The following is a 121,896-nucleotide window of genomic DNA, read 5'->3' as shown; positions in this document are numbered from 1 at the left end:
GTGAAACTGTCTCAAAAAAGAAAAAAAGAAAGAAGAATGAACTCTCAAATTGGAAATGAAGGACCTACTCAGAATAATGGACTTGTTGACAAAACTGAGCTTAGAATTCACGGGCTACTTGGTTACATGGTTACTTGGTTACATGAAGGAAGAAAAATCCCAAACATGGATTGAGTCAAGGGACAGATTTTCAGACCCAAGTGATAACTTCTGCTCAGAATGGGTATTCACTCCAGGCAGGCAAGATAGCTCAGGACTGTAAACTACAATTTGGGAGGCCTAGGCGGGAGGATCCCTTGAGCCCAGGAATTCCAGAACAGCCTGGGCAACATAGGGAGACCCTGTCTTAAAAAAAAAAAAAAAAAAAAATAGGCCTGGCATGGAGGCTCATACCTGTAATCCCAGCACTTTGGGGGAGGCTGAGGCGGGCGGCCATTCTTTCTTTTTTTGAGATGGAGTTTCGCTCTTGTTGCCCAGGCTGGAGTGCAATGGCGTGATCTTGGCTCACTGCAATGTCTGCCTCCCTGACCCATGTCGGTCAGGCTGGTCTCGAACTCCCGACCTCAGGTGATCTGCCTGCCTCGGCCTCCCAAAGTGCTAGGATTACAGGTGTGAGCCACCGTGCCTGGCCCGATTTCTTAATGTGTGTGTATGTGGGGAAAGATTTAATGTTTATTATGTGAAACATTTACCACAGCGGGTAATAATGAGGTGTAAAAAAAGAAAAATTCCCTCTTCTTTCACTTGGGTTTCACCTCTAATAATTATTCTTGGCCAGGCGCGGTGGCTCACGCCTGTAATCCCTGCACTTTGGGAGGCCTAGGTGTGTGGATCAGGAGGTCAAGAGATCAAGACCATCTGGCCAACATGGTGAAACCCTGTCTGTACTAAAAATACAAAAACTAGCTGGGCGTGGTGGTGGGCGCTGGTAGTCCAGGCTACTCCGGAGGCTGAGGCAGGAGAATTGCTTGAACCCGGGAGGCAGAGGTTGCAGTGAGCCGAGATCGCGCCGCTGTACTCCAGCCTGGCGACAAAGGGAGATTCCGTCTCCAAAAAAAAATTATTCTTTTTGGTATTTACATTTTTAAACTACCAACGGGATCAACACCTTAGCAGTGTTTCTTATTCTGGCAAAACGAGTTGCTCCTTGTGAATATGGCCTTGGGCAATACAGGCTAACCTCGGGGCATCTGCTTTGGTCACAGTAACCAGGTAACATTCCAAATCTGGCTAAATCATCTGAATGTGCAATTGTATAAGAAGTTGTTAATCAAGTCTCGATGGACCAAGTCCAATGTCTCTGTTTTAATCATAGTAATTTTATGTTTTATCTTGTAAAGTACCTCAATTTATCACCTCTGGGAAGCCCTCCAATGGACTACGATATTGCAGAAATAATAAAACAACAACAGCAACAACAACAGTAAGCTACCATTTATTTAGCCAGGCACTACGCTAAAAACTTAACAGCTTAGGAATCTGAGGCTCAGAGAAGTATTTCTTTTTTTTTTTTTTGAGACGGAGTCTTGCTCTGTCGCCCAGGCTGGAGTGCAGTGGCACGATCTCAGCTCACTGCAAGCTCCGCCTCCCGGGTTAAAGCAATTCTCCTGCCTCAGCCTCCCGAGTAGCTGGGATTACAGGCGCCCGCCACCACGCCCAGCTAATTTTTGTATTTTTAGTAAAGACGGGGTTTCACCATGTTGGTCAGGCTGGTCTCGAACTCCTGACCTCGTGATCCACCCGCCTCGGCCTCCCAAAGTGCTGGGAATACAGGCGAGAGCCACCACGCCCGGCCGCTCAGAGAAGTATTTCTAAGATTAACACCATCTCCTAACTATTAAATATCTTCATCGGAATGATCATAACCCTTGAAATAGCTGGCTAGCTGATGGAGCATTCGGCGCCTGTCAAATATCTTACTAGTATCTACAAGAGTTCGTTTTCTAATTTGAATTTTAAATTTTGTGTCACTCCCCTTTAACTTCTTCGAAGCTACCAAACAGGTTACTGAATCACCTGCGTTTTGTACTTACCTTTTCCCCCCACTTTCGAATGGTTATTAAAAATGTTCCCGTCAGACCGCCTTTTGGTCACCGCATAGGGGCAGTCCCCTCCATGTCCGGCCAGCCTACCACACGTACAGCTGTCGGATACTCTGCGGTCCAGCGTTTACACACTGCCCATCCCAGTTAAACACCACTAAACAAGTACCAGTCGATGCCAGTACCAAACACCGCGTCTCCGCCTCGCCCTGCGGGCCGGAGGATATTCAGGAGAGTGGGAAAACGGCCGGTCCCAAGATTAAGCTTAGGCGGCAACAGAAAGCGAACTGAACGCACACCTCTTTAGAACACTGACAACGCTGGCCCGGTGTTTTTAATGCACGAACCCGGCCACCTCGAGTGAATCCCGCAGATGCCTAGAGAAGAGCCGGATCCAGTCCCGGCCCCGCGGGCCCGGAGCAGGGAGCCGCACGAAGCCCGCAGCCGCGAAAACAACTTCGCTGAGCCCGGCCTGGAGCGGGGGCCCCGGCGGCGACTCCGCCCTCAGCGGGGAGCGGGGAGCGATGCCCGGGGCGGCCGCGACGTCAGCGTCCCCGCCCCTGCCGCCCCTACTCCCGGCCAGGCCTCGGGGACCCCCGCCCCACAAAGGGGCGCGAACCCCAAGCAGGAGACGAAGAAGGGTAGGTGCCAGCCGCCGCCGCCCTTCGCAACCCGGGCCGTCAGCCCCGCCCCCACCGCCGCAGCGACCCCCGCCCCCGCGCCCGCCGAGACCGAGGCGCTACCGCTCACACTGCCCCTCCCCCCGCGGCCGAGCCGGCGCGGGCCCCCGCACCTCCCCCGCTCGCGCGGACTCGAGTCCAGAAGACCCGCCTCCACACAACGAGCCGCCGCCGCGGAGCCTCATGGGGGTTGGAGTCCCCAAGGCTTTCTTTGTGCGCAGTATTGGCGGGGCCTCGGACTACCACTCCCACAAGGCACCGCGCCCGCCCCCCCCGCGCCACGCCCCCCTCGCCGCTGGCTTCCAGTCGTCACCCAGACTACATTTCCCGACAGGCCTCACGGCTCTCTCTCCCGCCCTCCCTCCCGAGACACGAGCCGAGCTGGGCGTCAGGTCGGGGAGCCGGTCGGGTTCCCGCTCGCCGCCGCCGCCGCCGCCCCCCGCAGCCACTCTCCCGCCTCTACCACCGCGGGAGCTGCATCGTCTACTCCGCTCGGCGGTGGAACCGCCAGTCCGGGGTCACAGAGCTTGAGAAGCGACGCGCTGAGCCCCCCATCACCTCCAGCCCGGGCGACCCCTCCCGGGTCCGCCCTCGCCCTGCGCAGCCGCCCGAGCCCCCAGCCCCGGGCGGCCCCGCTCCCGCATCCCAGCTCCTGCACTCTCGCAGCCGCCGCCCCCCGCACGGAACATGGACTCTGACTCTTGCGCCGCCGCCTTCCACCCGGAGGTGAGTGAAGCTGTGCGTCCGAATCGCCCCCGACCACCCCCTCCGCGATCCTGCCCTCCTCAGGCAGCCGGACCCCCGGTCGCCCGGAGCGCCGCCCTCCCTTCCCCCGCTTTCCCCTCGTCGGCCCCCCCGGGAGCCCAACCCCCGCCCCCTGCTCGGGCCCGCGCTCGGTCCTCCCCGCCGGGCCTCGCCTCCGCGTCCTCCCCGCGCCCTTTCCCCAGGGCCGTTGCGCCTATTTCTCTCCCCCGGGCCGCCCCTCTCCGGCCTCGCGTCGCCCTGGGACCTGTCGGCGCCCCCAGCCCCTCCCCGCCGGCCTGCTTACTCTTTCCCCGCCCCCGGGGACGCGGTCCGAGCCGCCGCCCGCCCCTGGCTCCGGTTGCTCTCGAGGAGTTTTAGGCCCCCCTCGGACCGGGGTCGGCTCCCGAGGCCCCCGGCCCCCCGGGCCCGGTGGCCCGCGCCCCGCCCCCTGACTCCGCGCGCGGCCCAGTCGCCCCCGCTCCCTACGGCTCTCGGGGGCCGCGTCCTCCGGGGGCCCCACCCGCTCTGGGGACCCGAGTCCTGCCCCCACCCACCGCCCCCCGGCGCGCTGGCCTCCCTCTTCGGGCCCCCGCCCCCCGCCCGCGGGGCTTTGCTGGCTCCGCCCTGGCTCACTCCCTCTCCTTCCGGGGATCGGCCCTCGGGGCTCCCGGCCTTCCCCCGGCGCGGTCCCCTCCCCCCAGCCGAGGCTCGTTGGGGTCGGGTGTGCGGGTCCGGCGACCGCGGGCGGGTGGGGGAGGGGAGGCGGCGCCGGAGCCCGCCGGTCTCGCTGCCGCCCCCGGGGGTTCGCAGGGCCTCCCCAGGCCTGGCACCCCGGAATCCTGCCTGGCGCCCCCCCGCCACACATACCCGCGGGATGGGCCCCGCACCTTCCGGGGCCGAGTGTCGCGCGGGGCGGCTGCCGCGGGAAGGCGGGTGGGGGCCGCTCCGCCATCTGCTTTCCGAGGAGGCGGCCGGGGGGGGCGGGCGGCGTGGGCCGTGTGGGGGCGGCGTGGAGCTCCCCCAGTCCCCGCGCCGTTGCCTCCCGCGCGCCCCCGGCCCGAGGCTGTCGCTGCCCTCCACTTGGCATTCGGGTTTTTGACCCACTTCTGCTGGTTCCCCGCCGAAAGAAAAGTTCTTCGCGGGAGTTGGAGGCCCAGGTGGCGGCCCGCGGTTCCCGTGGCTGGGCAGGCTCGCCAGTGCGGGGAACGCGGTCAACGCGGGCCTTCGCCTCCGCTCCGTGGGCGGCCCTGGGGTCCAAGGAGGGGGAGAGGAGGAGGTTTGCTTGAACCAGGTTGAGAAAATAATTTTCTAAGGGGACTGACTTTCTGAAAGAAAACCCGCGGGCCGCACGCCTGCTCCTCGCGGCGGGAGGGGCGGCCCGAGACCCCTGCCTCCCATTTCCCCACCGGCTTTCCCCCAGCAGAGCGGCGGCCGGGTAACAGCACCTCGGGAAGGATGGGGGTGGGTCGGACTAGGCACTGGAAGGAACCTCAGGGAACGTGCCGAGCGAATAAACAGCTATACGGCACATTTGTTTTGCTTAGGAGCAAATAAGAGCTCCATTTCTCCGTGCTCCTCTCTCAGGAGAAAATCTCTTCTTGTGATGGGTGTTTGTAGATTGAATGGGGCTGGGACCCGCGAGCAAAAACCTCCACTGTTCCGTTTAAATGTAGGACTAAGCTTCGCAGTAAGGTTCCTGGTTTATTGTGAGTTGAGACAGTTGGGTGCCTGGCATCCCGAGTGCTGGGAGAGTGGAGGGGACCCTTTGAGCACGAGAGAAGGGTCCTCAGGTAGCGCTAGCTTGGCAGGGTCAGCCAGGAATGAGCTCCAGGGTCCAGGTCTCCGAGAGCTCTGGAGAATGAGTGGTTGATTTTTTTTTTTTTTTTTGGAGACGGAATCTTGCTCTGTCTCCCGGGCTGGAGTGCAGTGGCGCGATCTTGGCTCACTACAACCTCCGCCTCCGGGTTCACGCGATTCTCCTGCCTCAGCCTCCTGAGTTGTTGAGACTACAGGTGCACGCCACCACGCCCGGCTAATTTTTGTATTTTTAGCAGAGACGGGGTTTCACCATGTTGGTCAGGCTGGTTTCGAACTCCTGACCTCGTGATCCGCCCGCCTCGGCCTCCCAAAGTGCTGGGATTACAGACGTGAGCCACCGCGTCCGGCGAGTGGTTGATTTTTGAAATCACTTAACATACGTCAGTTACAGCTGCTGCAGCAGTTCATACTCAGAATGGAAAATCTGTAGCAAAAAAGTAGTTATTAGAGCTTTTCCTGATAGGCCTGTGGAGACTAATAGATAAAGTCAGAAAATGCCACATGAGCACTAAGAAATAGACTTTTGTACAAGTTTTTATCTCCCAGCTGATTTCCCAGCATTCTTTGCATAAAGTCTTAATACTCCTCTTTCTGCTTTCTGAAAATGGTGTTATTTCTTGACCTGAACTTACCTTAATCTTGTTTGTGGACCGTGTAAATCTAACGGTATTTTTTGAGTGGTTGACTACAAAAGTTCCAGCTTGCTTCCTTTTGTTTCTGTGATTCCGCCTAGAAGCCTCTCCTTCAAACACATTCCCTCTTCTCTCCCCTTAATAGGAATACTCCCCCAGTTGCAAGAGGCGCAGGACCGTGGAAGACTTCAACAAATTCTGCACCTTTGTCTTGGCCTATGCTGGCTACATCCCTTATCCGAAGGAGGTAATCATTTGAGTTTCTGAGACCTTTCTTGATGAGTAGTCAAACCCAGTGCCTCCACCGCAAGTTTGTGGGCTTCTGACTGGTCACAGGGTCAGTAGATTTGGAAGGGGCTGCTTGTGGTGACCCCAGTCACTAGTCTGGCAGAAATCTGTTTCTTGAGAGTTTGAATTAGCTGGGGAAATGGTTCTAAAACTCTGGTAAAAACTCTGGTAGAATATGCAGGCTTGTCTAGAAAATGGTTTAGTAAACTTTCTTTTTTGTTTTTGGAATGGAAACTTGCTCTGTCGCCCAGGCTGGAGTGCAGTGGCGTAAAACTCCACCCCCCGGGTTCAAGGGATTCTCCTGCCTCAGCCTCCTCAGTATCTGGGATGACAGGTGTGCGCCACCACGCCCAGCTAATTGTTTTTTGTGTCTTTAGTAGAGACAGGGTTTCACCTTGTTGGCCAGACTGGTCTCGAACTCCTGACCTCAGGTGATTCACCTGCCTCGGCCTCCCAGAGTGCTGGGATTACAGGCGTGAGCTACCGCCCAGCCGGTTTAGTAAACTTTCAGTTTATTTACAAATGAAATATGTGATATTTGCTTGCTTTTTTTGTTTGTTTGTTTGAAATGGAGTCTGGCTCTGTCACCCAGGCTGGAGTGCCATGATGCAATTGTGGCTCACTGCAACCTCCGCCCCCTGGGTTCAAGCGATTCTCCTGTCTCAGCCTCACGAGTAGCTGGGAGCGCCACCACGCCCAGCTAGTTTTTTGTATTTTTACTAGAGACGGGGTTTCACTGTGTTGTCAAGGCTGGTCTCGAACTCCTGACCTCATGATCCGCCTGCCTCGGCCTCCCAAAAGTGCTGGGATTACAAGCGTTGAGCCACTGCACCTGGCTGTCTGCTTGCTCTTAATAAGGGTCTGTAGTTATTGATTGTTGACCATGGCTGGACACTATTCTTGGCCTATGTAATGCTATGAGGTAGGTGCTATTTTTTATTTCTAGTTTATAAGCTGAGGAAACTAAGGCATAGAGAGGGAAAACTTTGTCTTAGGTCACCCACTAATTAGTGGTGGAGCTTGGGGTTCAACCAGATGGCTGGACTCAGTGCACACGCTGCCTCTCTCTCAGCTCCCTGGCTGCCTGAAATGCGTATTGTCTTCAGGGACTCGTGGCTACAACTTGATGTAGATGAAGGAGGTTTTGTTTTTTACTTGCTGAGAAAAGGCCAGGACTGGAGGAGAGCTGCTGTGGTGCTCAAACTTCAGGCCTCTTTCGTATTCTATTAAGTTCAAAATTGAACAATCCAGCCTTTTTTTTTTTTTTTTGAGACAGGTCTTGCTCTGTTGCCCAGGCTGGAGTGCAGTGGCACGATCTTGGTTCACTGCAGCCTCTTTCTCCTGTGCTGAAGTGATCCTCCCACCTCAGCCTTCCAAGTAGCTGGGACTACAGGCCCACCACCACGCCCACCTAATTTTTGTATTTTTAGTAGATACAGGGTTTCGCTATGTTGCCCAGGTTGGTGTCAAACTCCTGGCCTCAAGTGACCCACCTGCCTTGGCTTCCTAAAGTGCTAGGATTACAGGCGTGAGCCACTGCGTTTGGCCGTAATTTTATTTTTTGTAGAGACAAGGTCTCGCTGTGTTGCCGAGGCTGGTCTTGAGGTAGTGATCCTCCTGCCTTGGTCTCCCAGAGTGCTGGGTTTACAGGCACGAACCACTGTGCCCAGCTGCATTCAGTATATTTCTAGCAGGCAAACTGCCAGCATTGGTTTATTTCCATCTGCTACATAGGTGGCTAATGCCTGCTTTGTTTTCTTCCTTTTTTTCTTTTTTTGAGACGGAGTCTTGCTCTGTGGCTCAGGCTGGAGTGCGGTGGTGCGATCTCAGCTCACTGCAACTTCTGCCTCCTGGGTTCAGGCAATTCTGCCTGCTTCAGCCTCTCAAGTAGCTGGGATTACAGGCGTCAGCCATCATGCCCAGCTAATTTTTTTGTATTTTTGGTAGAGAGGGGGTTTCACCATGTTGGCCAGGCTGGTGTCGAACTCCTGACCTCAGGTGATCCACCCACCTCAGCCTCCCAAAGTGCTGGGATTACAGGTGTGAGCCACCACACCCAGCCTAATGCCTGTTTTCTAACAAGACAAGGAGAACATTGCCACTGTTTGCAAATGATATGCTTGTGATCTGAAGGAACCATAGAGTTTACTTCACTGCTTTGGGGCAGTAATTACCTACTTGGATTCTGCAATATTTTGGAATGTCTCGTTTTTTAAGAGTGTCAGGAAATTCTCAAAACTAATTTAAATTCACTTAAAACAGTATATCTCTTGGGAGGGCAAATGGAAGGAGAGGTTTTACAATCAGGGAATGATGAGCAGATAGGAGTGGGTGTCCACAGCACTCTTCCCACAGACACCTGTTGCACACTGAATAATTTTCTGTCTCTAAGATGGGGCTGAGGGTTCAGCAGGGAGTTTCTCTCCTTATGGCATCACATTAAAGTCATGGCACTCATGGCACTGGGTTTTTTTTGTTTTTTTTTTTTTGACACAGAATCTCACTCCTGTTACCCAGGCTGGAGTGCAGTGCCTCACTGCAACATTCGCCTCCCGGGTTCAAGCGATTCTCCTGCCTCAGCCTCCCAAGTAGCTGGGACTACAGGCGCCACCACCGCGCCCAGCTAATTTTTGTATTTTTAGTAGAGACGGGGTTTCACCATGTTGGCCAGGTTGGTCTTGAACTCCTGGTCTCAGGTGATCCGCCTGCCTCGGCCTCCCAGAGTGCTGGGATTACAGGCGTGAGCCACCGCGCCCGGCCAGAACTCGTGCTACTGTTGCTTCAAGTGTGATGCTGATGGGCAGAGAAGCTCGAAGTTGTGCAGGTGTCTCTGGAGGTCTGACATGGTTGGGTGGCTGGGGATGCTCTGCTCTGGGCTGGATCTTGTCACCAGTAACTGGAATCCACCACCTTTGTCTTTTTAGGAACTCCCTTTAAGGAGCAGCCCCAGCCCTGCCAACAGCACTGCTGGTACCATTGATAGTGACGGTTGGGACGCGGGTTTCTCAGACATCGCGTCCTCAGTGCCCTTGCCAGTCTCTGACCGCTGCTTTAGCCACCTGCAGCCCGCTCTCTTGCAGCGAGCCAAGCCCAGTAACTTCCTGCTGGACAGAAAGAAAACGGACAAGCTGAAGAAGAAGAAGAAGAGGAAGCGCAGGGACAGCGATGCGCCTGGGAAGGAGGAGTACAGGGGGGGCTTGCTGAAGCTGGAAGCCGCTGACCCCTATGTGGAGACCCCCACGAGTCCCACCTTGCAGGATATCCCCCAGGCTCCCAGCGACCCCTGCTCGGGCTGGGACTCCGATACTCCCTCGAGTGGATCTTGTGCCACTGTGTCACCTGATCAGGTCAAAGAAATAAAAACTGAAGGCAAACGGACTATCGTCCGGCAGGGAAAGCAGGTGGTGTTCCGAGACGAGGACAGCACTGGCAATGATGAGGACATCATGGTGGACTCAGGTGAGTGGTCCCTGAAGGATGATGACCCTTGTTGGCTTGTGGTTAGAAGAGAGGTTATTTTATTAAGTGGTCATCTCTCTGGGGCAGAGGGTCTGGTTCCTTCCGTAGAGTGTGACAGCCCCACTGTCCAAGGAGAAGAGCTGCAGGAATGTGGATATCGAGATGTTTAGGAAGGGGTTGATTGCTGCTAGAGACAGCTGAGATTCTAAGACCTCAGAACATAAAAAGGGTATAGTTCTAAGTAAGCATCCAGGTAAGCATCCAGGCCGGGCACGGTGGCTCTACCAGTAATCCCAGCACTTTGGAAGGCCAAGGCGGGTGGATTGCTTGAGCTCAGGAGTTGGAGACCAGCCTGGGCAGCATGGCAAAGCCCTGTCACTGCAAAAATACAAAAAAAGGCTGGGCACGGTGGCTCATGCCTGTAATCCCAGCACTTTGGGAGGCCAAGGTGGGCAGATCACGAGGTCAGGAGTTTGAGACCAGCCTGACCAACATGGTGAAACCCCGACTCTACTAAAAATACAAAAAAAAAGAAAAAATTAGCTGGGCGTGGTGGTGCGCGCCTGCAATCCCAGCTGCTCAGGAGGCTGAGGTAGGAGAATTACTTGAACCCAGGAGGTGGAGGTTGCAGTGAGCCAAGATCGCGCCATTGCACTGCAGCCTGGGCGACAACAAAACTCTGTCTCAAGAAAAAAAAAACAAAAACAAAAACAATAGCCGAGTGTGGTGGTGTGTGCCTGTAGTCCCAGCTGCGTGGGAGGCTGAGGTGGGAGGATGGCTTGACTGCAGGAGTTTGAGGCTGCAATGAGGTATGATTGCATCACTGCACTCCAGCCGGGGTGACAGAGTGAGACCCTGTCTTAGGAAAAAAAAAAAAAAGTAAGCATCTCCTGGGTAATACCTGGTTCCTACACATTTTGGAGCCCCTTGTGCCTTTTCAGAGAGAAGTGTCAGCTTAGAGTGGCAGTTGCAAGTGTTCTCGTCAGTAGAGTTAATGGGTTTCATGGAAGCCCAGCTGATGGCGGGAACGAGAGGAATTTCTCTTCCCTCCTTAAGAGTATCTTTCCTTCCAGATGACGATTCCTGGGACCTCGTGACCTGCTTCTGCATGAAGCCATTTGCCGGCCGCCCCATGATCGAGTGTAATGAGTGCCACACCTGGATTCACCTGTCCTGTGCGAAAATCCGGAAATCCAATGTTCCAGAAGTGTTTGTCTGCCAAAAGTGCCGGGACTCCAAGTTTGACATCCGCCGTTCCAACCGCTCGCGGACGGGCTCCCGGAAGCTGTTCCTGGACTGACTGCTGGCTGGCAAGGAGGCTGTGAGCGTGGAATCGGAAGCGACGGTGGGCTTTTTTGCCCTTCTCTTAGTTGAGCACAGAACCCTCAGCTCTGGTGCGGGCAGATCCCTGCCATTTAGGTGCCTAAGCAAAAGGATAGGCTGTCCAAGGTAGAAACTATACATAGCTGGTGACCGAATGCGACCTTTGCCGGCCAGCGCTGCTGCCAGAGCTGCGTTCCCTGCAGTGGAGGTGGACTGGACACCCACGTGCAGCGGGTTTGGCTCATTTGAAAATGAGGGTCCATGGTAGCTGTGCGTTTTGCTATCATTGCTAAGAGATTCCCGCTGATTGAGCTCAGTGCCAGCTGTTACTCTGCTTCCACTGTGTTGGGGAGAGGTGTTCAGTTTCCCCGGCCTGTTAATGAACAGCCATACGTGTAAGCTTTTTCTTGAGTGTTAAGTCTTTTACCAAAAGTGTCTGTACAGCAGCCATCCAAGTTGCCCCTACTTAGTGGCTTGCCCTCTGCCTGCCTCAGCTGCTGCCTAGCCAGCTTGGGGAGACACTGGCGGGAGGCCTCGGGCTCCCCTGGAAGGGCACTGGGGTGGTGGGTCAGCTGGTGGTTCTTAGGTTTCCTTCTGTTTGTTAAAAGGGACAATGTGGCCACTTCTCTGTGGAAAGGGGGTTGGTTGGGGGGTTGAGGTGGCCCGTGTTCATAACTCAGTTTCCTGTTTTGCACGATGTAAAAACCCTGTCTTTTTGCACGATACAGCCAAAAGTATTGGCTGATTTCTTGCTGAGCGCCCTCTTAGTTGGTGTGTGAGGTCTTGGTGGGGCCCAGGCCAGCTGTTTGCGAGTGTGGGAACTCGTAGGTTCTGTCCTTGTCTCTTCCTTTCACCTCATTCTGGTAGCAGCATAAAGGTTAGGCAATCACTGGGACCCGCATGGTGTTCCTCTAAAGAATAGGGTAAAGGAGAGCTGGGAGGGAGCCCTCTCCGTTGGGTGACTCTTGTGTGCCCTTTAGACAGGCTGGCCTGCCAGTTCCACAGGGCAAGGTTAGGACTTGAGTCCTTCTTTTTCTGTTTTGAGTTGGTGAGTGAGTGATAGGGTAACATGGGCCTTCAGGATGACCCCTTGGAACTCTGCCGAGTTCCTTAAATCTCAGCTGGGATCCTGGACCTGGGAGGCCCCTGTGAGGGCCAGCTCTGGAGAAACCTGGGAGTTGATGCCGGAGGCTGTGGAAGAACTCTGCTCGAGGGCAGGGTTCCCCGGAACACTGGTAGTTCTGGGGCTGGGAGGGAGAGGGGCTCCGGCTTTCTCTGAAATGAACACTGCTCTTCGGCAATTCAAGTACTTGTTCTCAAAACGTTTTCTAATTGACTGGTAGGTTTTCATAAGCATAATTTCTTTAAGGCATGGAAAGGGAAAAATGCTCAAGTGAGTCATGTTTGTTTTCAGCGGGATGGGCCCGCGTTCTCCCTGCTGGGGGCTTCCCCTTCATGTGGCACCTTTGTGCCAGGCCACCAGGCAGACTCTTCCCACCTTCTCCCACTGAAGCACCAAGGGGCTTGAACCGTAATTTGGCTAATCAGAGGCTTTTTTTGTCCTAGTATCTTTCACACTTGTCCAACCGTCTTATTTTTTAAAAGTTCTGTTGCTTGTATTAACACGAAACTAGAGAGAAATAGTTTCTGAAGCCAGTTTATTGTGAAGATCCCCAAGGGGGAGGTTCGGTAGAGAAAAATAGTAAGCTGGTTTAGAAACTGACGAGGGCAAACAGCCAGGATGCATTGGAGAGGAATTTGCCAAAGATCTGCCCTGAGATAATGCCTGTCCAGTGTCTTCACCATATGAATAACCAAAGCTCCAAGGTGTTTTTCTTTTTAAAAAAAAATTCCACAAGCTTTTAAAGGTGCATTTAAGAATCCATGTGACTTTAGAGTGGAACTGCCAGCCCTGGCAACTGTCATGTGTGCTAGAAGGTTCGATGCCTCTGGAATGCATGTGATACTCATCTCCATTTTGTTTCCTTGATTGCATTTTTGTTCTTTTAGCAGATCTGTCCCTGTGGGTGGTGTCTAAGAAGTCGGACACCTTGGTTTTTGTGTTAGATTGAGCTGGGCAGCTGCAATCAGCTTCTTTATATGCAAATTAGGCACGACCCATCTGGGGTTCCTGGTTGGTGGCTAATGAAGTGAGGGGAGGGAGGGATGTCACCCCAAAAGTAGGCCCTCCCATCGGCTTTGGCCAGGCCAGACACTTCACATCGTTTACATGGTTCTGTGTAATTTTAAAGTTTATGTGTATAAAGCGAAGCTGTTTCTGTGAAACTGTATATTTTGTAAATAAATATATTGCTACTTTGAGGTTCATGATTCAAGGTTCAGGTGATTGCATTCTGTGCTGAAGGACAATTGTGTTTCTTTTCTCCTTGCTACCTCCCCAAAGCATGATTACATCAAGTCTCTGGGAAGGCAGCGTCTCAGTGTGCACTTAGCAGGATGGAAAATGCCCACGGTGTTAAGGTACCTTGCTGGTGAATTCCTCAGAAACAAACCACAGGACGAGTAGATGTGAATGGTTTTCACAGTTTCTTCATCAGATTGTGGATTAGCTCAAGCTCCAGTGAGTGGTTAGCCTACTTTTGATTTTTTTTTTTTTTTTTTTTTTTTTTGAGACTTGAGTTTTGTTCTTGTCACCTAGGCTGTGAAGTGCAGTGATGAGATTTTGGCTCATTGCAACTTCTGCCTCCCGGGTTCAAGCGATTCTTCTGCCTCAGCCTCCTGAGTAGCTGGAATTACAGGTGCCCGCCACCATGCCCGGTTAATTTTTGTATTTTTAGTAGAGATGGGGTTTCACCATGTCGGTCAGGCTGGCCTTGAACTCCTGATCTCAGGTGATCCGCCTGCCTCGGCCTCCCAAAGTGCTGGGATTACAGGTGTGAGCCACTGCGCCTGGCCGATTTTTTTTTTCTTCTCACAAGATCACAAGATGACGCCTTCCCTGTAGCCTGCTTTGAGAAAGCTGCAGCCTCCTCGGAGTTTCTGCAAGGCCTGAACAGGAATCTCCCTCCCCTTGAGTTGCCCTTTTTGCCTCTTCACGTTTGGGGGTTCCCTGTGACCAAACTTAAGGCAGTGAGCTGTCTGGCCTCTGAACTGACACCACCAGTGGCCAACTAGTACCACCTCCAGTGACGTCAGAGGAGTCCAGGCCTATTCACAATTCAAAGCCCTAAAACACTGAGGGGTTAGCCGTTGGTTTCCAGTTGTCCAAGCCTGTGAGTGGCTATGTGTCCTGGTTGGGTGCTTAAAGCAAGGAGGTGAAAGGCGATCGGCATTGGCGAATGGGGTAAGACTTGCACAGGCCCAAGGCTAGGAGTTGGGGTTTCGGGCCTGAATTGGGGCCTGGAGCACCCCTTGACGTGGCGCCCCGGGTCCCGTCCGACCCTGGGGAGACGCGGGTGGCTGGGATGGCAGGATGAGCGCGCCCTGGAGCCGCGCCAGGCCCGTCACCACCTCTCGGCGGCCCCGCCCCTCCCCGCAGGTCCCTCCCCTTTCCGCAGGCCCCGCCGCCGCCATCTTTGTTGGGGGCAGCCGGGCCTGGCTCGAGATGCCGAAGTCGTGCGCGGCCCGACAGTGCTGCAACCGCTACAGCAGCCGCAGGAAGCAGCTCACTTTCCACCGGTAAGAGGCGGGGACCCGGGGGCGCGGGAGGCCCAGACCTGGGGTCCGCGGACCGACTCTGAGGCCTTGGCGCGCCGGGCGGGAGCGCCTGGGAGGCCCGAAGGCGTGCGGCCGCTGGGCCCGGGGACAGGCCAAGGTCCTGGGCCCAGAGGGGCTGGCGCCGCTGCGCACGCCGCGGGGATGCGGGGAGGGGCGGACGGAGGGGCAGCGGCGCACCTGGCGGGGCCGGGGCCGGGGCCGGGACGCGCAGGGAGCGGAACAGGTGTCTGCTGAACAGACTAGCGGGCAGCGGCCGGGGTTTGCTGTGTCCCTGGCCCCTGCAGCTCCCGCCGCGCGCGGTCCTGAAGGGAGCCCGGCACCTGGGCGGTGCAGTGGAGGAGTGGAACCCCCGGGGCGTCCCGGCAGTGGGAAGGGACTTTGCAGGGTCGAGGGAGGATGCTGGAGACTTTGGAGTCTGCTCCTGCACTCGCCCGGCCCGGCCTGGCCCGGCCCAGGAGCAATCGTCCTTGGTTAAAGTTGCGCTTTCTCCAAGGTCCAGTCACGGCACCATTTCTCTACCTACTTTTGGGCACATCTTCGAAGGGCGGCTTGTGCTCATCGTTCCCATTCGCTCTGCTCCCATTGCTCTGTTTTGTGATAAATGCTTTGCTTGAAGTATACGTAATGTACATGCAGAAAAATACACGAATCATAAGTATACAGCCCGGCGAGTTTTCCCCAAGTGAACGCCACTGAACTGAAACGTTACCAGCTGGGCGCGGTGGCTCAAGCCTGTCATCCCAGCACTTTGGGAGGCCGAGGCGGGAGGATCGCTTGATCCTGGGAGTTCGAGACCTGCCTGGGCAACAGAATGAGACCCTATCTCTACAAATAATTTAAAAAAATTAGCCAGGCAAGGTGGTGTGCCCCTGTAGTTCCAGCTGCTCGGGAGACTGAAGTAGGAGGATCGCTTTAACCCAGGTTCGAGGCTGCAATGAGCTATAATCTTGCCACTGCACTCCAGCCTGGGTGACAGAGCGATACCTTATCTTGAAATAAGAAATAAAACATCACTACCCCCGAGAAGACCCCCCACCTGGACCCCCTCCCAGGTCCTCCTCCTCTCTCCTGCCCAAAGGGAACCCTATCCTACCCGCTATCAGAGTGGATTGCAGTTCATTCGCTTTCGTTGCCACATAATATTCCATTGAATGCAAGTGCCAGAATTTACTGATTTGTTCTACAATTGAAGGGCATTTGGGTGGCCCCATTTTTTGGATGACAAATACATTGTTCTGGAGGCTGGGCGTGGTGGCTCACGCCTGTAATCCCAGCACTTTGGGAGGCCGAGATGGGTGGATCACCTGAGGTCAGGAGTTCGAGACCAGCCTGACCAACATGGTGAAACCCCGTCTCTACTAAAAATACAAAAATTACCCGGGCGTGGTAGCGCGCACCTGAAATCCCAGCTACTCTGGAGGCTAAGGCAGGAGAATCACTTGACCCTGGGAGGCAGAGGTTGCAGTGAACCGAGATCGCACCACTACACTCCATCTTGGGCAACAGAGCGAGACTCCGTCTCAAAAAACAAAACAAAACAAAAAAACATTGTTTTGGCCAGTTTTGGTGGGACTTGTGTTGCGGTGCATCTATCTGTTTTGCCTCCGTCAGGTATGTACCTGGGGATGGAATTGCCGCGCCTTCTCTCTTGAAGTCGTTCCCTCCACTCCCACGAGAGCTCTGTCACATCACTAGTGAGCCTTGTGATGCTAATTGATTGCATAGCATTTCACACAACTAACCCCTGAGCCTGGGTCACTTTTCCTGCATGACGTCTGGTACACTTCGTGGCCACAGGTGTCTCTTCTCAGTCTCCTTTGCTGGATCCTCCTTATTTCCAGCACTAAGTGTTGGAGCCCTGGGGTGTGGGCCACGGCCCAGGGTTGGCTTCTAGCCACACTTGCTCTCCAGGGGCCCATCTCACCCAGGCTTATCGGTTCCACAGGGTTAGCCTCCACACTGACATCTCCAGATGCGTGTGGCTGCCTGTCACCCCAGCACATGGAGAGCCTAAAAAGCACCTCGAATTTAACTCCTGACATAAAAAACAAACTTCTTTTTTTGGAGACAGACTCTCAATTTGTTGCCCAGGTGGAGTGCAGTGGCACAGTCTCGGCTCACTGCAACCTCTGCCTCCGTGGTTCAGGTGATTCTTGTGCCTCAGCCTCCCAAGTAGCTGGGATAACAGGAGTGCGCCACCATGCCAGGCTAATTTTTGCATCTTTAGTAGAGATGGGGTTTCACCATGTTGGCCAGGCTGGTCTTGAACTCCTGAGTTGAGGCAGTCTGCCTGCCTTGGCCTCCCAAAGTGCTGGGATTACAGGCGTGAGCCACCATGCTCAGCCGCTACAAAACAAACTTCTGATCCCCTTAACCTGCCGTCCTGTAACTTAATTTTATCTCAAACATGAAACTCCTTCCTTCTCAATTTTACCATCTACAGGCAAACCTTACTGCATGGCTTTCAAAATACATCCAAATCTGCCCTCTCATTACCACTTCTGCCAACGCCTGGTCCCACAGCAGCCAGGGTGGACTCAGGTTCCATCTCACCTCTGTCTAGAGCCTCCAGGGACTCCCCCAGCTGCTCAGGGCCCTGCGTCATGCAGTCCCCACTCCCTCTTGCTGTCTCAGCTGGACCTGCGTGAGTGGCCGTTCCTGCTGTCCCTTCTGAAGCCTGCATCGCTTGTGCTGCCACTTCCTGCGGTCTGTGCTCAAACATCACCCCTTCAGCTGACTCTCCTCACCACCCCAGGGCTTCCCTCTGTCTGTTCTCTGGAGCAGCTGTCATCCCCAGAAGACACCGTCCACATCTGTGTGGCTCATCGCTGTGCCCCCGCTCCAGAATATCATTACCCCCCATCCCTAGCACGAAGAAGAGGGCCCGGCTCCTGGTAGGCTCCTGGCAAATGTAGCATCAGAAACAGCTCACTTGGGCTCTCTGGCCATGCTCGTGGTCTCGGGTTTCCTATTAAGAGTGCTTCAACAGCTGTGACAGAAGCTTCCAGAAATTAGATGTGATTTAACAAACTGAGAGGACTAAACGTCCACAGCTGTCCAGGGAAGTACTCTGCAGTGATGTGAAAATTCCGAATGACTCTGAGGCGCTGGGTCCAGCTTTGCTGGGCCTCATACCCCCTGCCTCTGCCCTTAGGTTTCCGTTCAGCCGCCCGGAGCTGCTGAAGGAATGGGTGCTGAACATCGGCCGGGGCAACTTCAAGCCCAAGCAGCACACGGTCATCTGCTCCGAGCACTTCCGGCCAGAGTGCTTCAGCGCCTTTGGAAACCGCAAGAACCTGAAGCACAATGCTGTGCCCACGGTGTTCGCCTTTCAGGACCCCACACAGGTAGGAGGGCACTGCGCCTTCTGTCTGGTCACATCCAGCCTGCATTGTTTACCAGCAGTTGGGAGCAGTGTGGGTGGCGGCATGTGTGGGAAAAGCCAAGGCCAAGAACTACAGTGACAACAGCGCTATCACGCTTCTGGGATCCACAGCCCTGTGGCCCTGCTGGCCATGACCTCGGCTTTAAGAGAAGTCATAAATTAAAGGCACTTTAAAAATGAATTATTTTATGGCTGGGTGCGGTGGCTCATGTCTGTAATCCCAGCACTTTGGGAGGCAGAGCTGGGCGGATCACCTGAGGGCAGGAATTCGATACCAGCCCGGCCAACATGTTGAAACCCCATTTCTTCTAAAAATACAAAAATTAGCTGGGTGTGTTGGTGGGCACCTGTAATCCCAGCTACTTAGGAGGCTGAAGCAGGAGAATCGCTTGAACTGGGAGGCAGAGGTTGCAGTGAGCCAAGCTTGCCTTGGTGGCGGCGGGATGTGTGGGCCTGGCTCAGGAGGGGGCTCACGAAGAGTTGGATGCTGAAGCCTTGAGCTCGGATGAGAGGCCACGGGGCACCCACGTGGAGTGGGCAGGCAGAGCAGTGGCGGGACAAGCCACAGGCCAGCAACTCCCTGCATTGGTGGATTTATGGGGAGAGGAAAGGGATCCATGAGTGGAGAGTGGAGCCGATGGGAAGAACAAGGCGGCCACGTAGCAAACACACCCAGAGCGGCCGCCTGGGAGCTCCTGCCCCATCTGTCCTCCCCAGCACCCTTCCCAGATAGCCTCATGCAGTCTGCCTCAACCTCTTCAGGTTGGCAGTCCCTTCCTTCAGGAAGCCCTTCTGGACCCTCAAACACCCGCTTGCCTCCGACCCCTTCCTGCCCCTCGGTCTTCCTGGCCCCTCTGGCCCCTGCTGTCCTTCCTATTTCCCTCATTGGTTTTGTCTTCTCCCCTGGAACAGAATCTCCATGAGGGCAGGGGCTGCCTTCCCTGCCTCAGGCCCCACACCCAGGATGCTGCCTGGCACAGCCCAGGTGCTTGGGGTATGTGTCCATAGATGAGCACTTTAATCAGCTTCATGTATTTGTGATAACGTTTGTCCTGGAAAGATGACACCTGAGCCACTGGGAGTGGGGACGTTTGTCACTGTAGCCCTCAGTGCTTCCAGTGCCGGGTTGGTGGGGACAAGCTGGGTACGGCCTCTGCCAACTCTGCTTTGTGGGCCCCACCCCAGTGTGGCCCAGGGGCTGCAGGTTCTGCGTCAGTGGCACCTCGAGTGGTGAGCTGGGCTTCTGCCGCTTGCTGGCGGTCATGGGGCCAGGTGCCAGGCCCTGGGGTGACACATAGGAAGTAGATGGGTCCCTAGCTGTACAGGGACCTATTCAGGGCACTCTGACCGTGATTTCAGGGCATCTTTGGAGAAAGAGAAGCACACCAAGTGGGCAGTGTGAGTTGGGTTGAGCTTCAGGTCAGTTTCATTTAGTAACTTCGTTGACTGTGGCACGCAGTGGGCCGAGCAGTGGGACAAGCATGATGCCCGAGGCCTGCCCCGAGCTCTGAGGGTTCTTGGGGTCTGCATCCACTCTGTGTGTGTCTCTTGCAGCAGGTGAGGGAGAACACAGACCCGGCCAGTGAGAGAGGAAATGCCAGCTCTTCTCAGAAAGAAAAGGTGAGTGCACCGGGCCAGGTACTTGAACGTTTAAATTATGCTGTGGGTTGAGACAGGGAGGCGGGATCCTCCCAGCAAAGCCGGCCTGCAGGGCTGTCGCCTTTCCTCATATGCCAATTTGGATTCCCTGTTTTTCTGGAGGGAAGGCCCAAACCTCTCAGCTTCCTTCTTTTCAATATCAAAGAATCTCAGTTGCTAGTAGGGATGGTGCCTGATTCCCTTTTTCTTTTCTTTTTTTTTTTTTATTTTTTGAGATGGAGTCTCGCTCTGTCACCCAGTCTGGAGTGCAGTGGTGTGATCTCGGTGCACTGCAACCTCTTCCTTCCAGGTTCAAGTGATTCTCCTGCCTCAGCCTCCCAAGTAGCTGGGGTTACAGATGCCCGCTACCACGCCCGGCTAATTTTTGTATTTTTAAATAGAGACGGGGTTTTACCACGTTGGCCAGACTGGTCTTGAACTCCTGACCTCAGGTGATCCACCCACCTCAGCCTCACAAAGTGCTGGGATTATAGGTGTGAGCCACCGCGCCTGGCCCCCACTTTTTTTTTTGTAGAGATAGCGTCTTGCTATTTTACTCAGGCTGGTCTCAAAACTACCGGGCTCAAGCCATCCTCCCACCTCAGCCTACCAAAGTGCTGGGAGTATAGATGTGAGTCACTGCGCCCAACCTTTTTCTTTGTTTTTGAGACAGGGTCTCACTCTTGCTCAGGCTCTGTACAGTGGTGCAATCATGGCTCACAGCAGCCTCAACCTCCCAGGATCAAGCCATCCTCCCACTTGAGCCTCCCAAGTGGCTGGGACCACAATCATGTGCTACCATGCCCAGCTAATTAAAATTTTTTTTTTTTTTTAGAGATGGGGTCTTGCTGTCTTGCCCAGTCTTGGATTCAAGGGATTCTCCTATCTTGGCCCCGACAAAGTGCTGGAATTATAGGCGGGAGCCACTGCACCTGGCCGTGCCTGATTGCTTAAAGTTCAGTTCCAGGGCCGGGCGAGGTGGCTCACGCTTATAATCCCAGCAGTTCGGGAGGCTGAGGCGGGTGGATCTCTTGAGGCTAGGAGTTTGAGACAAGCCTGGCCAACATGGTAAAAACCCCATCTCTACTAAAAATATAAAAATTAGCCGGGCTGGGCGCAGTGGCTCACGTCTGTATTCCCAGCACTTTGGGAGGCCGAGGCAGGCGGATCACCTGAGGTTAGGAGTTCGAAACCAGCCTGGCCAACATGGTGAAACTCCATCTCTACTAAATATACAAAAATTAGGCTGGGCGTGGTGGCTCACACCTGTAATCCTAGCACTTTGGGAGGCTGCGGCGGGTGGATTGCCTGAGGTCAGGAGTTCGAGACCAGCCTGGCGAAACCCCGTCTCTACTAAAAATACAAAAATATAGCTGGGGCATGGTGGTGGGTGCCTATAATCCCAGCTACTCTGGAGGAGAATCACTTGAACCCAGGGGGCGGAGGTTGCAGTGAGCTGATCGCACCACTTCACTCCACTCTGGGCGAAAGAGCGAAACTCCATCTCAAGAAAAAAAAAAGTTAGCCAGGTGTGGTGGCAGGTGCCTGTAGTCCCAGCTACTCAGGAGGCTGAGGCAGCATTGGTTGAACCCGGGAGGCGGAGGTTGCAGTGAGCCGAGATCATGCCACTGCACTCCAGCCTGGGTGACAGAGTTAGATTCCGTCTCAAAAAAAAAAAAAAGTTCAGTTCCAGGGTGTGTGCTAGGGAGATGCTGGTTGTGGAGGGGCACAGACCCTGGAGCTGGTCCCTGGCTGTTGCCACTCCCCTAGAGGGACAAGTAGCAGCTGCAGGAGGGCCCTGCATCTGCAGGGCTGTAGTGCCTGACTCCACCCTGCCGTTCCCAGGTCCTCCCTGAGGGGGGGGCCGGAGAGGACAGTCCTGGGAGAAACATGGACACTGCACTTGAAGAGCTTCAGTTGCCCCCAAATGCCGAAGACCCCGTAAAACAGGTAAGACTGAGTGCAAAGGTGGTCTGTGGTTGGACACAAGATGACTTGCTCCAAACAAAATGGAAACCAGTGAGCACCCACCATGAGACCTGTGTGGCCGAGGCAGGGTGTGCAGCCTGGGTTTCAGAGCTCCCCAGTCAAATTCTCCACCATGGTGTGGGCACATCTGGATTTTGGGGGAGCAGCCAGGAGCGTCCGGCTGCCCTGGGGTTGTGCTGGGTGCGTGTCTGGTGGCCTGCTCACCATGGCCCGCCTTCCTGCTGGTGATGCAGCTCTCGGCTCTCACTCCCCTGTCCTCAGGTCTCACCACGGAGGCCGCAAGCAACAGAGGCTGTTGGCCAGCCGACTGGCCCTGCAGGCCTGAGAAGGCCCCCCAACAAGCAGCCATCTGATCACAGCTATGCCCTTTTGGACTTAGATTCCCTGAAGAAAAAACTCTTCCTCACTCTGAAGGAAAATGAAAAGCTCCGTAAGCGCTTGCAGGCCCAGAGGCTGGTGATGCGAAGGATGTCCAGTCGCCTCCGTGCCTGCAAAGGGCACCGGGGACTCCAGGCCAGACTTGGGCCAGAGCAGCAGAGCTGAGCCCCACAGGCTCCGGACGCAGAGGTGGCAGTGGCACCAGGGCCGGCAGGGCTTTGGAGCTCTGGTTGTGGACATTTTTGTCTGCTGTGGACACTGAGAAAGTTGGCCATGAGGCCTGCTTGGCCGGGGATCCAGACAGTAGCCAAGCTCCCCGGCGAGAGCCCCGACGCCGTCTGGGGGACGTTTAGAGGCGTGGCACTAGGAGTGCACATCTGTGAGCATGACAAGCTTATCCTCCCATGGTAACAGAAGTCCAGGCTGAGGCTGATTCTGGACGCTGTCCTTTCAGCACACGCAGAGCGAAGATCGTTGGAAGCCCCAGTGTGGGAGATGCTCCTCAGGGAGGCCCCTCTTCCATCAGCCTGGACAGCCGCTCGGGGTTCTAAGGAGTGACTGACTCCTATTCCGGCCTGGTGTGAGTGGGCAGTGTAATAAAGTATCTTTCTATACGGTGTCGCTCCCATCATTTTCTCTAGTACCGTGATTCCTTCTGCTAAGAAGACTGACTTCCATGGCCGGGCGCGGTGGCTCATGCCTGTAATCCCAGCACTTTGAGAGGCCGAGGTGGGGAGATCACTTGAGGTCAGGAGTTCAAGACCAGCCTGGTCAACATGGTAAAATCCCATGTCTACTAAAAAGACAAAAATTAATTAGCCAGGTGTGGTGGCACACACCTGTAGTCCCAGCTACTTGGGAGGCTGAGACAGGAGGATCAGCTGAACCCGGGAGGCGGAGGTTGCAGTGAGCCGAGATCGCACCACTGCCAGTATTGTCACTGGGTGACAGAGTGAGACTCCATCTGAAAAAAAAAAAAAACTGACTTCCTATTTTGTCTAATTTATAGCTTTAGTGAATTAAAGAAAAGTTCTAGCCTGATTTCCTAACTTGGGGTCTATTTCTCAGGCAATGTTTAATGTAGAAAATGGAACCCCAGCTTCACGTGAGGCCCTGTGGTTGAGTGAGGAGTGAAGGATGGGGAGGCCGCCTCTGGGGAAGGGGTTCCCTCCCTCCTGAAGATGAACACACAATACACGGAAGAGCGCCAGCCTCTGCTTTCAGGAAAGGTTTATTGTGGTGAGTGCCTTCTGTACAGTCGACTGCAAATGAAACGCAGAGGATGGGTGCCCAGAAGCACCTGTGGCAGAGGCGCACGGGAAGCCCGGGGCCCAGGCTCATGCAACACGACGCTCACCGCGGCTCGGGCCGTGGGGCCGTCAGAGAAACGTTTTTTAAAAATGGAGATGAATGTTACAGAATTGGACAACCTGAACTGCCTTTCAAAACCAGAGGAAGGAGGTTCTTAGCCGTTACTCAGATACCAGTGCTGGGAGGGAGGCGTGACTTTAGCAACAGCTGTGGGTGGGCTGGAGGCCGGCGCAGCTTGGGGCCCCCCGCGCCAGCTGTCTCAGCCACCACCTGTGCAGTGCTTGCTGGGAGGGGTCAACAAGAGCAACTGATGGCTGCCACTTCCAGGACCCGTTAGACAGGCCTCACGTAACTTTACTGCAGCCGAAGCCCAGGCCGTGGAGGGGATCCTGGCTCCGCCGCATTCTGCATCCCAAGTGGGCACGTGGAGGAAGGGTCTGAAGGAAGGCTCCGGAGCACAGGCCCTGGTGTTCCTGTGAGGACGCTGGACCTGCAGGAGCGGGGAGCTGCAGTGCCACCCACCGCGTGCCACGGGCCAGGCCTGGGGTCCACGCCTCCGGGTTGGGTGTGTCTGATGTCTTGCCAAGCGCCTGGTCCTGTCCTCTTGAGCTGCCCCCTTGCCCAGCACTGCACTCCGGAGGTGGGTGGTGCAGGCGGTGGAGGGACACAGGCCAGCTCAAGCCCACTGGTGGCAGGGCGTTTTCCCACAGGGATACGGGAAGCCACCTGTGTCAGGGCTAGGCCCTGGGATCGGGAGTTACACTACCCTGTCCCAAGCCGAGGGGGCCGGTGGAATGATTTGAGCAGCTCTGGGAGTGGGGAAAAAAGACTAATTTCCAAACCCGTTTGTTCTCAGATAAAAAGCAGTTTTATAAACCCGCAATCTGCTCCAGATTCAAGCAGTAATATTTCAGCAGGAGGAGGTGGTCGTGGGAAGTCAACGCAGCAGAGGCTCCCTGACCTGGAGGCCTGCCTGCTTTTCAGGTTGTTTCGCATGTTCAGCGTGGACTTCAGAAGTGGCTCACGCTCCTGTGGTGAGGGCAGGGTGTTCCACAAACACCTCCAGACCTAACCAAGAACTACAGGGCGGCAGGCTGCGGTCAGCACGTGTGCTCAGGGGACCCAGCAGAGTCAGGGCCAGGGCCCTTCCCTCCAGGAACTGGTCCTTGGGAAAACAGCCATGGGCCAGGCTGCAGTCTGGTTTCCAGTGGGGCTGCCTCAGTCCTACCCCCAGCACCCTCAAAAGCTGGGGTGTCCGCATGCCCCTTCACATAATTGATAATGGTGCCACCTCCTATAATAATAATATAAAATAAAAACATCTGATGTCGGGGTTTTTTCCATTTCCAAATTTGTAGACTCCCAGGAAAAGATTTTTTGCAGCCTTTTAAAAATCTGGTTCTTGGCAGTTTATCCATCTGTATCGATCCTGTGGGCTGTAAAGGAAAAGACAGACACAGGTGATCAGAAGGTGGCCGTTCCCATGCACCTTTCTACTGATGGGGCTCAGCAGTCACCTGGACCAGCAGCTGGCTGGGCCCAGGCGAGGCAGAGCACCCGCTGCTGAAAATCAACTGCTTCTGGAACATGGAGGTCTGCTTTCATCCCCCGCCACTCAAGCCGCAGTTTCCAACGCGCTCACTCTAATTCTACCTGTGAAAGGGCCCCAGCCCCCTTTTTAGGGCACAAATCATGGGCTCTGAGTGAATCACGGGTCAAGGGCTAGTTGGCGTCTCTGCTCCCAGGCGGGCAGCTGAGGAAGGTGGCTGGCAGCCCACACACTGAGCAGCTGCTTCGAGGTCCCCGCCCCCGTTAGCTGGTGACTGCGAAGGGACGGCTACTCACACTGCTTTGGTATCCGGAGGGCCTCACTGTCCAGCACCATCACCTGATGCAGGACGCCCCGGAACTGATAGAGCACTTTCAGGTTCTTCTCTTCCCCCACACACGGGTCATAAAAGCCAGGCAGTCCAGCCTGTAACAAACAAATTGCTACTCTCAATACTCCAGATGGTCTAAGACCAGCACTCCTCCTTACTACCACCAGAGGGGCAGTGTGCACAGGCTCTGACATTCCCTGGGGAGATGCAAACTTTGGGGCTTGAAGAAAAAGAAACAAGAATTTGAAAAAGTTGCCAAAACTCGCTTCTTAATAAAGGCCCTATCCTCACACTAAGACAGGGCCACTAGATGACTTCTAGGGTGCCAGGAGCTCTCTGGCCTGAGCTAACCTGCATTTTCATCCTTCTGGATGGTCCATGCCCCAGGCCCCAGAGGCAAGACTCACACATGTTACAAGTGAACTCATGCTTTCTGGAATGAGGCAAAAATAAACAGAATCAAATGTCATGAAGGCAGGCGTGTGTTCTGTTTGCTGGTGTGGCTGGCACATACAGGGGCTCAGTAAATCCTTACTGAGTGAGTGGTGAAAGAAATGACTGAATGAAGCGAATAGCTCCAACGTGGGTACTACTCAGGAGCTGGGCAGCATCCCATGCAGTAGATGCTGATGACGGCAAAGATCCCACTTTAAGGGGCCAGGCTGTCCTTGTCAGACTGAACCTATTCTTCAAACCACTGTTTGTTTGTTTTTTTTTGAGACAGGGTCTTGCTCTGTCACCCAGGCTGGAGTGCAGTGGCACAATCACAGCTCACTGTAGCCTCAACCTCCTGGGCTCAACCAATCCTTCCGCTTCAGCCTCCCAAACAGTTGGGACAACAGGCGCATGTCACCATGCCCAGCTAATTTTTTCTCTTTTTTTGTAGAGATAGGGTTTTGCTATGTTGCCTAGGCTGATTAACTCCTGGGCTCAAGCAGTCCGCCCACCTTGGCCTCCCAAAGTGCTAAGGTTATAGGCCTCAGTCACTGCACCCAGCCTGTTCAAATCTGTGAGCACATGGCAGGTGGTGGCTGGTGCTGCTGTACCTTGGAGGCCTCCGTGAGGATGAGCTTCGAGTCCTTCACCAGGCACTGCAGGGGCACAGTCACGTCAATCACCTTCACCTTCTCACTCTTCCTGCTCTTGTCATTGACAAACTTCCCGTACCAGGCATTGACAATGATGAGGCCTAAGGACAGACTCCGAGTAGAGGAAGGCCTCCTCCAGGCACCTCCTTGTGTGGCTTAGAGACCCCCAGTGCCCACCCTGGACCAAGAGAGGACACATGTTCTCACCCATTCTGGACTCTTCTGCCTCAATTATCCTTCGGACAGATTCCTGCATCAGCCGGACCTGCCAGAGAACAAGGATGACACAGTCAGGGCCCCACCAGGCCTGCTCCACCTCTGGTCAGAGGGCCACAGGCAGGCAGTCTTGTCCACATCAACATACCTGCTCAGGGCCTGGAAAGGAAGGGAGTGGGCGCCCTGACAGCTCTGCTACCCAAGTGGCTCACTCTGAAACTCCTAGACCTAGGGCAGGCAGCTCTGGGTCAGAAGGTGAGAAGCACCTGAAACGGCATGACCCTCCCGTGGCCACCGGTGGGAGCTCCCTTTCTAGGGATCATTAATGTGTGGGTGGGATTTGTTGACCCAATAAAAAAACACTGAATGCGTTGTCAGCTTTAAAAATAAAGAGATTTCACAGGAGAAGCTGGAATCCCAGCTCCTCTTGAGAAAGGACCTGTGTTCTCCTGTGGTGCCATTCTGCTGGGTATAGCTGTGCCGCCCCCTCAGACAGGCATGTGCTCACCAGGCCACACACACGGCCCATGGCCACCTGGCAGTATGCTCGCCACTTACCCAGGAAGCCTGCTCCCTCCTGCTCAGTAAAAGGCAGAACACTCAGAGGGAAGAAAAAGAGGCCAATACTCACCACTTTAAAAAAAGCCCTTGTTATGCCTTTGGAGGGTAATTATCTTCAGGGCAGGGACTGCAGAGCCCAGCACCGCATCCCACAATAGAGACTAAATAGAGAGCCAAGTTGCTGGAGAAGAGAAGTCTGCCATCTAAGGCCCTGAGACCAACATGTGGGGTGTGGAGTGTGTCCCCTACAGCCCTCGCTTAAGAACGGCGGGGCAACACTCACAGCGGACTCCGCCTCTTGCTTCTTCTGCAGCACATCTGTGGCGGCGCTTTCCCTCTGCTTCTCCAATTCCCTTACGCGAGAGGAACACAAGCCCCACGTTAGCGTGGCGCTGCCCAGCTTCCAGCCAACACAGCCCCTCCCGTGCTGGACCCAAGCCCAGCAAACAGTCTGTGATCTTACTGGAGTTCAGTTCTAGAACTTTAAAAAATATTCCCACGACAGTCTCAGGCAAGTCTGTTAGTCACAGGCTGGCAGCTTTCATTTTACCCTTAGATGTCTCTGCCCCACCTCCTCACCGAGCTGACGGAACACCGACTGTCAGTCTCTTTGGAAAGAAGACCCCGCCACATGAGAATTTCAGGAGATCCCACCAACCTTGTGGGATTATTATTTTTTGAATTTTAATTTTAAAATAGAGATGGGGGCCTCACTATATTGCCCAGGCTAGTCTCGAACTCCTGGGCTCAAGTGATCCTACTGTCTCAGCCTTTCAAAGTGCTAGGATTACAGGCATGAGTTGTTAAATAACACTTTTGGTAGGAACAACTAATACCACTTTAGACACATAGATCTGCTTTCCTGTAACAAAGTATGGGCCCTGGGGTCAGCATATGCCTGTCCTCCCTTCTGAGAGAAGGCTGGGCCAGCACATGTCTTGTTCTAAGCCTCAAGCCTCCTAGGGAATTAGGATTTTGAATCCAAAGGCCAGACGGGCCCAGAAGAGGAGATTCATTCCTTTATCTGAGATTCTCTAAGTGCAATGCTTTACTAAATGAGATATTATAAAGTAACAAATCTATACCAGCTCCCAGTTTTCTGTAGAGATGCTTGCACTAATAATTTAGGTTTCATGGCATGCCCCAATGGATCATCTAAGAAACTGCAAAAAAACTGCGTTTCTATGACTTTCAAGACTATAGTTAATGCAGGCCCCTCATATAAGAATCCAGAACGCATTCCTCTTAAACTCAGTGCCGGGAAAGGAAAAAGGAAAACTTTTTATTTCTTGAGGCCATGGTTTAGAGGTTCAACACTTTTTTTTTTTTTTTTTTTTGAGACTGAGTCTTGCTCTGTCACCCAGGCTGGAGTGCAATGGTGCGATCTCGGCTCACTGCAACATCTGCCTCCCAGGTTCAAGCAATTCTCCTGTCTCAGCCTCCTGGGTAGCTGGGATTACAGGCACGTGCCACCACGCCCGGCTATTTTTCTATTTTTTAGTAGAGACAGGGTTTCGCCAAGTTGGCCAGACTGGTCCTGAATGCCTCACCTCGGGTAATCCACCTGCCTCAGCCTTCCAAAGTGCTGGGAATACAGGCGTGAGCCACCACGCCCAGCCGAGGCCCAACACTTCTATAAACTCCAGTCCTTTCTAAGAGTAAGAATTACAAATGAAGGGATAATAGCAGTCCAACTACTGACAATGATGAGAAATAGTTAACATTTACCAATCGTGGCCCAGACATCAGCCTAAGCGCTTTACATGCATTAATTAATTCAGGTTTCCTCATCACCCGACGCAGGATGCTCTGTTATCCTCTCCATTTTAAGGGTGAGGAAACTGAGGCACAGGGCTGGCTAGTGACATGCCCATGACGTGTCAACTCACTTCTCTTTCTGAGCCCTGAGGTATGGTTTGATGATCAGACGGTGCATGGCAAAGTAGACCACTAGAGGCCCCATGGTGGCATAGAACACGGCGCTGGGCAGAAGCTGGTCCGTCAAGTGAATAGGGAAGAAGTATGTCTGACTGGCCCTGTTGAGCCTGGGGAAAAATACAAAAAAAAAAACAAACAGCCAAGATGAATCAGGTTTTCCAGGGAAGGGCAATGGGGTGTCAGCCACAGGAAGAGAACTTGTGCTGCGTGCAGCCGTGAGTTAAAGGAGCCTGCAGTCTGCTCCTTTCACAGTCCACCGCCTTCTGCTGGCCTCCCGTTCCAAAGTCTGGCTGATGGATCTGACACTGTGACAGAAGAAAGATCCCAGGGTCTGCTGACCTCAAGCCAAAGCAACAAGAGGAACACTTCACAGGGTCAACATCCCCTACAGGTGCATTTAGTCATAGGCTGGAGAGGACAGGAATGGGCTCCTCCAGATGTCACTGGAGAGTCACATCTCAGTCCTTAACTGAGGTTTCCAAAGAAGTTGGTGAAGACTTCAAAAGTTAGTCAGTTAAGGAGGTTCTGCTTCCAGTGGTGGCTGAGTAGCTCCTATTGGACCAACGTGTAAACTCTGGACCACATATAAAAAATTTGGCCAGGCGTGGTGGCTCACGCCTGTAATCCCAGTACTTTGGGAGGCTGAGGTGGGCGAATCACCTGAGGTCAGGAATTTGAGACCAGCCTGGCCAACATGGTGAAACTTCATCTCTATCAAAAATACAAAAATTAGCCAGGCATGGTAGTACCTGTCTGTAGTCCCAGCTACTCGGGAGGCTGAGTGAGGCGGGAGAATCGCTTCAACGCAGGAGGCAGATTGTACCACAGCACTCCAGCTTGGTCAACAAGAGGAAAAGGACTGGGGACGCATGGACAGAATCTCAGAAACCCGTGGAAGAGTGTTAAGTTTAATATATTGGTAATTAGAGCCCCAGTGAGGAAAAGGAAATTTACAGATGCAAGAAGTTTAGGAAACCCCAAGCATGATAAATACAACAAAATCCTTATCTATGTACATCACAAACTACTGAAAAGCCAGAAAAAGAAAACATGTTGAGTAGCCACTGACAATACCTGACCATACTTTTCCAGAATAAAAGCAATTCCAGAATTGATAAAGAACACTCAAAACTTGGCCGGGCGCGGTGGCTCACGCCTGTAATCCTAGCATTTTGGGAGGCCGAGGCAGGCAGATCGCTTGAGGTCAGGAGTTTCAGACCAGCCTGGCCAACATGGTGAAACCGTCTCTACTTAAAATACAAAAATTAGCTGGGTGTGGTGGTGGGCGCCTATAATCCCAGCTACTCAGGAGGCTGAGGCAGGAGAATTGCTTGAACCTGGGAGGTGGAGGTTGCAGTGAGCTGAGATTGTGCCAAATGCACTCCAGTCTGGGGAACAAGAGCGAAACTCCGTCTCCAAAAAAAAAAAATATACACACACACACACACACACACATAAACAGAGATAGGTTAAATGTGAATGGGCCAAAAAAAAATAGTAAGCATAAGAAGGTTAAAAAAGCTATATAATAACAGATAAGGTAGACTTCAAGACAAAAAGTTTTTTTTTTTTTTTTTTGAAGTGACAGGGTCTCACTCTGTCATCTAGGCTGAGGGGCACAATCACAGCTCACTACCACCTTGAGCTCCTGGGCTCAAGTGATCTTCCTGTCTTGGCCTCCCAAAGTGTGTGCGCCACCGTACTGAGCCTTCAAGTATTATCTGAGGAGAGACGGCTGACACCAACTCTAATCAAGGTAAGTGATTTGGCTTTTGTTTCCAAAACTGAGCTGTGATCCACTTTTATTCACTCACTGAGTTCCTCTCAAGTACTACGATGGGTTTTAGGTTCTAGAAGTGCAGGTGAGAATAAAATGGACCAAGTCCAAGAGCTTGTCTGATGAGGAGTGGAGAAGATGGCCCTTCAGATGGAGACTGGTTCGCTGGAGACTGAACATGGTAAACATGGTGGGGATCACCTGGGGCAAGGGGAAGGGCTACTATGTTATACAAGGTGAATTAGGGGACATTTGAGCAGAAAGCAGATACTTACAGGGAGTGAAGGAAATGGCCACATATTTATCTGCAGACTGAGAAATAGCAAAGCCACCTCATAAGCAGGAGGGGGCCTGGTGTGTGCCAGGAATAGCTCCAGGGGGTCAGGATGGCTGGAGGGGTAGACAGGAATACTACATCACAGAGGGCGTTGTAGGCTCCAAAGTCTCTGAAGGGCTTTGGCCTCCGCCTGGAATTGAGGGAACCTCTGAAGTTTTAGGCAGAAGACAGACGTGAACTGCCTTCAATTTTAAAAAGGACGCTCCCTATGGAGAGCAGACACACAAGGAGGGAGACGGGTTCAGTGGGGAGGGTGCTGTGGAACTAAGACAAAGATGTTGGCCGCGGTGAGGCTGAGAAATGGCCAGATTGGGGATACGCTTTTGGAATACATGTTCAGGAGATGATTTTGAGATATGTCTGATTTGGAGTGTGGGAGAGAGAGAGATCGAGGCTGACTCCAAGGTTTTTGGACAGATCAAGTAGAAGGCCGGAGCTCTCATTTACTGAGATAGGAAAGGAGGCTGGGCGCTATGGCTCACACCTGTAATCCTAACACTTTAGGAGGCCGAGGCAGGAGAACTGCTTGAAGCCAGGAGTTCCAAGCCAACCTGGGCAACCAAGTGAGACCTTGTCTCTATAGAAATAAAAAGAGAGAGATGGGAACGACTTCGGGCAGAGCAGGTTCTGAAGGTTCTGCGTTTCTGGGGGCACAGGGAGGGATCGAGTTCTGTTTGGATACGTGACATTTGAGATGCTGTTAGGTATCCAAGTAGAGATTAGGAAGAGAAAGCTGGACGAATATATGAGCTGGAGATTGAGGGGGTGGTCCAAGCTGGCGCTTGCAACGTGAGAGTGCTCAGGGCATGAGAGCCATGAGGCTGGACATGACTGCTTGGGAGTGAGTCTGGAGAGAGAAGGGCTGTGCCCTGCAGTGGTGCTTCCATTTAGGAGTTTGGGAGACAGCAGCCATCTGGTACAGAAAGCCAGAGCAGGGCGTGGTATCCTGGAAACTCAGGGCAGAGAGGCCGTAAGGGCAGGAGGGAACGGCCACCGAGACAGCAGGTGCAGAGACCAAATGAGATGAAGAAGAATCACCCTCTGATCTGCCACAGGAGGGAGGGTGCCCCACTGATGAGGTGAGAAAGGCTGATTCTGGAAAGGGCTGGTTTTTCTGGAGAGGCCTGACTGGAGCAGGTTTAGAAAGAAATAAGACGGATGTAAGCGAAAACAGACAACCTTTTTTTTTTTTTGAGATGGAGCCTCGCTCTGATGCCCAGGCTGGAGTGCAGTGGCGCCATCTCGGCTCACTGCAAGCTCTGCCTCCCGGGTTCACACTATTCTCCCGCCTCAGCCTCCCGAGTAGCAGGGACTACAGGCGCCCGCCACCACGCCCCGTTAATTTTTTGTATTTTTAGTAGAGACAGGGTTTCACCATGTTAGCCAGGATGGTCTCGATCTCCTGATCTCGTGATCCGCCTGCCTTGGCCTCCCAAGTGGCTCCAGTGAGCCAAAAACAGACAACTCTTTTGAGGAACTAAGGAGAGGACAGTGACTAGACTCAGGTGGAGCAAGGGTGTGTGTGCCAATGGAAACCCCTGGTGAGAGGGATGAACCGACATGGCAGCTGCTACTGGAGATGCTGTGCCCAGGTGATACCTGCCAGGCCAGTGACTCCAGGAGGCCTGGGCTGCTAGGATGCATCCTGTGACATCAGGCGAGGCTGCTGGAGCTCAGACATACACCTCACTCACTCGGTGTTGGAACTATCCACTCCTTGAAATTCGCTTACTCAGCAAAGACACAAGCAACTGTACTTTTTTTTTTTTTTTTTTTTTTGAGACGGAGTCTCACTCTGTCGCCCAGGCTGGAGTGCAATGGAGCGATCCTGGCTCACTGCAAGCTCCGCCTCCTGGGTTCAAGCGATTCTCCTGCCTCAGCCTCCCGAGTACCTGGGACTACAGGCACCCGCCACCACCCCTGGCTAATTTTTTGTATTTTTAGTAGAGACGGGGTTTCACTGTGTTAGCCAGGATGGTCTCGATCTCCTGACCTCCTGATCCACTGCACCCGGCCGAATTTTTTTTTTTTTATATTTTCTGAGACAGAGTCTCGCTGTCCCCCAGGCTGGAGTGCAGCGGCACAATCTTGATCTCAGCTCACTGCAACCTCCGCCTTCAGGTTCAAGCAATTCTCCTGCCTCAGCTTCCCAAATAGCTGGGATTATAGGCGCGTGCCACCACGTCTGGCTAATTTTTGTATTTTCAGTAGAGATGGGGTTTCGCCACGTTGGCCAGGCTGGTCTCGAACTCCTGACCTCAGGCGATCTGCCCGCCTTGGCCTCCTAAAGTGCTGGGATTACACGCATAAGCCACTGCACCTAGCCAAGCAACTGTGTCTTTAAGAACAAAATTACAATGCAAAGGCTATTTCAGCCTTAAACTTGGGTAAAGCCTGGCTGAGTGAAGGTGACAGGCATTCCTTGACCAGAAAGGCCTAAGTTCAACTTACTTGACTTTCAGAGAAACGCCCTGTGGAACTCCAATGCTGACAGCTGCACCCAAAACGCTATGCCTGGAGATCTTCCTCTCAGCTCCATACTCCACCACCGTCCCAAAGAAGCCTGCTCTGCAGGGAGAGAATGCGGTCTGTGCCTGTGCCCCCTCATTCATCACTTCAGGGGCAGCTGTCATTTGAGAAGAGGCCAGGTACCTTCCCTTTCCTCCCTCCAGCCTCCTCGACCCCCAGCGAGCAGATTCGTGACAGAAGAAAGTCGGGACACCCATGGTCTAGTTCTTCCACAACACTCTCTAAGCTCCTCAAGGGCTGGGACTGTAGTGTTAAATCCCCCACAGCCTCAAAATAGGAAGCTCTCCAAAAGTGTCACACACACGTAGATATTCACATGAGCAACGTATCTTACACCAACTGGTTCCACTGTGAAGACCCGCATGCAGAACCAGTGTGCTTCCATTTTAGCCAGGCCAGGACTTACTTGAGGGATCCTTTCACACGAGTCTGATCGTCATCTTGGAATTTGTGCTGATAGCTGATCAGTGCAAAGGAGTGAGGGATTCCCAGCTGGGGAGACAGAGGGTGCAAGGATGCGTGGCTAGGGCGTGAGACTCCATGGGGAGGTGGGTATCTGCCCTCCCACTAGCTCTGGGCATCTGCTGCACACAGGCCTTTAAGGCAGGGGTCACGGTCTGGCAGCCGCACCGAGTGCACCATGATTTATTAGCAGCCAGTAGTTAAAAACTGGGAGACTTCACAGAAAACCCAGTTTTCTAGCTTCTCACAAGAAATAAAAAGCTCTGGCGACACTGAGCCTACGCTCCTAGGTGGCAGCGGCTGGTGAGAGCCAAGGAGCAGTGGCCCGTGTGGGGCTTCTCATGTACTAGCCCTGGTGTGGCCACAGGGGCGTCCGAGGGCAAGATTCTGCTATGGGGCTTCATCTGCCCGCCCCTGATTCCATGGGCGGCTCCCACCAGACATTAAGATGTTGTTCTGCTTTAGGATGATCCGACAAAGCTGCCCCAGGCGCCTGAAGGCAACTGCATTTCATACTCCAAGGTTCCACCAGGTCACTCGAGTGTGAGCACCGAGAGCCTGCCCCTCAGGGCCCTGTGTGGGCTTGGACTTAGTGGTGATCAGGACACAGGATTTAAGGGGCGCACTGAGTGCTTGGGAGGAGGGGTCCTCCCAGAGCTCTGTCTGCAGGAGATGATGGCTGCTGGGCTCACCTGCAGGGCCACAGTGAAGTGGCTGGTTTTAGTGTCCCGGACGATGCTAGTGTTCATGGCTGACTGGATACCCCATCGCCACTGCAGGTAGCCCACGGTGTTCTTGTCTAGGTTCCGCGCTAGGACAGTGGTCAGGCCGGGTCGGATTCCACGGGATGAAAACTGCAGAGCACAGTTTGTTGTCACAAAGCTGGAGAGACACAGAGACAGAAAAGGTCCTGGATGGCACCTGCTTTCAGCTGCTCTCTGTCACTTCCTCTCTGCCTGGCTAAGACCTCACTTACTGTCACGTCTATGCATCCCTGGGCCAGCTCCCAGTAAAAAAAAAAAAAGCAGGAGGTCAGGCCTCTATCCACACAGAGAGGGGGAGGGTCCTAGCCAGAATCTTCCCAGTAACCTCCCGACTCCCCTCAGCCGCCCTAACTTTAGCTACAACCAAATAGGCACCTGACTGTCTGCATCCCTAAGCCAGCAGGGGCAAGCCCACTCAAGTTAGAATGCATGGCGGCCGAGGAGCGCAAGTCAGAATCACCTACGGAGGGTCTCAAATTAAGCAGTCCAAGACAGTGGTGCTCAAACTACTGCACGCTGGAATCACCCGGCTCATCCACAAATCACGGCTGGCTGGCTTCTCCGCCGGCATGCTGATTCCTTCAGTGTGGGCTTGGAGTGCGAAGTGTGCCAATGATTCCAATGTGCAGTAGAGAGTTTGAGAATCACTTACCTAGAGGACACCCCAGACCTATGAAACCAGAATTTCTGGGTGGAGGCATCAGTATATTTTTGAAGCTGCTGTGTGATTTCTGATGTACTAGTGACCACAGCTGGGTACTAGTGACAGAAACTACAGGCAAAGCGAGCACACGAAACCAGTTCCTGAAAAGAGCCTCTGCAGTTTCTTTCCAAGGGAGTCCAGCCCCATCTTCTGGTTGAAAAGGGGTATTTCATTTTACTAACAGAAATTCACTTCATTCAAGGTGCTGAAGGGTAAACTAACAGCTGGTTTCTTTAATAAAGAGCTCAACATCAATGCCTAAGTTTCTTTCTCTCCTTTCTAAGCTCTAGAGGTGATGTTTATGCCATTAAAATAACAGTAGGCAGGCTCACTGGCTCACACCTGTAACCCCAGCACTTTGGGAGGCTGAGGAGGCAAATCGCTTCACCCCAGGAGTTCAAGAACAGCCTGGACAACATGGCAAAACCCCCATCTCTACAAAAAATACACAAAATTAGCTGGGTGTAGTGGCACGCCCTGTAGTCCCAGCGACTCTGGAGGCTGAGAAGGAAGGCTCACTTAAGCCTGGACAGGTCGTGTTTTTGTTTTTGACGGAGTTTCGCTCGTTGTCCAGGCTGGAGTGCAATGGCGTGATCTTCTCAGCTCACTGCAACCTCTGCCTCCTGGATTCAAGTGATTCTCCTGCCTCAGCTTCCTGAGTAGCTGGGACTACAGGCGCCTGCCACCATGTCCCGTTAATATTTTATATTTTTAGTAGAGACGGGGTTTCACCATGTTAGCCAGACTGGTCTCAAATTCCTGCCCTCAGGTGATCCACCTGCCTCAGCCTCCCAAAGTGCTGGGATTACAGGCGTGAGCCACTGTGCCCAGCCAACAGGTCGATATTTTTGATTTAAGATGGCTTATTAGGCCGTAACTCCATCGTAAATCAAGGAACATCTGCAACTTGATCCGAGGATTAGAGAACCCTGGTTAGCAGACATCCGTAACTAATCTGGTCACTATATATTAAGAAACTGGGCTAGTAGGCTGGGCGTGGTGGCTCACGCCTGTAATCCCAGCACCTTGGGAGGCCGAGGTGGGTGGACCACAAGGTCAAGTGATTGAGACCATCCTGGCCAACACGGTGAAACCCCGTCTCTACTAAAAATACAAAAATTAGCTAGGCGTGGTGGCGCGTGCCTGTAGTTCCACCTACTTAGGAAGCTGAGGCAGGAGAATAGCTTGAACCTGGGAGGTGGAGGTTGCAGTGAGCCAAGACTGTGCCACTGCACTCCAGCCTGGTGACAGAGCAAGACTCCATCTCAAAAACAAAACAAAACAAAACAAAAAAAAAAAAAAGAAGCTGGCATCCTTGGTCACACATCATCCCCCGTGATCCCCCTTGTTTATAAATCAGTCGTCCTTCCATTTAAATCTGCTCAAGTCTAATAAGCTCTGAGTAGCAGAACTAAATTCAATTTCCAAACCTGTAAATGCTGATGATCAGTCCACCCCAAACTCTTGGTGACCACTCAATGAACAGACACTGAGGCTCAACCAGAACAAAACGGCCGAAAGATTTTCCTTGATGAAGTGTCTCCCAAGCTGTGTGACCTTAAGAATCACCTGGGGCGCTTGAAACACCTAGATTCCCAGTCCCCTCCCTCATAAGACCCAAAGCAGCATTTTTTTTTTTTTTTTTTTTAAGACAGAGTCTCGGCTCTGTCACCCAGGCTGGAGTGCACTGGCACGATCTTGGCTCACTGCAACCTCCGCCTCCCGGGTTCAAGCAATTCTCCTGCCTCAGCCTCCCAAGCAGCTGGAATTACAGGTGCCCACCACCACGCCTGGCTAATTTTTGTATTTTTAGTAGAGACAGGGTTTCACCATGTTGGCCAAGCTTGTCTTGAACTCCTGACCTCAGGCGACCTGCCTGCCTTGGCCTCCCAAAGTGTTGGGATTACAGGCGTGAGCCACTGCACCTGACCAGCATTTCTTTTTTCTTTTTTTGAGAGAGGGTCTTGCTCTGTCACCCGGGCTGAAGTGCAGTGGTGTCATCATGGCTCACTGCAGCCTCGACCTCCTGGCCTCAAGCGATCTTCCCACCTCAGCATCCCAAGTAGCTGGGACTACAGGTGTGTGCTACCACACCTGGTTAATTTTTATATTTTTTGTAGAGTCAAGGTTTCGCCATGTTGCCTAGGCTGGTATCAAACTCCTGAGCTCAAGTGATCATCCCACGGGGCCTCCTAAAGTGCTGGGATTACAAGCATGAGCCACCACACCCTGCCCCTGAGGCAGCTTTTAACCAGCATCTGGTTAAAATCTAAGTAGACAGGGTCAGGACAACACTGATGTGTATACAGATGCTGTTTCCCTGCTGTTCTCTTCTAAGTATGACTCCCAGTCCCCTTCTCAGACCCAGTAGGTGAATCCAATTATGTAGAGCAGGGGCCTGTGGAGCTGTGTTGTGAGCAGCACCCAGGTGGTGCCCCATGGCAGCATGTCCCGCATTCCTTCCATCTTCAAAAAAAATTTTTTTTCGGGGGCAGTCTTGCTCTGTTGCCTAGGCTGGGGTGCAGTAGTGCAATCTCAGCTCATTGCAGCCTCAACCTCCCGGGTTCAAGCCATCCTCCCACGTTGGCCTTCCAAAGCCCTGGGATTGCAGGTGGGATCACACCAGCTCCTTTCCTCTTTGTGTGTCTGGAAGCACTGCTTTTTTTTCTTTTTTTCTTTGTGAGACGGAGTCGCCCAGGCTGGAGTCGCTGCCCAGGCTGGAGTGCACTGGCACAACCTCGGCTCACTGCAAGCTCCGCCTCCCGGGTTCATGCCATTCTCCTGCCTCAGCCTCTCGAGTAGCTGGGACTACAGGCGCCCACCACCACTCCCGGCTAATTCTTCGTATTTTTAGTAGAGACGGGGTTTCACCGTGTTAGCCAGGATGGTCTCGATCTCCTGATCTCATGATCCACCCGCCTTGGCCTCCCAAAGTGCTGGGATTACAGGCGTGAGCCACTGCGCCCAGCCAGGAAGCACTGCTTTGGTGCCTAAGTGGCCTCCGCCTGCCCCACGGGCCACATCCTCCTGTTTTGCAGGCTCTCTCCCAACTTCTCCTGCTCTCCCTACAACAGGCTGACCTGCAAGCCTGCCTGGGTTCTCTGCCCCATGCCCCACAGACAAACGACCAGACTAGTGGGCAGGGATTAGGTCAACCCCTGCAGAGCCTGGCAGGCACACAGATACATGTCTCATTGGAAGTGTAATAACTTTTTTTTTTTTTTTGAGACAGTCTTGCTCTGCTGCTTAGGCTGGAGTACAGTGGTGTGATCTTGGATTATTGCAACCTCCGCCTCCCGGGTTCAAGAGATCCTCCCACCTCAGCCTCCCAAGTAGCTGGGACTACAGGCAAGCGCCACCATGCCTGGTTAATTTTTATATTTTTAGTAGATGGGGTTTCGCCATGTTGGCCAGGCTGGTCTCGTACTCCTGTACTTGTTTGTACATGTTTGTACAGCCTACGGTACATGTTTGATAGGAAAGTTATTCATGCCACTGTACCTGCGCATGGTGGCTTACGCCTGTAATGCCAGCACTTTGGGAGGCCAAGGTGGGAGGATCACCTGAGGTCAGGAGTTAAGAGACCAGCCTGGCCAACAAGGAGAAACCCCAACTCTACAAAAATTCGTCAGGCATGGTGGTGCACACCTGTAGTCCCAGCTACTCAGGAGGGTCACCTGAGCCTGGGAGGTTGAGGGTGCAGTGAGCCAAGACTGCACCACTATTCTCCAGCTGGGGTGACAAAGTGAGACCTGTCTCACAACAAAAAACAAAACAAAAAACATGTACTCCAGGCTTGGTGAAGTGGCTCATGCTTCTAATCTCAGTGCGCTTTGGGAGGCTGAGGTCGGAGGACTGCTTGAATCTAGGAGCTTGAGACCAGCCTAGGCAACATAGAGAGAACTTATCTCTAAAAAAAAAACTAAACAATGAGCCAGGCATGTTGGCACATGCCTGTAGTCCTAGTTTTTCGGGAGGTTGAGGGAGGAGGACTGCTTGAGCCCAGGAGTTCAAGGCTGCAGTGAACTATGATTGGCCACATGGTGAAACCTCGTCTCTATTAAAAATACAAAAATAGCTGTAGTCCCAGCTACTCGGAAAGTTGAGGCAGGAGAATAGCTTGGACCCAGGAGGCAGAGGCTGCAGTGAGCCGAGATCACACCACCGCACTCCAGCCTGGGCAAGACAGAGCAAGACCCTGTCTCAAAAATAAATAAATAAATAAAATAAACTCTGTGTGCTCCATTCTAGGACTCCTTCAGCTATATCTTCCTCTGGAAGAAAGAGGTATTATTTACCCTCCACCAATTCTTTTATCTGAGCTCACACAGACATCACTGCCCCCGCCATATAGGAAATGAAGACACTGCTGTCGTTCTAGAAGGGACAGGGATATATAGTTCTAGGAGTGTGACATGGCAGCAGCAGAGACAACAGGAAGCAGAGGCTGGCTGGGGACTACATCTCTGGCATATGTCAATCAACCCGATGACGAGGCAGTCTGTCATTCTCTGGGACAATGGAACGATCCATAAGTCTGTAAGTGTTTCGGTCCACTGACCAACTCTCCCTGAAGGCACTCTTTCTATGTGGCCTCGTGGCATAGGTAAGGGAGGTGCGAGTCCTGGATGGTGCAGCCTGGCTGGGGCTGGGACAAGGGTCCGGCCCCCGCAATCCCGCCTCTTCCCACCTGCACACTGCCTGGGCTTCATGCCAGTGCTATAGCTGCCCTTGATGTATGCAGTGACCTTGTAGGACAGACAAGATAGTGCCAACCACTGTGATAAAAAGAACACACAGTTCTAGTCTCCTAAGCCAACAAAGACCACCAAAGAGGAGCTGCTATCTCTCATATTTACCATCTTGGTGTGAGATTACGGAACAGCTTGAGACCGAACAAAGGCCCCTGTAGGTCTCCGGCTCCAAATTCCAACTGTTTGAAAAGGAAAAAGAGAAGGCATTAATGGTGTTTTATCTCCTAGCAGCAACCAAGGCTCAGGTATGTACCTCTGGGTATAATTCCTTCATTCAATTCACTGGTCTTGCCAGGGCTCTAAAAGAAGGGGGTGGAAGCTTGTTAATGTCTCATCTTAACCTTTGCCAAATGGAGCCGTCTGCTGCCACAGATCCAAAGGAGACCCAGGCTTCAAAGGCACATGTTTCATTGGTGTCCCTCCAAAGAAAAAACTGCTCACCTCTGATCCTTGCCTCCCAGGCTGAGGTCAGGAGACCAGCTGGCTCCCCCTACCCCTCCCGGCGCAGCCCCCGACACCTGCACAGCACCGACTGCGGTCAGGTGTGCCCCCCCACCCCCGCATGCATTGCTGACTCCTTTTCATTTTCATCCTGCACCAAATGTCTCCCAGGTCACTGAGGTGGTCCTCAGGGGCCTGACGTTAAAGCCCAGCAGCGGTTCCACACTCGCACAGCCTTGGAAGTCACAGCTGAGCCTGGCTGCCGTGTTTACTAGTCTGGGTGACTTTCAAGCAACTCTTCAATGTTAATTTGATGCAGCTCAATTTGCTTGGCAGAATTGGCTGTTAAATGGCCACCAATCAGTGAACTATCACGCTGAAGAGAGCACTTGCCTTCTGAATTGTGCAGGAAAAAGAGCCCACAGGCTTTTTGCTCAAAGGGAACAAACACACTGAGTTTCAGAGGGTGGATTTCTAGAAGTTGGCATCTCATAGGAAACCTTGTTTTTCTATCCTAATTTTAAACTGTGAGGAAGACTGACAGGACTTCTCAGCTATGAGACCTATTTATCTTTTTTTTTTTTGAGACAGAATTTTGCTCTTGTCCCCCAGACTGGAGTGCAACGGCGCGATCTTGACTCACTGCAACCTCTGCCTCCCGGGTTCATGTGATTCTCGTGATTCTCCTGCCTCAGCCTCCCAAGTAGCTGGGATTACAGGCAGGTGACACCACGCCCTGCTAATTTTTGTATTTTTAGTAGAACGGGGTTTCACCATGTTGGCCAGGCTTATGAGACCTATTTTTCTTTTAGGACAGTCAACGTATGGAACCTTGACACTTGGTACCGTTGTTACACAACAACAGGGCCCCCGGGGTGAGTTTGAGGGTGAGCTTTGAGAGTGTAAATGTTCAGAAATGAGGCTTTGCACAGACAACACAACTCAGCCAATGACATTCTTACCTCTCCCCATCCCTTTGCCGAAGTTACTCGTCTGAGCGCAAAGTTAATGGAACCTCCTCCATTTCCATTCTGGGTTGAGAGGCTTCCAGAGAGGATGGCTGTGTCTGTCGCTGTCAAGGGTGCCTAAAAATGGTATTTGCTGGTAATGAATGAATCAAAACAACAGGAAGTGCCAATGGCAGCAGCCTAAAGAACGCACTGTGAGCCCAAGGCCAAAGGTGCAGACTCCTCTGTTCAGAAGCACACATGGATGCAGAACTGCCGCATCAGCTTCACTTTTCTTCCGCTTTGTTATTTGGTCTGCATGTGACCATGAGGGTAATATGCTTTGCAAAAGCTTTAATGGGCACATTTCACAACACCAGGGGAAACATGGGGCTGCATGTCCCACTGGTATCAGATAGCACAGTGACTTCACTGTGTGCCTTCCCTCTGTGGTTTGCCATCAGGGTTCCGAGGGGACTGAAGACCTTCCCATGGCTGTATTCTGTATCAACTGACTCAGGGAGCTCCAAGAGGGGGCAAATTTCCCCAAGTTAGGACTCCACGCTGTTGGCTGATGCAATGGAGAATAAATTAATGAGCTGAGGAGACAAAGACCTACTATAAACGCTCAGGAGAATGACCTGACCTCGCCACATCCAAATAGTAGGCAGAATGGTGACATTTTCGTGTGCCCAGGGCTCAAGATGAGAGCTGCTATAGCCTTGCGGCATCTAGCAGAATTTGCCTTAAAACTAAAACCGGTTGTTAGAATGATCCATGGAGGTCTGCCTTCTCTCCCAGAACCCCATGACCTTGGGCCTCTACTTCTCCCAGACCATTAACACCCTCTGCTGGAAAGGTCCAAGACCTTGGGAGCCAAGTGCCCCAGCCCACACTCCTGCTGGCTCACATGCCAGCACAGCGGTAACACACGGCTGGGACTGAAGCGCTTTCTTTTTTAAGTGGCTAATTGCATCCTTTCATAAATAAAGATGAGAAAAACCCTGGGCAGACTCTCATTCCAGCTGCTTGGTGTGCTGTGCCTCATTAACTCAAGCCCTTGCTGTACTCGGAGAGATGGTTGTGTGCTTTACCTCAATGGACTGGGATATGTGCATTTTATTAATTTCAATCTGCGGAAAGCTACTGCCGGACACATCTTCATACTCCTCATCATAGCGATCAAAAAGGTCAGTGGCATCTACTCCAACGCTGATCGTTCCCTGGGGCAGAAAAACAAACCGTCAGCAGAAGGGGTGGTATTTGTGGAATGAAAGACAATGCTACACTTCAACAGCCAGCTCGCTTTAATTGAACAAGTCATTTGACTTCAGGGTTCACTGGGTTTAGGTAGGACACTCCACCAGGAAGCCCACAAAGCATGAATGTCACAGTCCGAACCAAACTGCAGAGCACCACAGACGTCCAGAGCTAGAAAACATCATTTGACCAGGAGAGCCGGTCCGCATGTCTGCAGAGCAATGACACACCAAAGACAAAAGTGTTAGTCAAAGGAGTAAGAGCTACGCAGTTTGATTTTCAGAGACCAAACAGGACCCATGAATGCACAAAACAACCTAGAAATGAGCTACATGGATTAAACATTTTTTGGTAAACACCCTTATACCACAAAACTACCCTAAAACTCTTTAAATAAAAATACCTTCAAAGATAAAGCAGCACAAATTATGAACAAATGGGAGACTTTAAAATTAATCCACCTTCTCAAATTAATGAGAATTAAGTTTGAGAAACAGAACACTGTATTTGCTCAAGGAATTCTAAGCTAAAATTTTGCTGATAAAAATGCTTGTTACTCAGAAAATCAATGTTTATTATTCTTTTATAGTCACAACTTTAAAAACGGACATATATCTTAATCCAGTATATAAAACCATGGCCACATACATTTTTTAAACTAAACTTTTTGCAGCCCATTGAAACAATGTTTTTTGCTAGCTTTTTTTTTTTTTTTTTTTGAGATGGAGTCTCGCTCTGTCACCAGGCAACATTAGCCATTAGTCCAGTGCAGTGCAGTGGCACGATCTCGACTCACTGCAACCTCCGCCTCCTGGGTTCAAGCGATTCTCCGGCCTTAGTCTCCCAAGTAGCTGGGACTACAGGCGCACACCACCATGCCCAGTTAATTTTTGTATTTTTAGTAGAGACAGGGTTTCACCATGTTGACCAGGATGGTCTCGATCTCTTGACCTCGTGATCCGCCCACCTCGGCCTCCCAAAGTGCTGAGATTACAGGCGTGAGCCACCGTGCCCAGCCGGTGCTAGCTTTCTACCAGATGCTTCAATCTGAAAATGCATTAACCCTAATAAGTACTTGATTTCTGTTGAGGGTGAAACACCTGACATTATAAATGCTACTATAAACTCAATTAAAAAGTTCCACATTAAAGGTAAACGTGTTTGTTTTTGCGGTGATATTCAAATACCAACTTGGAGGCAGTATAGTGTTATGGTAAAAAATTTTCTTATTAAATCAAGAAACCCATGGACTAGAAACATCCTTAGAATTAGTTGTAGTGATACACATAATGTATAATTGTGTCAAAACAAGCTGCAGTATTCTACCCATGGAAAATGAAGTTGTAGTTGCCAAAATTTACAAATTTTTTATATTCACAGAGTAACAGCACGAACACATCTCTGTCATGACGATGATTCTGAATAATCAACAAAACTGCATGGCAGGATATGAACAATTTGTGGCCAGGTGTGGTGGCTAATACCTGTAATCCCAACACTTTGGGAGGTTGAGGGAGAGGGGATCACCTGAGGTCAAGAGTTCAAGACCAGCCTGGCCAACATGGTGAAACCCTGTTGCTACTAAAAATACAAAAATTAGCCAGGCACACGTCCCAGCTACTGTAGAGGCTGAGGCAGGAGAACTGCTTGAACCTGAAAGGTGGAGGTTGCAGTGAGCCAAGATTGCATCACTGTACTCCAGCATGGGTGACAGAGCAAGACTCTGTCTCAAAAACAAGAACAGGCCAGGTGAGGTGGCTCCCTGCCACCTGGGATTACAGGCCTGTAATCCCAGCACTTTGGGAGGCCGAGGCAGGCGGCTCACGAGGTCAGGAGTTTGAGACCAGCCTGACCAACATGGTGAAACCCCATCTCTACTAAAAATACAAAAATTAGCTGGGCGTGGTGGCGCGCACCTATAATCCCAGCTCCTCAGGAGGCTGAGGCAGGAGAATTGCTTCAACTTGTGAGGCAGAGGTTGCAGTGAGCCAAGATTGTGCCACTGCACTCCAGCCTGGGTGACAGAACAAGACTCCGCCTAAAAAAAAAAAAAAAAAATTATAATCACTGAAAATAAAGCTTGTAATGATGAAAAATAATCTGAAGCTGATCTTTCTAGGGGGAAAAAACCCATACAAAATAAATAAGAGTTCAAACGGTTTATGAGATATAATTTTGAAATTCCATAACGGCATTTTGGAGTCTCTATTTTGGGTAGGAATCTTGGTGGAGCTGTCATGTTTAATTGGGTAAATTTTTATTCTGCTCTAGAATGAAATGGAATTGAAAAGGTCTACAGTCTTGTAGCATCTAAATTTGATAAAACATTCAAAAGATCATAAATAAAGATGATTTAGAAAAATGTGTCAAAGAAGACTGTTGTGAATAAAGTTAAAAAGACAATACCTGTCAAAATACTTGGGCCAAGATATATTTATGTTCTAATATGAAGAAATTTAGAATTGAGAGAATATTTTCTAAATTAAAAATATGATATACAGAGACGAATCAATTAAATGTGTCAAAAATTTCGGCTGAGTGCTGTGGCTCACTCCTGCAATCCCAGTACTTTGGGAGGCTGAGGTGGAGGGATTGCTTGAGCCCAGGAGTTCGAGACCAGCCTGGGCAACATGTTGAGACTGTGTCTCCATAAAAAAACGAAAACTAAAAAAAAAAAAAAAAGAAGAATATTAGCTGGGAGTGGTGGTGTCCGCCTGGCGTCCGCCTGTGGCCCCAGTCACCTGGGAGACTGAGGTGGGACGATTCCTTGAGCCCGGGAGGCCAAGGCTGCGGTGAGCTGTGACTGCATCACTGCACTCTAGCCTGGGTGATAGTATGAGACCCTATCTCAAAGTAAAATAAAACTTGCTAAATATAAATGCAACTTTCATAAAGATGGTAGGCAATGTTATGAAAGAAAAAGACACTGGAAATACACTCTTCAAAAAACAGTGTGACACACTGTGGAGTTAGATCAAAGGCCTCCTAAGGAACCATGCCTGCGGGTACTCACGCCCCTGTACAGAGCCCTCTCCTTGATCCTGAACCTCTTAGGTTCACAAAAGCAACTCTCAGACTTGCCTTTGTCCAACAGAATGCGTGGATGTGATGGTGCTGACTTCAAGACCAGCTCACGAGAAGCTTTGCAGCTTGGCCCAGGTCTCTAAAATGCACTATATGGGGGACACTAGCTAATATGTATTAAGTTCAATTACCCAGAGACTGCTGTTGGCAAGGAAGCCTGAGCTGGCCTGGGGAGAGGTTGCCTAGAGAGACAGCGATGCCAGCCACCTCTGCTGAGGTGCGTGAGACATGAATGCAGAAACCACTGCTGACATGCAGACCAGCCAGCCTTCAGAGGACGAGACCCAGCTGCCATGTGACTGCAACCCCTGTGAGCACCATCCCATCACAGTCAAGTCCCAGCCAATCCACAGAACTGTGATACAGTATGGAATTATTGTTGGAAGCCACCAAGTTTGGAAATGGTTATACAGCAGCACATAATCAGAACACTGATACTGGAGATAGACAGGGTTGGTGAACAGACTAAAGTCTGTGGATACATGCCCCAAATAATGATTCCTACTCTTTTTGAGACGGAGTCTTGCTCTGTCGCCCAGGTCGGAGTGCAGTGGCACGACCTCGGCTCACTGCAAGCTCCGCCTCCTGGGTTCACGCCATTCTCCTGCCTCAGCCTCCTGAGTAGCTGGGACTACAGGCGCCCACCACCACGCCCAGCTAATTTTTTTGTATTTTTAGTAGAGACGGGGTTTCACAGTGTTAACCAGGATGGTCTCCATCTCCTGACCTCGTGATCCACCCACCTTGGCCTCCCAAGGTGCTGGGATTACAGGCGTGAGCCCCGCGCCCGGCCAGACTCTGGGATATAAAGATAACGAAGTGAAAATAGGTTTATCAGCTAACTTATGTCATGTTTCAAATCCTGTGTTGTCATTTCAACAATGATCACAGAATCTTCACCAGGACTAGGTTCCATCTCAAGAAACCACCGTCTCTGTGCATCGATACTCCTCATCTGCTCCAGCTTGATCATGAGATTGCAGCAATTGAGTGACACCTTCAGACGGGATCTGGGGACTGAGGGCTCCGGGATGCCACTGAGATCAGAATGAGCGACACAATACCTGAAGCGTCTAATGAAACTGGGAGGAACGTTTCGGCTCTGACAGAGAGTCTGGAGATGACTTTGTGATAGATTTATAGAAAACTAATCAAAGGAAACAAATGAGACAATTACTAATATCACAGAGGAAGAAGTGTTAAGAAAGGCTAGGTCATCCTGGTATGTGATCTGGGTCAACTGAGTAATTATATGGTCACCGCAATGTATATAGTGAATATTAATGTAATCCAATTATAATTACACTGGGTGGACTGAAAACTGAAGAAACTGAGAGAACCATGTAAAGATGTCAGAAGAAACAGCTCCAAGAGCTGGGAGTGGCTGCCTCAAGGGAACAGGAGTCAGGAGTAGAAAGGGGGGAGCGGCAGGGCTTTTCTTTATAAGTCTAGTAAATACCTGACTTTTGAACCTTGTACACATATTACTCTGACAAAAAAAATTGAAAAAAAAAAAATCCCCATATCTTAAGGACTTCCAAACAAAAAGCTACCTAAAAACTTACTTCATAGAAAAGTTCTTTATAGGCATATTTTTAAATTAGTAGAGTTCTTGTGTCCGTAAACCTCAGCTGTTTCTCACTTGGGAGGATCCAACATAACCATATGACATCAATACTCACAGGCCAACTGCTGCCCCCCTGGCCAGCAGATGTCATCAATGGCCCCAATAATTCCTGATCCAAGTTAATCTAGCCTAGACAGGAGCAATGCCTGCCGGCCCTGGGTCTAGTCCTGCACTGGCTCTGCAAGTAGTCTATAAGACTTGGTTTTTATTTAAATTACACACCCATCCCACCCACTGCTACCTGTTGGAAGACGGAGGTCCTCATCACATTGTGTTCATGACTAGACAGTGGATCGAAGCAGTTTCCATGGGTCCCCAGCAGCCCAACTTGCTCAATGTTCCTTATATTAACCCCAAATCATCTCCCAGTAACACTGACTTATTGCTATTGGTTCTTGTCTCTTGAACCATCACACATTATGCCTGGTCCCTATTTCACATTGGGGAAATGGAATGTCTTCAACTCCTACTAACGTCTTCCCTCATCGTTCCAGACACGCTGGCGTCTTTGCTGTTCCTTGAACATACCAGATTCACCTCTCCATTTTGGCTTCTGCGTTGGCTCTGCCCTGTATCTGCAACACTCTTCACCAGATGGCCACGTGGCTAACTTTGTCATCTGCTTCCCATCCTTCCTCCAGTGGCACCTTTTCAGTGAAGCCTGACTACTCTAATTAAACTGCAGGCTGGGCATGGTGGCTCACGCCTGTAATCACAGCACTCTGGGAGGCCGAGGCAGGTGGATCACCTGAGGTCAGGAGTTTGAGACCAGCCTGGCCAATATAGTAAAACCTCGTCTCTACTAAAAACACAAAAACATTAGCCGGGCATGGTGGCATGCACCTGTAATCCCAGCTACTCAGAGGCTGAGGCAGGAGAATCGCCTGAATCCAGGAGGTGGAGGTTACATTGAGCCAGGACAGTGCCACTGCACTCCAGCCAGGGCAACAAGAGTGAAACTCTGTCTCAAAAACAATATCAAGGCCGGGCGTGGTGGCTCACGCCTGTAATCCCAGCACTTTGGGAGGCTGAGGCGGGCGGATCACAAGGTCAGGAGATCGAAACCATCCTGGCTAAATGGTGAAACCCCGTCTCTACTAAAAATACAAAAATTAGCCAGGTGTGGTGGCAGTTGCCTGTAGTTCCAGCTACTCGGGAGGCTGAGGCAGGAGAATGGCGTGGACCCGGGAGGTGGAGCTTGCAGTGAGCCGAGATTGCGCCGCTGCACTCCAGCCCAGGCAACAGAGCGAGACTCCGTCTCAAAAACCAAAAAAAAAAAAACAAAAAAACAAAATCAAAACAAAAAAACTGCAGCCTTCCCCACTTTCTTCGCTTTATGTATCCCCCGCATCATTTCTCTCTCCTTCTAATATATATATACATATATATATATATATTTTTTTTTGAGACTGAATCTCACTCTGTTGCCCAGGCTGAAGTGCAGTGGCACGATCTCAGCTCACTGCAACCTCTGCCTCCCGGGTTCAAGTGAGTCTCCTGCCTTAGCCTCCCAAATAGCTGTGACTACAGGAGCAGGTCACCAAGCCCGGCTAATTTTTGTATTTTTAGTAGAGATGCGGTTTTGCCATGTTTGTCAGGCTGGTCTTGAACTCCTGACCTACATGATCTGCCCACCTCGGCCTGCCCAAGTGCTGGGATTACAGGCATGAGCCACTGCGCCCAGTCTTAATACACAATTTATATATTGCATTTACTGCAGCTTCTCTGTCCCTCAACTAGATCATTAAGCTTCATGGCGCGATTAGGTTGTCTGTTTTATTCTCTGAGGAATGTTCACATTCCTAAAGTGTCTGGCACATTGCAGGCACCCAAATTAAATTACTTTATGAATAAATCAACCATTTTTACCCACCCCCAACCCACAAAATTGCTAATATTAAACCAAGTCAATGAAAGATGACCATTTTCCCTGATTCCCCCCTTTCGTAGCTAGCACATTTCTCCCTGTTAAATCTTATTTTGTAGTTTAATCCCTTCATTCTTGTTCACTGGGCTCTTTTAGAACCTTCTGCCTTGGGTCAACTGTGAATGTGATAAACACGTCTTCACTGACATCACTCAGAAATTCTGAGCATGAGTTAGAGCCTTTCTCCCACAATGAGAAACTTCTTACCAGGTAGGAAATGATGTATTTGTACTCATTGAGTAGAATCAGTTGTTTATTCAGCCAGGAATGTACCATTCTAAATTCTTTATTTTTTAGTTTCAAATCTTCTTAAAAAAAAAATGTAAAACATTTCACTGACAAATAGAGACTGCACACGTTCCAGGTGTACAGTATGCTGATTTGATACATGCAGACACTGTGTAGTGATGATCACAATCATGTTAACACATTCACCACCACCCAGGCGGAATTATTTTCATGTTTATATTTATCTGGCCATGAGGGTAACATAAGAAATTTCTGTCAACTGCAATCTCAAAAGGAACTCTTTACTAACTGAAAATTCCACCAAAAGAGGTGATACGAGGCAATGTGAAATTCACCTGTTTTATAACTGATGAACCCAGCATGGCACTCATGACAGTTCCCACAGAAAATCACTTTATCTCAAATGGAAGTCAGAGCCTGTCCTCCCCGTATAAACAGTAGTCTTTAATTCTGAAACCTTGTTTGTGAGTGATTATGCTGACATGAGGGGGTGAAACAGCCCTCCAACGGATACTCACTTCAAGACAAACAGCTGTTTTACCTTTGAATCCCTCTGTGCCTTCTATCCCGATTGCCAAGACCACTCTTCTTCTCCAGGGTTTCAGTTTCATTATCACAGAGCTTTCCCAGACCTGATTAACCAGGCTTTGGTCCCTTTTCTCCTTACAAGACAACTTTCCACGTTCTCCAATTGCAACAGCAGCCCATTTCTGCAGACGGTAAATTGCCCCTTCCTGCCACTACGCACAACAAACATATGGCTTAAACAACCCTTCTTCTGCCCCATCATCCTCTCAGCCAAGTCCAGGCAGTTTTATGACATCAGAATCACTTCCGCAGAACAGACTGAAGTCATAACCATGGGCGACTTTGCTGGCTACGGTTATTAGCCAGGGCAACCCCAACATCCTTTAAAAATAATCAAGTGATGCATGCTTACATCTTTATGAAAACATTTTGGCATTTAAAAATATTTTTATAGTTATATGCCTTCCTTGATACATTATTCAGATGGGGTCTCTCTCTGTCACCCAGGCTGGAGTACATCTTGGAGGCTGGAGCCAGGCTGGCACAATCCTGGCTTACTGCAACCTCCACCTCCAGGGCTCAAGCATTCCTCCTGCCTCAGCCTCTCGAGTAGCTGGGACTACAGGAGCACGCCACCATGCCCAGTTAATTGTTTTTTTTTTTTTTTTTTTTTTTTTTTTTGTAGAGATGGGATTTCACTATGTTGCCCAGGCTCTTGATACATTATTTTTATTTATTTATTTAGAAACGGAGTCTTGAGCTTGTCGCTCAGGCTGGAGTGCAATGGTGCGATCTCGGCTCACTGCAACCCCCGCCTACCAGGTTCAAGTGATTCTCCTGCTTCAGGCTCCCAAGTAGCTGGGATTACAGGCGCCTGCCACCACGCCTGGCTAATTTTTGTATTTTTAGTAGAGATGGGGTTTCACCATGTTGGTCAGGCTGGTCTCAAACTCCTGACCTCAGATGATCCACCCACCTCAGCCTCCCAAAGTGTTGGTGAGAGGTGAAGCCAGTTGGACTTCCTGGGTCGGGTGGGGACTTGGAGAACTTTTCTGTCTTACAAAAGATTATAAATGTACCAATCAGCACTCTGTAAAAACGCACCAATCAGTGCTCTGTGGCTAGCTAGAGGATTGTAAATGTACCAATCAGCACTCTGTAAAAACACACCAATCAGTGCTCTGTGGCTAGCTAGAGGATTGTAAATGCACTTATCAGCTCTCTGTAAAAGGCACCAAACAGTGCTCTGTGGCTAGCTAGAGTATTGTAAGTGCACTAATCAGCACTCTGTAAAATGGACCAATCAGCAGGACATGGGCAGGGACAAATAAGGGAATAAAAGCTGGCCACCCCAGCCAGCAGCAGCAACCTGCCTGGGTCCCCTTCCACACTGTGGAAGCTTTGTTCTTTTGCTATCCACAATAAATCTTGCTGCTGCTCACTCTGGGTCCGCACCACCTTTAAGGTGACACTCACTGCAAAGGTCCACGGCTTCATTGTTGAAGTCAGTGAGACCATGAACCCACCAAAAGGAATGAACTCTGGACACATTGGGATTACAGGTGTGAGCCCCCGCGCCTGGCTGATACATCATTTACATTTTTTTCTAATAAAGCTGAATTGTGTTTCTCAGCAATTATACAAACCATGCTGATGATGGAGTTTTCTAGATAGAGAGGTCTTGCCAAAGAGTGTATATCAACCTCTGTAATAGCAAAAATGGCCAGGAAATAACGTAAATCTCCATCAAACTATTTTGTCATAGGGTCAAAAAACTAAAGCAATATATGCCCGCAGAGACAGTCAAGCTCCTTCGCCCCCACACCCCCAAACAAACCTAACTTAATCATCTGCTCCACACAGGATCTAAACAAGTTCACGAAGGAGGCAGCAATGAAGTCGGACAAGCTGCCTGGGATCAAGTTGCCTTCTAAATATGCTCAAAGTGGCTGCCCTCCACAGAGGGAGAAGATTTATGGGTATTAAGGAAAAAAGGAATTAAAATAATCAATACGAAGTGAATACAACACAGAACGACACTGTTACATGATCTTAAGTCCTTAAAATGCAAGAAATGTGGATGGATTATGCAAATAAAACAGAAATCTGAAGATGGCAGGAGGATGCCCAGGGTGGTCCAGTCGGGCTCGTTTCGCATACTGCTCTCAGGTATGAACCCATGTCCTGCCCAGCCACCAATACTCTCCCTGATGCCAGTTCAATGTGGAGGGCCCTAAAGTCACTGGGACCCCAGCAACCCAAGGGTGGCGTTTTCCAGCAGGACATACAGACAGGAATTTACTCCCACAGGACAAAGCAAAGGCAGAAAACAGGTGATTAGAGCTAAGGACTGTGGGGTCCAAAGACTCAACCCAGAGAGCGGGCCTCCCATTTCATGGAGGCGGAAACTGGACTAAGAATATGCAGAAGGGACTTGATCAACGGCACAGACAGGAAGGTGGAATCTGAGTCTGGACGCAGGGCCCTGGACACCAAGTCCAAGGCTCTCCCATGCCGCCTCCCACACACGGATGTGCCTGTGTTCGTCTGTGTGTGTGTGCATGCACGCGTTTCATCAGCTGGAGCCACCAGGCAAAGTGGACACACCCCGGGGCTGGGGATTCTACACGTTCCTTCCTGGGCACCATGGTGCCTGGTAAGGCACATTCCACAGAGGTCCATATCACAGCCAGCCATACTGCAAACAGCACCGGGCCTGGCAAGGCTGTGAGAATTGTTCGAGGGCCATTTTCTTTTCTTTTCTTGTTTTTTTTTTTGAGACAAGAGTCTCACTCTGTGGCCCAGGGTGGAGTGCAGTGGTGCGATCTCAGCTCACTGCAAGCTCTGCCTCCCGGGTTCACGCCATTCTCCTACTTCAGCCTCCCGAGTAGCTGGGACTACAGGCGCCTGCCACCACGCCTGACTAATTTTTTGTATTTTTAGTAGAGACGGGATTTCACCGTGTTAGCCAGGATGGTCTCGATCTCCTGACCTCGTGATCCGCCCGCCTCGGCCTCCCAAAGTGCTGGGATTACAAGCGTGAGCCACCACACCTGGCCTCAAGGGCCATTTACAAATCCCAACTCACAGGTCCCACCATTCCTGACCAAGCCAAGAATTTCCTCCTCAGTGTTGAATGAAACATCACCACCACATTTAGTTCTGAACGTCATTTTCGTACCAGTACCACTTTGCATTTATATAGTAAGATTATCTTTCCCTAATAAATTAACATCTATTTCATGTGTTTTCAGTCTTTTCACAACTTGGCATGGTAGTCAGGGCAGACGTCCTCATTTTACAGAAGAGAAAAGGGAGCACTGTCAAACGGCTCACTCTGTGTCCTGCTTCCTGCTGGCAGCTGTACCTTCTAACCTGGGCTTTTCCTCACTAGGCCTTTTTGCTTGGTAGATACATCAATCTACTGGAAATCCCTACCTAATCTGCTCTTATTGATGAAAACAGAGAGAAATATGCACCTGCGTTTCGGGCGGCAATATCACGCATGGGATACAGCCTGCAAACCCCTCTGAGCTGAGGTCCTCTGTGGGGGGTCCAGCTGACAGGCTGACCTCTAAGTCATCAAAAGTGTTCTTCCGTTTTTGTTTAAGACAGGACCTTGCTCTGTTGCCCAGCTGGAGTGCAGTGGTGCAATAACAGCTCACTGTAACCTTGAACTCCTGGGCTTGGGCAATCCTCCTTCGTCTGCCTCCCAAGTAGCCTGGACTACAGGTATGTGCCACTGTGCTCAGCTAATTTGTAAATATTTTGTAGAGATGGGGGTCTTGTTATGTTGCACAGGCTGGTCTCAAACTCCTGAACTCAAGCAATCCTCCTGCCTTGGCCTCCCAAAGTGCCAGGATTACAGGCGTAAACCACTATGCCTGGCTTCCCCATGGTCTTTTTTTTTTTTTTTTTGAGACAGGGTCTCACTCTGCCACCCAGGCTGGAGTACGGGGCGCAATCTTGGCTCACTGTAGCCTGGACCTCCCAGGCTCAAGTGATCCTCCCATCTCAGCCTCCCAGGCAGCTGGATCTACAGGTGCATGCTACCATGCCTGGCTAATTTTAGTATTTTATTTGTAGAGATGGAGTCTCACTATGTTGTCCAGGCTGGTCTCAAACTCCTGAACTCAAGTGATCCGCCCACCTTGGCCTCCCAAAGTGCTGGGATTACAGGCGTGCACCACCACGCCCACCCTCCATGGTCTCCTTAAAGCGGAGATCACCCCTTTCTTCTCAGGACAAGGGTTTTTGCTCATCTTGAAAGGCAAAAAAAAACCCTCAGAAATGGAATGAAAGATATACCTCAAATCCTCTCCTTAAAATGCTGGACAGCCAACATCTGGTTATCACTCAATATTTCTGATTAGAAAATGTTTTATTTATTTGGAAGCAGTTTTATGGAAGTAGCAAAGTATAGGACATTTTAAAAATCACTTGCGTGCCTGTGTGAGATGGTCACAGCTGTGCTCCCTCATTCCACAGAAACATGGCCTGCAGACACATTTGCATAGAGTCCCAATAAGCAACTGCCACACACCCCCAGATGGCCGATTTGATCATAGGACACGGACGCAGGATGATAGTGAGGTTCTCTTTCCCTTTCACTGCTCCTAACACAGCAAACCTCCAGCCAGAACAGCAAAAACACCAAAGGAACAGCCCGCTCCTGCCAGGCACCCCCACCTCCCCTACCCCACCTCCATCTGCCAATGCCGACCTTCCAAACCAGACCTCCCTTGGGCACCTGCTGGGAGATCCAAGCAGGAATCATTAGCACAGCTCAGGGCACCTCGGAGATTTTCAACTCTCCCAATCATCCCAAACTCCCCGGCTTGGTTCACCCAGGCTTTTGATTCTCTACCTCCATCTGACCAAAAGGCAACCCTGCACTTCTGAGGTCCTCACCTGTTGAGGGGGAGAGTGAGTAGATGGGAGCGGAGGCGTTACCATTTTCAAATATACATTTTTTTCCAAGAAAATTATATCATTTATTGATTGCACATGATAATGAGTGATACACAAGCTTCATTCCCATCCATAATTTTATCTGGTCAAATATACTTTGAAATGTGGGATTCAAAGAGATGGACATGTTCTGGATATATGGTCCTTTAAATGCTGTATGGGTCTTTAAAAAACTGCTTTCTGGAATGTATTTCATCAGAGGTTTATCTTACTATGCATCCCAGTTTAAGCCAGTATTTTTTTTTTTTCTTTCTTTTTTTTTTTTGAGACAGAGTCTCACTCTGTTGTCCAGGCTGGAATGCAGTGGCATCATCTTGGCTCACCACAGCCTCTGCCTCCCTGGTTCAAGCTATTCTCCTGTCTCAGCCTCCCAAGTAGCTGAAATTACTCGGGAGGCTGGTGGCCATGCACCACCATGCCCAGCTAATTTTTTTGTATTTTTAGTAGAGCTGGGGTTTCACCATACTGCCCAGGCTGGTCTCGAACTCTCGACCTCAGGTGATCTGCCCGCCTCTGCCTCCCAAAGTGCTGGGATTATAGGAGTGAGCCACCACACGCGGCCTATTCTTTTACAAGGTTTAAAGAAAATAATAATGCTTCTTATAACTTTGTATGGCTTCTGCTCTCCTTCCAACAACGTTGATGATTTGACACAGATCATAGGAGAAGAGACTGATGGAAGACCAGGGAGCTCCCAGCTCCTTATCATGACAGATACAGGCTCTCTGCCAGGCCATCCTGGCCACACTGATAGGGTCTGGCCACTGAGCCCTCTTTTTAAACACAGCTGAACAGTACACTGGGCCATGTTTCATTAGTCGTTCAGTACAACTGGAATCTCAAAGTGACCAAGCTATCCTACTTGCCACAGAGCTGGGGCACACATGCAAAACAACCTCCCCAGCAAACTGAAAGGAAAAAGAGAGCATACTTAGCATTGAAAAGTAACTCTGACTCAGTAGTTAAAGGACTTAAACTCCATCGGTGATCTGGGACACCGATGCTGCTCAAACAACCCAGTGACCGGTGGTCACAGCACCAGTGCCCTGGGGTGATGTGAACAGGGCCTTCTGCTCAAGGCCATGCGGACATGCCCTGAGCCCTCTGCATTATTTGGCTCTCCGTATCCTAACGGGTAAGCAAGGACTTCTGCTGCCTCAACGCTTAGGTGGTTAGGTGGCTGTCCTCTGCCCTGCCTCTGTCCTCTAACTGATTTCCAGTGTGAAGGACTTGGGCAGCACAGTCGGAGGAAACGGCCTTCAATGACTAGCCTGTATATCTGCTTGGCAAAACTCCGACTTCTGGAAAAAACAGGGGACTGGTTTTGTCTTCCCTCCACATGGTACAAAACCTTCATTTCCTGGAGATCAGCAGCAGTGTGGCTGATGGCTACCAGGGAGGTGTTTTCCAGAAAGATACGACTTTGACATAATATAAGCTAAATTTTGTCCCACCAGCTTGTATGTTTTTACTTTAACAATCCACCAGCATCTCATTATTTCAGACCTGGCTTCTAGTTATGAGGCCTTTTCATCAAATGTCCTCATGAAACCTGGCCCCTGGCTTACCTTGGGATTGGTTCGCTGCTGCAGCCTCCTCTCTTCCCTCTCTCTCTGCAGCCGCTCAAACTCCTCTCGAATTTCAGCAGGGGTTCTTCTCCTTTCCACAACCTATGCACAGAATCAAGATGGGAAGACAGCTGAGGACCCAGGAGGTAAGGGAAACGTACACAAAGAGCTGCAGTTATTGATTTTGGTGTGTGCATGCTGCCTAGGGTCCGGCCACAGCCTTTCCCCAGGAAGGACCCCAAACCATGAGTTCCACCATCCGATGGCTCAGGCCTGGGTGAGGGAGAGCTCACTGCCCTCCTGGCCCTTCCCAAGGTTGAAATGAGTTTTCACTCCGCTCTCCAGAGTGACTTAAACATTCTTTATTTTAGCAACTTATCTCTGAGGCTGCAGAAATCTTACAAGGAAAATGTCACCTTATGAATTTCTTTTTTTTTTGTTTGTTTTTGAGACGGAGTCTCGCTCTGTCACCCAGGCTGGAGTGCAGTGGCATGATCTCAGCTCACTGCAACCTTCACCTCCTGGGTTCAAGCAATTTTCCTGCCTCAGCCTCCCAAGTAGCTGGAATTACAGGCACCTGCCACCACATCTGACTAATTTTTGTATTTTTAGTAGAGATGGCGTTTCACCATGTTGGCCAGGTTGGTCTCGAACCCCTGACCTGAGGTAATCCCCTCACCTCGGCCTCCCAAAGTGCTGGGATTACAGGCGTGAGCCACTGCGCCAGGCCGGAATACCTTATTTTCTCAGATTTGACATTACTCTGCATCCCCGAGTTTAATGAGGACTGCTGTGTGGTACCTGAGTATTGTTACGCCAGCCTATAACTGACAGCCCACATTCTAAGGTTCATATACTGTTATAAGAAGAAGAGTCCCATGATTCTGAAAACACTCAGACCCACCAGACATGGCGGCTCATGCCTGCAATCCCAGCACTTTGGGAGGCTGATGTGGGAGGATCCTTTTGAGGCCAAGAGTTTGAGGCCAACCTGGGCAACACAGCAAGATCTCATTTCTACAACAACAGAATAAAAACACCCAGACCCGACAGCTCGAGATCCTTGGTCCAAGAAACTCAAAAGGAGTCTCTAGCGATTGTCTCAGACCACTAGGGAGAGCCAGCTTGCCTTCGTCTTGATATTTAACATTTGTTATCTGAGATTCATTAGGAAATTTACACTATGAAATTTAAGGTAGGTCGGCACAGTGGCAGAAAGAAAAAAGAAAATAAGGTATTCCAGGCCTGGCGCAGTGACTCACACCTGTAATCCCAGCACTTTGGGAGGCCGAGGCGGGTGGATCACCTGAGGTCAGGAGTTTGAGACCAGCCTGGCCAACATGAAGAAACCCTGTCTCTACTAAAAATACAAAACATTAGCCGGGCGTGGTGGCGGGTGCCTGTAATCCCAGCTACTTGGGAGGTTGAGGCAGGACAATCACTTGAACCCCGGAGGCGGAGTCTGCAGTGAGCCAAGATCACGCCATTGCACTCCAGCCTGGGCAACATGAGCAACAAACTCCGTCTTAAAAAAAAAAAGAAAAGAAAAGAAAAGAAGGTATTCCAATTCCAGCTCAGCCCTCCTTAGCTGGTCATGAAAGGAAGACCATCTACTCGACATTTCAAAGAAGTGGAAAGGCCACTGTGAAAGAGGCAACCGCACTGCACGATTTCTAAGGGTCCTGTTCATGGTGTGAAATTGTGTGCACCGGTGAGAAACACACAGTGTGGGAAGAGGACAGAAAAAGTGGTTACTCTTTTTCTATCACGACCAGATGGATGGGGGAGGGGGCAGGGGTGTACGAAAGCAGATTCCGCCCATCGGTGGGAGAAATACAGGGGAGTCTTGAGTTGCTGCTCACAGACTATCTAAAAAGGTGTGATGTGAGAAAGTTTCCTTGGAAATGTCACGTTTCAAAAAATAATTTTTTTTTTTTTTTTGAGACAGAGTCTTGCTTTGTCACCCAGGCTGGAGTGCGGTGGCGCGATCTCAGCTCACTGCAAGCTCCGCCTCCCCGGTTCACGCCATTCTCCTGCCTCAGCCTCCTGAGTAGCTGGGACTACAGGCGTGCGCCACCATGCCCAGCTAATTTTTTTTTGTATTTTTTAGTAGAGACGGGGTTTCACCGTGTTAGCCAGGATGGTCTCGATCTCCTGACCTCGTGATCCACCCGCCCAAATTATTTTTAAAAATACAAGCTTATAGCAAAAAATCAATAGAACAGAAGGATAGGAAATAAAAAGTATGCGACTCCCCTTACCCATATTCCCTCTTCTCACACTCATCTCACACTCATCATCTCACACTCATCTCACAGGCTCACACTCATCTCACACTCATCTCACAGGCTCACACTCATCTCACAGGCTCACACTCATCATCTCACAGGCTCACACTCTTCTCACAGGCTCACACTCATCTCACAGGCTCACACTCATCTCACACTCATCTCACAGGCTCACATCATCTCACAGGCTCACACTCATCTCACACTCATCTCACAGGCTCACACTCATCTCACACTCATCTCACAGGCTCACACTCATCATCTAACAGGCTCACACTCATCTCACAGGCTCACACTCATCATCTCACAGGCTCACACTCTTCTCACAGGCTCACACTCATCATCTCACAGGCTCACACTCTTCTCACAGGCTCACACTCATCATCTCACAGGCTCACACTCATCTCACAGGCTCACACTCATCATCTCACAGGCTCACACTCATCATCTCACAGGCTCACACTCATCTCACAGGCTCACACTCATCATCTCACAGGCTCACACTCATCTCACAGGCTCACACTCATCATCTCACAGGCTCACACTCATCTCACAGGCTCACACTCAATTTTTTTATATCTCTTCCTAATTCTCTATGCATGCGTATGTACCTACATATGTGCCCATGTGCACACGCACACACACATACACACATTCAATATAAATATTACAGGCTTTGTGCAACTTGATTTTATTTTTCAACAAATAAAAAAAAACCACACAAAAACTCATCCAAAAAAGTCCTAGGAACTTGTCCACTACTTTAAACATTAAAAATAGTGAAAACATTTTCCTCTCTAATAACCCAATATAAATCAATAATTACTAAAAAGGGGGAAGTGGTTCTTTTTAAGGAAGCTTTAAAATAAAAAGATTGTTAAAATCATCCAAGAATAAACTAAAGGTCCTAAGTGGCGTGACAGTGATTGCTCCGTGACCTCGCAAGGGCATTCTGGGTTCTATTTCGTGAACAAGATGCGTTCCCGCTGCCCAGGCTTAAAATCATCGAGGGCGCGTCACCTATCTACAGCACTCTCACTTTCCAATACCACCCGTCCTGACATAGACAAAAGCAAGGTACAATTTTTCAAAGTTTCCATTATCTTCTCAATCTCATGTCAGCCCCTCCCTGCATCAGAAGAAAATAAAAATGAAAGAGCTTCAGGGAAATGTAGGTAATCAACTATTCCATGTAAGTTTGAAGATCCAGAAAATATGCTTTAAAATACTTTAAAAATTATTCATGACTTTACAGCCCAATTCAGTGGACCTGGACCTGACTGTGGAGCCACATTTTCTCTGGACCCAGCGGATGGTGACTTAAGTGACCATCCCAAGGACAAGGAGGTCTAAGTGTGAGGCTGTCTGAATGCAGACAGTTCCTCTACGTAGCCCAGAGGACGCAGGATGTTCCAATCTGGATAAAGAGATTTGATTTGATTTGATTGATTGATTTATTTGAGACAGAGTCTTGCTCAATTTATTTATTTATTTATTTGAGACGGAGTCTTGCTCTGTTGCTAAGGCTGGAGTGCAGTGGTGCGATCTCGGCTCACTGCAAGCTCCACCTCCTGGGTTCACACCATTCTCCTGCCTCAGCCTCCTGAGTAGCTGGGACTACAGGCGCCCGCCAACACGCCCGGCTAATTTTTTGTATTTTTTTAAGTAGAGACGGGGTTTCACCGTATTAGCCAGGATGGTCTTGATCTCCTGACCTCATGATCCACCTGCCTTGGCCTCCCAAAGTGCTGGAATTACAGGCGTGAGCCACTGCGCCTGGCCATTTTTTTTTTTTTTTTTTGAGATGGAGTCTCGCTCTGTCACCCATGCTGGAGTGCAGTGGTGCAATTTCAGCTCACTGCAAACTCCACCTCCTGGGTTAACACCATTCTCCTGCCTCAGCCTCCTGAGTAGCTGGGACTACAGGCGCCCGCCACCACGCCTGGCTAATTTTTTTTTGTATTTTTAGTAGAGACGGGGTTTCACCATGTTAGCCAGGATGGTCTCAATCTCCTGACCTCGTGATCCACCCACCTCGGCCTCCCAAAGTGCTGGGATTAGAGGCGTGAGCCACCACGCCCGGCGATATTTTATTTAATTTTAATATTTTATTTTTTTGAGACAGAGTCTTGCTTTGTCGCCCAGGCTGGAGTGCAGTGGTGCGATCTCAGCTCACTGCAACTTCCGCTTCCAGGATTCAAGCAATTCTCCTGCCTCAGCCTCCCGAGTAGCTGGGACTACAGGTTTGTGCCACCATACCCAGCTAGTTTTTTTATCTTTAGTAGAGATAACATTTCACCATGTTGGCCAGGCTGGTCTTGAACCCTGACCTCAAGTGATTCACCTGCCTTGACTTCCCAAAGTGCTGGGATTACAGGTGTGAGCCACTGCGCCCGGCCTGGATAGAAATTTTATAATTGAGTGTTCTATTCAACAGGATATTAGTTTTAAAAAATGCAGATTTTAATGAAAGTTTGATTCTCCATAACTTTAATCAGTGACATAAGCAAGCCCATGAATATGCCCATATACTACTATTTTTTTCAGAAACAGGTTTGCAAGCTGCTGAGAATTAAAATCCTGGACTCAAACCCTGTAGGAGAAAACAAAACAAAACAAAACCTGGAAAGTGTGAGGCTTCACAAAGGCTGCAGCAGGAAAAGATTCATTTTCAGGAATTTTAGCTGTTTAATCTTTGAAGACTGAACTAACAGCTGAAAATTACTTTCTCTCTGTTACATTCTGTGATGAATTACAAAGGCAAATAATCCAAAGGTGGCAGATCATTCCATTTTTAGTCATATTTTACACAAGTTTTGCAAATAGTTGGTGCATAATCAGAGCTAACAGCAAAGCCAAAATGGCCAGCCTTTCTGGAGCGGTGAAGACACTTAGCAGGGCAGGGCACTTCATTCTCAGCTCCCACAGGCCTCTACCAGCCTTGATGATTTATATCTTCCTTTAAACAGAATACATGATGCCAGAGAGGGGAACAGGACTAAGCCAGCTGTGAGCTGCTCTTCTCCTTATCAGCAACCCTTACAGACAGAGGCATCTGGGAACATAGTATCCAAAGCTGCATGACAGTTGATAAATACCAGACATTTTCAATGTTTCCCATGGACAGAGTGTATCACATGCAGCTCATGAATCCATATAACTGCTGTTCACCGGAGCATTCACCAACTAGGTCTATCCCTATGCTAACCAGAAAACTGACTGAGCGGCCAGGTGCAGTGGCTCACCTGAGGTCATGTGTTTGAGACCAGCCTGGCCAACATGGCAAAACCCTGTCTCTACTAAAAATACAAAATTTTGCTGGGCGTGGTGGCGGGCGCCTATAATCCCAGCTACTCGGAAGGCTGAGGGAGGAGAATCCCTTGAACCTAGGAGGCAGAGGTTGCACTGAACGGAGATCGTGTCACTTCACTCCAGCCTGGGTGAAAGAGCGAAACTCCATGTCAAAAAAAAAAAAAAAAAAGAGAAAAGAAAACCGACTCAGCCCAGGAGTTCCAGACCAACCTGGGCAACATAGTGAGACCCCATCTCTGTAACAAAAAAACCACCACCAAGAAGACTGACTTTATTGATGAAAGGAATGAGGAGATACCCAAAAGCTAGGTGGCATAATGGAAGGAGGACAGACAGGACCTCAAACCTCCTGGGAGACCTCAGGCAAGTCACCTTTCTAAGCTTCAGTTTCCCTGCTATAAAATGAGGAGGGTTAAGCGACATCATTTGAAAAGTGTTATCTGGTTCTAGCTAGTAAACTTTTTATTCTGGGGTAATTTTAGAAAATTATTTAGAAACGCTACAACAACAGTACAGAAATTTCTAGTATAGCCTGCACCCAGGTTCCCCCAATGTTAGCACCCTATATAACCATGGAAGATCTCTCAAATCTCAGAAACCAACATTAATACATTTCTACTAATTAAACCTAGGGTTCAGATTTCACTAGATTTTCTATGAACATCCTTTTTCTGTTCCAGGATCCAATCCAAGATTCCACGTTGCATTTAGACATGAGGTGTCCTTAGTCTTCTCTGCTCTGTGACAGTTCTAAACCTTTGCTAGTTTTTCATGATCTTGACCATATCACTGCTTTTAATACAGGCTGACTTTCTCATATACTATAAAACCGATGTCAGAGACAGGGAAAAGTAAAATATAAATAATGTAAAGGACCGCAGACAAAAACCAAACTGCAGATGATCTGGGCCAAAGGATGCAACTCTGGGTGTAATCTAACATCTGAAAGTGACATCTGCAGGAGATGAGTTACGTGGTTTCCACGGCAGTTGCCAGCCATTACCAGAATCAACACTGTCAAAGCATTCACAATTCAAGGTTAGATTTTTGCCATTCTGAAAAAATGATCAGTTTCGTTTTCAATGCGGATATCTGCACAAACATCACTAACCAACCTCAAGAAGTAAACAGTATGGCTGATTTTATAAGTTGGGAATGGTTACATCTCATTCCTTGGGAATCCTCCCAAAGAATAACAGTCTCTAGAAGCCTTAAAAAAAAAGTGGGGGGGGGCGCTGGGGACGGTGGCTCACATTTGTAATCCCAGCACTTTGGAAGGCCAAGGCAGGAGGATCACCTGAGGTCAGGAGTTCGAGACCAGCTTGGCCAACATGGTGACACTCTGTCTCTACCAAAAATACAAAAATTAGCCAGGCATAGTAGTGCGCACCTGTAATTCCAGCTACTCGGGAAGCTGAGGCAGGAGAATCACTTGAACCCTGGAGGCAGAGGCTGCAGTGAGCCAAGATCATGCCACTACACTCAGCCTGGGCAACACAGCAAGACTCCGTCTCAAAAAATAAAAATAAAAAAATTAGCGGGGCGTGGTGATGCATGCCTGTAGTCTCAGCTACTTGGGAGGCTGAGGTGGGAGGATGGCCTGAGCTGGGAGGTCGAAACTGCAGTAAGCCACCATCATGCCACTACGCTCTAGCCTGGGTGACAAAGTGAGACTGTCTCAAAAAAAAAAAAAAAAAAAAAGACTGAAAATTTATCTAATGACTGACAACTGGGCCAGTATTTTGTACATTCTAAAGAAGCTCCAGTGGGTTGGGGAATGATTTCTAGCTGGTGCAGTGCTTTGAGATCTTTGGATTAAAGGCATAAGACACTCAGGATACCAACAATCAATGCCCTTCACCCTTCACTGACTACCCATATGGTAGACTAATAAATATGTGGTAAATGGATACCCTTCAGCAATTGAAGAGTTTAATAGTCTAAAAATACCAGCAACAGCATGAAAGGAATACAGCTTCCTCCCTGCAGTGAAAGCTATTATTGCAGTGAGAGAATCCTCATATGGAACAATCCATCCAGCTGTAGGAATTCCTTGAAGGAATGCTGACGCCAGCTTCGTGGAATGTGCTTGAGTTCAATGAGACTTTCTGTGTATTATGAATAATGGGCTCAATTTTCCTATTGGATGTTAAGCACTAATACATCTCTGAGTAAATATCTGGGGAGGTATCTTCATTTAGTTTTCTTTGAAGGCATTTTTATCTTGCAGCGAAAGCTTAGTATCCACATGAAAAAAAAAAAAAAGCCAATTCTGATCCATGAGAACCTGACTTCCTTAGTTTACTAAAAAAATATGAAAATAATGTTTAACCACTTGCCACCCACGACTGTGCACATATTTTTATTTTCATTTATTTATTTCATTTTTTATTTTTTGAGACACAGTCTCACTGTCACTCAGGATGGAGTGCAGTGGTGTGATCATGGCTCACTGAAACCTCAACCTCCTTGGGCTCAAGCAATCCTCCCACCTCAGTCTCCCAAGAAGTAGGATTACAGGCACTCGCCACCATGCCTGGTTAAGTTTTTCATTTTTTATCACTTGTAGAGATGCGATCTCACTGTGTTGCTCCAGCTGGTCTCGAACTCCTGAGCTCAAGTGATCCTCCTGTGTCAGCCTTTGAAAGTGCTGGAATTACAGGTGTGAGCCACTGCACCCAGCCCTACATATTTGTATAACCACCATTTTGTGTGTGGATTTGCTTTGTTTCTAATGGGAAGATAATCTGGTTTGATGAGAGGAAACCATACAATATTTTATCAGCAGACCCCAGTGCTCCACTGATTGGGATAATGCTGCTGGGGACTAAAAACCTAGTCTTTGAAGAGGGAATATGTAATGAAGTCCTACAGCTTTTCAGTGACTCCAACTGCTGACTTGAAAAATTGTAGCCAACCTACATCTTAAAAAAACAAAGAAGCTTTAAGGAGTGTATAAAGAGTGAGGGGGAAATTGAATAAATACAACAGAATTCTATTTTCCTTTTTGGATGAGAAAATGCTAAGTTATTTGGCTTAATACCTAGCTGCAATGAACCAATGCGACAGGAAGCACTGCTATTCCCATCAAGCCAGAGGCCAAATACCAACTGCCCACTGGAGCCAGGAGGACATGCAGATGAGAAGAGCCAGACATAATGCAAGGGGGAGTGGTGGGGACTGGGACAAATTGGACAGCCCAGCCCCATCTGAAGGGCAAGGGCTCCTCAGATCCAGTGTTATCAGATCTTCAGACGTTTCAAGAAAAGACAGAAGACTGAATTATCATGCAGAACCTCCCAGGTTTGAAATCTTAGCAACTAGAATTCACTGTGTGAGGCAATCAAAAAATGGCAACAGGCTGGGCGTGGTGGCTCACACCTGTAATCCCAGCGCTTTGGGAGGCTGAGGTGGGAGGGTAGAATGAGGCTAGGAGTTTGAGACCAGCCTGGGCAACATAGCAAGACCCCATCTCTACAAAAAATTAAAAAACTAGCTAGGCATGGTGGTGTGTGCCTGTAGTTGCAGCTACTTGGGAGGCTGAGGTGGGAGACTCACTTGAGCCCGGGAGGTTGAGGCTGCAGTGAGCCGTGATGGCACCAATGCACTGCAGCCTGGGCGACAGAGCATGCGCGTGCTCTCTCACAAACACACACACGCACACCAAAAAAGGCTATTAGTGGAATATGGCCCACAAGCCGCCAATATGAAGCAGTAGTGGAAAGGCAGGAAAGGAAACAGGATCCTCTTTTGCTTTTCTTCCACTCCTCATCTGAAGGCCTTTACAAGGCTTTGATGCTAGAACTGGAAGAGACAGGCACGCATGCTTGAGACTAAACATTGAATGAACTTTGGTCAGGTGTGGTGGCTCATGCCAGTTATCCCAGCACTTTGGGAGGCCGAGGTGGGCGGATCATCTGAGGTCAGGAGTTCGAGACCAGCCTGACCAACATGGAGAAACCCTGTCTCTACTACAAATACAAAATCAGCCGGGTGTGGTGGCGCATGCCTGTAATCCCGGCTACTTAGGAAGGCTGAGGCAGGAAACCACTTGAACCGGGGGAGGCAGAGGTTGTGGTGAGCCAAGATTGCACCACTGCTCTCCAGCCTGGGCAACAAGAGTGAAACTCAGTCTCAAAAAAAAAAAACATTGAAGGAACTTCAAGGGAAATCTTACATGATGGTGAAAACATAACTCAATGAAGGTCAATTCAATGTTATTAACAAACTAGCAAAATTTATTGGGCATCAGAACCCAGTTTCTTTCTTTTTTTGTGAGACAAGGTCTTGCTCTGCTGCCCACGTTACAGTGTAGTGGCGTGATCATAGCTCACTGCAGCCTCAACCTCCTGTGCTCAAGTGATTCTCCCATCTCAGCCTCCTGAATAGCTGGGAATACAGGTGTGCTCCACCAAGCCTGCCTAATTTTTTAAAAAAATGTTTTGTAGAGACAGGGTCTTGCTATGTTTCTCAGGCTGATCTCAACTCCTGGCCTCATGTGATCCTCCCAGCCTGGCTCCCCAGAGTGTTAGGATTACAGGTGTAAGCCACTTTGCCTGGGTCGGAACAAAGTTTCTTTAATGATACCTATATATCCCTGTAGCAACTTAGAGTTTCACAATTAATCTTCATATTCATTTTTCAGATAGTAACATGGAAGCACTAGTAGCCCAATGACTTGCCCAAGGCTCTACTGCTAATCAGTGGCAGTGTGAAAGCAAACAAATTGTCTGGATTTTAGTGACTGCTCTCCCACAGCATGGCTGCCCAGGGCGACACATTTGCTATATATTTTGTTTCACTCATCACATTTGACAAAGCTTGAATATTATAATACATGAGAATTGAAAGGGTCATTACAGGCAATGCAACCCCGGCAACTCTGCTTCCATTGTGCTCACGTGCATAACATACTCCCATCTGAAATATTTCTTCACCACAATTATTCAGAACTGAGGTGTAGAGAGGCACAGAACTGTGGAGGGTGGAAGGGAGTGTATGTGGAGACAGAACTGCACCCTTGAAGAAATCGTCTCCCATCAACCCCCTGCTCCGCTTGCTCCTGCCCCACACCTGGGTTAAAAACTACTGGTCCAGTCCATCCCTCTTCCATTTTACTTGACAGGTTAGGAAACGAAAGACAACTCAGATGAGTGGCTGGCCCAAGTTCAGAGTTACAAAGTGGCAAAGCCAAGTCCAGAACTCAACCTCTAAAATGAAAATACAGGGCAAGGAAGGGGGCTCTAATGGTTTTGAATATTCCCAAAGACATTATTACGGATTGCAGGGTTTTGGGGAGATGTTCTGTAACTGTTTAATGACTTTTCTGGGACACCAGACGCGGTTTCTCTTACCTCCCATCCTTCCATTTCCAGTCCTCTCTTCCCATATATATCATAGATGGCCCTGGTTTGGGGGTCACTAAGCACTGCAAATTAAAAATTAAACATGTTCATAAAATATAAAATTCACCTTCAGTCCTTCCTGAGAACACTGACGTCATTAGGTAAGCCCATCTTCTGTTCTTCCTGTCTGATCACAATCTTCCTAGAGACCCCTTTCATTTTCTACACATCTTTCCTCCCAACTGCTTTTTTGATTCAACCTAGGATTTGTTTATTGACTTATTGACTGACAGAGTCCTTCTCTGTTGTCCTGGCTGGAGTGCAGTGGTAAGATCATAGCTCACTGCAGCCTTGAATTCCTGGGCTTAACTAATCCTCCCGCTCTAGCTTCCCAAGCAGCTGGGATTACAGGTGTGTGCCACCATGCCCAGCTAATTTATTTTTTGTAGAGATGGGGTCTCACTATGTTGCCTAGGCTGATCTCAAATGATTCTCTTGCTTTGGCCTTGCAAAGTGCTGGGATTACAGGTGTCAGCCACTTCACCCAGCTAATGTAGGATATGTTTAAAGGTGGCTACAAATGAGAAAAGTCAGATTTTCCAGTACCCAAGTTACTCTTGATTGGAAGGTACAGGTACAAGGTGTACAAGGTGCACCATGCAGGAAGCGGCACTGGCTCCTGCATTGGGAAAGGACATGAACATTGTTTTTAAAATAATTTGGTAAATTTCTGCCACGGTGTATAAAAGTACACTGACTTGAAAGAGTGGGTTCCAGTTTCTAAAGAAGCTTGCTATAAAAGTAGAAACAGGCTCAGATACTAGAAAAAGCTGATTTGTTATTTACTCTATAGAGTTCTGTTAACTCCAAAGACAGGCTACATTTCTTCTGTGCACCTCTCCTCTCTATTTGTAAATAATTTTAAAAGACAAAAACACCTCTTACCACGTTGTTAGCCACATCACCCAAAGTACATCAGAAAAGGATTTCTCAGCTAAGGGTGAGGGCTGCTCAAATGATATCCCAACTGAACGATATCCCAACTGAACTCAAATGTCAGCAAGGCCAATGGTCATTCTCTTCCCCCTCTGCTTCACCAATTTCTGCCAAGACCTTTGGGTCTCTTCCCCCGACAGTTCCCATATATTTGTAGGCCTAATTTAAAAACCACATAAATGATCCTATGCATAATCAAATCTAATGGGAAAGGAAGAAATGCTGGCCCCTGGAAAACACAGGAGCCAAACTTGTGTTCCTCTCCAGCATTTAATAAGGAATTATTCACTCACTATTTTACCTGAGTCTCCCTTTAGGCTAAACATGAGGCCAGGTCTGCTGTTGTGGCACTTTCACTAGCACTGCTAGGGTTTTTCTTTAACTCTTCCCCAGGTCTCCAACACAATACAAGCAAACTATGTGGCTAATTTAGACAACAGTAAAATTAATGCACCCATTTAGGTAACAGAATACAATAAAAAGAACAGGCTACTCTTCACAACCGCCATGCAAATGATCTGAATAGAGTTAAATTTGGTAATGACACTATACCGACTGTACACATTTATCACACACTGCAGCCTGATTTTCACTGGCCATTAAAATCTAACTTTTTGGTAAAACTACAAAGTGAAAAACACTACAAGCTATTACGTATACAGTGAGATGACTTTATGATTTTATAAAGAAACACATTATCTAATTTTTGGTCTAAGGAGGAAATCACCAAATGGTTCTGGAACAAATAACTTATTGTACTTGATGTATATAACAGTGATTTAACATTTTTTTAAATTTAAATTTAAAAAATGGTGGTAAAATATACATATAATATTTACCATTTTAACCATTTTAAAGTATACGATTCAATAGCATTAAGTACATTTACAATGTTGTGTAACCATCATCACTCTCTATTTCCAGAACTTTTTGCCATCCCAAACAGAAGCTCTGTATCCGGTCGTGACTTTAATATTTTATAAACAAATATATCACAGAATGTTCTTTCTGACATACATAAGACATAAGTATAAAAATGTGAATCACTTGGTTCTATTTCCTAAAAGCCTTCTTAACATCATTTTCTTTCTTTTATTAGAACCGGTAACTGAATGCTTCAGAACCAATAAAATCACTTTTGGATGAAAAAATGTCCTTGTATCTTCTAACAAAAAAGAGAACAAAGAAACCTTCCCTGTAACGATCAGCCTTTTACCTATAAGAGTTCCCTTTAGAAGAAAACTGGTAAACGATTTAAAACTTGAGTATTCCCTTGCAATTGAGACTCTGTCTATTACTTCACCCAGTCTCTCATTTTCTACTTACTGGACACATATTGATTTCCAAAGCAAAATACTACTCTTTCAAAGGACCCTGTCAGTGAAAAGTACTAAACTAACCACCTGTTTTATATACCTCTAAGGACTCTCTTTTTCTATCCTCTACAAATTACACCTCCTAAAAATCGAATATCTGCTACCAGGATGTTTCTACAAAGTCCAGCCCTCCGCTGACCTTCATAAGCCTGGTGAACAAGGTTAAACAGTCGTTCTGCCTGTGACTTGAGCTCTGGGTCTCTGTGCTTGTCTGGATGGTAGAGCATACACAGCCTCCGGTAGGCAGCTTTCAGCTCTTCAGAAGAGGCCTAAAGAAAGAAAAATTCAATTAGAGAACAATCAATGCTACTTAAACATTATCATTATCAGAATCAGCCTTGAAATGGGGACCCATCAGCCACGTCCCAATGTGTTTGCTCTCGACATACAGGATGTAATGAAGTTAGGTTTATTACCTCAACAAGGCTTCTTTTTGCCAGTTAATAAAGTGATCAATTACGTACATCAATGGGGACTGGGTTTTGCTGGGAAGTGCTGCTATCCGATGAATGAACGTTTGGGTCTCTGGAATGGCTCAGTGTGCTCTGAGCTGAAACAAAAATGTCACAGAGACGTGCTAACTCTTTGACTTCAGTTATTTGAAGTAAATCATGCCAAGGCACTTTCAACAGAATAGGTTCAGGCAAAGAAAAGCTACATACCATTAGTCAGAAATGACATCAATTTAATGACATAACGAACATGAATCCTTGAAATTCAAAGACAAACTTGTAAGGCCCACGTGCACTCGAATGCAACCTCTAATTCCAGAAGGCAGCACATTCAGTGGCAGAAATGCTTCCCTAACCTGTAGTAACCAACCCTCCCCAAAACCCCCAGACCCCCTAAAAACCAAAAGGCATCAACTCTCCAATTCTACACAGAACATCCAAAGGGACGGCACAAGGCAGACGGGCTCTGGTGTGCTTTAACCACAGTGGGGGGCGGGTGCCAACGAGGCAAACCCACATTCACTGTGGCCTGCCTCACAGCCACCAAGAGGGTCTCTAGACAGGGCCCCTCAGAGGCCTTGGAACACTAGGCGGGCTATGTGGCTGGCCCTGCAGGTCTGCTTTTGGGAAGTGTTATGTTTGATTCTAGAGGCTATTTTGGCCTATCGGGGTGGTATTGGATGGGCAGTTCTACCCTTTGGTATATCAGTTAAAGAACATTTGATTTGGGGACATATCCCCACCATTTTGACAACTGAAGCACATTTCTGGGTCACTGACAACATGCTAGAGGGGCCCCAAAAATCTGCCAACTGAACAGAATAGGCCCAGGTCCCAGGAGGGGATGTGAGGATTGACAGTCCTCTAGGATGAGGGCCTGGAACACAGATCCTCAAAGAAAGAGGTCACACAGACATAGTTGGTCCTGGGACCATAATTACAAAAAAAAAAAAAAAAAGATGACCCTGTATTCTCTGTTACTTCCACAATTTTTCAATATCTTTCAGTCCCAGGACTAATGAGCTTCTTCACCAGCAAAAAAAGTACAATTTTACTGTACTTTAGTAATAATTTTTGGCCCAGAATCTAAATATTTTCTACAGGATTAAGTTATTCAGATGTTAGAAAGCCAGGGTATTTGTGCGAGTTTACCAGGGGTTCTAAACAAGGAATTCTGAAGGACTCCAAGAGGAAGACAATAAACGTGACTGGAAAGACGTGCAGAGGACATCGGCCCATCGGTCCCATGTGCCTGAGGGGGCAGCGGCAGTGGTGCTGGGGCCCGGGTTCTGCTCCCTCAAGCCCATCTCCTCAGCCCTAGACCAGGCTCAGGCCAGCTTCATCTGAGGAGTAGGTGATGGCGTGGGTGACCTCCAGGAGCCTTCTGGCTCTAACTTTACTGGATTCTGCTATCCAGAAAAGAAACAAGGCTGGACGCAGTGGTTGACACGTGTAGACTTAGCAATTTGGGAGGCGGAGGTGGGCAGATTGCTTGAGCCCAAAAGTTCAAGACTAGACTGGGTAACATGGCAAAACCCCATATCTACCAAAAATACAAAAATTACCTGGGTGTGGAGGCGCCTGCCTGTGGTCCTACCTGGAAGGCTGAGGTGGGAGGATCACCTGAGCCTGGGGAGGCTGAAGTTGCAGTGAGCTATGATTGCACCGCTGCACTCCAGCCTGGGTGACAGAGGGGGAAAAAAAACTAGCTAGACCCAAGACATTCAGCTTGCCCTTTAAAGCAGGCCACAGAGAGCTTCCCGCTGGTTTGGAGAGAGGCAACTCTGCTGCATGCCATTTTAAATCAGGAGCTCCTTGAAGGTTCCATGAACTACTGTGTCAGAATAGGGTCAAGGATCTTGCTGAATGAGCAGCTCCTGGCCTCTGAGAACTGGTGAGACCCCACTCCACAGCAAATCTCTTTCTCCCATCTTCCCTTTGGTGCAGCCTTCAGGGACAGCACTGCCAAACAGGGGCTGGCTGCCTGTCTTCCAGCCACGCCCATGTGGTTCGCTCTGGGGCAACACAGCCTTCCATTCTGCTGGTTGAGAATGCAGGTGTGGCAGTCAAACGGCCCATGTTCAGATGCAGGATCTGTCACTTCCAAGCTTTGTGACCACGGCAAGTGAGATTTCTGGCCTTTGGTCTTCTCCTCCATAAAAGGGGATGACAGCCCTTGCAGGGACGGTGTGAAAATGAAACCCGACAGTGACTATGAAGTGCTTCACACAGTGTCCAACACACAGCAAAAACTTAGGAATTATAGCTCCTTTAAGCCCCTTTCTGTTTCCTCACCTGCAAACTGTGGACAATAGTGCTTCTTTCTGAGTCTGAGGCATAATTGAGATAATACAAGCACGAATGCTTAACAATGTCCAGCTCATACTAGGACCATAACCACTTTTGTTATTACCATCATCACAATTAGTTGTGGTATCTTTTTGGCGACAGGAGTACTGAAACTGGAACAATTCGGAGGGCACCGCCCTGGTGCCTGGATAACGGAAACATTCATTTATGAAACAGTCCTGCTTGTGACAATTCATTGTGCTGTATATTCAGGAGATGACCACTTTTCTGCATGTATATTCTATTTCTATAAAAATACAAGGTTCTCTAGAAGAGGTGGGCCTCCATATTTCCATCTCTGCATTTTCTCCTTTTTCTTCTTCTTGCTGTAGTGTTTTGTTTTCCTCCCAACTTTTAATGCATTTCTTGCTACACTTATCAATATACCACCTGTACCAAACCCTGGTGTTTCAAACATAAATCATGGGAAAATAATCTTTTCCAGGTAGGTTTACTTATGTGATGATGTAAAAGGGGCTTATTTTTTTTCCCACACGGCCATTACAAATTATTTTCTTTTTTTTTTGAGATGGAGTTTCACTCTGCCACCCAGGCTGGAGTGCAGTGCTGTGATCTCGGCTCACTGCAGCCTCCGCCTCCTGGGTTCAAGTAATTCTCCTGCCTCAGCCTCCCAAGTAGCTGGGATACAGGCACACGCCACCATGCCCAGTTAATTGTTTGTATTTTTAATAGAGATGGGATTTCATTGTGTTGGCCAGGTTGGTCTTGAACTCCTGACCTCAGGTGATCCGCCTGCCTCGGCCTCCCAAAGTGCTGGGATTACAGGCGTGAGCCACTGCACCCGGTCACAAATTATTTTCTTTGTGCAAATTTTAATTGTCCTTTTCTGTATCTCATAAAGTTACAAGTACTGGATTAGACAGATTTAACTGACTCTCAGTTAGACTGCTATTTCCTGGTTATTAAAATTAACCTAGATGACAAGAGAGTAGAATATCTACTCTGCAAGACATTCTTTAATCTTATTAATAAATGGCTTAATATGCTATTGATTAAGTAATGTAAATAAGATGTTTCATTTTTAATAAATATCACATTCAATAAAAGGTTAGATTGGTCCTTTCATTATAACTGAATAGCTAAGGTCACTGGTTCGATATTTCATAAATGAGAACCTCTTTCACTCTCACAGAAATACTGTTATTTCAAAATGCAATGAGATTATCATTAAGAATGATACCTAAAGGTACATTCTTATCCTAAAATTCTGTAATAAAAATTAAGAAATGTATCATACTTTAAGTCTATAATCTTTCATCATCTCAATCACCTGGTTATATTTTCTGGCTTGACTATATGTTAGGTCCCAAATTAAGTCTCAATAGACTATAAAGACTGACATCATACAAAATATCTTCTCCTACCACAAGAGGATGAAGTCAGAAATCAATAACAGGGCTGGGTGCAATGGCTCACACCAGTACAGTAATCCCAGCACTTTGGTATCCCAAGGTGGGAGGATCGCTTGAGGCCAGGAGTTCAAGACCAGCTTGAGCAACATAGCGAGATCCTGTCTCTAGAAAAAAATTTAAAAAAATTATCCAGGCGTACTTCCAGCACCTCAGGAGGCTAAGGCAAAATAAGCTAAAACATGTCTGGATAATATGTCTGTACCACGACTGCATTTGGTTAGGATAGGCTAGATCAGTGGTTCTCAAAGTGTGGTCTGGGGCATCCCAGGAATCTCTGAGACCCTTTCAGGGATCCACAAAGTCAAAACTATTTTTCTAATAACACGAAGCTGTTATTTGCCTTTTTCACTCTCATCCTTTCTTGAGTGTACAGTGGAATCTTGAGGTTACAGGACGTGTGATGATCTTGGGAACAAACATGAGCCTAAAAGAGGCAATCCTTCAAGATGGATCCTGAGATACCTAAATTTAAAATAGTCAGGTGGCCTTTTGCTGACTAGAGGTTGCACAGTTTTCCAAAATCCACATCTTTTTATCTTTGGAGCTCACCCACCTCAATCAATCCAAGCTCATCTGCCCCAGCCAATCAGGACTCACCTGTATCAACCAATCAGAGCTAAGCAAGTTTCAATCCTTCATTTACATAAATGGACCTGATTGGGAACCCACGCAGGAACTTTGGCTATAAAACCTGAGTTTTCCTTTTGTTCTCTGGAACCCACCTTTGTTTTATACTGCAGGCTGAGTTTCCCCGGTTTGCAAAGTATTCACTGGAGTAAAATCTCTTTTTTCCAAATTATCTTTCAGAGAACTTTTAGTTACAATATCATTGTTCTGATGTTTAATGGAATGTGTGTACATGTCTTATGTTTTCTAGAAATTTCTAAGGTTGGTATAAATACAAGAGTTTAAATAAATACAAGAGTTTTGAGATTAACTCAATTAGCCCTCAGTTCCTTGACTGTGCTATCGTTGGTTATATCTGCTGTGATGTCTGTGTATCTATAATCTCATTATTGTCCAATACAGTCATTTTAAATCCTTAAACGTTTTCCTTGTGCTTCTACTGAAATACATTTGTATTTGTGTCTTGTTTTACAACAATATTTTAGCAATTACTCAGTTTTAATTTCTGACTAAATATCAATAGCTATAATTCACATAAACAAAAGCTCTTTGGGATCCTCAATAACTTAATAACTTAAGCATGTAAAGGATAACATTAAGAATGTAAAGGAATAACTTAAGAATAACTTAAGAATGTAGTAACTCAAGAATATAAAGAAATCCTAACACCAAATAACTTAAGAATGTAAAGGAATCCTTATGTAAGGAATAACTTAAGAGTGTAAAGGAATCCTAACACCAAAAAGCCTGATAACTGCTGGGCTAGATGATACTGCAGTAACAAACAATCCAAAAATTTCAATGGCTTATTTCTCTCTCACTTTACATGTCCATTTGACGCCAGCTAGTATGGTTTGGCAATGTCTTCAGGTCCCAGGTTGACAGGTCCCAGGATGACAGAGCAGTCATCCTGTGCCAATCACCAAGGCAGAGGGGAGAGCAGGCTCCCTGGCTCACACTGGCATTTAAATGCTTGGACCTAGAAGTGACACACCTCACTTCCACTGACATCACCAGCTAGAACTAGTCCCAAGGTCGTCTTGCTTGATCACAAGGACACTAGCAAGTGCAGTCCTACCATGTGCTGGGCAAGCAAAGAACCAACCACATTGGGTGAACGGTACTTATACCTACCATGATGATGATATTTAATTTGATACTTTGAAGACTGAATAGAGCATGCAAATAACAACTTAATAATACCTCATATTTATATTCACTTTGGGAATACTAAAGCCACCAGGTTTTTTGTTGCTTTAGCCTATATTTTCAAACTCGAACTTCCAGGCGATGTATCTGTATTACTAAATTTCACCAACCAAGGCTCCACAAACTATATTCTACTGATTTCGGGAAGTTTGCCTGATTACCACAATTGAAGATTCATTATTGTCCCTATGTTCCCCAATAATCTGATGGAAAGAAACTGCATCAGCTCATAAAAACCTGCAGTGTTTATTATGATAGTTGGTGCTTATACACTTTAAAAGAAAAAGCAGATTTCAGAGCTAATTAACACCAAGACAGCACGGGTGCTTTGTGCTGAGTAAGAGCTGTTCTATGGAGAGAAAGAGTGTCATATATTATTTGGTGTCATTTAGTAGATACTGATTATACTAAGAGAGCAAGCCACTTACTTATCAGGCATTAAAAAGCAACCACTTAACTGGACTTGGTAAAAAAAAAAATTCCCTATTTCATTTTGTAAAGGTTCCAACCATATAGCCTGAAGCTTTACACAATACAGTCCCTCTTTTTTTTTTTTGAGACGGAGTCTTGCTCTGTCGCCCAGGCTGGAGTGCAGTGGCATGATCTCGGCTCACTGCAAGCTCCGCCTCCCAGGTTCATGCCATTCTCCTGCCTCAGCCTCTTGAGTAGTTGGGACTACAGGTGCCCGCCACCATGCCCGGCTAATTTTTTGTATTTGTTAGTAGAGACGGGGTTTCACCGTGTTAGCCAGGATGGTCTCAATCTCCTGACCTCGTGATCCACCCACCTCGACCCCCCAAAGTGCTGGGATTACATGTGTGAGCCACTGCGCCCGGCCCTAGTCCCTCTTATTCCCAGCTCCACCATATTCTGATGGCATTTTTCCTGCTCAACGCCCCCCTTCTCTCATTTTCATTCACATGTAGAATATCTTTGGAAAGTCTGGAAATATGGGATTCATCCTCAAACAGAAATAAACCCCAATGATATATTTGGAATCATACTACAACATCAAGCACTGTGTAGACTGGAGTAACTCATTCTGCCTGACTGATCTCCACAGGAACAATCCAAGTAGAACAGGATTTAACGTGAGACTAATCTGTATCTACGGTAAAAATGCAGTTCCATTTAATTGACCAAAAAAAAAAACAAACAAAAAACGACCAAATACCATACAAAAATATATCTGATCCATCTGAAACTTATTTTCTTTTACAAATGTTATTAGTGTTGCTAGTGCAAAAGATGATAAAGTAACCTTTTCCTACCTCAATAAGAAACATAAGAGGAAGATAATCAGTATCTGCCAGATGCAAAGGACAAGCCCAGCAAAAGGGAAAAGCCGTCGTTTCATCTTCTGGCATGCTATTCAGTCCTGGACTGAGTCTCCATAGGCCTTGACTCACTCTGGAGCCTGAGCATAACGGCATATGTTTGAATTTGCTCTCCTCCTCTTGTACCTGATTTAGATTTATCAAATTAACAACAAATAAATTCCTTCCAATAATAAGTTCCTCTAGAATTTGATTGCTAAAATTGCAATGTATTCCTCAAGAATACCAGTAGACAAGGTGAGTATGTCGTTAGCAAATACTTATCACTTCAATCAGTAAGTTTACTGAATGTCAACTGGCTTTAGAACCCACTAGGGGCACAAAAGAAATACAACATGGTCTGTAGCTCAGAGAAATTACACATAGATCCCTATCTATTTCCTATTCCCCACCCCCCCCAAAAAAACTCCATGTAAACATTGATTTAACTAAACAATATAAAACAGGAATGCTAACATTAATGATACAGAAAGAAGTTCACAGAAGTCAGAATGCAAAGAAAACCTCATGGAGGTGGTGAGACCCCAATGAGAACACAAAGGTGGACTCTGATTTACTTTGGGTATCCAAGATGGGCTGCGGCATTTCAGGGGAAAATAACACCCTGAGGAAACAGGCCGGTGTTGGGGACAGAAACACTGACCAAACCAGCAGGCGTAAAGGGGCATAAGAAGGCAGGAAGTAGGTAAGAAACTAATTTGGACACCCAGCTGTCTGCTCAATGTATTCAGCAAACATTTGTTAAGTACCATTATGTGCCTGGCACTGTGCAGGGGATATAATGGTGACTCAGACAGCCACGGCCCCTGACCACACGGTGCTTCCTCTGCAGTGGAAGAGGGCAGAACATCACCACAAAGTAGCCAGAAAATACACAAAACATCTAACTTACACAGGGCTTTAAAAATGGAGCCAAGGAGTTTGACCCTGACCCAAGAAATAAGAGGAAGTCATACAAGGTTTCTGGGTAGAGAAATAATGTCACCAGTATTATTTGTTAAGATTAATTTGGTACAGCTTGACTGAAACAGACAACAAACAAACAAAAAAAACCAGAGAGAGCTAAGGAAACAGCAGCAGAAATTCAAGGCTACGGTTGTGCGGCCAGCAGCCTGGAAGCTGAAACAGAAATGAAGGATCAGAGTCTGCTGAAGTCCTAGAGGATTCACGGATCTACGGGACAGTTACTGAATGTGAAATGGAGAAGAATCAACGAGCATTCCAGGGTTTCGGCTCGAATATGGGTTAGGGAGAAATTGGGAGGTAGTCAGGCTTGGGGCAGAGGTGAATTTGAACACCTAGGTGGCGTGATGTCCAGAAGGCAGATAGAGATGCAGGGTTGAAGCAAGAGACTTAAAAAGGGGGCTCACGCCTGTAATCCCAGCACTTTGGGATGCTGAGGCGAGCTGATCACCTGAGGTTGGGAGTTCCAGACCAGCCTGACCAACATGGAGAAACCCCGTCTCCAGTAAAGATACAAAAAAACAGCCAGGCATGGTGGCGCATGCTACTCAGGAGGCTGAGGCAGGAGAATTGCTTGAACCCAGGAGGCGGAGGTTGTGGTGAGCTGAGATTGCACCATTGCACTCCAGCCTGGGCAACAAGAGCAAAACTCCGTCAAAAAAAAAAAAAAAAAAAAAAAAAATCCAAGGAGGTGAGGACTGAACTGGAGAAAGGGCTATGTAAGGAGGACAGGGAATGTGCAACTGGCAAAGTGAAAAAGAAGGACTGAGAAGCATCACAGAGCTTTAAAGGCGTGTCAATGGTGTCACAAATGCATTTATACAGATTTACAGCTAACAAAATAATTCCACTATTTCCTCACTTAATACTTTAATACTCAAAACGCCTTGAGGTTGGTATCAGACTCCCATTTTACAGATAAAAATCCCGAGGATCGGAAAGATCAAGTGACTTATTGAAGATGGAGGAGGAGTTTATTTGGTTATGGACCCCTAACCTGAAAGATGGTTAGAAACTAATAATGTGTAGCCTAACTCAAACCAAACTTCAGTTCATGAAAGTGAAAGGCAACATAGAAGGAAGAGGCATTTACTATATATATATATACCAGATCAACAATTCATCCAAATTATATAACTAACCAATAAGAGCCTTCCTTATTAATGGCTATGCTCATGACACTAATAGAAATACATGGCATTCATGTGACAGTCGCATGTCCACTGCTATGTCAAGCATTTCCATGCACTCCCACTTCATTCCCACAAAAGCTCTACGACAGTAAAACTGTCTGGATTTTATGGATGAACGGGCTCAGACAGGTTAGGTAATTTGCCCCCCACAAAACCTGCTAGAAACTCAAACTCGGATCTGACTCCTGCGGCTGTGCTATCTTCACAATGACCCCTTCTGAAACTCCACCACTGTCCCAGGACATTCAAATCATCACCAATGAATGCTCCTTGATGCTTAAACACGCAAGGGGTGGGCTAGGTGATTTCAGTTGTCCTTCACTTAAAACCCCTGAATTGCCCAGGCGTGGTCGCTCACGCCTGTAATCCCAGCACTTTGGGAGGCCGAGGTGGGTGGATCACGAGGTCAGGAGATCGAGACCATCCTGGCTAACACAGTGAAACCCCGTCTCTACTAATAATACAAAAAATTAGCCGGGCGTGGTGGCGGGCTCCCGTAGTCCCAGCTACTCAGGAGGCTGAGGCAGGAGAATGGTGCAAACAAACAAAAATCCTGAATTCTACCACATCTTTGTTGAGGACAGAGGTCAGGCTGACCTCCACTGATTTTGGAAGTTTGGCTCCTACAGCCATTTTAGATTTCACTTTGGAAAGAGCTTAGCAGAGAAATAATCAAACCACAAACGAGTCAGAAAAGCTGAACAAAGAGACAGATAAAACAATTCTAAAAAGTTTCTATAAATAGGAATAATTTTTGAAACTTAAGTGAGTTCTACTTAACACAGAGTTAAGGAAAAAACTTACAAAACTCACAAAACACAATACCTCCAAGATGGCAATATAAATTTGAAAAAAAGATTACACAATTAAGTAACAACAGAATCCCAAATACTGAAAAAAAAAAAAAAAAAAAAAAAAAAAAAAAAGGCAGGAAGCACATCACCTGTAAGGTTTACGGGGCAGAGGAGGAATCGGGTCTTGCAGCACACATCTCGGCTACAATCATAGAATTCAAGAACAAATGGGCCCAAGGAGCAAAAATCCTAACTCCTAATCAGAGGTCATTCCAAGGGCTCAGGAATTCTTTTGCTACCATTGTACAACTTGGTTTTCATTACTCTTCCTGGTCATGTTCATATATTTATTTGTTGCCCTTGAGACGAATAGAAAATAAAAAGGCCCTAGTCTCTAGAAACAAGCTCCAGAGTTGCACCAAAATTGATGGCTCAGATCCTATCTTTACAGTAAGAAATCGGCTTATTTCTCCCTAAAAGCCTGACCTTATACCTTCTGTCATTCGTGTTCATCTGTTATACCCTGCCTACTCATGCAGACTTCTTGTGGTTGATCTCTATTGGCTTGGCATTTTACTGCTGAAGAATTTTCTGGCTCCTGTCAACTAGGGAGGGTAGGCTGCACACTCAAAACATGCAGAAGTGGTTCCAACAGTCCATGAGCCAAACAGGAATCCAGCTGTCAGATTTTCATCTCGAAGGAGGTTCCACTCCAAGCTGCAAGCTCCTTCCAGGGACTGTGATCTGTACCAGGCACATGCCGTAACAGTGGTAAAAAGCAGCAATGTTCTCAATTGTCTTCTTTTTAAGAAATGTGTGTCTCCTTTAAAAAATATATGCTATTTTATTTATTCATCTGTTGTCTTACATCTTTTCTTAAACAAAGGTGTAAATAAGTAAAATTAAAATGAAAGGTTAATAAAAAGCAGACACTAAAATTCTACAGCCAAGCAAAGCATGTTGCTATCATGTCCCCTATTTTATTTTCTGTTGTTTTATTACTAAATTCACAGCAAATACAAAAGTTTTCCATTGAATTCTCTTTAAGAAAGAAAATAAAAGAGGTGTTTTGGTAGATAATGCAAAATTAGAGCATTAACATTACAAGAAGCAATTGTTTGAAATGCCCAAAGCAGAAAATAACTGGCTTATAGATCATTAAAGAAACACACTGTAAAATGTAACCTCACGTTTGCCAATCACATTATGAGATGACACTGGAAGTGGTGGGGCGTCCTCAACAGCTCCCTCCCCGCGCACAGGCAGCTTCTCTAAACTCCACTTCCCGGGCACCCTCTTGAGCCCACCCCCGCCCCCAGCTCTGCCTCCTCTCTGCTTGGCTCACAACTATCCTATCTTTACTCCAAACACCCAAAAAAGGTTATCCTTGAGCCTGCACCCTACTCCCATGCTTAGCCCCAACTTCCAGGAAAGCTCCCTATCCCCATGTCAACTTTCCAGGAAGCACAAGTTCAGAGAGATCACTGTCTTTTAAAAACAACAAACTCAGTGTTTTGAACAGAAAGTAAAAAATGCTTCAGGAATTTCTTTCTTTTTTTTTTTTTGGAGATGGAGTTTCGCTCTTGTTGCCCAAGATGGAGTGCAATGGCACGATCTTGGCTCACCGCAGCCTCTGCCTCCAGGGTTCAAGTGAATCTCCTGCCTCAGCCTCCCATGTAGCTGAGATTACAGGCATTTGCCACCACGCCTGGCTAATTTTTGTATTTTTAGTAGAGATGGGGTTTCTCCATGTTGGTCAGGCTGGTCTCAAACTCCCGACCTCAGGTGATCTGCCCGCCTCAGCCTCCCAAAGTGCTGGGATTACAGGCATAAGCCACCGCGCCCAGCCTCTTTTTTTTTTTCCTTTGACAAGAGCCTTGCTCTGTTGCCCAGGCTGGAGTACAGTGGAGAAGTGGCTCACTGCAACTTCTGCCTCCTGGGTTTGAGCAATTCTCCTGTCTCAGCCTCCCAAGTAGCTGGGATTACAGGCGAGCACCACCACGCCCGGCCAATTTTTTTTTTTCGTATTTTTAGTACAGACAGGGTTTCACCATGTTAACAAGGCTTGTCTCAAACTCCTGACCTCAGGTGATCTGCCCGCCTCCGCCTCCCAAAGTGTTGGGACTATAAGGCGTAAGCCACCACGCCCAACCTCAGGAATTTCATAAACTAATGCTTAGCACACATTCTAGCACTATGATTTTTAGTAATACTACAAGTGGATAGCAAAGTTCATCCTTAGCCAGGATGAAGCATACCAAGGCTTTCTATGTACACGTATGTCTTTCACATTTTTAAATTTATTTATTATTATATTATCGTTTAGACGGATTCTTGCTCTGTCACTCAGGCTGGAGTGCAGTGGTGCGATCTTGCTTCACTGCAAACTCCATCTCCCAGGTTCATGCAATTCTCTTGCCTCAGCCTCCCGAGTAGCTGGGATTACACGCGCCCGCCACCACACCAGGCTAGTTTTTGTATTTTTAGTAGAGACAGGGTTTCACCATGTTGGCCAGGCTGGTCTCGAACTCCTGACCTCGTGATCCGCCCGCCTCGGCCTCCCAAAGTGCTGGATTACAGGCATGAGCCATCACGCCCAGCCTTTTATTTATTATTTTTGTAGACGGAGTCTCGCTTTCTATAGACAGAGTCTCGCTCTGTTGCCCAGCCTAGAGTGTGGTGGTGTGACTGTAGCTCACTGCAGACCCAAACTTCTAGGTTCAAGCAATCCTCCTGTAACCAAGTACCCCCATTTTTCTTTTTTTTTTTTGAGTCTCACTCTGTTGCCCAGGCTGGAGCACAGTGGTGTGATCTCTGCTCACGGCAACCTCCACCTCCCAGCAGAGATTCTCCTGCTTCAGCCTTATGAGTAGCTGGGATTACACGCGCCTGCCATCAAGTCTGGCTAAGTTTTGTATTTTTAGTAGAGATGGGGTTTCACCATGCTGGCCAGGTGGGTCTTGAACTCCTGACCTCAAGTGATCCACTGGCCTCGGCCTCCCAAAGTGCTGGGATTACAGACAGGAGCCACCATGCCCGGCCCCATTTTTCTAAGAGATAGTTTAATTATTTTCTCCTCTCCCCCTTTCCCTGGTATCCTGTTTCCTACTTAGCCCTTTAGAAATGCAAATATAACCTTTCCCCTCCTCCTCACCAGACATCCTCTATGGGGCAAGTTCATCTAACTAGGTGCTCCAAGACGGATCTCTTGACAGTGGATTTGCAGACCAAATCATGTCCCCATGGCCACTTTTACTTATTTCTGCCCAGGAAGGTGCCAACTCAATTGCCAGGTAGATAAAGTACCCAGATAGCAGGGGGACCCCTGCCCTTGCTCATTTCCTCCTTATAAAAGTGCCTGCTTTCTGCTCTAAAAGTGAAGCGGTACAGCAGGACATCGTGCCCCTTCCCCAAGCTGACTTCAGAGTAAATTCACCGGCTTTGTATGCGCCTCACTCTTGTTAGCTGGACTCCGCATGCGGTAAACAACTGACCTGCTTTTTGGCTGTACTTCCACCTTAGGCTGGACTACAGCTTACAGCGCACACCACCATGCTCGGCTAATTCAAAAAAAATTTTTTTTTGGCTGGGCGCGGTGGCTCACACCTATAATCCCAGCACTCTGGGAGGCTGAGGCGGGCGGATCACAAGGTCAGGAGATCGAGACCATCCTGGCTAACACGGTGAAACCCCGTCTCTACTAAAAATACAAAAAATTAGCCGGGCGTGGTGGCGAGTGCCTGTAGTCCCAGCTACTCAGGAGGCTGACGCAGGAGAATGGTGTGAACCCAGGTGGCAGAGCTTGCAATGAGCCAAGATTGCGCCACTGCGCTCCAGCCTGGGTGACAGAGTGAGACTCTGTCTCAAAAAAAAAAAAAAAAAAAAATTTTTTTTTAATTAAAGATGGGGTCTTGCTATGTTATGTCACCCAGGCTGGTCTCAAACTCCTGGCCTCAAGCTATCCTCCTGCCTTAGCCTCCTAAGGTGCTGGAATTACAGGTGTGAGCCACCCCCTAATCCTTATGTCTTTTTTAAAAATAAGCAAAACTTCAAACTTATAAAAATCCAAGAAATAACAATACGTATTAACTAAATATCTACTTATGACAGGCAATTTATATACATCCTCAGCACCTAGCAATGCACATACCACACAGGTCATCCTGGCCTACAGTAAGGGCTTAAGCCATTGTTACCTGTTACCTACATTCCAACATTAAAGAAACTGACGGCCAGGTGCGGTGGCTTATGCCTGTAATCCCAGCATTCTGAGAGGCTGAGGCAGATGGATCACGACGTCAGGAGTTTGAGACCAGTCTGGCCAACATAGTGAAACCCTATCTTTACTAAAAAAAAAAAAAAAAAAAAAAAAAAAATTAGCCGGGTATAGTGGTGTGTGCCTGTAATCCCAGCTACTTGGGAGGCTGAGGCAGGAGAATTACGTGAACCCAGGAGGTGGAGGTTGCAGTGAGCTGAGATCGCGCCATTGCACTCCAGCCAGGGTGACAGACTCCATCTCAAAAAAAAAAAAAAAAAAAAAAAAAAGAGAGAAATTGAGAAGCAGAAAGGTTAAATTACTAGCCTTTAAGCATAGAACTTCCAGAAGAGTAAAATGGGATTTGAATACTGGACTCCAGCTGCAAAGCCCTACATGGTGGTCTCCCTCTGTCCCATTGTTAACTAAGAAGTACTGGTGCCTCCATTCTGCAGGTAAGTAGAGGCTGAAGTTAAATGACTCACTGAAGGTCACACAAGAGGCAGGCAGCATGGGCTGAAATTCTTGCTCCTCAGCCTCTTGGCTTACAGAACACCCTATGGAATGCGGACATCTGGATAACTTGTTTTTGGACAACCAAGGCTTAACTCTATGTGCCTGAGGCACACATTTAACTGGAGTCATTATAAATATCAAACTTTAACATAATGTAGTAGATGGAAAATGAAGGAACTGACCTTTTCAGAGCCATCTTTATTTCTCTTATTAAGAAAAAATTAACTGCCCATCATGAGGTTTGATAAGAAAGCAATGAATGTGTAAACACACACCACCTCACTGCTTTAGGGATTTGAGTGGCTCAAATTGGCACAGTTGAGCCGTTTACACGTCAATTTCTGCAGATGGCTGAGTCAGTGGTCCTGATTGGAGGGTCTGCTGCCTCCTTCTTTGTGGGTGACTTTGACCCTAGGACAATCTTGAGAGTGACCAGGGGACCTTCCTCTACTCTTCTAGCCCTTTCTTTCAATCTGCAGTTCAAACTCAACTGGTGGGTCTTACTCTGTGGCTGTAACCTGCAGCTAAAGAAACCCCGACAACACAAAATTGTGAAAATAACGATCTACCCTGTACCAGAGAAGGAATGAAAATGCAGGGACTTGAGGTAAACTTTTTACTGGTAGGTGACACTTTTGTACTTCTAGTTTCATGGCTGTTCTGGAAGGATGAAGATCTCAGAACACTGACCTCCATATATGGACTGCAAGAAAAAAACTTTATTAACAACTTCATTTTTTACTTAACTGCGTTTTTCCAAAAGTGTCTAAAACTTGAAAAGGAGGATGGCTCCTTAAGGTTAAAACAATTGGGACCAGAGATCTTCAAACAGGTTACAAACACTGCAAAAATGAAATTCTTTCAAAGACATTGATAAAGTTAGAACTGTAGCCATTTGTCTTGGGAATAAATTAGGTTTGAACTGTGTCAATTAAAGTTCCTAATTAATGGATCAGGTAAATTTAACTCTGATTTACAGTTAAGGAATCCTTTCTCCAAATAAATTCTGGAAAATCATCCTGGAAATCTCAGAGGAGTTAGATTTTAGGCACCAGATGATGCTTCTAACACTAAACCAGAAAACCAGTCTGGTTTTGGTGTGCCCAGTTAATGATAAATTACTCCCTCCTCTCAATGTGAGGCAGGCATGACAGATGATGGCCCTGCTCTGTAAACAGGAAATCTAGAAGGAGAATCATTAAAGATCATGGGTCTTGACATAGGAGAATGGGGGGTCCTGTCCAGCTGCCTGCTTCACTCTCTCCAACAGTGTCAACAGCGGGGTCTCCAACCTTTTAGCACCAGGGACTGGTTTCATGGAAGATAATTTTTCCACAGACTAGTGGGAGTGGAATGAAACTGTTCCACCTGGGATCATCAGGCATTAGTCAGATTCTCATAAAGAGCACCTAACCTAGATCCCTTGCATGTGCAGTTCCCAATAGGGTTCACGCTCCTGTGAGAACCTAATGCCACCACCAATCTGACAGGCAGAGCTCAGGTGGTAACGCTTGCTTGCCCAATGCTAACCACTTGCTTGCCCGCCACTCACCTCCTGCTGTGCGGCCCAGCTCCTAACAAGCTACAGACCAGTACTGGTCCATGGCCGGGGGTTGAGGACCCCTGCTCTAGAATACAAATTTAAGGGAATATTTTAAAGTTTAAAACCTGGAGAGGGAGATTCTTCAGCTGATTTTTGACATTTCTATATTAATCCAATATATACCTCTATTATGTTTATAATTTTTTTTTTTTTTTGAGACGGAGTCTCGCTCTGTTGCCCAGGTTGGAGTGCAGTGGCGCAATCTCGGCTCACTGCAAGCTCTGCCTCCTGGGTTCACGCCATTCTCCTGCCTCAGCCTCCCGAGTAGCTGGGACTACAGGCGCCCACCACCGCGCTCGGCTAATTTTTTTGTATTTTTAGTAAACACGGGGTTTCACTGTGTTAGCCAGGATGGTCTCGATCTCCTGACCTCGTGATCCGCCCGTCTCGGCCTCCCAAAGTGCTGGGATTACAGGCATGAGCCACGCGCCCGGCCTATGCTTATAATTTTAAAGCAGGATTCCCTGGTTTTGTCTGGAATTGTTTCCATTTGAGATTTCTGAAGAAAAGTCTCTGAACTCTACTGAACATTGAGAGTTTTGAGGACACTCTTTTGAAGGTACTTTGAAGTATCAGTGGGAAGAGGGCCTTGCCTCTCACAGCTGTACTTAAATGGCAACTACTCTAGAACTGACAGCAAACACACAAACAGGTATTAAGATATTCTTCCAACCACACATTAAGATTTAAGATTACCCTGACTTTTTTCCAACTAAATCACGTTATTTCAACTTCACGTTTGATTTCACACAAAAAATTCCAGTAAATATCAAGTTCAGACATCACCTTCAGAGCTTCTAGAGGAATCCCGGGACGGAAAACCAGCACACCACACCTGAGTATGACATTTAACACCGAGTTTGCTGACGAAGACAACAGAAAGTGACTTCTGCAAGGGGGCATGTTTCATATGGATTTAACCTATAGCCATATAGCCATAAATATGCAAAGTGCCTTCACTCATTAGGAGAAGTAAAAAAAAAAAAAAAATTTTAAGAAATATTTCTTGGCTGGGTACAGTGGCTCATGCCTGTAATCCCAGCACTTTGGGAGGCTGAGATGGGCGGATTGCTTGAGCTCAGGAGTTTGAGACCAGCCTGGGCAACACAGTGAGACCCTGTCTCTACAAAAACTACACAAATCAGCTGGGTGTGGTGGTGTGTGCCTGTAATACCAGCTACTCTGGTGGCTGAGGCGGGAGGATCACCTGAGCTGGGGAAGGTCGAGGCTGCTATGAGCCACGACTGCGCCACTGCACTCCAGCCTGGGTGAAGTCTACTTATATATAAAAATACATATATTTTTCATCCTTGAGTCTAATAACAGTGACAGGCCTGGCCAGGCATGGTGGTTCATGCCTGTAATCCCGGCACTTTGGGAGGCAGAGGTGGGAGGATCGCTTGAGCTCAGGAGACCAACCTGGGCAACACAGAGAGACCCTGTCTCTACAAAAGATACAAAAATTAGCTGGGTATGGTGGCATGTGCCTGCGGTCCTAGCTACTAGCGAGGCTGAGGTGGAAGCACCTGAGCCCAGGGAACTCAAGGTTGCAGTGCACCGTGATCCACCTCTGCACTTCAGCCTTGGCAACAGAGCGAGACCCTGTCTCTAAACAAACAAACAAAATTTCTTTGGCTCCCATCCGTAAGTCCAAAAACAATGACAGGCTCTACAGTTTCAGCAGTTTCAAGGTATACCTTTGACAAAATGTTCACCTAGGACTCTGGCTAAAACTATTATTCTAGACCTGCTTGATCATCTGCACCAGCTGCCTACAGTTTATCAGCACGCCTGATAAATGGCTGCTCAATTACTGACAACCCAGACTAAGTAGGAATGATTTCAGAAAGGCTGGCTTCATTTATTGCTTGACTTATAAAAACTGGAAAAAAAGTATAACTAGCCAGACATCTTCATTTAAAGGGAAAGAGACTGAAGGCTAAATAAATGATTAGCCCATTAAAACCCAGATGACAGGTTGATGGGTGCAGCAAACCACCATGGCACATGTGTACCTATGTAACAAACCTGCACGTTCTGCACACGTATCCCGGAACTTAAAGTATAATTAAAAAAAAAAAAAGAAAAAAAAGAAGTGATTAGCCCAAAGTGTTGATTAATGAGAACAAGAACCCCCAGGTGCCCTATGGCAGCCTAACAAAATCTGCAATTCTCAAAGATATTTCACTGGACATTCTCATAGTACAGTGGCCCATACATTCGAGGGATTCTTTCATGAGGTGCTCAGTGTCAAGCCTCTGAGCCCAAACTAAGCCATCATATCCCCTATGACCTGCATGTATACATCCAGATGGCCTGAAGCAACTGAAGATCCACAAAAGAAGTGAAAATAGCCAGGTCCTGCCTTAACTGAAGACATTCCACCATGGTGATGTGCTCCTGCCCCACCCTAACTGATCAATTGGCCTTATGACAATACACGCTCCCCGCCCTTGTGATAATGTACTTTGTGATATTCTGCCCTCAAGAAGGTACTTTGTAATATTCTTCCTGCCCTTGAGAATGTACTTTGTAAGATCCACCCCCTGCCCACAAAAAATTGCTCCTAACTCCACCGCCTATCCCAAACCTGTAAGAACTAATGATAATCCCACCACCTTTTGCTGACTCTCTTTCCGGACTCAGCCCATACGCGCCCAGGTGATTAAAAAGGTTTATTGTTCACACAAAGCCTGTTTGGTGGTCTCTTCACACGGACACGCGTGACACTCAAGGATACAGTACCAGAACTAGCAGCTTTGTAGTCCAAGGACTGGTAAGTTAAGGTGACAGAATAGCACGGAGCTCACAAGCTGGGCTCCAGAGTCAGACTGCCTGGGTTGAGTTCACGCTCTTGCACTTTCTAGTAGTGTGACTTTAGACACACTACTTAATCTCTCTATGCCTTGGTTTCCTCAAGTGTAAATCAAGGGCTATCATAATACTTACCTTAAGAGCTATCCTCAGAATTAAATGAGATAACAGTACAAACTTCATTCAGCATAGTGGTCCCACACAAAATAAGTTCGTATTATTAACACCACATAGACCAATATTTACTGACAACGCACACTGAACCCGCTTTGGTTAGCATAACCAAACTTGGCTAGCTTTCATTACTACTGGAAAACCTGAGAGATGGAATTAGGAATTCTCTGGCAGGGCTGAAAAGTCTGGACCCATCGGCTTAAAGAAACTGATCCACCTTATGACCTGACCCTGGAAGCCTTCTCGCCCTTCACACCTATCTCAACTCCAGACTAGTCATGAACAAAGGAGTATAGTGGGGCCCTACCACTGCCAGATTATGTGAGACTCTTTCATGTTGTCTTTTATTCGTTGAGGAGACAGGGTACAAGTGCTTGGTGTGAATGTTGAAGCTGTTGTTAGGGCATCACTTTTCTGGCCTAGGACTTCTTCCTAATCTGCAGCCTCCGAGCCGAGGGTCTGTGTCCCGGAGACTCTGCCTTCAATTTCTGGACAGCGGGTCCAGGGGAATGAAAGAGGGCACGAGACGCGTGCCTCTGAGGCTGGACCCACTTAGAGGCAGGGCGTCCCCACGAAAGACTCGGGGACCGGAAAAAGCCCTAAGGACGTTCCCTAGTGGCCTTGACCTTGGTGGGTGAGACTCAGTTTGCCATCCTGCTGGCGGCGGGCGATGACACAGCCCCTCAGCCAGGACGAGTATGTGGGCTGAGCGCGAGACGGGGTCTCGGAGGACTGCGAACCCCACTACGGTGGCCTCCTCCGGGCCCCCGTTTCCTCCTGTGGGTGCGGGGTCTCTGGCCCTGCCCGGACACAGTGCACGCGGCGCACTGGCCTCCAGGAGCTGGGGCGGAGGCCGGCCCCGGCACACCCGGCGGGAGGGTCTGGGCGGTGGGGACGGCTCCGTCGGCCGGTTGGCGTGCACGTCGCCGGGGTCACGCGGCCTCCCCGCCGGACCCGAGCCTCCCGTGGCGGGGGTGGGGCGGCCGCCGCCAGCCCGGCCCTCCCGAACGACCGGGCTCGGCCTCAGCCCCCAGAGCGTCCAGCCGCTGGCCTCACCTCCCTGCGCACGTTCAGCAACGAGTAATAGTCTTCATTGTCCAGCTCCTCCTCGCTCAAGGCCGTCGCCATCTTCGCAACCTTTCACCCCGCCAAACCGGCAAGGCCGTGCTCAAGAGGGGCCAGTGATCCGCGTCAGGGACAGCGCGGGCCAGCCCGGCTGCGCCACAGCGGTCCCTGGCGGCCCGGAGCCGTCCGCGCCCGGCAGGAGTGCGCCTGCGCTTTGCGCCCCCGCTCGGCCTGGGGCGGGACGCGGCGCCTAAGCAGCCCTGGCGGGGTGACCACGGGGGTCTCTCTTCGTGCTCCCAGTGGACGCGTGGCGCGCGGTGTGGCTGCGTCCTCGGGGGCCTGAGATCCAGCCAGGACTCCCTAGGGCTTTTCCTGTACTAGAAAGGGAAACTTTGCCTTTTTGTTTTGTTTTGTTTTGAGACGGAGTCTTACCCTGTCGCCCAGCCTGGAGTGCAGTGGCGCGATCTCGGCTCACTGAAACCTCCACCTCCCGGGTTCAAGCGATTCTCCTGCCTCAGCCTCCCGAGTAGCTGGGACTACAGGCGCGCGCCACCACGCCCGGTTAATTTTTTTCTATTTTTGGTAGAGACAGGGTTTCACCATGTTGGCCAGGCTGGTCTGGGACTCCTGATCTCCCGAGGAGATCCTCGGCCTCCCAAAGTGTTGGGATTACAGGCGTGAGCCACCGCGTCCTGCCTAGAAAGGGAAACTTTGAAGTCACCTCCAGGAGATTGTCATCCTCTGGGAGACAAACCCCTGTGACACCACCTGTTACCCCACTGGCCCCAAACTCCTGGAAGAAGCGCGAGGTGCCCAGTGCAGGGCGCATCCGGATCCCAGATATCTCCTAAATGAGATTTGTTCCTACCTCCATTGTCTTTTCTCTTGGCCACCCAGAAGCCTTCCTGCCCAGAACATGCCTCCTCATTTTAGTTATTTGTTATTGCTCTAATTTAGGAGCACCTGGCCATCTTTTCTGCTGCTTAAATGACGAAGCAATAACTATTTGGTTCCCCGATATAATTGTCTCTGGCAGGCGTGTGTACCTGCAGTCCCTACCCCAGAGCCATTCTCCTGTAAATTTCTCCCTTATAATTTATCAGTGGAGTCTAATTGATTTCAACCTGGTGCCTGCTGTTTGGTGCATTATTAAAGATGTCTTGGTTACAATAATCTAAATAATTTAAACGTCTTCGAAATGATGCCATTGTCAAGGGAAGGTGGACAGCAGCCCACTCTTGCCACCTGTTTGGTTCCCGCTGACCTGCGCAAGTCTCAGAAACCTTTGTTGTTCCTTTACTAACCACCAGTCCGTAGCCATCCCCGTTGCCCTTCATAAGCAGGTCTCCTGGGAAGCCCCGAACACCTGTCTGTGGATTTGAGAGGCTGATTTCTTTCTCTTTCTAATTTTTGGCCAGATGTGCACCATCTGGGCCTATGTCTCATCCCTTCCAAGTTGCCCAGCCCTCTTAGGATCTTTTGGCATGAGACACTTAGGTGTGCTGAGACAGATTGTTCGGGTGGGTTGAGTCAGCCTGAAACAAACTGTCAGCCCAGGTTGTATATTAAGGGCTATTTCTTTAGTTGTGTGAAGCTTCTTCACAACAGCTTCCATGGTCCATCAGCTCTTCCAGCAATGTTAACGGGCTTTTCCTTTTTCTCCTTTGCAGAGAAAAGAGCTGTGGTTAGGGCCAAACTGCATGCTGACATTTGACAGTCTTTAAGAATTTCTTTTTTTTTGTTTGAGACAGAGTCTCACTCGGTTGCCCAGGCTGGAGTGCAGTGCCACGATCTTGGCTCACTGCAACCTCCACCTCCTGGGTTCAAGCGATTCTTCTGCCTCAGCCTCCCAAGCAGCTGGGACTACAGGCATGCGCCATCACGCCCAGCTAATGTTTGTATTTTTAGTAGAGACGGGGTTTCACCATATTGGCCAGGCTGGTCTCGAACTCCTGACCTTGTGATCCATCTGCCTCGGCCTCCCAAAGTGCTGGGATTACAGACGTGAGCCACCGCGCCCGGCCAAGAATTTCATACAGAGACTGAGGGTAAAAATGACAATGTTGAGACATTCCTTTTTCTCTTAGGTTTTGTTTTGTTTTGTTTTGTTTTTTGTTTTTTTGAGATGGAGTCTCGCTCTGTCGCCCAGGCTGGAGTGCAGTGGCGCGATCTCTCTCTGCTTGCTGCAAGCTCCGCCTCCCGGGTTCATGCCATTCTCCTGCCTCAGCCTCCTGAGTAGCTGGGACTACAGGCGCCTGCTACCACGCCCAGCTAATTTTTTTTTGTATTTTTAGTAGAGATGGGGTTTCACCGTGTTAGCCAGGATGGTCTCGATCTCCTGACCTCGTGATCCACCCGCCTCGGCCTCCCGAAGTGCTGGGATTACAGGCGTGAGCCACCGCGCCCGGCCTCCTTAGGTTTGTAGACATTAATTGGGCCATAATGCTTACTTGGGTAGAGAAGTTCTTTGCCATCCCTCCTCTGCTTTGGAAAACACAGCCTCTAGGAATTATATAAATGGAACATAACATATGTTTCACTACGCCCAGGTCTGTGTTTCTATGATTGAGAATGACCTGGTTTTTATCACCACTCAAACAAGATAAATAGTGACTCAGGAATGCTCTGTGGCTGTCCTGTCTTGGGCCCACGAGATTTTGTGTTATGGTTACTTGGAAAGTGGTGGTGATAAATAGAAAGCTAACTCAGATGCACCACAGGCTTGAGGAATGCATCTATTTCTGAGGCTGGCTCTCTCATTTCTCTCCTCCAAAACCCTAATCTTCAATGGGCAAAATAATGGAAACCAGAGGCAGTACAAATTTATAAGTTAAAAACGCACATCCAACAAACTACTCACGCTGAGCAACCGACAAAACCCAGCTGCTTTAACTCATGCCTTGCACTTTGTTTTCTTTTTCTTTTCTCTTTCTTTTCTTTTTCTTTTTTTTTTTTTTTTTGAGACGGGGTCTCACTCTGTCACCCAGGCTGCAGTGCAGTGGTGCAATCATGGCTCGCTGCAGCCTCCACCTCTTCAAGCTTAGGTAATTCTCCCACCTCAGCCTCTAGAGTAGCTAGGACTATAGGTGCCCACCACCATACCTGGTTAAGCTTTGTATTTTTTGTAGAGACAGGGTCTTGCTATGTTGCCAGGCTGGTCTGGAACTCCCGTCTCAAGTGATCTGCCCGCCTCAGCCTCTCAAAGTGCTGAGATGACAGGTGTGAGCCACCGTGGCTGGCCTTTTGTTTTCTTTTTGTTGGGTGAAACCACAAAACAGTCTGTAACATAGCTGTAAAGCAAAACTTAATAGGTAACGTTTAAATATAAACTTATGTAATATATTTATGTAACGATATATACATGGGCATAAGTATTTTATATTTACGCAAATATTATATGAAATATACACATTTATGCAACTGCTAACAGATTCTCTCATCTTTATTTTATTTATTCTTTTGAGACAGAGTCTCACTCTGTTGCCCAGGCTGGAGTGCAGTGGCATGATCTCGGCTTACCGCAACCTCTGCCTCCTGGGTTCAAGTGATTCTCATACCTCAGCCTCCTGAGTAGATGGGATTACAGGCATGTGCCACCATGCCAAGCTTATTTTTGTATTTTTAATAAAGACAGGGTTTTGCCGTGTTGGATAGGCTGATCTTGAACTCCTGACCTCAAGTGATCTGATCACCTTGACCATCCAAAGTGCTGGGATTACAGGTGTGAGCCATTGCACCCAGCCAATTTTTTTTTTTTTTTTTTAGGTGGAGTCTCACTCTGTCTCTCAGGCTGGAGTGCAGTGGCACAGTCTTGGCTCACTGCAACCTCGGCTTCTTGGGTTCAAGCGGTTCTCCTGCCTCTACCTCCCAAGTAGCTGGGATTACAGGCGCCTGCCACCATGCCCAGCTAATTTTTGTGTTTTTAGAAGAGATGGGGGTTTCGCCATGTTAGCCAGGCTGGTCTCGAACTCCTGACTTCAGATGATCCACCTGCCTCGGCTCTCCCAAAGTGCTGGGATTACAGGCTTGAGCTACCATACCTGGCCCCATCTTTAAATAGTAAACATAAGAATATTTACCTCCACCATGATTCATATGCAGAATGACCCCAAAACATTTTGGCTTCCAGCACAGCTACTCTGTGTAGCCGCTCAGGAAGATTTCTCTGTTAATGGCTCAGTCCAGTGCTGGGACCCCCCGTTTAGTACTGGAGATTAGGGTTGCCAGATTAAATACACTATGCTCAGTTACATTTGAATTTTAGATGAACAATGAAGAATTTTTTAGTATAAGTATACCAAGGACTGGGTGCAGTGGCTCATGCCTGTAATCACATCACTTTTGGAGGCCAAGGTGGTCAGATCTCTTGAGCCCAGGAGTTCAAGACAAGCCTGGGCAACATGGTGAAACCCCCAACTCTACACAAAATGCAAAAATTAGCCAGGCATGGTGGCACATGCTTTTGGTCCCAGCCACTTGGGAGGCTGAGATGGGAGGATCACCACAGCCCAGGGAGGTTGAGGCTGCAGTGAGCTGTGACATTGCCACTGCACTCCAGCCTGGGTGACAGATTGAGACCCTGTCTCAAAAAAAAAAAAAAAAAAATATATATATATATATATATATATACACACACACACACACACAAACATTGTATGGGGATGTATACATATACTAAATAACTACTTTTCTGGGAATCCTGCTTTATTATTTATTTTATTTTATTTTTTTGAGATGGAGTCTTGCTTTGTTGCCCTGTCTGGAGTGCAGTGGCATGATCTTGGCTCACTGCAACCTCTGCCTCCTAGGTTTAAGCAATTCTGGTGATCAGCCCGCCTTGGCCTCCCAAAGTGCTGGGATTACAGGCGTGGGCCACTGTACTAGCGAGAATCCTGTATTTTGATTTGTAACCCCAGCTGGAGGCCTTGCAGCCCTTCCCCCTTTTCCTGAGTAACGCTCCTGAGAGCAGAGGTGGGCAGCCTGCCCCACCCCTTCTACAGCCAGGCTGAATCCACACCCTCTCTATAATTCAGGAGGAAAAATTACCTATAATCTTTTTATTACTCCTTTGTCACTGAGTCAAGACTGGGATTTAGTGCATGCTTGCCATTCATAGCCTGCCCTTCCTCTCCCTCGTGAGCTCTGACAACCCTGTTAAAGGAGATAGGGAAAAAAGATCCTTTGCTTAAGGAAAGAAGGGGAACTTTGCCAGCATTCAATAATTAAATTTTCTTGATGTTATCTTCTTTCTGAGTATTCACTGACTAGTCTTTAGCCAAGATGATCATTACAGGAGGGTCGGGATACCCTGGGGGAAGAGCCACACCTGCCTCTTCGGAGATAGCCACCCAGAGAGGCTGAGAATCTAGCGCCACTCAGCATTTTACCTGCAATGTCATTCTTCCGTTGTGCCTGTGGGACTGGTTTTCACTGCTTGGGACTTTAGGTCCTTAGTCTCTATGTATTGATCTATCAAAATCCGTCAGATCTCTTAGGGGCACCCCATTCCAGTCTGCTTTCTTGGCCGTTTCAGTGATACAGTCCTTTGTCCTTTAGCTCTGCCCAAAATTTGTGTTGTCTCTGTTGTCAACCTTTCTATTCCCTCCCAGGCTGTCAAGAGTAGGTGAAGAAAGTCTTGGAAAATACAGAGTTCGTGCTATCTAACTTCAACTGGACTGCAGTGTTACCTGGCAATCTTTTCATTTTCATCTCATATTAATACGCTATACATTCCCCCCACCCTAGTGTCTATTCCTCTTATCCTTAAGTTTGAAGACAGAGTCCTGAAATGGGCACTGGAGTTTCAGCAATTCACAAGAGAGAAATGGGTGCTATGCTAGTGAAACTAACACTCAAGGCCAGGCACCACATTAACACTCAATGTGGCACGGGGGAGGTGCAGACAAGAAACAAATTAGTGAATACACAAGATAATTTCAGATGATCAGTGCTGTAAGTAAAATACAACATAGTGATGTGATGGTAGAACATCTCCGGTGGAGGAAAGGTACTCTACATTGGTTGGTCTGGGAAGATTTATCCCAGGAGGTGATTTTGAACTGAATGATGGGAAGGACTCAGCTTTGCAAGACCAGGGGGAAGAATCTTCCAGGGCAAAGCCTTTGAGGCAGGAACAAGTTTGGTGTGCAGGACCAGGGAGAGAGCAGGTGAGCACAGAGCTGACGAAGGTGGAAGAGCGATAGGAAAGGAGGTTAGAGAAGCCACACCAGGGCGGGATCACCAGGGGCCTTAAACGTGGTGCTCAGCAATTGAAATTTCATTCCGGCAACAATGGGAAACCACTGAAGGATTTTAAGCAGGGAAATGACATGGTCTGATTTTTGTCCTTCCTGAATGATCTCTCCAGGGAGATTGGATTCAAAGGAGCAAGAATGGAAGCATCCCCTCACGCCTACCCCATCAGAGGCTATTGCAGTGTTCCAAGGAAGAGATGACCGTAGCCTTGGACTTAGACTCAGTCAGGAGCAATGGGCATGGTCACACATGGACCACACATTGGACAGGAGGCAACAGGAATTACTGATTGATTGGGCTTGGGGAATAAAGAAAAGAGAAGAATTGGTGGTTACTTCTATATTTTGGCTTGAGTTACTAGGTAGTAAGGCTGTTTGTGGAGCTGAGGAAGACTGGGGAAGAGGCAGGCTTGGGAGGGGAGTGACCAAGGGTCCTATTTTGGAGAAGTAGAGTTTGGTCTTTGTTGGACTTCTAAGTGGAAGCACCTACTGCTTCTCCTTCCTTTACCACTCACTCTTGGTGTTGTTTTTTTTTTTTTTTTTTTTTTTTGAGACAGCATCTTGCTCTGTCGCCCAAGCTGGAGTGCAGTGGTGCAATCTCGGCTCACTGTAACCTCTGACTCCTGGGTTCAAGCGATTCTCCTGCCTCAGCCTTCCACTATAACTAGCTAATTTTTGTATTTTTAGTAGAGATGGGGTTTCACCATGTTGGCCAGGCTATTCTCGAACTCCTGACCTCAGGTGATTCCCCCACCTCAGCCTCCCAAAGTGCTGGGATTACAGACGTGAGCCACCATGACTGGCCACCACTCACTCTTGAATTCTTTGCTCATCCCATCATTTCATGAATATCACCTTCTCAAAGTTTCCTATGACTTCTTGAACCCAGTGGCCTTGTTCTCTTGCCATCTGCCTGGACTAGGCATTATTTAACAATATCACCTGACTTCTCTTCATTGTAACCTCTCTGTCCTTGGCTGTTGAGCTTTTTCTCTCTCTTAACATTTTTTATTTTATTTTATTTTTAGGAGATGGGGTCTCACTCTGTCACCCAGGCTGGAGTGCAGTGGCGTCATCATAACTCACTGTAGCCTTAAACTTCTGGGTTGACGTCATCTTCCCGCCTCAGCCTCTCCAGTTGCTGGGATTACAAGCATAAACCACCATGCCTGGCCTCTCTTAACTTTAATATTTCTCCAGCTATGCTCCCCTTTCTTCTTCCTCCTGCCTGGGTTTTAGGATCCTTGTTGATCTCGGTTCACATATTTTCAGCCTTATACCCTCCAGCTTTCCTTTACAGATCTTTGGTTCTAGTCAGAAAAAATATATCGCTTATTCTCTGAACACTCCTTGAACGTCTTAGTTCTTCATTCTTTGCTGCGTCTCTGAGCTTCCATGTGGAGGTCATTGATCTTCAGCCCAAAAAACACCCTGTGGAATTTGAGTTGGGGAGGCCTGCTCTTGGAGAAGTCTCTCAGCTTTTGCTAATCTGAAAATGTCTTTTTCTTATTTTCATTAATAAAGGATATTTTCTCTGGGTAGAAAATTTGTTTTAGCAGTTATTTTGTCTTCCAGCACTTTGGTGATATCATTTCTCTTCCTTTAGGTTCTGTTAGAGCTATTGGAAAGGGATTCTTTCTTCTCATTTTGGGACTCCAAAAAAACACAGTAGACCTTTTGAGCATGTCATATCTGCTTTTTATTATCTCTTCTGTATCTTGCTTCTTTTTATTTATATGGCTTCTTTGTGGATAGTTACCTCTGACCAATCTTCCACTTCACCAATTCTCTTGTTTTCCTAATTTTTTTTTTTTTTACTGCTTTATTGGTATAAAGTGTGTCAACCGCCGGGTGCAGTGGCTCATGCCTGTAATCCCAGCACTTTGGGAGGCCGAGGCAGACGCATCGCTTGAGGTCAGGAGTTTGAGACCAGCCTGGCCAATATGGCGAAACCCCACCTCTACTAAAAATACAAAAATTAGCTGGGCATGGTAGCGGGTGTTTGTAATCCCAGCTACTCGGGAGGCTGAGGGATGAGAATCACTTGAACCCAGGAGGCGGAGGTTGCAGTGAGCTGACATCATGCCACTGCACTCTAGCCTTGGTGATAGAGCGAGACTCTGTCTCAAAAAAAGAAAAAGAAAAACAAAAGTGTCAACCTAAATAACAAGGAGAGAGAAGTTCTCCGAAAGAAAAAGGTATTATTTGGGAATAGAGCATTGCAATGGAAATATGCATGCCGTGGTAAACTATGTGCATATTCAGACAAGAAGACACATTGTTTACAGGAAAAAATGAGGAAGAGACGGGGTGCAGTGGCTCACGCCTATAATCCCAGCACTTTGTGAGGCCGAGGTGGGAAGATCACCTGAAGTCAAGAGTTTGAGACCAGCCTAGCTAACATGGTGAAACCTTGTCTCTACTAAAAATTAAAAAAAAATTAGCTGGGTGTGGTGGTGTGCACCTGTAGTCCCAGCTACTTGGGGAGGCTGAGGCAGGAGAATCACTTGAACCCAGGAGGTGGAGGTTGCACTAAGCCAAGATCGTGCCACTGCACTCCAGCCTGGGCGACAGAGGGAGACTCCATCTCAAAAAAAAAAAAAAAAAAAAAAGAGAGAAAGATTACATAATTGTTTTGAAATAATTATCCTTGCTACAAAGATCAATAACAAAGGTTATTGTCTGAGGCTGGACAGGCAATTGCTGAGCAGATGTCCTTGCAGAAGTATTTTTTGTGTAAGGTTGGGATGGCTGTTGCACTAGGTTGTGTTTTTTGCAACATTTGTGATAGTGTTTTATGAGGCATACAAGCATGAGAACCCTTTCTTCAGGACCTTCCCTGACTCATTTATCAGGGTTCGCCTTTTATTGTTGTTTTTTATTTTTTATTGATTCTGACAACTTTACTCTGATTTAAGGTGCAATAAAATGCATATATTTAAAGTGAACAATTTTATGAGTTTTGACACATGTCCACCCATGAATCCACTAATGTAATTAAAATAATGAACATTTCCAGCACACTCAAAAGTTTCCTCATGCTCCCTTATAATCTATTCCTCCCTTCACCCCCATATCCAGGCAACCACTGGTCCACTATCTATTATCATAGATTAGTTGCATTTTCTGGAATTTTATATATGGAATCATATGGCCTGCTCCAATCCTGTATCTTCTCTATACCATCACTGTAGGATAACCCTTTTTCTCTCTCCAGTATTGGCATCCCTGTTTCCTGAATGCTCTGTTTCCTATTCTTTTGTCTGTTTTATTCCATTGTTTTGATCGACCAAATCTTCTCACAATTTTTTGAGAACTTGGATATTTTTATTCTACCTGTATATTTGATAGTTTGATAGGTAGATTGTGTGGCTGGGTATAAAAGTCTAGATTGCAAAAATGTTTCCACAGACTTTTGAAGACATTATTATACCATCTTCAATTTCCCAGTATTGTTAGCACTAAGACTGATTCTGTCCTAGGCTTTGTAACTGTATTTTTCTTTCTTTCTTTGGAAGCATTGCTTTTATTCTTGGTGTTCTGAAATTCCATGTGATGTACTTTGTATGGGCGTTTTCTTGTTTTTTTTTTGTTGTTGTTGTTGTTTTTTTTGAGGCAGAGTCTCGCTCTGTCACCCAGGCTGGAGTGCAGTGGTGCGATCTTGGCTCACTGTAACCTCCACCTCCTGATTCAAGTGATTCTCCTGCCTCAGCTTCCTGAGTAGCTGGGATTACAGGTGTCTGCCACCATGCCCGGCTAATTTTTGTAGTTTTAGTAGAGACGGGGTTTCACCACATTGGCCAGGCTGGTGTTGAACTCCTTACCTCTGGTGATCCACCTGCCTCGGCCTCCCAAAGTGCTGGGATTACAGGTGTGAGCCACCACGCCTGGCCATGTTTTGGTCTTTTTTTTGTGGGCGGACTTCCCTCAAAGCTCTAGTAGTCTTTGGCTGTCTATTCATGACAGCTCCATGTGTACATTCGAAGCTATTCTTCTGGTGAGCATCATGAAGAGTCATAGGTCAGGTCCCCAGATGTTAGATCTGTAGATTTTCTTCCCCCTTGGGTGGATCAGTTTTCTTTCTTTCTTTCTTTATTTTTTTTGAGACGGAGTCTCGCTCTGTCGGCCAGGCTGGAGTGCAGTGGCGTGATCTCGGCTCACTGCAAGCTCCGCCTCCCAGGTTCACGCCATCCTCCTGCCTCAGCCTCCCAAGTAGCTGGGATTACAGGCACTCACCACCACGCCTGGCTAATTTTTTATATTTTTAGTAGAGACGGGGTTTCACCTTGTTAGCCAGGATGGTCTCGATCTCCTGACCTCGTGATCCGCCCGCCTTGGCCTCCCAAAGTGCTGGGATTACAGGCTTGAGTCACCGCACCCGGCCTATGGATCAGTTTTCCCAGAGAGTTTTCCTCCTTTCTCCTGCCTGGGGAAGGTAAAAGCCCTGCAGGGGAAGGATCTGGGAATAGCATCTCAGTACCCAAATGTTCACAAAATTCCCTTTTTTGGAACAATATCTGGTGTCTAGCTATGTTCTGATATTGAGGCTCCAAAGTCTTCCTTTGGAGTTAATAAACTTGCTGTAGTGGTGGAGGTGGTGTAGTTGCGTGGCTGCTTGGGCTGGGAAAGGAGATCTGGGGTTCTTACCTATTCTTTTTAAAGACTATCATCAACACTGCTGCTCAGCCTCCGATTCCTGACCACTCCTGGGTCCCGCAGCACAAACCAGCTTATTTTCCAGGTGGCACGGGCCCCTCCATTTTACATCTTCCAAAATTTAATTGCTGTCTTTTGTCTGATATCATCTTCTCTTCCATTCCTTTTGCCCATAAGCATTTATAAATGTTTGAGATTTCTGGAGGGAACAAATGTAAGCTCCGGCATGAGTTTTCATCAGGAATAATGAAAGTCCCTTTGTACAACATAATATTATGCCACTTGTCCATTTGTACAACTTATATTTCATTTCCAAATTTCCATCATTTAGAAATCTATTTCTGGGCTGGGCGTGGTGACTCACACCTGTAATCCCAGCAGTTTGGAAGGCTAAGGTGGGTGGATCACCTGAGGTCAGGAGTTTGTGACCAGCCTGGCCAACATGGCAAAACCCCATCTCTACTAAAAATACAAAAATTACCCAGGCATGTTGGCAGGCGCCTGTAATCCCAGCTACTTGGGAGGCTGAGGCAGGAGAATTGCTTGAACCTGGGAGGCAGAGGCTGCAGTGAGCTGAGATTGCGCCACTGCACTCCAGCCAGAGACAAAATGAGAACTTGTCTCAAAAAACAAACAAACAAACAAAAACAAACAAAAAACTAAATTTATTTTCTCATTAGACTATAAACGCCTTGAGAAAAGTGGTTGAAATATTTCTATTTCCAGCAGCATCGTGTGCCTAGCATACAACCAGTTCTTCGCGCATGTACCTGAAGGAATGTATTTAATGTACATAGTTCCCCTTCATCCACAGTTTCACCCTCTCAGGTTTCAGTTATCCATGATCAACTGCAGTTTGAAAACATTAAATGGGCCAAGCATGGTGGCTCACGCCTGTAATTCCAGCCCTTTGGAAGGTCAAGGTAAGTGGATCCCTTGAGTCCAAGAGTTCAAGACCGGCCTGGGTAACATGACAAAACCTCATCTCTGCAAAAAATACAAAAATTAGCTCGGCGTGGTGGCGTGCGCTTGTAGTCTCAGCTGTTCGGGAGGCTTAGGTGGGAGGATGGCTTATGCCCAGGAGGTGGAGGCTGCAGTGAGCTCTGATGGTACCACTGCACTCCAGCCTGGGCAATGGAGGGAGACCTTGTCTTAAAGAAAGGAAAAGAAAAGAAAAGAGAAAAGAAATATATATTAAATGTGAAATTCTAGAAATATTCCATGAGTTTTAAGCTGTGCACCATTCTGGGCAGCGTGATGAGATCTCTCGCTGTAAGCTTGATCTCGTCTGCAACGTGAATCCTCCCTTTGTCCAGCGCATCCAGGCTCTACCTGCTGGTTAGTCACTTAGCCATCTTGGTTGTCAGAGCTACTGTCGTGGTATCACCGTGCTTGTGTTCAAGAAACCCTTATAGTACTTAACATTGGCCCCAACTTGCAAGAGTAGTGATGCTGGCACATTATGAGAATAGTCCTATTCATTATTACTTATTGTTCATTTCTTACTGTGCCTAATATATAAATTAAACTTTATCACAGGCATGTAGTCTGTAGGAAAAAACAATGTATATCGGGATGGGTACCATCTGAGGTTTCAGGCATCCGCTGAGGATCTTGGAACATATCCCCTGTGAATAAGAGGGGACTACTGTATGCTAAAACTGGGAGGAGAGAAACAGCTGGAAACAAAAAAATGATGGAAGTGGAGAAGCCAGGAGGTGTTTTCATTCACTGATAGGCAGAGGAACAGAGTTCAGATGTGAGTACCAAGGACCCCCCAGGAGCAGAACATTGCCAAGGAAAGCCCTAAGTCCCTCTTCCTGAACTGGGGTAGATCAGCCTTCTCCTCAGCATCGCTGATCTCGGGAAGCACATGGCTCTGCCATTTGGTAAGCTTCATGTCTTAGTCCGTTTGGGCTGCCATAATCAAAGCCTATAGATTGGGTGGCTTCAACAACAGACGTTTATTTCTCACAGTTCTGGAGGCTGGACAACTTCAAGACCATGGCGCCGGCAGATGTGGTGTCTGGTGAGGGCTGGCTTCTTGGTTTACGTCTATCTTCTCACTGTTTCCTCATATGGCAGAAGGGCTGAGGGGCCTCCCCAGGGCCCCTTTTATTTATTTATTCTTTAATTTTTATTTTTAGTGACTGGGTCTTGCTCTGTCACCCAGGCTGGAGTGCAGTGGCATGATCATAGCTAACTGCAGCCTCCAAATCCTGGGCTCAAGCAATCCTCCCACCTCAGCCTCTCAAGTAGCTGGGACTATAGGCGTGCACTATCATGCCCAGATAATTTTAAAAAATATTTTGTGGCTGGGCGTGGTGGCTCACGCCTGTAATCCCAGCACTTTGGGAGGCCGAGGTGGGCAGAATACATGAGGTGAGGAGTTCGAGACCAGCCTGGCCAACACAGTGAAACCTCACCTCTACTGAAAGTTCAAAAATCAGCCAGCCATGGTGGCGGGCACCTGTAATCCCAGCTACTCGGGAATCTTGAGCCCAGGAATTTGAGACCAGCCTGAGTAACATAGTGAGACCCCATCACTACAAAAAATGTTTAAAAATTAGCCGGGTATGGTGGCACATGCCTGTAGTCCCAGCTACTTGGGAGGCTGAGGTGAGACGATCGCTTGAGTCCAGGAGGTTGAGGCTACAGTGTGCTATGATGGCACTATTGCACTCCAGCCTGGGTGACAAAACAAGACTCTGTCTCAAAAAAAAAACCAAAAACAAACAAAAAACCTTCTGGGTTTTTGTTGGTCAGTTTGTGTTTTGTTTTGTTTTGTTTCAATTTGTTTTTCTGTGAGTATTTTATCTTATGAAAAATATTGAGAGTCCTTGGGGTGGAAAATGGAGGTGTTCTTGTCTAATGGGTATAGGGTTTCAGTTTTGCAAGATGAGAGTTCTGGATATTGATTTCACAACAATGTGAATATACGTAGTGTTACTGAACTGTACACTTAAAAATGGTTAAGATGGTAGTTTTTAATGTGTATTTTATTATGATTAAATATATATATAATATATATTATATACATATTATATATATATTATATGTATATAATATATATTATATATATATTATTATATATTATATATATAATATATATATTATATATAATATATATAATAATATATATATTATATATATAATATATATATTATATATATATTATATATATATTATATATATATGGAGCCTTTACCCCTTGACTTTGGGTGGCTTTTTAATCCAGAGACTTTGCTTCTATTTTTATTGTCATCTGGAAAGCCAAGCTGTAAGCAGAGATGCTACTGGTTAGTAAGAGATAGAAAGTTCTGGAACTCAGCAGAGTCACCATTGCTTAGTTCCATACCTGTTCACAGTACTCATAGCTGGCATTACCAAATGAGTTTTCAACTTTAGAGAAGCACAGCTTTGATTGTATACAGTGGCTGGCCAAGGACTCAGGTCTTCAATGTTAAAGCTGAAAATGCTTCTTGTGAGGCCGGAGACGGTTCCCAATCTCAGCACTATTGACATTTTGGGCTGGATAAGTCCTTGTTGTAGGAACCGATCTATGCATTGAAGGATATTTAGCAGCACGCCTGGCTTCTACTCATTAGATTCTAGTAGCACCAGTCCCCGGTTGTGGCAGCCAAAAAATGTCTCCAGACATTGCCAAAACCCCCTGGGCACACAAAATTGCCCCTGGTTGAGGACCGTTGGTGACGAAGCTGTCGGTCTCAATACACACTTCTCTTCTCCAACACTGGCTTTTCCTACTGCGCCACTGTGAGCAAAGATTTCTAGCTTCTAGAATAAAATGAATTGAAAAGAAAAATATTTAAGCTAACACTTAAAGCAAGCTTGTCCAACCTGCGGCCCGTGGGCTGCATGCAGCCCAGGACGGCTTTGAGTGTGGTCCAACACAAATTTGTAAACTTTCTTAAAACATTATGAGATGTCTTTGCTTTTTTTTTTGACGGAATCTCACTCTGTTGCCCAGGCTGGAGTGCAGTGGCGTGATCTTGGCTCACTGCAATCTCTGCCTCCTGGGTTCAAGTGATGCTCCTGCCTTAGCCTCCTGAATAGCTGGGACTACAGGCAGGTGCCACCACGCCCGGCTAATTTTTGTATTTTTAGTAGAGATGGGGTTTCACCATCTTGGCCAGGCTGGTCTCGAACTCCTGACCTCAGGTAATCTGCCTGCCTCGGCCTCCCAAAGTGCTGGGATTACAGCCGTAAGCCACCGTGCCCGGCCTTTTTTTTTTTTTTTTTTTTTTTTGCTGAAGCTCATCAGCTATTGTTAGTGTTTAGTATATTTTATGTGTGGCCCAAGACAATTGTAACAATGTGGCCCAGGGAAGCCAAAAGACTGGACACCCCTGATTTAAAGAATGTTTACAATGTGCCAGACACTGCACTGTGCTACCTGATGAATGATCTCATTTCATCTTTCCAACAATTATCTGATGTAATTATAGACAGCCTCATTTTACAGTTAAGGAAACTGGGATTTAGAGAAGTTGAATAACAGGGCGAAGTGGCTTATGCCTGTAATCCCAGCACTTTCGGAGGCTGAGGTGGACAGATCGCTCAAGCCCCAGGAGTTTGAGACCAGTCTGGGAAACATGGCAAAACCCCGTCTCTAAAAAAATACAAACTTAGCCAGGTGTGGTGGTGCTTGCGTGTAGTCCCAGCTACTTGGGAGGCTGAGGTGGGAGCTCAGGAGGCGGAGGCTGCAGTAAGCTGAGATTGCCCCACTGCACTCCAGCCTAGGCAGCAGAGTCAGACCGTGTCTCAAAAGAAAAAAAAAAAAAAAGAGAAGTTGAGTACTCGTTCCAGCTCGTGGAGCTAGTAAATAGAAAGACCAGGATTCAGACTCAGGTTTCTATCGTTCAATGACTGTTTTTATGTTTCCTTGGTTTATTTATGTTTTCTCTTTTAGATTAACTTATATGATGATGTTTCAGAGGACTTTTAGCCATAGGTGTGATAACACCAGCTTGATTTTAGAATTCCCTGGGATATGCGGCATGTAGATGTTATCTGTGACCCATGAAGGTAGAAAATGTTTTATCGGCCACTCAACAGCTGTGACTCTTAAGATAAAGTCTCTGTGAGTTAGGAGGTAAGTACATTACTGCCTACATCACTGCCCCTCTGGGAAAAATGTCGGTTAAGGGGCCACAGCACTGGTCCCCTTACCAGTTGTAATAATGCTTGCATGTCCCTTAACCAGCAGAGGGCAGACTTGTGGTCCCAATGAACAGAAGTGTACAAAGAAACTGCACTTGAAGGTTTAGAACAGGAAGGGGGACGTTTCAGGAAAATGGCGCTCCCATCACCTGCTTGTGCAGAAGCAGGGCTGTTTTGTGGACAATGTGTTTGATTCTCTGGTTCTTTTCCTTTTTCTTTTTCCTTTCATTTTTTTTTTGAGACAGAATTTTGCTTTTGTTGCCCAAGCTAGAGTGCAATGCTGCAATCTTGGCTCACTGCAACCTCCGCCTCCCGGGTTCAAGCAATTCTCCAGCCTCGGCCTCCCTAGTAGCTGGGATTACAGGCATGCGTCACCGTGTCTGGCTAATTTTTTTTTGAGACAGACTCTCACACTGTCATCCTGGCTGGAGTGCAATGGTGTGATCTTGGCTCGCTGCAACCTCTGCCTCCCGGGTTCAAGCGATTCTTCTGCCTCAGCCTCTTGAGTAGCTGGGATCACAGGTGCCCGCCACCACGCCCGGCTAATTTTTTGTATTTTTAGTAGAGACGGGGTTTCACTATGTTGGCCAGACTGGTCTTGAACTCCTGACCTTGTGATCCACCCGCTTCGGCCTCCCAAAGTACTGGGATTACAGGCGTGAGCCACCGCACCTGGCCTCTCTGGTTCTTTTCAAAAGTGCACTACCTCCTTCCAGAAGGCTCACAATAAGTGGGCATACCAACTTAGCTCTGTTTTCCCAGTCCTGGTTTATCTTTTTGTATTTTTTTATTTTGAGACAGTGTCTCTGTCACTCTGTCAGGCTGGAGTGCATTGGTGTGATCTTGGCTCACTGCAGCCTCCACCTCCTGGGCTCAAGCAATCCTCCCATCTCAGCCTCCTGAGTAGCTGGGACTACAGGCACATGCCTCCATGCCTGGCTAATTTTTGTATTTTGTGTGGAGACAGTGTCTTGCTATGTTGGCCAGGCTGGTCTCAAACTCCTAGGCTCAAGCCATCCGCCTGCCTTGGCCACCCAAAGTGCTGGGATTACAGGCATGGGCCACCACGCCCGGGCCTAGTCTTGGTTTTTCATTTTGAAGATGATCCTGGGCCTGAAAGTATTCTAGGAGCAAAGCCTGTTTCTGCCACGTGGGACACCATCAAGGACAGGGTTTTCCTCTGCCTCCTCCTTTTTGGTAGGTTCTCAGGGGTTCAGTGCCATGACTGCAAAGTCAGACCATGTGTTCAGGCCCCAGCATGCTACAAGAGGCCCCAGCACGCTACTGGAAACAGGATGCTGGATCTAGAAGGTGATGGATGTATTAACATGAGGAAAGTCACTCAGGTTTTTACTTGATGTAAAAGGAAATTACCAAGAGAATCTGCAACCAAAATCCTGTCCAGACTGAAACTCTGATGAACTTACCCAAATCTTCCCTTTCCCAGGCTTTCCTGGAAGATTCCAGGCTTTCCAGGAAGATTCAACAAAAGCCATGGCTTCTCCGAGTTTGTTGTTTCCTGAAGAAACAAGCTTTCACCTGCCACCTGGCCCTCTGCAGCTCCTCGTAACTACAGACATGGGTGGCAGAGTCATGCCAATCATGATAAGCTGTTCATACAGAGGCTTTTCACTCACTGTCTGTGTTACCAACAGTATCTTAGTAGAGTCAAGAGTTTTGTTTTTATATTTTTTATTTAATTTTAAAATAAAGATGAGGTCTCACTAGGTTGCTGCAGCTGGTCTTGAACTCCTGGCCTTAAGTGATCCTCTCCCACCTCGGGCCTCCCATGTTACTGGGATTACAGGTGTGAGCCACCACACCCAGCCTCAAGCATTTTCTTTCTTTTTTAAAATTTATTTTTATTATTTATTTATTTATTTTTTGAGATGGAGTCTCGCTCTGTGGCCCAGGCTGGAGTGCAATGGCATGATCTTGGCTCACTGCAACCTCTGCCTCCCGGGTTCAAGCAATTCTCCTGCCTCAGTCTCCTGTGTAGCTGGGATTACAGGCACACACCACAACACCCAGATAATTTTTGTATTTTTAATAGAGATGGGGTTTTGTCATGTTGGCCAGGCTGGTTTCTAACTGCTGACCTCAGGTGATCCACCTGCCTTGGCCTCCCGAAGTGCTGGGATTACAGGCTTGAGCCACTGTTCCTGGCCTCTTTTTTTTTTTTTTTTTTTAATTATAGAGACGGGTTCTCCCCATGTTGCCCAGGCTGACCTCGAATTTTTGAGCTCAAGTAATCTACCTGCCCCAGCCTCTATAAATGCTGGGACTATAGGTGTGAGCCATTGTGCCTGGCCTCCTTCAAGCATTTTCAAAATTTCTTCTGAATAGGAGTGGTGGAGGGCAGTACTGGAGCATTTCTTTTCTACCTCGTCTGTCCTCCTCACTCTCAGATATGTCTGATTATATTGAAAGTTTAAGGTTGTTGCTAAGCCTAGTACGGTGGTCATTGGGGAGAATCCCAAGAACGTCACAGGTGCTGTTTCTTCAATGAAGGCAGAGGGGAGTTCTCACTCCAAGCAATGAGCTTACTCTAGAAACAGCCTATCTGTTGGATTCCTGCATTTCATATGAGGTTTGAGTAACTAGTTCCTTGCAAACAATATGAAAAGACAAAAGTTTCAAGGTTTAGAATCACCATGGCAACGCCCCAGATTCCCTGCCGTGCCCAGGTCTTGGAGTGGCAGGAACTGCTCATGCAATTTTTCCGAAATTGGCCAAAGCTTCAAGACCTACGGGGTTTCCCATTTAGTGCTCAGAATGTGATTTTTTTTTTTTTTTTTTTTAGACAGAATCTTGCTCTGTCGCCCAGGCTGGAGTGCAGTGGCATGATCTTGGCTCACTGCAACCTCCGCCCCCTGGGTTCATGCAATTCTCCTGCCTCAGCCTCCTGAGTAGCTGGGACTACAGGTGTGTGCCACCACGCCCGGCTAATTTTTTTTTGTATTTTTAGTAGAGACGGGTTTTCACCATGGTAGCCAGGATGGTCTCGATCTCCTGACCTCATGATCTGCCCACCTTGGCCTCCCAAAATGGAATGTGAATTTTTATAGTTGCCAGGGCAAAGTCTCCTGTTATATGGGTATAGTGGGTTGAATCGTGGCTCCCAAAAGTGATGTCTAAGTCCTAACCCCCAGAACATGAGAAAGGGACCTTATTTCGAGAATGGGTCTTTGCAGATGTAATGAAGGATCTTGAGATCATCCTGGGTTGAGGATGGACTCTAGCTCCACTGACAGGTGTCCTTATGAGAAAAAGGTAGATGGAGATTTGAGATACAGACACAGGGGAGACGGCCATGAGAAGACAGAGGCAGAGATTGGAGTGAAGCAACAACAGGCCAACAAGTCATCGATACCAGAAGAAGCAAGGAAGGAGTCTGTCCTAGAGTATTCAAAGGGAGCGTGGATCTGCTGACACCCAGATTTTGGACTTCTGACCTCCAGAGCTGTAAGAAAATAAATTTCTATTGTTTTAAGCTACCAAGTTTATTACAGCAGGCTCAGGAAATATACTCTAGGTGACTTCTGCTCCTCCACCCCATGCCTCTGCATGCTTGGGTTACAACAGAGAGTGCTTTCCCCTTGGTTGAACAACACTTTTTTTCTTGAGAAAAGAAAAGAAAACACAAGGGTAAAGCAGTTTTTGGAAGGGTTACTCAGCCAGCTAGATCGTCAGAATCAACAGCCCTCTGAGTGGGCTGTGCCTGGGCCACAAACATCCATCCTAGGGCATCCCGAGAGAGTCATTCTCCCTAACAATAGCTCTGGGCATGGCTCTGTATTCGTCTGTTCTTGCATTGCTGTAAAGAACTACCTGGGACTGTGTCATTTATAAAGAAAAGAGGTTAAATTGGCTCACGGTTCCACAGGCTGTACAGGAAGCATGGTTGGGAGGCCTCAGGAAACTTACAATCATGGTGGAAGGCAGAGGGGAAGCAGACACGTCCCATGTGACTGGAGCAGGAGGAAAAGAGAGCGAAGGGGGAGGTGCTGCACAAGTTCAAACAACCAGATCTCACGAGAACTCACTCACTATCACGAGAACAGCAAGGGGGAAGTTTGCCCCCATGATCCAATCACCTCCCGCCAGGCCCCTCTTCCAACATTGGGGATTATAATTTGACATGAGATTTGGGCGGGGCCACAAATCCAAACCACATCAGGCTCCACATTTTGTTTGGTTTTTTTTTTCCCTGTCCTTCCCTCTACCTGAAGCTCATTTGAAAGCTAGTTTCCATTGCTGCTATTCCTTCCTTACTTTGGTCAGAATCCTCTTTTTGTGGTATCATAAATGGTTTCCATGGAAACAAAAGGTTGGGATAGAACAGTGCCAATGTGCATGTAAACTTCAGAATTAAACAAGGGCTGTTGTTTTTGCCTGTCATGGAGTTCCGTTCATTTTGAACATGTCACCAGGGACTTTGGAATGTGTATCCATAACTCCCTGATTTTCAACCACATTCCAGCCTGCCTGACTCATGAAGCGTGGAGCGACCCAGGAACATCCCAGCTCCTCATGTCCCACATTCTTCAGGCTTTCTCTTAGTTTTGGCATGTGCATGTAAATGTCAACAGGTGAGGTGAGATTTGCTGTAAAGAAGCAGATGGTCCCACAGGGTAGGCTGTGGGAGAGATGGAAATTCTAGCAGGAGATATCACAGCCAAAGACTAGCAATCTAGGCTTATCGTTTGTTTAGTGCGTCAGAACCAGTGAGTCGAGGAGGAAAGGAGACCCAAGGCTATGCAGTTGCCCTCACAACCGGGAGTTTACATTTGCTTCCTGCCAGAACCAAGGACATAGTGACCGATGTGCACAGACTTCTCCAAGGTTGTTTAGTCATTGGCAAAAACAGGCCTTCACCCATCCTTGAACTGAGTCCAAGTAACTGAGATGTGCCCCTAGTGGAGAAGCCCAGGTGGAGGTTCTGAGTCCCTGAAGTTCTGCATCTTTACTTTACAAGAGATGCTGCCTGGGAGTTCTTACTTCAGAGTAAGAGGGGTGGCCATGTTATCACCCAGACTAGAACACTTTTCAGAGTGTGAAGAGCCACTATTAATTATAGGGCAATGGCTAGAATCTGGTCTGTCCCTGGAGAAGAGGGACATCTGACAACCCTATCTTTATTTTATTTTTTTTAGATGGAGTCTCGCTCTGTCACACAGGCTGGAGCACAGTGGCGTGATCTTGGCTCACTGCAGCCCCTGTCTCCTGGGTTGAACTGATTCTCCTGGCTCAGCCTCTCAAGTAGCTGGGACTACAGGCGCCCGCCACCAGGCCTGGCTAATATTTGTATTTTTGTAGAGACGGGGGTTTCACCATGTTAGCCAGGCTGGTCTTGAACTCCTGACCTCAGGGGATCTACCTGCCTAGGCCCTTCAAAGTGCTGGGATTACAGGCGTGAGCCATCATGTCCAGCTGGCTGTAACCCTATCTTTAGGCCAACTTGTACCCGGCTCCACTATGGAACTCAGTGTCGAAGTGCCCTGGCTTCCTGCCCTGGTTCTGGAGATGGGTGGTGACAATGGCTGCACAACAATGTGAATGTACTAATGGTCACAGAACTGTGCCCTTCACAGTGGCTAAAATAGTACATTTTACGTTATGTCTATTTTACCCCAATGAAAACAAATAGCGAACGTTCTGATATTCCCTCCAAACCTGCTGCTTCTGCTGACTCCTCGTCTCAATTAATCGTGGCTCTGTCTTCCGTTTGCTGAAGCCAAAGACCTCCCCGCTCTCTCAGAGCCCACGTCTGGCACATCAGCGAATCTCGTTGGCACTGCCATCAAACACATCCATCTAGGATCTCCCCGCACCTCGCGCCACCCACCGCGCTAGTCCGTGGATCCCTGTTTCTCTCGTGGATGTAGTAATGGTCACATAGCTGGACTTCTGCCCTGGCACTTCTTCAGCCCCTTGTTAGAGGAATCCTGCTAAATGTTGGATGATTTACCCCCCACCTCCCACAACCCCTGTCACACACACATAGGAGCTCCACTGGCTCCTCATAACTCTAGGGTGCCAGCCTGTCTCTGCCATGACGAAAGCCCCCCGTCATCTGTCTCCTGCCCCTCCCTCGCTGACTCTATCTGCCACCCTTTCCCTATTGTCCACGCTGCCCCAGCCCCACAGGCCTCCTCCTGTTCCTCAGACTCCCCAGGGTTGCTCCTGCCTCAGGGCCTTTGCCCTGGCTATTCCCTCCCGCTACAACACTCTTCCTGAATCTGCATGATTCGATGCCCACTCCCCCATTCTCAGCCTGTCCCCATATCTCAGTGAGCCCTGCCTGGGCCACTCTGGAAAATCTCAGCATCCCAGGCTGGGCGTGGTGGCTCATGCCTGTAATCCCAGCACTTTGGGAGGCCAAGGCAGGCAGATTGCTTGAGCTCAGGAGTTTGAGACCAGCCTGGCCAACGTGGCGAAACCCCGTCTCTCCTAAAAATACAAAAGTTAGCCGGGTGTGGTGGTGTGCACCTGTAATCACAGCTACTTGGGAGGCTGAGGCAGAAGAATCGCTTGAACCTGGGAGGCAGAGGTTGCAGTGAGCCGAGATCGTGCCACTGCACTCCAGCCTGGGCGACAGAGCGAGACACCATCTAACACACACAAAAAAAGCTCAGTATCATCCTCCCAGCACTTCTTGTCCTCCTTGCTTCCCTTATTTATTTTTTTTTTCACATTCACACATATGACGATCCAGCATTCTACATATTTTATTTATCTTATTTATTTTCAGTCTTCTCCACTCAAATGTATGATATTTAAGGCAGGGGTTTTAAAATGTCTTGTTCTCGGCCAGGCATGGTGGCTCACACGTGTAATCCTAGCACTTTGGGAGGCTGAGGCAGGTGGATCACCTGAGGTCAGGAGTTCAAGACTAGCCTGGTCAACATGGCGAAACCCGTCTCTACTAAAAATACGAAATTAGCCAGGCGTGGTGGCGGGCGCCAGTAATCCCAGCTACTCAGGAGGCTGAAGCAGGAGAATCGCTTGAACCTCAGAGGCAGAGCTTGCAGTGAGCCGAGATCACACCACTACACTCCAGCCTGGATGACAGAGTGAGACTCCGTCTCAAAAAAAAAAAAAATAAATAAATAAAAATAAAATGTCTTGTTCTCTTTTTTCCTCCAGTGCCCAGATCAGCGCCTGATGTATACTTGGCACACAATAACTACTCTTGAAATTCATGAAGGAATCTGGACATTTAGGGGGTTCCTCAGAATCCGCCGCTTTTAGGGAAGATTCTCTGCCTGATGTGTGAGCACTCTAACCTCTTCATCTGTGTTCAGTCCCCTTGCAATGCTTCTCTAAGGTCGGCCTACATTTCACTTAATTCAGTGGCTGTCCACTGGGGGCGCTCTTCCCCTTGCAGGGGACATTTGGCAATAAATGAATAAATGGGGACATTTTTGGTTCTTACAAGGGAGGGGAGAGGTGCTACTGGCATCTAGCGGGTAGAGGCCTGAGATCCTGCTATTAATAAATACCCTATGGCATGCTCTGGAAAGCTTCCCATAACAAAAAATTATCTGGACAGATGTCAACTGTGCCGAGGCTGAGAACCCCTGATCTACGCTGATCATATTAGGAATGATCTAGTCTGCATTTAATAAGAGGGAAGTCTTTTGGGGGCTGTTATGGGTTGAACTGGGTCCCCCCAGTTCATATGTTGAAGGCAAGTCCTATGCCCAGGACCTCAGAATGTGCCTGTATTTGGAGATAGGGCCTTTGAAGTAATTTAATTGAAATCATTAGGCTGGGCACGGTGGCTCATGCCTGTAGTCCCAGCTACTCAGGAGGCTGAGGCAGGAGAATCACTTAAACCTGGGAGGTAGAGGTTTCAGTGAGCCAAGATTGCACCACTGCACTCCAGCCTGGGTGACAAGAATGAAACGTTGTCTCAAAAGAAAAAAAAAAAGAAAAAGAAATCATTAGGGTGGGTCCTAATCCAATATGACTGGTGTCTTTTTTTTCTTTCTTTCTTTTTTTTTTTTTTTTTTTTGAGATAGAGTCTCGCTCTGTGGCCAGGCTGGAGTGCAGTGGTATGATCTCGGCTCACTGCAACCTCTGCCTCCTGGGTTCAAGCATTTCTCCTGCCTCAGCCTCCCAAGCAGCTGGGACTACAGGCACCCATCACCACACCTGGCTAATTTCTGTATTTTTAGTAGAGATGGGGTTTCACCATGTTGGCCAGGATGGTCTCGATCTCTTGACCTCGTGATGCTCCCGCCTTGGCCTCCCAAAGTGCTGCGATTACAGGTGTGAGCCGCCATGCCTGGCCTTGGTGTCCTTTTAAAGAGAGGAAATTCGGACACAGGTGCACACAGAGGGAAGATGATGTGAAGACACAGGGAGGAGACGGCCATCTTTTGGGCATGATGATGCGTCTGCAAGTCGAGGGATGTCGAGGCAACCTCTGCAAGCTGCAAAGACAAGGAAGGATCCTCCCTTACAGTCACCAGGGAAAGCATGGCCTTGGGGATGCCTGGGTTTGGATTTCAAGCCTCCAGAACTACGAGAGAATATATATATATATGTCAGTCTCTGTCACCCAGGCTGGAGTACAGTGGCATGATCCTGGCTCATTGCAGCCTTGACCTCCTGGGCTCAAGCAATGCTCCCACCTCAGCCTCCCAAGTAGCAGGGACTACAGGCACATACTGCTATGCCTGTAATTTTTTTGTGTGTGTATTTTTTTAAATATTTCTCTTGGAGATGGGGGTTTCACTATGTTGCCCAGACTCAAACTCCTAGCCTCAAGTGATCCTCCCGCCTTGGCCTCCCAAAGTGCCGGGATTACAGGCATGAACCACTGTGCCCCACTGAGATTTCTGTTGTTTTAAGCCACCCAGACTTTGGTACTTGGTTAGGGCAGCTGGAGCAAACTAATGCCAGGGCAGAGCCAGTGCTAAATCCAAACTTGATACTAATGGGCTCTATACCCTGTGATGATTAAGGTGTCTTGGATAAAGAAAGGGTCTTACCAGGACAGTGGTTAGATACTCCCGTGGCAGGAGAGGCCAGAATGTGTAGTCTGTTGGCCATCATGAGGCTCATGACCTGGAACTGGCCAAGAACACTTGTATAATAAATGTTCAAAGCCACCAGTCATCAAAGCCTTTCATGGGTAAATGACCCCAGCACAAAGTGTTTTTTGCTAATGTTAACTTTGGTCCTATTTCAGATCAATAAAGGCAAAAACCAGGAGATCCCATAAATCCCGCTGAGCCTGTCATAGCTATCAAATTATACCCAGATAAAGCTTCTGGTGGCTAATGACATGGCCATCACCCAGCGTGGACGTGGGCAGGAGGGGCTCTCCGGGAGCATCTGGTCTGCTGTGGAGACACTTGTCATCTGGAGGCTCTGTGGCTCTAATGGAGGGTGATGCTTTGAATGCGATTATCTCCCCCATAAAAAAATAAATAAATAATAAGGATAATTTAAAAATAAACAAAGATCTGGATTTGCAGGCTACTTACTGTCCCAGGACCAAGATTAATGGCCAGTGGCAAGTTTTCGTGAAGATCTTCTGTAGCCCGATTAGCCGTGCTGGGAGTCCAGAGAGATAATGTCTTTTCACATATAAAAGATCCTATTGATTTCCTGTTAGTATCATCCTGAAAATGTGCAGTGTATATCTATGAAGCAGAGACAATCTTCCATCACTTGTTTTATGGGAAGAGAATGGTTATTGTATCTCTTCCCATAAAATATAATCTCTTTTTCTCTTCCAAAAATCTACTCGTCCCTCTGGGAATTTCCACTTGTAATCTGTGGAAGTGAATTGATTTTTTTATTTTGTTTTATTTTTTGCATGTGCCGGTATTTTTATATTTGGCTTCTCTACATTTTCTCATTGTTCTCTGGAGTCTGGCTTTTCTAGATTGTTATTTGAGGTTGTCTAAAAATAAGTAAAAAAAAAAAAAAAATCAGTCCCATTGAAACACGCACGGCCATGTACCCGACAGCGGGTGTCAGGTTCCTGTGACTGCTCCCACTGCGGCGCCCCACCTTTCTCCCCCGTCGGGGGCTGGCGTTTGTAAGTTCCTCGGAGGGCTTCAGAGGCAGTAAGAGGTTGCCTGGTGGGTTCCAATAGAATGCCGATGCAAAATACCAAGTCACTGAATGAAGGAAGTGCTCTTCCTGCTGACTGGGGTTCTCAGCGTTATGTCTGGGCATTTCTTCAGGATCAATTAAGACGCAAGGGCAGAGTCCTGCATATTTAAATAGTGTGCCCTGAGTAGCGGCTTCCTAAGCTAATGAGTTTGGCTGAGAAGACCCCAGCAATGCAGTCCTGTCCAGACCTTAAATAGAGAGCTTTGCAAACTGGAGCTCCAGCTATGAAGCCAGTCCTTGTGGTTCTGCCTGCACCTCTTTATTAAGGTAGCTCCCCCTTAATTCTCCTACCTACGACCGCCCCATGCTTTGAGGTCCAACCCCTCTACAAGCCTCTTCCACACTTTCTGCCCGCCGCCGATTTCTTTCCCTTCCCTGAGCTCCTGTGGTAGTTAGGGATTGCACCATCCTGGCCAGCATTTAATTACAACCACCTTTTATTGCTCTCCGCTTATTGCACCTGTGCTATTTTACAGCGCTACGTGCTGCATCTTCCAGATTCACCTTGTTTTCACTCCTTCCGCTTCCACACTATGCCTGGGGCCTATCAAATTTATTTTGCATGATTAACAGATGATTTTTAAATATATATATAATAGTTATATTGTATAGCATAAATATATATTATAAATTATAACATAAGTATATTATATTAACATATATAGTATATATTATAACATGAATATATAAGGTAAATGTAAATCTTGATGCTATGGTTCCCCAAATTCATATGAATTCATATGAATTGTAACCCCTAGTACCTCAGATTGTGACTCTATTTGGAGATAGGGTCTTTCAAGAGGTAATTAAGTTAAAAGGAGGTCATTAGGGTAGGCTGTAATCTCACATGACTGCTGTTTTCACAAGAAGAGATTAGGGCCGGGCAAGGTGGTTCACGCCTGTAATCCCAGCATTTGGGAGGCTGAGGCGGGAGGATAACCTGAGGCCAGGAGTTCAAGAACATCCTGGCCAACGTGAAGAAACCCCATCTGTACTAAAAATACAAAAATTAGCTGGGTGTGGTGGTGTGAGTCTGTAGTCCCAGCTGCTCGGGAGGCTGAGGCAGGGGAATCACTGCAACCCAGAGGTGGAGGTTGAAATGAGCTGAGATCACACCACCGCACTCCAGCCTGGCGGACAGAGTGAGACCCTGTCTCAAAATAGCAACAACAAAAAACAAAAACCAAAAACAATAAAAAGGGGTTCTGTGGGGTAGCAATGAGGCTGGAGAACACTGAAGTTCTATCCCAGATGTAATGACAACAAAAAGTTCAAAAAAGTCACACAAAGCTAATGGTCCTTGCTCAGGAAACACTTAAGCCAACAGAACCCATAACGCTTTTATCTAGACTTCCTAGAACTGTACTCATTGCTAGGGATAAACTCAATTATCAAAACTCATTGACTCTGAAATGTAACTTGCATATACTGCTGCCCATTCCAATTCATCAGATAGGCAGCTGTTCCACGGTTAACGTAATCACTCCTTGCCACGTTATTAAACTGTTTTCTAAGTATGAAAGGATGACAGTGTGGGTTCTCTGATGCAAATGTGGACATTTGCCAGGTCACATCTGGCCAGGGGTTTGTCACACCATGACTTCATGAAGAAATCAATTCCCGTTTCCTTCAGCTGACCTTAGGGCCATCTTCACAGGCTTGATTTTCTCAATTGTAATATAAAAATTAAATTTCAGCCCATATGATTTATGCAGTGTTATTTCTTTTTTTTTTTTTTTTTAGACGGAGTCTCACTCTGTCGCCCAGGCTGGAGTGCAGTGGCACGATCTCGGCTCACTGCAAGCTCCGCCTCCCAGGTTCACGCCATTCTCCTGCCTCAGCCTCCCGAGTAGCTGGGACTACAGGCGCCCGCCACCATGCCCGGCTAATGTTTTGTATTTTTAGTAGAGATGGGGTTTCAACATGTTAGCCAGGATGGTCTCGATCTCCTGACCTCGTGATCCACCCGCCTTGGCCTCCCAAAGTGCTGGGATTACAGGCGTGAGCCACCGCGCCCGGCCGCCTATGTGCTATTTCTTTCAGAAGTTAACAGCACATAGTGCGTGTTCACAAGGTCCCCACAAAGCAAGGAGGGGAAGGTCTGTAATTCTGTCCAGCTTTTGTGTATAGAGACGTTCATAGAAAGAGGAAGAGCTGGGCATAAAGTCCTATCCATCCATGCCTAGGGTTGCAGGTTACTCTCCAATCCACGTTAGCAGAAATGCCACTGGGCCAGGGCTAATTGCCAAGCAATCACACCCCAGGCCTTTGCTGGGGTCTTGTGCATGGCATATGTCTCTCCTAAGTCTGTGAGAATTAAGCTAAAGTCCAGGTGGGCATAGCGGTGCATGTCTGTAGTCCCAGCTACTCGGAAGGCTGAAGCGGAAGGATTGCTTGAGCTCGGGAGATGGAGGCTGTGGTGAGCTATGATTGCACCACTGCACTCCAGCCTGGGGGACAGAGCGAAATCCTGTCACTGTCACACACACACACACACACACACACACAAACAGAGAGAGAGAGAGAGAGAGAGCTAAAGTCCTGCTGCAAAGTTTGGCACAAATTTCCTTGGACCTTTTTTGCTTCAGAGGTCTGGGCAGAGGGTTCCTCAAACACGGGACTTTACCGCTTTCTTAAATGTGCCTTTCAATATTCAACATCAATCTGTGAATCCACAGTAGATTTTTAAAAATTTTCGTTTTGGCCGGGCGCAGTGGCTCACGCCTGTAATCTCAGCACTTTGGGAGGCAGAGGCGGGCAAATCATGAGGTCAGAAGTTCGAGACCAGCCTGACCAACATGGTGAAACCTCGTCTCTACTAAAAAATACCAAAATTAGCCAGGCGTGGTGGCATGCGCCTGTAATCCCAGCTACTCAGGAAGCTGAGGCAGGAAAATCGCTTGAACCTGTTTTTTTGTTTGTTTGTTTGTTTTTGTTGTTGTTGTTGTTTTTTGTTTTTTTGCGAGGGAGTCTCACTCTATTGCCCAGGCTGCAGTGGAATGGTGCGATCTCGGCTCACTGCAACCTCCACCTTCCGGGTTCAAGCGATTCTCCCGCCTCAGCCTCTGAATAGCTGGGATTACAGGAGCGCGCCACCACGCTAATTTTTTTGTATTTTTAGTAGAGATAGGGTTTAACCATGTTGGCCAGGCTGGTCTCCAACTCCTGACCTCAAAGGATCCACCTGTCTTGGCCTTCCAAAGTGCTGGGATTATAGGAATGAACCACCTTGCCTGGCCTTACAAATTTTTTTTTTTTTGAAACAGGGTCTTACTCTGTCACCCAGACTGGAGTGCTGGGGTGCGATCATAGCTCACTGCAGCTTTGAACTCCCAACCTCAAACAATCCTCCCACCTCGGCATCTCAAGTTACTGTTACTACAGGCGCGCCACCATACCTGTAAAATTTTTTTGTAGACCAGGCATGGTGGCTCATGCCTGTAATCCCAGCACTTTGGGAGGCTGAGGTGGGCAGATCACCTGCGGTCAGGAGTTCAATTCCAGCCTGGCCAACATGGTGACACCTCGTCTCTACTAAAAATACAAAAATTAGCTGGGAGTTGTAGTGCATACCTGTAGTACCAGCTACTCAGGAGGCTGAGGCAGGAAAATCGCTTGAACTTGGGAGGGGGAGGTTGGGTGACAGTGAGACCCTGTCTCAAAAAAAAAATTTTTTTTTTTTGAGACAGCTGATCTCAAACAGTCTTCCCGCTTTGGCCTCCCAAAGTGTTGGGATTACATGCATGGGCCAGTGGATATATTAAATGCCCATGAGATAAGTGAATCAAGAAACTGAGGCTAAATTTTCCCCAACAGAATATGCAAGCTCTTCATCATTACATGCCTCCTGCCCGTCCCCCAACTTGTCAACACACACTGAGATTTTGGGTCTCAGATCCCTATCTATTTTCAGAGAAAAAGGTGATTCCCTTGGAATCCTGATGCAGATGGATGTCGTGTTGAGATGTGGGTCTCCTGCTTCTCTAAAAGTACAATTCTTTTTCTTGTAAGGTTCCATAACTAGATTAATGAGTCAGTATCATCTAGTCGGATTATCTGTTTCATCAGAGATTCGTCATAGATTTCCTATGTTTCTGATCAGTTACCATGGATACTGCTTTTGTTATCACAGTTCTCCGTAACCAAAGGCTGCACTTTTGTGGGCTTCACCCACTGTAAAAATTAATCTGTGCAAAGCTCTCAGGATACACCTTGTTTGTTTGTTTGTTTTTAATTCTTTTTAATAGAGATGGAAGGATTGCAGGTCCGGGGTAGTGGTAAGGAGGGGAGCTGAAATAAATTTCCCATATGCCTGTTCATTATCAAACATTTGCATCTCATCTTCAACTCCAAGCATACATTTCCAGTGTGGTTTATGCTTTGGAGACATTTGGCTCTGGGGATGCTAGGGTTTGGAGACAATCATTTCCTTCCTCCTCCTCTCATGCTCATCTCATCGCAGTAGAATTACTTGCTTAGCTGTCTGTCTTCTTTCTTCCCTCAATAATACTGTGGATTCAAGTTATCATTGTCTCCCCAAAGTGACTCAGGGCACAAAGAGTTCTCAACATGCGTTCAGCGAATGAAT

The 121,896-nt window shown here is 48.0% G+C and overlaps 3 protein-coding genes and 1 long non-coding RNA gene across 8 annotated transcripts; 3 read left to right on the top strand and 1 right to left on the bottom strand.

Moving 5' to 3' along the window:
* The first annotated feature begins 2,851 nt into the window (after window positions 1-2,851).
* On the top strand, window positions 2,852-13,317 carry PHF13 (PHD finger protein 13). Its single transcript, XM_002811561.5, has 4 exons — window positions 2,852-3,448; window positions 6,062-6,163; window positions 9,129-9,663; window positions 10,737-13,317. Exons 1-4 carry the CDS (start codon window positions 3,410-3,412, stop codon window positions 10,961-10,963), a joined length of 903 nt encoding a protein of 300 aa, XP_002811607.1. The 5' UTR covers window positions 2,852-3,409; the 3' UTR covers window positions 10,964-13,317.
* Window positions 13,318-14,472: 1,155 nt separating this feature from the next.
* Window positions 14,473-23,442, top strand: THAP3 (THAP domain containing 3). Of its 5 annotated transcripts, none has more exons than XM_063715319.1 (5): window positions 14,473-14,625; window positions 17,819-18,011; window positions 19,607-19,669; window positions 21,533-21,637; window positions 23,123-23,442. In XM_063715319.1, the coding sequence occupies exons 1-5, from the start codon at window positions 14,552-14,554 to the stop codon at window positions 23,186-23,188; spliced, it is 501 nt and encodes a 166-aa protein (XP_063571389.1). In that variant the 5' UTR covers window positions 14,473-14,551; the 3' UTR covers window positions 23,189-23,442. The 5 variants fall into 5 exon arrangements, with proteins under 5 accessions (XP_063571389.1, XP_054397867.1, XP_054397862.1 ...); XM_054541892.2 differs by having other exon boundaries at window positions 14,476-14,625; window positions 19,604-19,669; XM_054541887.2 differs by lacking the exon at window positions 23,123-23,442 and adding an exon at window positions 21,938-22,668 and having other exon boundaries at window positions 14,476-14,625.
* Window positions 23,270-91,155, bottom strand: DNAJC11 (DnaJ heat shock protein family (Hsp40) member C11). Its single transcript, NM_001131873.1, is given in 16 exon segments — window positions 23,270-24,801; window positions 25,211-25,340; window positions 26,292-26,434; window positions 26,541-26,598; window positions 27,394-27,463; window positions 29,000-29,155; window positions 33,614-33,730; window positions 34,098-34,183; window positions 34,846-35,035; window positions 40,480-40,553; window positions 41,778-41,900; window positions 42,857-42,985; window positions 56,977-57,078; window positions 67,931-68,004; window positions 70,433-70,562; window positions 91,069-91,155. Coding segments are annotated over 16 exon segments (1,680 nt in total). The 5' UTR covers window positions 91,141-91,155; the 3' UTR covers window positions 23,270-24,775.
* Window positions 91,156-111,555: 20,400 nt separating this feature from the next.
* On the top strand, window positions 111,556-116,666 carry LOC100939863 (uncharacterized). The gene is made up of 3 exons (XR_008527327.1): window positions 111,556-111,763; window positions 114,321-114,501; window positions 116,374-116,666. It is a non-coding gene; the product is annotated as an uncharacterized LOC100939863 (long non-coding RNA).
* Window positions 116,667-121,896: the final 5,230 nt, after the last annotated feature.

This window comes from Pongo abelii, chromosome 1, assembly GCF_028885655.2.
Source record: "Pongo abelii isolate AG06213 chromosome 1, NHGRI_mPonAbe1-v2.0_pri, whole genome shotgun sequence".
Lineage (NCBI taxonomy): Eukaryota > Metazoa > Chordata > Mammalia > Primates > Hominidae > Pongo > Pongo abelii.
The sequence above is the reverse complement of the archived record's forward strand: the minus strand, read 5'-3'. Positions and strand labels throughout refer to the sequence as shown.

Bases quoted from the DNA above. Each gene is read 5' to 3' on its own strand.
- THAP3 (XM_009235633.4), top strand. From the start codon at position 14,552: ATGCCGAAGTCGTGCGCGGCCCGACAGTGCTGCAACCGCTACAGCAGC. The intron at 14,626-17,818 runs GTAAGAGGCGGG...CTCTGCCCTTAG, and splicing joins AAGCAGCTCACTTTCCACCG to GTTTCCGTTCAGCCGCCCGG. The intron at 18,012-19,603 runs GTAGGAGGGCAC...TGTCTCTTGCAG, and splicing joins CCTTTCAGGACCCCACACAG to CAGGTGAGGGAGAACACAGA.
- PHF13 (XM_002811561.5), top strand. From the start codon at position 3,410: ATGGACTCTGACTCTTGCGCCGCCGCCTTCCACCCGGAG. The intron at 3,449-6,061 runs GTGAGTGAAGCT...TCCCCTTAATAG, and splicing joins CCGCCGCCTTCCACCCGGAG to GAATACTCCCCCAGTTGCAA. The intron at 9,664-10,736 runs GTGAGTGGTCCC...CTTTCCTTCCAG, and splicing joins GGACATCATGGTGGACTCAG to ATGACGATTCCTGGGACCTC.